This window comes from Manihot esculenta, chromosome 2 (genome assembly GCF_001659605.2).
Source record: "Manihot esculenta cultivar AM560-2 chromosome 2, M.esculenta_v8, whole genome shotgun sequence".
NCBI classification, from domain to species: Eukaryota; Viridiplantae; Streptophyta; class Magnoliopsida; order Malpighiales; family Euphorbiaceae; genus Manihot; species Manihot esculenta.
In genome coordinates, this window is record NC_035162.2 from 12379351 (window position 1) to 12509474 (window position 130124).

The 130124-nt window shown below is 32.5% G+C and overlaps 14 protein-coding genes and 1 pseudogene across 25 annotated transcripts in view; 9 read left to right on the top strand and 6 right to left on the bottom strand.

Moving 5' to 3' along the window:
* Positions 1-1460, top strand: part of LOC110609671 (beta-1,3-galactosyltransferase 7) — a 3665-nt gene extending 2205 nt beyond the window's left edge. For all 4 annotated transcript variants that reach the window (XM_021749426.2, XM_021749429.2, XM_021749428.2 and 1 more), the window contains exons 9-11: positions 28-153; positions 518-627; positions 773-1460. In XM_021749426.2, coding sequence (XP_021605118.1) covers positions 28-153; positions 518-627; positions 773-921 — 385 coding nt within the window. In that variant the 3' untranslated portion in view covers positions 922-1460. The remainder of the gene's footprint in view (positions 1-27; positions 154-517; positions 628-772) is intronic.
* A 622-nt stretch (positions 1461-2082) lies between these two features.
* Positions 2083-8388, top strand: LOC110609460 (vacuolar protein sorting-associated protein 9A). 3 transcript variants are annotated; one of them, XM_021749039.2, is made up of 5 exons: positions 2085-2456; positions 3113-3260; positions 4950-5120; positions 6069-6248; positions 7003-8388. In XM_021749039.2, the coding sequence occupies exons 1-5, from the start codon at positions 2365-2367 to the stop codon at positions 7861-7863; spliced, it is 1452 nt and encodes a 483-aa protein (XP_021604731.1). In that variant the 5' UTR covers positions 2085-2364; the 3' UTR covers positions 7864-8388. The 3 variants fall into 3 exon arrangements, with proteins under 3 accessions (XP_043810186.1, XP_021604731.1, XP_021604732.1); XM_043954251.1 differs by lacking the exon at positions 4950-5120 and having other exon boundaries at positions 2083-2456; XM_021749040.2 differs by lacking the exon at positions 3113-3260 and having other exon boundaries at positions 2086-2456.
* Positions 8389-13033: 4645 nt separating this feature from the next.
* LOC110609700 lies at positions 13034-14131 on the top strand. Its single transcript, XM_021749473.2, has one exon. The coding sequence runs from the start codon at positions 13358-13360 to the stop codon at positions 13946-13948; it is 591 nt and encodes a 196-aa protein (XP_021605165.1). The 5' UTR covers positions 13034-13357; the 3' UTR covers positions 13949-14131.
* Positions 14132-15187: 1056 nt separating this feature from the next.
* Positions 15188-32722, bottom strand: LOC110608823 (annotated as a pseudogene).
* Positions 32723-32876: 154 nt separating this feature from the next.
* Positions 32877-40807, bottom strand: LOC110610105 (mediator of RNA polymerase II transcription subunit 1). Of its 2 annotated transcripts, none has more exons than XM_021749974.2 (5): positions 39481-40807; positions 38586-39337; positions 38419-38508; positions 33646-34371; positions 32877-33454 (listed from the first exon to the last, which is right to left on the bottom strand). In XM_021749974.2, the coding sequence occupies exons 1-5, from the start codon at positions 39587-39589 to the stop codon at positions 33326-33328; spliced, it is 1806 nt and encodes a 601-aa protein (XP_021605666.1). In that variant the 5' UTR covers positions 39590-40807; the 3' UTR covers positions 32877-33325. The 2 variants fall into 2 exon arrangements, with proteins under 2 accessions (XP_021605666.1, XP_021605667.1); XM_021749975.2 differs by having other exon boundaries at positions 38598-39337; positions 39481-40805.
* Positions 40808-49566: 8759 nt separating this feature from the next.
* Positions 49567-56049, top strand: LOC110609148 (mitogen-activated protein kinase kinase kinase 1). Its single transcript, XM_021748511.2, has 9 exons — positions 49567-50840; positions 51717-51801; positions 51928-51990; positions 52534-52691; positions 53725-53797; positions 53905-53964; positions 54188-54298; positions 54538-54787; positions 55549-56049. Exons 1-8 carry the CDS (start codon positions 49888-49890, stop codon positions 54748-54750), a joined length of 1716 nt encoding a protein of 571 aa, XP_021604203.1. The 5' UTR covers positions 49567-49887; the 3' UTR covers positions 54751-54787; positions 55549-56049.
* Positions 56050-58576: 2527 nt separating this feature from the next.
* On the top strand, positions 58577-64672 carry LOC110609439. Its single transcript, XM_021749009.2, has 2 exons — positions 58577-58924; positions 63408-64672. The coding sequence occupies exon 2, from the start codon at positions 63423-63425 to the stop codon at positions 64401-64403; it is 981 nt and encodes a 326-aa protein (XP_021604701.1). The 5' UTR covers positions 58577-58924; positions 63408-63422; the 3' UTR covers positions 64404-64672.
* A 1546-nt stretch (positions 64673-66218) lies between these two features.
* Positions 66219-67372, top strand: LOC110608824. Its single transcript, XM_043952923.1, has 3 exons — positions 66219-66787; positions 66911-66996; positions 67207-67372. Exons 1-3 carry the CDS (start codon positions 66491-66493, stop codon positions 67214-67216), a joined length of 393 nt encoding a protein of 130 aa, XP_043808858.1. The 5' UTR covers positions 66219-66490; the 3' UTR covers positions 67217-67372.
* A 1919-nt stretch (positions 67373-69291) lies between these two features.
* LOC110609668 (probable calcium-binding protein CML29) lies at positions 69292-69935 on the top strand. Its single transcript, XM_021749422.2, has one exon. The coding sequence runs from the start codon at positions 69309-69311 to the stop codon at positions 69795-69797; it is 489 nt and encodes a 162-aa protein (XP_021605114.1). The 5' UTR covers positions 69292-69308; the 3' UTR covers positions 69798-69935.
* Positions 69936-71160: 1225 nt separating this feature from the next.
* On the top strand, positions 71161-71544 carry LOC110608825 (glycine, alanine and asparagine-rich protein). Its single transcript, XM_021748115.1, has one exon. The coding sequence runs from the start codon at positions 71161-71163 to the stop codon at positions 71542-71544; it is 384 nt and encodes a 127-aa protein (XP_021603807.1).
* Positions 71545-73091: 1547 nt separating this feature from the next.
* On the top strand, positions 73092-75091 carry LOC110604895 (small ribosomal subunit protein S13, mitochondrial). The gene is made up of 4 exons (XM_021743186.2): positions 73092-73251; positions 74163-74387; positions 74478-74601; positions 74783-75091. Exons 1-4 carry the CDS (start codon positions 73177-73179, stop codon positions 74863-74865), a joined length of 507 nt encoding a protein of 168 aa, XP_021598878.1. The 5' UTR covers positions 73092-73176; the 3' UTR covers positions 74866-75091.
* A 7428-nt stretch (positions 75092-82519) lies between these two features.
* LOC110609912 (protein MEI2-like 3) lies at positions 82520-85159 on the bottom strand. The gene is made up of 4 exons (XM_021749752.2): positions 84101-85159; positions 83475-83594; positions 83233-83374; positions 82520-83120 (listed from the first exon to the last, which is right to left on the bottom strand). The coding sequence occupies exons 1-4, from the start codon at positions 84835-84837 to the stop codon at positions 82944-82946; spliced, it is 1176 nt and encodes a 391-aa protein (XP_021605444.1). The 5' UTR covers positions 84838-85159; the 3' UTR covers positions 82520-82943.
* A 10846-nt stretch (positions 85160-96005) lies between these two features.
* On the bottom strand, positions 96006-100701 carry LOC110609325 (phosphatidylinositol 4-phosphate 5-kinase 1). Its single transcript, XM_021748829.2, has 8 exons — positions 99100-100701; positions 98797-98961; positions 98417-98582; positions 98182-98292; positions 97915-98108; positions 97677-97807; positions 97482-97575; positions 96006-96844 (listed from the first exon to the last, which is right to left on the bottom strand). Exons 1-8 carry the CDS (start codon positions 100278-100280, stop codon positions 96535-96537), a joined length of 2352 nt encoding a protein of 783 aa, XP_021604521.1. The 5' UTR covers positions 100281-100701; the 3' UTR covers positions 96006-96534.
* A 6097-nt stretch (positions 100702-106798) lies between these two features.
* On the bottom strand, positions 106799-113940 carry LOC110609090 (oxysterol-binding protein-related protein 1C). 4 transcript variants are annotated; one of them, XM_021748427.2, is made up of 10 exons: positions 112860-113940; positions 112417-112773; positions 111089-111188; positions 109756-110201; positions 109119-109274; positions 108409-108576; positions 108198-108338; positions 107667-107885; positions 107479-107592; positions 106799-107168 (listed from the first exon to the last, which is right to left on the bottom strand). In XM_021748427.2, exons 1-10 carry the CDS (start codon positions 113376-113378, stop codon positions 107001-107003), a joined length of 2388 nt encoding a protein of 795 aa, XP_021604119.1. In that variant the 5' UTR covers positions 113379-113940; the 3' UTR covers positions 106799-107000. The 4 variants fall into 4 exon arrangements, with proteins under 4 accessions (XP_021604119.1, XP_021604118.1, XP_043810188.1 ...); XM_021748426.2 differs by having other exon boundaries at positions 109756-110204; positions 112860-113937; XM_043954253.1 differs by lacking the exon at positions 112860-113940 and having other exon boundaries at positions 112401-112537.
* Positions 113941-122205: 8265 nt separating this feature from the next.
* LOC110609471 (biotin--protein ligase 2) lies at positions 122206-129287 on the bottom strand. Of its 3 annotated transcripts, none has more exons than XR_006350037.1 (10): positions 128301-129287; positions 128155-128216; positions 127921-128069; positions 127197-127317; positions 126895-127050; positions 126127-126172; positions 125225-125291; positions 124413-124489; positions 124070-124138; positions 122206-122493 (listed from the first exon to the last, which is right to left on the bottom strand). XR_006350037.1 is itself a non-coding variant. In XM_021749058.2 (9 exons), exons 1-9 carry the CDS (start codon positions 128687-128689, stop codon positions 122451-122453), a joined length of 1110 nt encoding a protein of 369 aa, XP_021604750.1. In that variant the 5' UTR covers positions 128690-129286; the 3' UTR covers positions 122206-122450. The 3 variants fall into 3 exon arrangements, 1 of the variants encoding a protein (XP_021604750.1); XR_002487049.2 differs by lacking the exon at positions 122206-122493 and adding an exon at positions 123579-123967; XM_021749058.2 differs by lacking the exon at positions 124070-124138 and having other exon boundaries at positions 128301-129286.
* Positions 129288-130124: the final 837 nt, after the last annotated feature.

A 130124-nucleotide genomic window follows, 5' to 3' on the forward strand; every position in this document is an offset into this window, starting at 1 on the left:
TTTTAATATTCTTTTTCTATTTTTTAGGAATGTTAAATATCATGAACCAGAGTACTGGAAATTTGGAGAGGAAGGGAACAAATATTTCCGACATGCAACTGGACAGATATATGCAATCTCTAAGGATCTTGCGACATATATCTCAATCAACCAGTAAGAATAGCTATATTTTTTTGTGGAAGTACTTGAGCCTAATTTGCTTCCTTATAAGCCATCATATATCTGTCTTGGTCCTCTTTCCTCCATCTTGAATAGTTTAGATCCTATGGTTTATGGATTTATGCTGGGCATATGATGTTACCCTTTTCTGACATCAAATAGTTCCAAGCACATCATTTGCCAAATGATTTTTGGTTTTGGCCAGGCACAATTGGCATTTCTAAAGATCATATTTGACAGGCATGGCTGAAACAGAAAAGCAACTAGATGTGATGATTTCACATTTATTGTATTGACTTATAAAATTTATTCCTGAGGAAGAGAGTTAAAATTCTATGTGCATTTATTGTTAATGCAGGCCCATATTGCACAAGTATGCTAATGAAGATGTGTCGCTTGGATCGTGGTTTATCGGTCTTGAGGTTGAGCACATTGATGACCGCAACATGTGCTGTGGAACTCCACCAGGTACTGTTTTGAGGAGTTTGTCTGGAACAAGTCTTTTATGGATATCTTAATTTAGTGTTTTTGATGGGATCCTCCTCTTAATTCATTTCCTTGTCCCTAAATTTTCTGTTAGTATTTCAACTTGTATTTGTTGCTGCTGCTGCAGATTGTGAGTGGAAGGCACAGGCAGGTAATGTGTGCATTGCATCTTTCGACTGGAGCTGCAGTGGAATCTGTAAATCAGTGGAGAAGATCAAATTTGTTCACGAAAGGTGTGGTGAAGGGGATGGAGCTGTATGGAGTGCTCTCTTTTAGATCGAGTGGGATGTTGCTACTTGGGCAAATGAACATGCATTAAGTATTTATCCTGGAGTACAATATGGTGAGAGGCAGTTGCTAATTCCGATGAAGAAAACACATGTTACTCCGTAAAAATTTCCAAATATGTTGCCTTTTCCAATTCTTGGAGAAGCCTTGGAAGAGTTTGGAGCAGGAGCTTGTGCTGTGGTTTACACAGGAGCTTTTCATTCGAGATGCTAGTTTGAGTAGACATGGTTAGCCGAAGAGTGTCACCTTCCCGAATTATTATCTGATTGTGGGAGGATACATTACAATACATAAGTATGTATACATATCATTTTTGTTTTAGATTGGGAGCTAAATAGTTATTTCATTTTGCCCCTCCTCCCTCCCAAATACAGAAGGGAAAAAAAACAGATATTATAATTTGTTAGATACTCCCCAAGTTTGCTGTGTAACCGGCCATGTTAGCAGATATAACTGATTCAAATTGGGAACGCTTTCTTTAATTATAAAAAAAGTGTGGCCTTTTTGCGAGGTTCATAATTTTTTTAGTCTATTTGTGCAAATTGAGGCACCATTTGGTTCATCGCCTTTGTTGCTTTCTGTTATTGTATTTTACAATAACCAAATAACGGGGAAGTTGATCTGCTGTTTTTTTTTTTTTTCCCTGTCAAAGACAAAACTTCATTGCTTTATAACCAGTAGAAAGGCCCAAAAAAAAACTTCCTTGTAAATATAACTATTACTTTAAAACCATTTACCTTATTTTTTAAAACTTCCATCCAAATATAGTATAAAATTTTATTCAGCCATACTAGTTGTTTTTAATAATTATTAGTTATTTTAATAGCTTTATATTGTTTTAACAATGATTTTTTAGAAGTTAAAAGAATAATTTTCATGATTCACATCCTTAACTTTTAAATATTAGTAGTTTAATCTAGATTAAAACTCTAATTACTTTCTCAAAAGTTATTGCCAAAGCCTAAACGAGAAGGGTATAAATTGAGTTTTTTAAGCTCTAATTTTATTATTTTTATTTTCATAATAAATAATTAATATTTTTAATATTTAAAATGTAAAATTAATACTGTATGAAGAAAAACCAAAAAATGATATTCACATTTTTTTTTACTAAAACTGAGGCCTATTTTAAATTTTTTTTTTTTTTTGAAAAATAGCCAAAAATTCGTTAATTAAGTGGAAAAAGTCCAAAAAATGTTTTCGGTCCCTTAGGCAATTTTGACGTCGATTCTTCATCGGTCTGCAAATTGCAATACGGTTCGTTTCTTGGGGACGCACTGTACTGGACCATCTTCTTCCCTCCGTGGACTTCCTTGCTCATCCGGCATCCAATTTTCTATCTCCACAAGACTTCAATCACTCTAGTTCCAAGACCTAAAACTGGTTTTTAGAAGACGAACTAGAAAGTAATCGGACGGTGGGAGAATCGGAATGGAGAACGCTGACGTTTTCCTAGGTTTGCATGACTTCTTAGAGCGCATGCGCCAACCAACCGCCGCTGATTTCGTCAAATCCATTAAGAGGTTTTTCTATCTCTCTCTCTCCGATCACAATATATGCATACAAATATTTGTATAATTATTTATTTTTTGCTTTCGTTTTCATTGCTTTCAGTTATAATGAGAAGGCAATTGGTGCTGGTCTTTGAATTAGGCAATTATAGCTTGTAGTTTTGGCTTCATTTTGGATTTTCCCTTTAATTTAGATGGGGAATGGCTTTTTTCCTGTTTCCAAATCAAGAGGAGCATTTCCAAGATTTTTGGTGACACTCTACCCAAAAATGTTTTGGAATTGATTGTTCCTTGTTTATATTGGTTCAGGGAGAGTTAAGTAGTTTTGAGTTTAAAAATTGTAGCCGTGCAGGAGTCCAAATATTTCTGTTTTTTTTTTTCTTTAAATTTTTATTTTTCATAAATTATAAGAATGCAGTGATACAGTACATTGCGTGGCTAGTTTAAGAAGAAGCATTAGGAGCTCTGGGAAAATGGGAAGCTGGCTTAGGCCATCTCATGTCCATTCTATGACAAGTTTAGGCTTTTCTGGTATGCTAATATAGTAACATTTGAGAGAGAATTTGTACTTCTTGAATTTGATCGAAATTGGTAGGTCAGGTTAAGAGTATGATAGTTTACAAGTCAAATTCGTGCAAGGTTTGAATGTAGCTTGCTCCTTATTGCAGCTTCATTGTCTCTTTCTCAAACAATGCTCCTGATCCAGACAAGGACAGTGCTCTGGTACAGGAGTTTCTTGCCAACATGGAAGCAGCTTTCAGGGCTCATCCACTCTGGGCTGGTTGCTCAGATGAGGAGCTGGAGAGTGCTGGTGAAGTGAGTTACTGGATCTTTACCTTGTCTGAAATTTCATTGATTATTATACTGGTTGTCTGTTTCATAATCATAGTCATGACATGATAGGGATGGAGGACAGACCCCCTAGAAAGTAAATAATCATGTTGTGACCTGTGAAAAAATTAATCCACATATTCCAAGTCTTTCATAAGATGATATGTGTAAGCACTGTCATCCTAAGTTACTATGACTTGTTTTATCTTCCAGTATACATCTATTTGTTGGTTATTAACTGGTCATGATTGATGAGTCTTAAGGCTGCTTATAGTTTCATACTTTTCTGCTAATTCATATGAAGTCTAAAACATGCAAAATTGACAAGGTTAATGGCAGAAAATAATAGTGGGAGACTGCTGAACAGCTACCAATCTAACAACTTCTGCCTCTGTCCTGATATGTTGTCCATCATAGATTTCAGATGTCAAAAAACAACTGCATTATGATGAATTACTGAACGAGGGTTTTTCTGTATTTTTGGAAGTTAAAGTAATTTGCAGTTTTGCAAAAGAAATAACCAGAAAAATTGATTTCCCTCAATGGACTTTTGAACTAATGAAAGAAGTTCTGGCAGGGGGTAGAAAGCATCATCACTAGTATCTACAACCAGCTTTAATTCCCTTATCATATATATATATATTTTTCTGCTCCCTGCGAGGGAATAGGATCAGTCTACTGAATTTTTCATGAGCTATGGCCTTCAGACTCTACAGTTTACAACAGCTGACGGTTTCCCACCCAGCATAGCATGATAGATGAACTATAACTCCACAACCAGCATAGTAAGAGGGATCATTAAGTGCAGTTCTTCAATCCCTAATAGATAATGTAACAGGTTAAAGGAGAACTTGTACAAGTCATAGGTCTTACCATTTGGCAATTCATTAATTATCATCCTATAAGAGTTATTTAACTTGATTTATTTGGCAAGTAGGTAGTATTTTTTTTCTAGCCCTTCAATTCATCTGTTGCTTGGGTTAGGGCTGCATTTCCGTTGGTAATCAAGTGGCGTCGGATTAGAATTCATTTTCTCCAAAATGAAAAATACAGCTACTTATAGTGCTACAAGCATTCTCCATATATATTGTTCAGATGACTTGCAACAAGATGAAGCAACAATAAGAGAAAAGTGAAAGAAAAAGGGGTAAGGGAAAAGCAGACTACAAGGGGGCAGTGGGAGTTTTGTCATTGAACTTCTTTGCTTGTAATCTTTCATGGCCTATGACTGACTCTAGAGGCTAACTAGTGGTGATGCCATATCAAACAGACTCTTAGGGCTGCATCAGACGATGCAAGGTGGGAAATTTTGAAGAATGAATAGATTGGTATTTACATGAATGCCAAAAGCTATCCTGCTTAAACTGCATTATCAGAATCAGAATCAGAAAGTAAAATCAATTCCTATCCAATTAAATACTTGTTTTTTTTTTCTTTTCTTCATTAAGAACCAGATTACTGTGAAATGAATAGAACTTTTCATGAAGCCTAACTTCAATAGGGTTGAATAAATTATGTTCTACAATTACTAGTATTCATGTTATTTTTCCCCTTTCTGGTATCCCCACACTTGGTGGGCAGGGAAGAATAGAAGTAATTATGTAATGCTGTTAATGGATGTAAATTTTATTAATTTAGATATGTTACATCTGGCTCTCTTTTTTCCAAATACAGGGACTCGAGAAGTATGTAATGACAAAGTTATTTACTCGTGTGTTTGCTTCACTTCCTGATGATGTTAAAGTTGATGAGCAACTTTCTGAGAAGATGTCTTTGATTCAACAATTCATTAGGCCAGAAAATTTAGACATTAAGCCAACCTTTCAAAATGAAACATCATGGCTGGTAAGTCAGATTCACTTTTATGTGATATTGCTTGCCATATGCAGAGGACTTCTTCCTCTGCTTGGTATAAAAGATCATTCTCTGGAGGGCTCTTAAATTTGTTTGGAAATTTGATGCAGCTCAAGCAGTTATAAATGGCTAAAACATAAAAGCAACAGCTTTCAAAAGTTATGTTAATTTAAGGATTATCAAAATTTAAGCATACATGTTACCTTTTGCAACTTCTAAGGGTGCCCCCTTACTGTCATTGATACTTTGCAGCTAAGTGTACATTTTAATTTGCACATATCACATTGTTTTACTTTAATTTTGTCTACTTGTGGCGGTCAGATTTTTGTTCGTCTACTTGCATTATCATCTAGGCATGTAGAATTTATGAATCTTCTAGTCTCTGTTGATGTATAAATTGTGCTCAATCATGGAGGATGGAAGTGACTATTTTTGAACTTTAAGATATAGCATGATGCTGCTAGGACTAAGGAAAGTTTGCTTTAATTTAGGGGAATCATAAGTTTTTATACAAATTACAGCTTACCTTAATATTTTGTTCATATTATATGTACTACATGAGCGAGATTCAATGCTTTGAGTGCATTTCCCCTCTGGAATGTTACATCTGTCTGTGTGTGCGCGCACACACATGCGTGTGCCTGTTGGTGTGGCAATTTGAACTCCTTTTGACCAGATTATGCAAGATCATGCTTCTTGATATTATCAAATATGTGCTTTATTTCTCATTTCTTCATATCTATGAGTTTGTGGAAACCAAATTACAATCTTCTGGTTGAGCGGGCTCCTCTTTTCTGGAAATAAGAGGAAGGACTGAGCTCAGATACTGGCTACTAAAATACTCACTATGAGTTAAAGGCCATCATAAGTCATAATAACTTATTTTGTTCTTACTTATCTTTATTGTGGTCATACTCTGCACCTTTCTGTCTTTGTCAGCTTGCCCAGAAAGAACTGCAAAAGATCAATATATACAAAGCACCGAGAGACAAACTTGTGTGCATTCTCAATTGTTGCAAGGTCATAAATAACTTACTGCTTAATGCTTCAATTGCTTCCAATGAGAATCCTCCTGGGGCTGATGAATTTCTTCCTGTACTAATATTTGTTGCTATAAAGGTAAGATCAATAAACATGAATCTTCTTGTGCCTTTTGCAGACTTCTTTGTTGTGAAGAATCAATTGGTAGACGATAAATTGCATTATGAACGTTAATGGAAAAATATTTGATATGTATTGTTGTATTTCCTTTTCTGTTATATTGTTAATCTTTTTCTCCCTTCGTCCTATAATTTTGTCTATCTTTCCCTTTTTTGTTGTTGCAAAATTATTATCTATTTTCCTTGTTTACCTTATAGTAACATATAAATTGACTATTATAACTTTATTTAGTTTTATCTTATTTCCAAACAGCCTCTTAAAAATTTCTTAGTATTTAATAAAATTTAATGTTTTTAAGATGGATATAATTGAAAAATTAATAAAAAAAAATTATATTCCTTAATACATGTGAAAAAAAAGTGAATAGAAATTATGGGACGGAGAAAGTACTTTGCCCAAATAAAATTTTCACTCTTAACTTAAATTTGTAAAGTTATTTCTCCTATATTTAACTTTCTTGTGTCAAATAAAACTAAAGAACCATAAAGATCTATGGAATTAATTCTTTTGTGAAGTATGAACGTGTGAATAGCATCCCTGTGCTGGGTGAAAGTCTATATGCAGTGGCACCGAAGTGACAGCTTGAAATTAATGCATATTCAACTAATGCAGAAGCATAAATATTTCTTGAAGTATTTTTTTTCCTTGGTTTGATTCTATTTAAAACGTGATTTAAATTTCACACACTTCTTCATTTCACTGAATTGTGCAGGCAAACCCTCCGCAGCTGCACTCAAATTTACTGTATATACAACGGTATAGGCGTCAATCCCGGTTAGTTGCGGAAGCAGCATATTTTTTCACAAATATGCTCTCCGCGGAGTCTTTCATATCAAACATTAATGCAGAATCCCTTTCAATGGAGGAAAATGAATTTGAAAAGAACATGGAATCTGCTCGAGCTCTTCTATCTGGGCTTTCAACTGATTTGGATAGTCTGTCTAATCAAAGTGATCAAAATGTTGGAAATAATCTTAAAGCAGAAGTTATGGATTCCAAACTTCAAGCTTTAACTTCTACCAAGGAAAGGGACTCCTCCATCAGATCCAGCCCTTCTGAAACAAGATCTGGCAGCAAGGACGTACAACATGTGAAAGATGAGTCATCTGTGGCAAGGGTTCAATCCCTCTCAGATATAGAGAACAGAGGAGCACTGATGCTTTTAAAGGAGGACCTGGCAAGTAAAGTCTTTCAAGAATACCCATACTTGTTTGCTCATACTGGTGATCTGACAATCAATGATGTAGAAGACCTACTAGATAATTACAAAAAGCTGGTTTTCAAGTATGTTTGTCTTTCCAAAGGACTGGGTGGTGCTATCCCGTCGCTTAATCTGTCCACTTGTCATCACTCTGAAGCTGAAACTGTCAAAGAACATCAGGACACTGGAGCAGTAGAGCTAAATGATGAATCACAAAAACATACTACTGTGATGGATAGTTCGTTCACAGATTCTCTTGTCAGTGAAGAAAATATCAAATCAATCAGTGAAGAAAATATCAAATCAAAGTCCCAACTTGATGAGACAATAGCATCTCAAGAGGAGGGAAAGGAGGAAAATTCTCAAGGATAGTTCAACGAGTCTGGGCTATATAGGAGTAACGCAGTTTTCATACCCCGCTGTAACTAGAGCTACTTATTTTTCTTTCTGCTGAAAGAACTGTTTTGAATTTGGGTTTCAAGTACAGGGAGGACAATGAAGGGCCAGTTAGATATCTATTGTTTCTTTTAGTGACACATACGAACGTTATTTCCATGGAGGCATACTTACGAGGCACCACCTGATCCCAGAATTTTTTCCCCCTTGTCTATGTGGCATAATTGATCATATCTAGCAGAATGCACATGGACGTGGATGATTAAATTGGTAGTACCTGTTGCTTTACCCTATCAAGAGGTACATCCTCTCAGTTCTTTCCTCTCTTTTTGTTCTCTAGTAATCCATGTTGTAAATTATTGCAGTACCGCTAACTGGGCTCTTGATTATTTTGCTGCTTTATACTTGTACAAAGACTATGGGAATGATTAGATTCTATCTGTTTTAGTTTTTCCTTTTGAATTTTGTAGCTTTTATCAAGTATGACCGAATGATTTTACACTTGAGTTGCCTTACCTACTTAGCTACTTTAAATGAACTTCTTGTTAGTTTACATATGAATGCCATAGAATAGAAGTTCTGGAGAACGTGCATAAACTGGAAGGTCTGTAAATATATTTTTTTTAATAAAAACTTGTAATTTTGGATCATAATATTCAGTTAGAGCCGACAAATGTATTCTAGAAATTAGAAGTACACCATGTACTATTTGGGTGTGTGATGAAATTCTGACGTGGTATGATGAATTATTGGTTGATTTGTCAAGCTTGACATTTGAAGCTGACAGTCCAAACTAGAACTCACATTTCTATGCCGCCATAGGATTCAGAAAATGTGAGCCATAGGACATCAAAATGTGGTCTCATTTCAAAGAATCACATCAGCAGCGAAGTGTTGCAACGCCTTTTAAGAATATCATGTTCATAATTGCATTGGATGTAGTTTTTTTGTTTTTTTCTCCCCCGGATAGTATCCTATATTTTTTATGCTACTGTAGTAATAATTGATGTAGTTCCTATCTAAAATACCTAAAAGTAGAGATCTAAAATCAGTAACCAAGACCTATTTGAGAGGTTTCAAAACCATATTATTCGGACTTGTGATAACTATTGGATGGTTTATCCATGGTCAATCACCTGGTTGTTTGCCCGCTTTACAGGTTGAGGAAGTTAAGAACAGGATCAATAATATTAGTTGATAAAGCTGTGTATTAATACTAGAGTACTGGGGGTGGAGGTATGAAGATGATGGTTCTCAGAAGATGAATATTGTTGTTAGTTTGACCTGTACGGCCTCAACAAAGGGAGGCAGATGAATTAGATTATGAAAATAAGATTCTTTTCTCGTGCTTTGCAACTAACCCATATATTATATGCATATGAATGAGTTGAGACTGAGATGGGAGAGGTGAAGCATAAGAGGAGCATTTCAATTATTTTGGAAATGGGACCCTTAATAATTTAATTTAAATTTATAAAAAATATTAAAATTTTGTTCATTTAATTACATTTTTTTATTGATTTTCTGCTATTAATAAAATTACTTATTTCTTCTAATTCAGTTAAATTATTTTTTAAAAAATAAATTTTATAAAAATGTTCTATTTAAACTAAAAACACCTAAATTTCAAATAGTTGAAGACACTAAGCTTACAATATATTTACACATTTAATATATCTTTTTGTGTAATCATCCTTGTGAATTGCATTTCTCAAAACTCAAGATCAACTGAGATTCTGTTGTCCCTCCTTGTCCACTGTCTAAGCAATAGTATTAACCCAACAAATTGGTTTTTCTTTTTAATTCAATTATTTTATTGGATGTATTTTTTTTCTTTCTTCTCCTTTACCCTTCTTCATATGTCTAATTTTAGTTTTATGAATTGATTACTATATAGAATTTTAAAAAGAAAATTTTGAGTATTAGGAGTTTGATTAAATCCATGGTAATACAAATTTTTTAAAAAATTATCAGGTTTCGAATTTAAATTTTAATAAAAATCTATACTACGAGCTAAATGTTTTTATAATTATTCGTATAAATTCATATTTATGATATATAAAAATTCACATTCAGACCATAATTATGGAGTTGGCTAAAAAATGTGAAATGGGGTATGAAAAATAGGAAATGTCATTACTTTTCTAAAGAAAATATAAAAGAAACTCAAGAAGAGAAAATAATTGAAATAGATTGGTCCAAATCTATAAATATTATTTAAAAAAATAAAGAAAAATTAAATGCGCGATTCACGTGCTTCGCACATGCGAGCAAGTATGGCGTGTCGGCTGAGCTGTATGCATCTACCCCTTTTATTTTTGGACCTTCCTTCTGCGCACGAGATATGCATGTGATCTGTTCCCCACTTCAGGTTTCACCATACTTGCAGTTAAAGAGGATTAAAAATTACAACAAAAAGATTTTTTAATATTTATTATTTTTTAATTAAATTTTTATTTTTATTTTTTTCCATTTCAGACTAAAGAAATGAAAGACAATGGATCTTTTGATTAGAATTAACCCATAAAAATGTATACATATAATTTGAATGGAGTAAAAAAAATATTATTTTAACTGACATAAAATAATAAAATATCAAAATATTTTAAATTTACTAATTCAATAGATTTAAAAAAAAAATTAGAGAGTTGAAAAATAAAAATATTTAAAATTTTAGAATTTTTAAAAACCTTACATTATCTCTAAAAACCTTTTTTTAATTAACTACATTATTTTAAAAATTAACATACATTACCATCACAAACTAATATTATTAAAGGAGGATGATGAAGCTTTTTTTTTTTAATTATATATTTTTTTATACTGACAATTGTTCTTCCACTCTCATGTGGGTTGCAATATTAATTAATTAATTAATTAATTAATTAAAATTATATCCATTTCAATTAAAGAAATGGATTTTGGAGCATAAAATATCTTAATTGTAATTTGATGGATTACAGATAATGACAACTCTTCAATTATATATGCTTATTCTATTATGGATAAATTAACATGCTTCAATTCTAGAATCAGAATCTCTTTTTTTTTTTAATTTTTTTTCTTTTATTTACGTACATCATAATCTTTTTTAATTTATGTTACATATATTTTCATCCTCATATTTATTTCTATCAATCTAGTTGTTAACTAAAGGAATAATAAAAGAATAAAAAGGATATAATAAAAAAATTTAGCAAAAAAATTTCATAATAATTAATAAAAGTTAGAGATGAAAGAGTCACAATAATTTATTATAAAAAATATTAAAAATTTTCTAACAACATAATAATAATAATGAATTCATCGAAATCCTATAAAAAAAACGGCCATCCGATTTGATCAGGTTGAAAAAGGTTTGACCTAGATAATGTATAAATCAAACTTTTTATACTTTTAACATATTCGAACTAATCTTATTGAGATTTAAAATAAAGTAAATCAATTTCTTTAAAGCGTTTAAAATTTTAATAAGAGTCATAATTATGTGTGTAATAACACTCATAAAAATGATACGCATGATGAACAGAATATGAGTCAAGCGATTCAGTATTTATTAGTCAACTGCCTACCATTAATGATCGTCTAACATACTTATCGTCAAGGACGGAAGGAAGGTACAGTAAGGGGCACGTGCCGTACCGGCGACCAGAAAATGTTTTGAAGGGGATGAAGGTGCTGTAGCGGCGCAGCCAGTGGTGCCGCAGCGGTGCAGCCGGTGGTGCCGCATCGATGCAGCCGATGCCCTACCAAAGGGAAGCTCATGGCTCCGCCACTGTTTATCGTGACACATTACGATTCAATTTAAAAAAAAATGTCTATCAAAATGTTAATCATAGTATAAATGCTCCTGAATGAATCAATTGAAGGACAGATTTTTAATGATTACTGATCCAAGCAACTCTTGATCCCTCTTTCAAACTTAAGCTTTTAGAAATTTTATTAACTCTCACTCCATCCAATCAAGTTTCCATATCCTTATTCCACCGGATCTGAGCATATCACTTTCCCTTTTTAATTGAAAAAAACATAGGCTAATAAACAAGAGGATATGATAAATTAAAATTTAAAGATATTTTTCATTTTTTTAAAAAAAGGGAGAAATAGACTAATAAACAAGAGGATATGACAAATTAAAACTTAAAGATATTTTTCATATTTTTTTTAAAAGGGAGAATTTCATTCTCGCTCAAAAGCAATGCATAGTTTGAATTCAGTTTGTCCAAATAAGTAAATTTGTCAAATATAGGAAATATTAAATCTTCAGATAATAACAAAATAATTTATTTTCATTTTTAATTTTAAATTTAAAAATAAAATATATTAGAATTTAAAAATATATATATTAATAAATTTATATATATAAATTTTAATAAAATAAAATCTTCAAAAATAACTCAAAGTGTCCCAACACTAAATTAATTTTTTTAAAAAATATTATTTATCAAACAAACCCTAAATAATAATTTAAATAAAATTTTACACTCAAAATCCACACAAAATGAGTTAAATAGAATGATAAGTTAATATGATATAATAATAAAAAAATATAAATCAAAATTATAAAGTGCATTATATATTTTAAAAAGGTAAAATGAGATAGGACGATGAATTTATTTTTTATAATTAAAAATTTTGAATTCGAGTTTTAATGAGTTAATATGTATCAATTAAATTATAATAAAAAAATTTATTAATTTTAACGGTCAATTATAATGGATCAGAACTTACTACGATAATAAACGTGATAAATTCATTACACACACAATAGATAAAAATTAAAAAAAAAAAAAATCTTTATGGAGGGTACCCAACAACCCATATGATAATAGTGTAGAGAAGGAGGAGACAGCAAATAATTTTACAGTGTAGGAGATAAAAACTAGGCATTTTTTGGTTGGTTGTGGAAATGTTCTAAGGGACCCTTTTATTAATTATTATTTATTATTATTATTATCATTATGAAGCTTAGCCTTTCTTTGAATTACGCAAACTCATAACTGCTACACAACAAAATACAGGTCGCACTTTCTGCTTGTTTAGGTTAATGTCTTGAATACTATTCAAGCAACTGAGCTCTCAATTGTCTTTGTTTTCTTCATTTAAGTCTTTTGTTGTTAACAGAAAAAGAAAAGGGAAAAATGTAGCCCTTTTTTATTTTTCTTCTAAAGGTATAAAACTTCATTCCAATTTCATATTTTGACAAAGTCAAGAAGCTCAAACACAGGCCAAAATCATTATCAAAAATCAATTTAAAAAAAAAAAAAAAACATAGCACATTCTCCTCGCTTATAAGGGGAAAAAAAATCGACTCTTTTTAACACCTTCTCTTGCTCTCTCTGTCTTCAATCTCTCTCTCTCTCTCTCTCTGTCTCTGTGGAACACATAGCACCAAGAAGATCACAAGAACATCAGCTGCTCCTGTCGTTAGCTACCTGTCTGAACTTGGAAGATCAAGAGGAAACGAAACATGGGTAATGGATACAATCACCATCAAAACATGCACCTTCATTACAAGTCTACATTCTTGCCCATGCTTTGTTCAAGACCTTCAATCAAAGATGTGGCTCTTCCCAAATTAGAAGATCGATCTATGTCCTTCTCCACTGACCCTTTATCTCCAAAGATCGGTTGCATGGGCCAAGTCAAGAGACACAACAACAAGATAGTCGGCATCCCATCTTCTAACAAGATCACCATCACCACCACCAGAAACGACACTCCTTCTTCTGTCGTTAAGTACTCTAAGCTAAAGAGGATCTTCTCTGCCAAGAATAGTTTCACTGCCTCCATACCAAATTCTACTTCTACTTCTTGTAGAAGAAGAGGAGTTAATGGTGCAAGAGGATCCAAGATTATTGCTGACAGTAAAGAGAATTCTGTTTCTATTAACATAGAAAATATGGATCCTCCTTTGCCTGTGATCAAGAAACTGCATAAACCAGCAGATGGAGAAGTGGACACTCTGTGGAAGAGGAGATCTGGTGGGGTTGCATTGAAAAATTTGCAGCTGCAAAAAATTCAACTTAACAGTCATAATATTGCACCAACTACTGTTTGATGAGCAACTTCAAAGGGTCAGGTGAGACAATGCATAGAAAATGTAAATTGGGTTTTATTTGATTGATCAAATTTTTGTGTTGTAAAAGAAATCAAAGGACGGCGATGTATCAAGAATGTATACGAGTATCTCTCTAAACTCTAAATGGTCATATAATAGAAATAGATCTAGCATATTACTTAATTTTTTTTTCTACTTTTTTTCTTTTTTCCTTCTTGATCGGAATTCTGGGTCAGATAATCTTCATTAGAGTTTTACTTTGTGTAGTCCATCCAGATCACAGAAATAATGACCATGGAGAAGCTCAGTGGTGCTTTTAGAGCATCATTTTACTTGAATTATATTGGCGGGTTTTAATTTCAGTTTGGCGGGTTTTAATTTCAGCTGATATTCTAAGCTTTAATCTTAATTTAATTTATAAATTGAAAATCATTGAAGTAACAAAAATTCATGACAATAAATATCAAACTCACCCAAAGTACAGCAGAATTGACTATTCATTAATTTGAGGATAGTATTTGACAAAATACCCCAACGAAAGATACACAGTCAATTGATGAGTTTAATGAATCACATTAACTTATAATTCAAGTTGAGTGATAATATTGAAATGAAACAATAAATTTAGTAATCACTAACGAAAGTAAAGCCCAAAATAGTAAATGGAGAGAAGGACCACACAGATTTTATTTTAAGAAAAATGCTATATTGTATAAGAGAAGGATTATAGAAAAAATAAATTTTTAATTACATAAATAATTAAAAATACATATATATATATATATAATACAGGTAAGATGGATAAGTATAAATCAAGCAGGAAAGTCAAGAAATTGACATCAAACGAGAAGTCATGAATGAAAAGCGAAATGGGAAAAAGAGGACAAGTAAGTATCGACACAATTATAGAAATCCAAAAGGCAAAAGGGAAAATTAGTGGACTAGTTTTAAGCAAGAATAATGGGAAAGATAATGCTTCGACAGAATTCACATATAGTTAAGCTACAGTGACTACAGTATTACTATTATTTTTATTTTTCTTTGGCAATAAATTTCAAGAGAAAAATGAGGTGAACTCTTTTTGGGTCTGGAGAACTCTGGCATTGCGGTGAATGTGACAGGCCAAGAGCCAATAAGTTGTGAGAAAATGTCGAACGATGGGGCTAGTAAGCTGTGATAGTTGCAAGCATGTCCAGTCCCAGACCCACAGAAATGGGCAAAAATTGGCGGTGGGCTTCAGATATTTAATGGCTTAAAATGTGAATTAGAAGAAAAATCATACAGCTTAGTCCTGCCTCAATGCTAAATAGAGTCCAAGAGAAAAAATAAATCTCGTGCTCGGGAATTACATGTGACGAGTAAAATCAGAAACAATGTCCCCAAGAATAACCTAATTTTCATTTTCTAAGAGCTACATTTATACAGGAAGAGGTACAAATCAAATTAAATTATATAGCAATCATCAGATCACAATCAACCCTGTTCTTTATAGGGAGTCCAGATCAATTTGCTAACATCAACCTCAGGACCGCCACTGCTGGCAGCTTTTAGATTACGATCCCAAACTTTGCATCTGCACAAATCACGTGCTGACCCTTTCTAGATTGAATTAATTCTGTTTGTCAAGTCTGAAGCAGGGGCAAAACCAAATTTCAATTTTAGGGAAACAAATACTCCCCCTATTTTATGATTATAAATTTAATTCAATTTTTTATTTTTTATAAGTTCTTTTTTAAAATATAGTTTATTTATTAATGTACTCATTTAAAATGTATTAAAAATAAAATTAATTAATTTTAAAATAATTTAATAAGTAAAATAATTTATTTCTAGTATATTGATATAATCTTATATATAATATATTGTGAAAAGACCAAACAATAATTATTTTTTTAAGTACATTATTTTTTTTACAAATATAGAAGTAGAACTAATCTATTTTAGTAAAAAAAAATCTTTTTTATAAAAAATAAAAAAATATAGTATAAAAATTAATGAAATTAAAAAAATATACATCCTTATAAAGAACTTAACATAATATTTTAATTGTTAATCTTATCAAAAATATATTCTCAAAAATATTTAACCAACTATTAATATTCAATTCTCTTATATAACCAATTATTCACCATTTCCATGTTAGCAAACTTTTTTTAATATAGATATGATTGGAATAGGTAATATCAAATACCACAATTATAAACTTATAAATTAAAAAGTATAAATCATTCTCATTTATTTCTTTTATTAATTTTTGATAATATCATTGACTTTGGTTACGTTTAAAAACTTTAGTTCAATTCTTATTAATATAAGTCCTTCATTTTGTAAGAAAAAAAAAAGCTTTTTTTCATTTTTTATTTTTTAAAAAGAAGATGGTCAAATATTAATTTTGAATTATAGAATTTAAAAAAATAAAGAAAAATTTTAAAATAAAAATAAATAAATTTAAGGTGGGTAATTACATAGGATAGGAGTGGCTTCGCCACTGCTCTGAAGGGTGGTCAAACTATCCTCTGCTTTGATGGCTGTCATGTCACAAAGCTCCTGCGAAAACATTGCAGGAAAATGTTAGCTAATGAATATAATTAAAAGTATTGCCAGAAACGTATGTAATATAGAGACGATATCTGCCCGCTAAAACTTGTGGTAAACCATGATGTAGCATTAAGGGATGCACAGTTCTTTTCCTATCCTGTAGCATCGGTAATTGCATACACATATACACACAAATACCCTACACAATCTACGCCATCAATGTAGAGTATTAGAAAACATTAAGGAATTAAAATATGCAAGCAACCCAAAGAAAATTCACAAGTAAACAAGAAGAAAACAAAAGGGAGGTGCATATGTGTTCGAAGAAACAACATCAGCTCCACCCCTAGACTTCACAGATAAGCGACTACTCTCCACTTGCAGGAAAAAAGAACCATGGGCAATTCCTGATGTTTTCTTGTCCCAGGTTATTTTACAGTCAGTCGGATAGAATTCCTCTTAGAAGCTAAAATTTTTTCTGTGATGGTACGGAAGTGAAAATAGATGACTCTTATCAACTTCCATGGATGTCTATACAAAACTAAACTTCCGAGGGGACAAATGAGTACTTGATAATGCATAATAACACTTAGTGATCATAACAAAGATGCATACCTTGATAGAAATATTGCCCTTGTGCTTTTTCAAGATGTCCAGAAGAACTTGGGTCTACTACCCTTTGGTAGCTCAACAACCCTAGGCCAGAAAGCGGACTTTCAGGTGTACCAACTTTACCTTCTTTCTTGGAAAGTTCATATGCTGCATGAGAAATAAAATCAGCAATCAAATAGATATACAAAAAAAGTCATTCATCAAAATTTTAAATTAACTACTCGAGGCATAGATTTTAGACTTTGGAATCGACACAAGACTGAAATGGTTGATTTGATTCCTTATAATAAGACCCAACACTGGCGCCCACTTCTAAAATAAAGCTTTTTCTTTTTTTATGGGCTCTAATCTTGACAGAATTCAGTGCCACTGCACAACTACTTGCAACGAATATACAACAGCGATGAGAAAAACTCCCTGCCCCGTTCAGAGATGTTAATTCTATTCACGGGGGATGATACATCATCTAAAACTGACCCCATCTCAGCATCATTCTGCCTTCTCTCTCTGCATAAATCAAATAACAGATAAATAGCATAGCACCTTGGCAGAAGGCAGTTATCCCCAACAGATGGCTGTCCATATCCCCCAACAGGTAGATGTCGATATCCCTGCTCAAATCAGAAACCCAGCATTTGCCTCCCATCTATCTGTGGTGTTCTAATGTTTCATTTGAACGTGCATCCTGGTTGATGTGCTCCTTTGGAAGACAATCAAAAGGAATATGAAAATACCCTATAGGTAACTGCTGATTCCTCATAGAAGCTTGATCTGACGTCATCACCAGCTCTTTCTCAAATGTCTCGAAATGCTGTGATTTGATATATCACGAAATAGATAAACAGGTTCACACAATAAAAATTCCCAGTGAAACCCAAAACCATGAAGCAAAGCATTTCCATACCTTTCTTGACTTTGAGCTCCATTCTCCATCATTCAATGGATTATGAGATGCAAGGGAAGCTCTAGCAGGGATTTGCTTGCCAGCAAATGATATTCTCTCCATAGGCCTTCGGGTAAAAAGGTGTTGGGATGTGGAGCTGTCATCTGTCTTTTAATCTGCATCCATAGCAACTTTAATTCGATGCCCAAACAAATAGTGCTGTCCGCTGTTACATCATCTGACCTTTGGATTGCATCACTGCAAGATTTATACCCATTTGTATTCCGTTTCAAGGATGCTGTAGCTGACTCTGAACTAACATGCGGAGGGAAAAAAGGACTATGAACAGGAACAGAACGAGCAACGTGGTCTCTTTTGCAAGCAAGTATGCTATGTGAGCAAAGAACCAAATCGTGCTACCAGAATAAATAAGGAAATAAGTGCCCACACCATATACTCATTGGAAATAGAACAGTATCTTCCAAAAAGAAAAATGTTCATAAGAAAATGTGCAGGATCCAAAAAGAGAAATATTAACAGAAATTCTTATCTCCATCTAAGAAGTTATCATGCAACCAAGCAAAAGCTGGCAGTCCACCAGAAGAAAATACAGGGAATTCTATTAGGGAAAACTGTTTACCAATTTATCAAGAGATTCCATTAGGTAAAATTTTTAGTCCAAAGTCCAAACAGTAAAAAAAACAAATCTTGAACATGCTTTCACGGGCCCATTTATGATGTGAAGGGAGAAAAGGATGATGAGCAGAAGAACCCAACTTAAGGGAGCATCACCTGTATCACCAGGTTCCAATCTGACTAGCGATGAGAACTCCAGAAGTGCAAATAACGAAGAAATGAAAAATGAATAAATGATTTGGACAGAATAAGAAAATACCAGGTAAGAATTAATTACAGTAAAAGCAAACAAATTGGCAACCAAAAAACACTATTAAACTGTTCAAGGCCGATCAAAGTACCTTAATGGTTTAACTTCTAATTAGATGATGAAACCGCCAAATACTAGCAGCAAACAGCTTGACAATATTAGAATCTAAAAAATCACTGGTTTGCAGCACTGCGAGGCCATTATCCAATTCCCCATGGATTACCAACAATATACCATAACAATTCAGCTATTGTGATTCAGTGAAAGTGGAACTTATTATAGTTGACTTGGCACATCTCTAAATTTAACAAGAAAAAAGGGAAGGAAAAAAAAATACAACTACTATATCAATTCTGTGAAGTGGTACCTTTATCTTTTCACATTTAATAATTCTCTCACAAAGAAGATGTAACCTCTCCAGTTCAACCTGCAAATAAGAGTTCAAAAGGAAAACAATTAGGCAACTCAAAATTCTGCCCCAAAGAGTATATAGCAAAGTATGGACACATTCCAAAACTTAATGGACAAAATCTAATGACACATACAACCTTATGCAAAAAATTGTTCATTTCAATTTTCAGTATTCAAAAAACAACATCTAATTTTATGTATTTCACAGATGATAATCTTGATATTGATGTGACAACACCTTAACTCAGCTTAACTTATCCATGGAACAAAGGAGGGGAGAGGGCTTAGGTTGTTGGCAGGAACAAGAAGATATTATCCTAAGATGAAGTTTTTAAAATAGAAAGAAAGAAAGAAACCTTAGTTTAATAACATCTACCTTCATAAACCTTGGCATAGAATAGGATAGACTGCAGCAAGCATTTCACAAGTAATAGACATCTGAAGGAAGACAAAATAATTAATTAGAGAACACTCATACCCTGATTCGCTTCATGCTCTTAAGCTCCTCGAGTCCTTGTTTTCTATTTTCAGCCTGCTTAAATCAAGCAACGTGAAATGATTACATCAGAAGAAGTTAGTTGTAAGGGCATAAAATATCCCACGCATAAAAATGCAGCTCAACCTTAGCCTTCTGTTCAAAGCCATGCCTTTCACAATATGCCTTGTGCCATTTTCCATTAAGGGACTTAATGTTCATGTGAAAACCTGCACTTCTAGCACAAGAGGAATGAAATGTGGTTTGACAGTGACTGTAGCTACACTGCAGAGTAAAATTGCAACAGATTATTATTATTCAGGCTGTAGAAAACATTACTCTACTGTTCAATCAAGCCAAATCTTACTGTTAAATTTGGAACAGGCCTAACTCACACCAAAAGCTAACTCAAGAGGAAAGGGTGCCTGTGGTCAAGCTAACTCAAGGGGAAATCAAGGGGAAAAAGTGTCTAAGATCCATATAAGAAGCGCATTATCCTCCTTTTGCCTTTGCCAAACCGATGTGAGATTCAACACTTTCCTCAAGCCCAATCCAAGACCACATTGGAGTGTGATACATTCATGGAAGCCCAACATCAATGGGAGGCTTTGGTACCATGTTAAATTTAGACCAGGTCTAACTTGCCCCAAAAGCTAGTTCAAGGGGAGAAGCGCCTACGGTTCATATAAGGGCACACTTCCCCTTTCCCAAACCGATGTTGAATTCAACACCTACCTTTATACAAAAACCACTTTTGCGTCGGCATATACAGCAAATGTCAATTCCCTTACCAACTCTCTCCTGGCATCCACACATAACAAGTAAAAAGTAAATGTTTAAAAAGATTACTTGCAAGAATAGTCATAGACTGCATGGACAGGAAGTAGCAAATCATACTAGTTATACTTGATCCAACTCTAAAAGTATTCAGGAACTAGTTATGTAAAACAAGTTAGCTTACACACCACTCCTCCAATGGGATTCACTTGTCCCCTTCGGAATGTTGGTTCAAACACCCACTACAAGACATTAGATGTAAACATAGCTCCTCATTGAAGATGAAGGAATAGAAGAGATATAAATCAGATGCCAAAAATTAAAATTCTACCTCTGCACACAAGGCATAGACCCATTGACCATCAGTAGATTTTCGAAAAGCACCAGTAGTTCCACCACATAGTGGTCACTGGGCAACAAAATGTGGCTTCTCCCAAAAATTGACAGAAACAGCTGCAGAGCATTTAGATGACAATAATTCTTCACATAATTCACAGTACCATGGACCTGTAGATTCCTTGACACTACAATAATATAACAGTGATAGAAACAGTGGAAGGAGAAAAGGAAAAAAGAAAAAAAAGCATAGTTCGGTCAGAAAACCTTGCAACTGGAACAGACTAAGATAGGGTTCAGAATTGTCTCAGATCGTCTGCAAATATCACAGGATCTAGGCTGCTCTCTAGAAAAATCTGAAACTGACTGAACAAAGTCAGAGTACTTCTCTGCATAGTTGTAAAATCTAGATTCAAATCAAGAATCAAAATCTTTATTTCATGAATCGGGAATCGAGAGTAGAATAGAATCGAATTGTAAGATTTGCTTAAAATTCCAAAAATCAATTAAAAATAATACATATTCTAAAAATTATATCATAATGACATATTTTGAAAAATATAGAATTATCATTTGTCTAATTAGAAATATTCTTCATAATAGAATACTATGTATGCATTATGTTATGTAATTTTATGTTATAAATTATGAACTTTAGAATTATAGACAATAGTCACATATACTGAAACTCTCATGTAAATTGGATCAAATAATTAAATAGTTAAAAAAGATGGCAGATTATAATATTATTAATATAAATTGTCATAACTTGACAACTATAATTAGTTAAGTAAATTAACTAAAAAGAAAGAAGAAAAAGAAAGAAGAGCGAGAGGAAAAAAAAATGGTTGGTTAAAGAAAAATAATTGAGGGGTTTTATATACACTTTTTTATAGCAAAAATGAACAAGATCTTAAATTTTGAAAATATAAGATCCAACAAACTCTTTATAACTAATTGAATCGAGTGAAAATTCAATCGATTCATATTGATTTACTTGATTTAGGTTGAGTCACAATTCATCTACCCTATAGATTTGAATTGCTAAGCTATAGAATCGAATCGAGAATCATAAGATCCGAATCAAGAATCATAAGATTCAAGTACATTTAAGATTCACCCTGTAGATTCAAATTGATTTGAACCGTAAGATTCAAATAGAGAATCGTAAGATTCTAACAACAGTGCTTCTTTGATGAATTCCTTGTAACAGCCACCCTTGAAAGTGTCTCTTTTGGACAAGGCATTGGCAGAGAAGAAATGCCAGCCATCCCATTAGAAATATTAAATTTCTGTGAAGAAGGAAAAGAATGTGAAATAATTGATTCTACAGCAAACGTTCGGTCAGTTTTTCTCACAGAAAAAGCGAGAAAACAATTTGGACATAGTAAGAACCTGCTGATGATTAGAGTCATCATACGAGTCTTTCCTAAATGATGAAATCCTAGAAGAAGCTGCAGCAGCCGCAAATCCTAGAAGAAGCTAGCTGCTAGCACACCCTGGGCTTCTTAATGTTTTCTTTCTTTCCTGCCCTGCTTCTTTGCTTCTCTAAGCTCAATAAGATACTTGCTAACAAGCACTGCATCCCATGTTTGGGCCCCGGTTGGGTCAATCTCCTGTTGTAGGCTCCTAGCAACCTTAAAAATTAAATTATCTGCAAGGACAATTACCACAAAAACAAGTATTAGAGCTATATATCCATTTCACACGACAAAACGCACAACATTTCCGGAGATGGAAAGTAAGAACGAGACCAGTGAAGTGTTCTCTTGCAACTGCATTACAAAGTAGCCTAAGCTGAAAATAAATTATCTCTCCTTTGACTTCATCTGCCGAACATAGTTTGCAATCTCCCATTTTCTCAGCCTTCAACAGCTGTTCTCTATTTACTTCATCAGATTTGTACAAGTCATTGCACATTGAATGTATATTCTGGTGATCACAGCAGACACCAGCATTGGAAGAAGCCTCCAGACTAGAGGTTTCTCCCAGCCTCAAACCTGCTCAAGTGAATATGTATGGAATCTACAAATCAAGGGATGCCGTTAACAGGAAAATCTTTACCATCAAACTTATATGCTGTGCTATTTCTACCTTCCAACCCACAAACATTGCCTTCTAAGAAGAGCTCATTCTGCAACTGCAACAGTTTGTTATGGATATATGGGTGCACATATGAATGTGAAGATTCCTCCCTTTTTCTGCAGCCACAAATGTAACAATTCAGACAAGTTCTCATAATAATCACAATATTTTATCGATGTAAAAGTATTTAAAAAAAAAAAAAACAAATAAGCACTATGCAGCAGAGCTTCCTATACAGATCATATAAAAAAACATATATAAGATCAGGCAGCACAGGACTCCTATCTGAATAACCAAGATTAGCATGATCCGCAATATTTGAAGTATCCCTCTTGGGAACAGCAACATGCATTGATCCAACCTTTTCAGGAGTGCAACCTGACGTATCATCTGAATTGCATAGGCAACATACATGCTACTTGTTTAAAATGAAACCAAAAGTAGCTACATTGTGGATACGACAAAATACAAATAGCCTAATAGGCCATACAATATGAACTATAATAGATCTCATAAGGCTGCCATAAAACAAATGAAACCCATTGCCTTATGTCATTCAGCATGTATCTGAGCAACAAAGATGAAATTCAAAATTGGTGATATGCTTCTAATATGTAACACTCTTTTTTTATGAATACAACAGGTAGAAGCTGAGTGTGCTCAGACCTCCCTCATAATATATCTTAATTTCCCATCAATTATCATATTTCATTTCCTCTTTATTTACTATGGGTGTGCAGATATTGGTTTTAACTAAAAACTCTACTGAACTGATTTAATTCAGTTTTTTCATAGATCAGTTACTTTTCAGTTAGTATTTTTTTGAAAAAATTGTCTTTGTTTTCAGTTATTTTGATGAAAAATTGAAATAACCAAAACTTACTGATGTATCCTTATCCGATGCACTGCCTTTTTAAGCTAGGTATAGTACATAAGCATAATCTTTCCACCCAGCAGCCACCCTCACTTATTTACCCTCTGTTTTCTCTCACAGAGGATGAAGCAGCCTCCTCCTTTCTTGGTTCTTCATCCCTTCTTTCATGGAGTCTGGTACCTGGTGCCCTGTTGCATAGCAGATCCATCATCCATTGATTTACAGTTGTTGATTTCTGTGGTTGTAGTGTCCTCTTGATCCCTCTCACAGTGCTGATTCTTTATTTCAGACCCACAACATTCAGTCATTCACCCAAGATTCTTGATTTCAGATCCATGTTTGATTATCATCTAAACTTCTCATCAGATAGTTTCAGTTTGATTGTGTTATTTTCTTTTATTGTCTTTGAGTTTTCTTTAATAGTTGAATGAGTTAGTTAGGGTTTTTCAAGTTTGTGTTGCATTTAATTGACTGGGTTGTTATTGAAGTTAAATTTCTTTGTTATTTTTCTGCTTTGAATGGCTTGTCCTGTTGATGCGTTTAAGATTTGGAAAAGTTAGCTCTGTATTATGGACTGGAGAAGTGGCTGGAGCCAATTGAACTGAACCCTTTTTTTAGTTAGGTTTGATTAAGTTTTACTACTAGTTCAGCTCGGTTCTGTCTAAAAATAATAGGTTTGTTTGCAGACCAATTACTCAGCCCTATTATTCACATCTATAACCCCCGCTGTTGTTGCTTTGACAACATTGGTGGGCTATTTCATAAAAATAAAATTACCCTTGGGTTCTCTAAATTCACAACGAAAGAAGAATAGAGAACCAACAAGCAATACCCACAAACAACGCATAAAACAACTAATATCGAACATAAAGGCATTAGGTCAAAAAGATAATTTAGAAAAAGCATACCTTCAGATTTTGAAAAATGTGTAACCAAAGAGTCTTGAAACACATCAAGGTTGATTGCTTTCCACACAAGTAGAAGAAGAAAATAGAAAATCAAAACATTGGCAACAGAAGAGCCGGAGGAAATACATAGGGGAGTAATATAACAAAATAAAGAATAAGAACCTAAAGTTGACCACAAGCAAATGCTTTCAATCCTACCCCAGAAATATAACTTAATGCCAGATAGACCTTCCTCAGCCCAACTTTTCACTATCACTAAAATCAATACAAAACCTCCCTGAAACTATGCAGAGAGACATAAAACAAGTAGCAAATCAAGCAGGCTATCCAACTCATGTGAAACAACCTCCCATGACAAACCAAGAAACCATAATAAATAAATAAAATAAAATAAAAAAAGATAAAATACTCCATGAAGTAAAGGAAAGCTTCCATGCAAGAACTCTAACCCAAAGTTTTATTGAGGTTCTAAACTACTGACTATACAACAACCTGAAAACTATTTAGAAACAGTTTGTTTTCCTTTGTTTTTTCTTCTATAATAGACAATAAAATTTCCCAAGGTTACTTCCATTTATCAGAAAGGAGCTTTTTTCTTCTTAGGGAAATTATTAAGAGAACACAAAAGCTTGTTTTTAGTATAAAGTATGCATATGCAAATACACCCCTTATACAGATGTGGTTTCATGACTAAACATTCCACAACCATTGAATACTCACAAAACACCATCAACAGTTAACAATAATGCAACATGTGCATCTATAAGGCATATATATATATATATATATATATATATATTATATAAGCAGAAAATGACCATTTGGTACCAACTGCCTTGACTCCAATCATGATTCACCCATTTATGCCCAAGCAGTAGAACTTGTGGTCTAGCTTAACAAGCAAAAGATGGCCAATACCACATATCTCAGAAGAGTGAAGTGTGAGCAAAGCACAGAACACACCAGGAGAAAAGGGGAATAGCTTGAATTACGCAAAATATAACAGCAAAAGGGAAAATCTCAAGTTCCAGTTTATAGGCCTCAATCATCATCTTTGAAATGGCACAAAAAGCATATATTCCTCTACTGGGGAAACATTTCAAACCATTTTACATACTGAGAAACCACGAATAAATCATTGAGATCAAACCGATGGAAGCAGAAATGAACAACCGCTTTACAAACATTAGGTGAGGGAAGATTATAGACGCTATAACTTAGAGGTTTCAACGCCATGCTCAACGAATCAAAAAACCATGCTCCAGAGTCTACCAAGTCTGATTTACCATATGAAACCTAAAACTACAACAGATCAACTTCCATTTTATAAAGAACAAAACAACAGAAATGCTCCTAAGGACAGTTTTGCAAAACTTAAAATTTATGATATGACAGATCATTACTGTTCGCTTTTCTAAATGAGAAGCCTTCTGGAGGATGACACTTGAGAGGCCAAGTTTCATAGGAAGAAAGGTACCTGGTCAAAACAGCTTGAAACCAACTTTCCAAAGCCAAAATAATTCTATACCTACAATATTCAGGACACATGATATCAAAAATAAGATTTGTTTTTGCTCTCAATACAAATAAAATTTTAATAAGAGAAAATATTGTCATTACAAACAATTTTCAGTTCACATTTTTTTATTTGGTCAGAAAGAAACATTAGATTTTGTTTCTGTGTCACGTTTATGTACTACTTGTACAAGAAACACAGGCAGAAGATGAAAATCTAAGTTGAGACTTAAGTGAAGAAAAGTTGACAGCAAAAAGAAGTACAAAATAATATGCTTTTTCATCTATGATCACCTTTGAAATGAATTACTTGTACAAGAAATCAAGAACTACATGCCACTGACAGAGGATGACACTGATTCTAAGTTAAGACTTGAGATTGTCAAACAAAAGGTTGAGCAAAAAAGGCACAAACGACATCTGCTTTGTCAAGATCACATATTTACATTTTATTGAGCTAGAAAGCAAGCACCTAAGGAGAAGGGGAAAAGGGGAGTCCAACATAAATTCAGTTCACATCCCACACAACAAAGAGTTACCTACAGAGAAGATAAAACAATAGTAACACTTGCCCTATGAACTAGGGACAATGTATATCAATGTGATAAGATTACCTCTTCAACAGGTATAGATACTGCACTCAGAATTTTCTGGTCCTTCTCTGGCAAGTTGATTAACTTTAACCTCATTCATCAACGTCCCACTGTCAATTGAGAATTCCTCGGATGAACAAATTATTTTGTTATCCACCAAAATTCTAATGCTGCTTTTCGTTCTTCTCCATGGAGGAACTGACTCTTAACAGCAACAGGATCAGTGATATCAGAGTCCAATACTGTTACACAATCAGAACAATCAGTAGCTGCCAACTCATCCTTTAAAAGATTGTGGATTTTAGTTTAACTTTAAAATTTTTGTGCATAGTACCCATATAAGCATGATTTTTAAACCATTTAACTATTTTGCATTGCAAGTTGGGCACCAAATTGTCTTCCTGCAGAAAAAAGGACTAACGAAGTCAGAAGAGAGCAATGAATATCTGTTTTTCCTTTCTTTTTTTTTTTGTGACCTGAAAATGATTACAATCTACAAAGCAAATTTGACCATTACAGCAAGTGCTGAAAGTAAGGAATCTGCTGAGATGCCAATCTCCAGAGCTACATCTTTCATGTTGACTTTTTCTCTACCAATTAACTGCATCATTACAGATGTATGCCTCAAATTCAGAGAGCAGATATAACACTGGGTAGAAACTACTGAATAGAGACAACTGATTAATATATAACTACTGATTCACTCAAGCTGAAATACATGTATGCACCCAAGTCACACACAAGCATGCAAATATTTTTTTTAGTACCTTCTTCAAAATCAGAGCAAGATTAAGTGAATCATAAAGGTTTGGATCCGTGTTGTCACTTCTCCCAGGTATGCACATGTTATTAATTTGATCCCCATTTGGACATTCTGATATAAACATGCCATTTAACTTGGAATCAGATAACTCAAATTCTTGTGATTCACTATCGCCAGATTTATCAGAAATAAAATCCGGCTTCTACGTGGACTGCAACTTCATCTCCATTGAGGCCAGCTTTTAACTTGTTTTGCTTTTCTGTCAAAAGTTTTGATGGAATACAGTTGGCAGTGGATGAATCACTTCTCCTAGCCACAAAAGAATCTCCAAATTGAGGGTTACCTCTAACATCAGGAAATTCTGATTGCTTTGAACAAAAGGCCCATAACTCAACCTGTAGGATCATACAAAACCAAGACATAAAATCAGAAACCTTTAGAGGTCACAACATGAAGTTACTTGTGTACTTCTAACATCAGCTTTAATACAGGAGAAAGGTGACAAATTCTGACTGTACAGAGCAAAGAAAAAAATCTTACATTTTCAGATCCACAATTTTCCCAAACCTCCAGTCTGTGTCTCGCCTCTCTAGCACATATAGGATGAAATGCAGTTCTACAAGTACCTGAATAAACCAACCAGCAAAGCAATATCCACATGCATAATCCAAAATGGCAACAACAGGAAAGTAGCAATTACCAAAGGGAGAAATTTGTTAAATCCCCATTACAAAGAGTGGCTTGGAAGATAGTGAAAATTAAATGCAGGGCCTGCTCAAGAATATTCACTCTTATTCATAAATTTACTTCAATTTTCTTTGCCAAATCTCATTGAAGAGTTCATATCATCAGGGAATTTAGATTAATGTAAATGCAACTACACCAGCAGCCAAAACCACAACATCCTCAGCTGGGATAGCAAAATGACCCAAGACAACCTGATTGACCCATCAATTTGAACACATAGAGAGGGAAAAGGAGGAGAGAAAGCAGGGAAATGGAACTTATTAAGGGGCACTGGCAATTAAAAGGGTCTAGATATAAGAGCGCAACATTTATGCAGGAAAAGGATAGCAAGAACATGAATTACAAAAGGCAAACAAAAATATGGCAGCAAGATGAGTTGGGAATATATTACAATAGAGTACAAAACAAAATCTCAATCCCAAAATGTATTGAGCAGTGCCATTAAAGGTACAACCAGAGAACAATTTAGCATATTTCCTAAGTGGAAAATCGTAGCTACACCTATCAGAGCTTTTGCATAATCAAAATACCATGAAGCCTTAACAAATCATGGTTTCACAATATACGTAGAAAAATGATCAGAGGCTTATAAGAGATGCTAATGAACATCCGTCCCATGGCAGCATGTCAGGGAGTAAACAAACTAAGCCAATTATAACTAATACTTGAAACAGAAGGAACAACTAATATAAAGAAACCTCTCACTCAACTCAATCACCATTTACTTTGCTAACGATTGCAGCAAATGATCTTTTGGATGTTTAGACTTCAGAATGACTAAAGTATTCATTTGGATTCATACTTTAGAAGTCTTTTTTTATTCTAGCTAAAATGTTTAGAATTCACACAGTTTAAAATCCTTTGGATGTTCAGCAAGGGGTCATTTATGACATGCATTAAACTCATCTCTTCTTATTAACATTCATAAATTGGTCTCTAAACACATGGACAATGACTAAAGTATTCTACCGCGACCCATTACAACAATGCTTCACAAGCAACTGAGTATAAATCGACATGTAAATTTCCCAAATTATCACATATTTGAAAGAATAATAAGTATCCAAAGTGATCTACCAAGAAGACAATGTCGAGTGTTGACAAATGAAATTTGTAGTCCATAAATTGGTATCTATTCCAAATTTACATAAACTATCACCATATAAGTTAAAGGAGAAATTAAACAGCCTGTCTGTTCTTTGAACTATTTCAAACCCCAGCTCCCTATACCGTCAACCCTCGAGAATCACCCCCATAGAATACTTTAATTATTAAAATATTAAAGATGTTTTTAAAAAAAATGTATGAAGTCAACAATGCATGCACTTGGTACATCAGCAGACACCAACAACTGAGAAGACAAACAATCACAAGTGTCATAAAAAGTTAGCATGAATAAACAAAGAGCGGTTTACAGCAAAACAATTCCCTCCATTCGTAAACATAGAAGGATAAAAACATAAAAAATGATTTTTTATAAAAAGAAACAGCATCACAAAGCGATATTGCACACTTGTAGTTACAGGGAAGTTACAAAAGCAACAGCTAAGACCAAAACAAAAGAATAACGAGATTGATGTCTCACCTTGTGCTTGCACAAGAAATGGGTATCAGATCAAATATAGTCCGAAGTGTTATAGAGTAAAAGCGCTGTACAATGGTTTTTACATGCCTCCAAATAGACAAACATTTGGTTATCCAGATTATTACAATTAAATTTCAAATTGCAATAAAATTTGGAATTATCAAACAGTGGATTGTACCCAGTAAAGACTACAATTACTTCTATTCATCCCCTTAAGCAACTAACTGCACATTCAACAGCCAAGACCAGGAAGCACAAAATTAAAAATGAATGATCTCCCTTTACTACCTAAAATCAGGTTTAACCAATTTCATTCTTTGATATATATTCTGATACCAAAGAGAACATTGATATCATCCTTCAGTTTATGCTTGATGAGAATAAAGTGGATTTAGGGAACAAAACAACAATTGAACCACATAACACCAGATAACGTAAATGAATTCATTTTGCATTTATTATCAGCAAATTGCAAGCCAGTGTAGTGTACCACCAAGAAAAATATACACAACTGGACAAAACAATGAAGCAACAATGCATACCATGACTGCAATGAACACAAGCACCACACTTCAACTTGCATAGTTTGCATAACAATTTCCTCCTTGTTCCCTTTATTGCTTTTACATTCATAATAGGTTCCATTTTCTTTAAGTCCTCTATGTATACCTCAGGCATCCACAGAGAACAAAACAAGTGTGCAAACTGAACAACAGACCCACTACTTTCTACACCATCTACATCAACAGGTTTCAAAGCACCATCCTTCTTCGGGCAAAGCAAGCAAGCTTGCTTCACTGAATCCTCACTATCAGTCTTATACTTGCACCGAGAACATGGCCAAGACTCCATTACATCCCCTTGCACACCATAACAGTTGAGATGAACAGCAACCTTACAAGAAGAGCAAACAATCATTTGGTTCTATTCATTGCCCGATTCACCCTTGCAGCAAAAATCACATAATGATGAATTTCTTTCACAAGGTGAACCAATCAAAACTTTTTCCAACCTTGCATTAATACCTAAAAGCTTCCGCTCCTTGGATGGCCGCTCAGAGGTCAACATAATCCTACTCCTACAACCTAAAAGCCACTCTAAACCACCACATAAATCTAAAACGGAGTAAACTTTTCCTTCCTCCTGAGACAAACACTCGGCTCTGCCACTCTGAGCTCCCACACTGTCAATTTGCATGGTTACGTCATTTACATGGGCATTTCTGTTTCCACAATTCACTGTGACATTGTTATCCACGACCTGATTTGCATGTGCATTTCCCTTCTCACAATTTATAATCACGTCCGTATCCAAGCTCTCTGGGTCATCCCTTGTTTCTCATTTCCAATGTAAGGAATCAAAAAACACTTACTAGCAGCTAAAGACCTGATTGAAGAAGATAGCTCGAACAAAGAATCAATATCCGGCAGTGCCAAGTGCCTAAAGTACTCTTCAGTTTCAACCCAAATATTCCCTCCCTTGGACCGCTCGCTCGCCCTCGAAGACTTTTTATCTGCACCAGAATGTGACTTCTCATGCCTTCTTCTACTATACGATTGCTTCAATAAACAGGCCAATCCACTAGGCAAAGTACACACACTTGAACTACCACCTGAAGTGGTGGGGACATCAAATGGGAACGCTCGTTTAGAGCTTTGCGTGCCTGAGAGAAAAAAATCAACGTCAAATGAAGTCGGCTTTTTTTTTGTTGCTAGAGAAATTTCACGTCGAGTCGCCGGAACCCTCGAAATCAGGCGGCAAAGCTTCTCTTCAGTGCCACAACCTCCGGCTGGACCTCTACCCATTATCTTTTCGCCAGGGGCATCGGCCACCGGTCATCTCAAACACCAGTCACCAGCACCACTTAAACCGCCCCCCCCCCCCCCACCACCACCTTCGCATTCCATGATGGAAATCCTAACGCTAATCCTAATTCCAAGTTAGCTCCGGTTCAAAATCCACCTGCAGAGAAAACTCCTAAATTTCCAAACGTACAATTAATCCTAACCCTAATCCTTATGTAGCTCACTAGTGGTGTTTCAGTCTTCACGTGCACGCAGATGGAGGGAAAATAAAGAGGGTAAAACTAATGTTAGTGTTTCAGTTCTTCAGGTTCGTGATGTTGGGACCTCGTTTTCACGAGTTCTCTTTTTTTTTTACATTTATTATTTTGTTTTTTCCTGTAGTTAGACTTTGCTTTCCAAGCACAGATGGAGGGAGAGATTCACGTTTTTTTGCAGGCCATGGTTTGTTTTTGAAAATTTCATTTTATATACAGGGGTTTCGATACTATGTTTTCGTATTCGTGCGGTTGCTATTATGTTGCATGTGGCTTCTTTTTACGGGCCCCACTGTTGCTGTGTTGACAAAAAAAATTTCACTTCCATTTTAGATATTTTTTCAATATTACGGTCAGGTTTGTGGTTTTTTTTTAAATTGAAAAACTAAAACGAACTTTCTTTAACAAAAAAATTAACAGCTGGAATTGTGCAAATAGCATCCTAAAACGAACGAGACTTCAAAACCAATACAATTGCGAACAATATTACATCACCTTTAAAAATAAAACCCTTAGTAATGGCGATCGACGTAGCTTTATGGCATGCAAAACTTTCAGGAACAAGCGGATCATCTACGTGATTGAAGGGTATACGAAGAAGCTTGAAGCTAAAGAGATACTCTACTATAGCAGGCTTTCTGGTGTGCTGCTCTAAGATCTTCAAAGCGGTGACGTGTATTAACAATCACCTTACAACGAAGATCAGCAAACAAAGCAGCACATGCATTAGCTTCCAAAGCCACAAAACAAAGACCTGCATTTTATCCACTTTAATCTAAATTCATCACGTGTAGTTTATGTTTAAATTCTCTGTTTTTCTAGAGAGGGAGAGAGGGAAAACGACCATGAGAGATAATAGAAATATTTGTATCAACATAAGCTAAACTAGAAATGAAACTTTTTGATTTCCTTTTTTCCGTAAAATTGACAAAAACACCATAAGCCTATTTTTCCCATGTAGAATCAAGCGCTCTAGAAAAGAAAGGAAAAGAAAAGCAAAGAAAACAACAGAAAAAGACCAAAATACCCCCAAAAGGTGCAATTTTTCCCAGCATCTTCTATTTGCAGACAAAATAGTATCCTACCCTCTCCTGAAACCAACCTTGACACCTTGGAAAATTCCCCTTGAGAAGGCAGGATTGAGGCGCTTGCGACTTATTGCACTATTTGCAAAATCCAGTTCCAACAAAAATTCCCCCTTCCTTTCATATTCAACTCATCGATTTTCTTCCAAAGTAGAGAGGGAAAAAAAGAAGAAAAGAAGAAAAAGGAAATTAACCATCTGCCATCAAAAATTGGAATTTCTTGGATCTAATTCAAGGGAACAGCGTCAAATTTCCGACCCAGAATCTGAAGAGTTGAGTCCAGAGGAAGTGCCAGCCAAACCAGTTGCATGAGATTCAAGCAGCTTTTGCTGCATGCTTCGGCAGAGTTTCAAGGATGGCCCCAACTCCCTGCACTGCAAGAGAAAATAAAACAAACAGATTAAGTTCAACTGCATTTATCAATAGCTAGAACAATCTTGTTTTCGGTCGGCCAATGTAAACGATTTCATGGCTGGCCCCCAACTCCACTACTATGCATTGTAAATACATAGGTTTGATATTATCTCAGTGAGAATTAAGCTGCAAAAGGGATGCAAATGTTTACCTGCTGAAAGAAAGCATTGATCTCCTCCTCTGTAAGGCCTTCATCCTCCCCAGAATTTTCTTCCCACCCAAGAGAACGAAGGAATGCTGCCTCTTCCTCAGAAAATCTCTGAACCTCTTCAGATGTACCACCATTGCTAGTCAACTCAGCACCAATTTTAATAGCCTGAGGACTTGTAGGAGCACTGATCAATTCCTTGCTCGCTTCACAAGATTTCTCGCTGGTAGGAGATGAAACAGTAGAGACTGAATCCGGAAGAGATGCAGAAATGTTTGTTGAGGTTTTCTTTTTCAAGAGGTTAAAAAAATCATTTCGGCTCTGGGTTTGAGACAAAGAAGGTCTCTTTTCCACAATGAACCCTGAGATCAAATTGAGGTTAGCTGACTTGTGTTCTCCAGAAGAATGCTTAATGTTGTTTGGGCTCCTCAAAGGGGCAGATGGAACTGTAGGTGTAGCAAGTTGGCTATTTGATGCTCTGCTGGCATTATTGGTAGGGCTAGCAGTATCTTTTGGAGAAAGGGATACACCATTTTCCCACCCTGGCTTGAGAACAAAGAGCTTCCCATGAGATGTTTTTAGTGCATCAGCTTTGACATGTCCCCCAATAACAGCTTGATTGGCAGGGTGCAATGAAGACGACTGTTGCTGCATGCTCTTGGCAGGCATATTCATCTCACCTGATCTGACAATAGTTTTGGGTTTTGATTTTTCCGATGAATTGAGAACCTGGAAAAGAGAAGGCATTGATTATCCTAATATTCAATGTGCTCTCAAGCTCACCTCTAAGAAAACAGTTAACTATTAGCCTCAGCTATTAGATTGCTTATCATCATATCAATACACTAGTGCAATCAAGAGCAATCACATTATCCAATGATTATTAAGAGAGAAAGGCACCTTAAAACAAACACATTTCCAACATTGTATACTGATTAAATGCACCATATTTATTGACATATTGCCTCAAAATCCATTTGAATATCTACTAATCCATATACCAAAAACCCATCACAGTAAGTACTAAGGAACCCCAAATCATAAGCTTCTTTTTCATCCCCCCACCCAACCTTACAAAAAATTTCAACTGGGCAAATAGATTATCTTGGCATGACCAGAGACAATAGCGGACAAGCAACTGCAGTGCTAATCAACATTTATTCATGATAAATGAACTTGGAATTAGTATTCAAGACTCAAAATTTTAGCAAAATAAAAGACAGCAAGTCCACGATTCATTTTTCATGAAAAAGTAAACAAATGCTATGAAAAGAAGGGGTGGAAATGGAAGGGCAAATAAAAAACTCTTTCAAAATAAAAGGCAAAAACCAAACAAAACAAAACAAAATCTCTGCTTTCAAGTAGGATACTATGATGTTGATTTAAGTAATTCTGCAAAAGCACACAATTTCTGATTGTAAAATAACTCACTTCAGTCAAGGCCAAAACCACTAACAATGACGCTTGTAAGAAGGAATTGTGAAAGAAAGCTTGCAAAGATATAGCTCAGTGAATCTATTCTACTGCAATTCCTTTTAACGTGGTAAATCACCCAACTATTTAAATAATAATAGAATCTATTGATCAATATGAGATTGGTTTGAAGTCATGAGATGTGAGTGCCTTTATTGAAGAAAGAAGTTGATAATGTGAGAAAGTCATTGGCATTGTATGAAGAAGATTGGAAAAAATTTGGTTGTTCTATTATGGTGGATGGTCGGACTGATAAGAGGCACAGGGCTTTGATTAATTTCTTAGTGAATTCACCGAACTGTTTTTCGAGAGTCTATGGATGCCTTAAGAGTACACAAATACTGGTGAAAAAATGTGTGAACTTATTGATAAAGTGTGCTGCGTGTTGGTTAAGAGAATGTGGACCGAACTGTTTTTCGGGAGTCTGTGGATGTCTTAAGAGTACACAAATACTGGTTAAAAAAATGTGTGAGCTTATTGATAAAGTGTGCAACGTGTTGGTTAAGAAAATGTGGTGCAAATTGCGATAGACAATGTTAGCAATTGTGTGCTTGGAGATATTTCTAATTAAGTTTACTTGTGTTTTTTCAGTTTATGTGTTCATTAAATGTTAATTTAAATTAATTTGTTTATTTGTTATGTTTTTAAGAAAATTGTTAGAAGTCAAGCGAAAGCATTTGTATTGGACTCCTTGTGCTGCCCATTGCATAGATTTAATCCTGGAGGATATTGAAAAAACATCCCAAATTCACAACACAATTAAGAAGGCAGTTACTCTAAATGGGTACATCTATGTACGCCCAGGTGTTAGTGTTGTGAATAATTTAAGGAGATCCGCAGGTTATAGTTAGGCCTGCTATCACAAGATTTGCAACTGTTTTTCTCACCCTTCAACAACTTATGACAAATTTAAAAAAGATGTTTACTTCTGAAGAATGGACTTCAAGTAAGTGGGCAAGGGAAGTAGTATTGTCTTGATGCCTAGCTTTTGGAGTAAAACAATTTATATTCTTGAGTTATTTGGTCCATTGGTACGAGTGCTTAAATTGGTTGATGGTGACAAAATGACTGCAATGGGTTATATTTATGAGACCATGGATAGGGCTAAAGAAACAATAATGAAGTCATTTAGAGAAAATGAGATCAAATACAATGAAGTTTTTGAAATTATTGATAAAAGATGGAGAACTCAACTGCATGAGTATATCTCTAGATTGGTTTATAAACAATTAAGTATTTCATCTTTTTCTTGTAATTTTTTTAAAATATTCATTAATGTGTTTATGAAAGTACTTAGCCTCACTTGCAGTGCATCTAGTTGTGAGCATAATTGGAGCATGTTTGAGCATATAAGTGGAACATTATGTTCCTTTATAATTATACATTTAAGTGTTTAACTACATTTTTAATAAACCATACTTATTATAATTAGCATATTTTGCAGATTCACACTAAAAAGAGAAATAGGCCTACTCAAAAATGATTAAATGACTTTGTGTTTGTCAAGTATAATCTAGAGTTGAGGCGCCGATATGATGCACATGACCGCAATGAATGGTTATTGGGTCAGACAGAGAAAGAAATAGAAAACGATGAACTTGTTTTTGAAGATTAGGGTTTGACTTCGAATGTGGTTGCTGATGCTATGGGAGTTCAAAAAGATACCAATAACACCAAATAAGGAAAAGGGGAAGCATTATCCTCTAATTTGAGAATTAGTTCTCCTACTCCTTCAACTCTTAAAGATGAGAAAGAAGAAGATTTGGATATAGAAGACGAGGAGACAAGAAAGATGAAAAAGATTTTAATCATGAAGAAGATGAGTTTGAAGAGGATGCAGTTTCAGAAGAAGAAGAAGAGGAAGATGCTTGTGATGATTTTAATGAAGGCTGAAGATTAGTTAGATTTCCTTATGTGATGGAGAAACTTGCTTTTATTTTAAATTTTAGCTTTTACCTTGTGAACTTCTTAAGTTTTTATTAATGTTTTGGTAATTTACTTTATTGCATTTGGCTTTATATTACTTGAATTTTAAAGGGGTTTTTTTGCGCCTTGCGTTGCTCAGGAGTGCACCTGAGCCTTGTGCCTTAATGCGCCTTGTGCCTTTCACAACCATGGGCCAAAAGGGTATAACACAAAGTGTAACATAGGAAGCAATACAGCTCATGTACTCCAGTCAGGGTCAATGCTACCATCTAGCTAAATATACATTTGTCATCATACCATCAATTCATTTAGTTCATGGACTCGGTCAAGGTCAACTCTAACTTCTAGCTCAATATATATTTGTCATCATACCATCAAATTCATATAAGAGAGAGAGGTAGAGAGAGAGAGAAGACAATATAAACAGAATTTCATGCCACCTACCCTCTCCCCTGCCCCACAGCCAAAAAAAAATTTTTAAAAAGGAAAACACCTAAACATAAACTTCAACCAATCAATAAATATTCCCAACACAACTCAACAAACAAGAAAATGTAGAAGACCCTGAATTTGCAAAAGCATGACTTTAATAACTAGTATACACCATCGAGTATATTTTGGTTCATCATATAAGCAATCAGTTCACCTAAATTCTCAGCAGTAGATAGAATGATATATCATTCAAATCTTTCACATACAGTATTAAGATTATGGATTTTGACTGAATAGATCAGTCAATCAGATGGATAAATTCCTAAAATCTCATATTTGTAAAATTTCAGAAGGATAAGAGTTTCATGGTTCACAGCTTAATGTTCCAATTTCCATTAGTTCTTCGTCTAATCAATCTTAGCTAGCTGTTTTCTACAGAGCTATTTTACCATACAAAACAGTTCAAGGCAACCCTCAAAAGATGTTAAGAGTTCTTATATGCATCAAGAGTTTGCAAGAGGTTTATCCCCTCAAATGAAATTCCAAAGATTAGCTTACTTGCTCCCCAATTTTAACAAAAGTTGGAAGAATAGAATCAAAAGAAAGGGCACATGTGTTCTTATTTATGAAATATGAACCAGCTAAAAGCAAATAGATTTGCTAATACTTCTTGATGCAGAGATGGCCCAAATTCAATTAAAAAGGGGGAGACAACACCCACAAATTTCCAACATCATAATGCTCCAGCAACGCTCTTATTATATGTTGCATGTAGTATAAGCAAATCATTAAAGATGATGTAAACAAACAGAAAAGACAAAAAAATATATTATTCCATACACATCGGCAATATACTCAGTGTATAATAACGCTATGACAGATTAAAAACTATTAAACAATACAATTATTACACAAGCTCTCATAACTCAAAGGCATTGCTCTTACCGAACTCTTTGCCATTGAAGGTGTTACTGGTATTAATTGCCTTGATTGCTTGATAGCCAATTCCTCAAGCCTCTGAGTTTGGACAGAGAACTGCAGGTTGATAATAACTCCTCATTAGATCAACTAAATCCATTAATATTATATAACTACAGGGAGGTAAAGGTTACCTGTTCAGTTACCTGTGGAGAAGTGCGAGTTCTTGATGGAGCCTGAGTCAGTGCTTCAGCCATATTGAGACTAGCAGTTGTACTTGGAGTCCCAGGTGCTGAAGTAGCAAGAGTTTGTACAGCTGATAAGGAACCAGAACTACTGTTTCCCATTATGGCGGGCACCTCTACCAGAGCTGATGTCCATCCCTCCCCACCAATCAAAGCAGAACTGCCTACAGGCAAGCTTTGCACAGCTGTGCTCAAGCCAGGAGATGAAACCCTTCCTATATCAGGTATTCCTTGCCTCTCTTCACTCCCAAGAGAGGGAAAATCCTTTTCAAACACCATCTTCTGAATGCCACTACCAACACTACTCCCAGAAATCAAACCATTGCCATTTGCATGATTGCTGTTACTCCCATTTTTTAAGTCCACTGCGGATCTTCGCGGTAACACCTCACTCTGTTTCCTTGACACCATCGAATGGGAACGTCGCAAAGTGTTATCACTTCTACTTGACAATATGCTTCCCAAAGGATCGGGAACATCATGGTCCCAATGGTCACCAAAATTCAACCTCTCCTTGTCCCTTTCTCGATCCTTATCACGGTGACTTCTACTAAAACTACTGTAGGCATGCTTTGCAGACCCATTACTTGAACTCCTCCGAGAATTAGAAGAAGATGATCGGTCAAGGAAAGCAGAACGAGGGGAATCAAAATCACTCTTAGAATTCCTGTTTCTAGCCAGATGTGCTGAGGACGAAACATCTATTTGACAATAATAGCACAATTATCATCCAAAACTAAATTTAAAAAAATAAATCAATCTAAACACCCTCAAAATTGAAAATGAGAAACATGATATCTAAAGAGCAACATAATGCATTAAAAATAGAGGAAGCTGAAAATACCTGAGTGAGAAGAAGATGATGCAAAGTGGTGGGCTGAACTGCCACCCCCAGAAACACTTCCAGAACTTCTCAACCATTCTGGAATTAAGGTGGGTTCACTTCTCTCCATGAGGAGCAGTGCTGAACTTCATCAGATTAAACAGGAAGAGAAAAAATACTTCTCACCTTCTTCACTCCTCTCCTATCAGAATTATATTCCTTCTATACAAAAAATTAATAAAAAAACACCTTCTGTCCTTAATCCTGTCTTCTTTCTGCTAAAAGTAAAACACCCAGCCTTCCTCCAGTCGCCACCAATAATTCAAGTTAGCAATTGAAAAAGAACCAACACATAATAAAAATTGAATTGTTATGTGTTTGGTTGATTGGTTGTTCTCTATCTGACGAAATCCGGCTTAAGACAATAAGATTTGAAAGAAACAGCAGGTTGTGAAGTTAGTACACGCTCAGAGAATCCTAAGGCAATGGCATAAACAAGATGCGAGACTTCACATTAAACGCAATGGCATATCATCAAACGTCCCTATGTCTCCACGTCTCTCTATCTCTCTACACCTCCATCTTCAATTATAGATGGATTTGCAGAAAACAAACAAACACGCTCAATAGACCCTCATCTCCGATGAAAAATCTTTGAAAACGCCTAATACGAAGGTTCAAAAGAAATATCGCGAGAACGAAACAACACCCGCGTCTCTATAACACGAGTTCACACCCATCAAACAGTATAATTTCAGAGAAACCCTAGGGAACCGAACAAATCAGAGTGAGAAAACCCCCCTCAAAAGGAATAATGTGCACAAATAGAAACCCTAGTCACACACACACATACCTTAATGTGTGTTACCGCAACCTTTTAGGGTTTGAACAGAAACAAACGATAATTTATTTTTTTTATTTTCCTACGAGGAATATGAAACTAAAAATAGAGAAGAGAAAACAGCCAAAGCGAGGAAGAACTAACCCTAGCGCGCTATGATTAAAAGCAGCTATAGCACGAAAACGTAACCGTTTCAATAACCGCTTTCGAAGTGTAAATATTGTTAATTCCAAACAATGCGTTTCAAAGCGGAGGCACAGATAGAGTTTCAGTGTCACAGAGAGCGAGAAAACACAGAGAGGAACACAGAGCCCGGGAAGATACGAAGGGGAAGAGAGAGGATGTAATGCTACGAGGGTCTGAGATTTTCTCAAGAAAGGAAGGGGGAAATTAGGGTTTTGTTTATTGCGAAATATAGAGAGAGAGAGATAAGAGGCGTAATTTCTGTTAGTTTCGGATACTCAGAATGAAACGTATGAAGAACAGCCTCCTTCCTTCCTTCCTTCTAAGAAATTTAATTTTTAAAATTTCTTTTTTTTTAATATGATTCTTTTTTGGGCCTCCACATATCTTCCTTCTCTAGGCTCGACTCTAGTGGACTTTCTCGAAAGTTTTGCGTATTATAAATTTGTGTTTGTTTTGGATTCGGTGCGCCTTTTGTAGACTAATATGACTATCCAACTTCTTCTTGTTTTTTTAAAATTTAAAAATAAAAAATAAAAAAGGAGCTGCAATATAATTTGGATTAAAGCCCAAAACAGGAAGAGAGGGCACAAGCCCAACTTGAAAAAAAAATTCACAGGAATATAACAGAAGCCCAATCTAGAATCGAGCAAACTGTGTTGAAAGCACCATCAAAAACCAAAGGTAAAAATCGTTGATTGAAAAAACACTAAGAAACACTAGAGGCCAAAAAACAGAACACTGAAAGAAACCCCAAAACCAAATAAAGTGCACATTTGCATCATTTTCTAGCTGCACCCAAGAATTGTCAGAGAGAATAATCAACAAACAAAAGAAAGACAGCTATTACAAGCCTGTCATAGCACAATTGAGAACCATCCAAAGCAATACAAAGGACCGTCAAATGTTGAAGTATCAACGACTACCGGGGTTTTTATTAAATTTAGTGTTAGAAAAAAAATTATCAATTTAGATTTTTTTTTAAAAAAAAAATTATTAAGTTGATATAACTGATCGTGTGATGGTCAAATTTCACTCCAGCGTGTTTTTTAAGTGTACTAAGACCTGAAGCGCCATAAATTTTTTATTTTAAATATGTTGAATGGCTCTGTCAATCCGACATTATAATTGTAGCACTAGGTTAAATATGATTTTTTATTATTTTTTTAATTATTAATATATTATAATAATATATTTATATTATATTAATTTAATAATAATTTTTATATTATATTTTTTATAATTTTTAATATATAAATATTTAATATATTTTATTATTAATATTTAAATAAAAATTATCGATAATTATATAATTTCAATATTATAAAATTAATATTATATTGTGATTAAATATATAAAAATAATTTAATAATATCGTATATATTATTCAATAATAAAAAATTTTAATTATTTTTTATATATTAATATAATAATACCGTTTAATTACATAATAATACTATTTTATAATTCTAAAAATAATTATTAATTTAATTAGTACCAATTATACGAATACTATTTTTAATATATTATTATATTAAAATTATGTTATTTTTAATATATAAAAGTATTATAAAGATTGATAGGAAAGAAAGAAAGTGCATGTAAAAATATTTAGAAATAACATATTATCCTGCTATTAAAATTGCATAAAATCACAAGTTATTTATAATTTATCAATAATAAATAAATAAATAAATAAATTTAACCACATAATAAATTAATTATTTAATTTTATTTATTTTATTTATTTTTTTATGATTAATTATAAATAATTCAGTGATATATTTAAAATTATAATATTATATTATTATTAGACGTGATACGAAATCACTAAATTATTTATAATTCATAAAGATAAATTAATTAATTAATTAATTTAATTATTTAATTTATTTATTTATATTTTCTTTTTAATGAATTATAATTTCGTACAATATTTAATTACATTATAATTTTATTTTATAATTTTAAATATTAATATATTTTATATATTAACATTAAATATATTTTATTATTAATATTTAAATTAAAAACTTATTGATATTATATTATAAAATTAATATTATTTTGTGATTACAACAATATTTATATTAATTAATTAATTATATTTTATTATTAATATTTAATATATTTTATTATTAATATTAAATTAAAAATATTATTGACACAGTATAATTTTAGTGTTATAAAATTAATAATTTAATTTTTATAATTTTAAACATTCATACTAATTAATTTATTTATCTATTTATTTTTTATTAATTATTTAATTCAATGATTATGTATGTATTTAATAATAAAGTAATATTATAATTTTAAATATTTTTGTGTGTAGTTTTTATTATTAATTTTTATAGTAATTTTATATATTACAAAAAATAAAATATATAAAATATAATAATTACATATTAATAAATTTATTTATAATTAGTATTATTTAATTATAATATTATTATAATAATATATTAAAATTAATAAAATATATTGTAAAAAATGATTATATAATATAAATATATTATTATAATATATTAATAATTAAAAAACATTAAATTTGCCCGCTCACAACTAAATTGTCGGTTGGCAGTTCCTGCCAAAATATTTATAAAAAAAAATTATGGCACTCCAGCGATCAAATCCTAAATCAACAATTTTTTTCAATCTCAAATTAATAAAAAAAAAAAAAACCCAAATAGTAGTGCAGATTTTGCTTAAACACAGCTAGATATGAAACCTATTCCATCAGTCTCCACCAACTCACCTTGACAAGATATAGAAGAAGACCCCAAACGACGATTAAAACATCATCAAAATAAAACTATGAACTAAATCTTTATGTGCATATGAGCAGAATCTACTTAAATAAATTAAAAATAATTATAGATAATTAAAAGAGCTATCATAATCAATATTCTCGATAAAACATAATTTTTTATATATTAAAGACTAAAAGATCTACTAAAAAATATTTTGGCAATGGCCTAAAGAGAGGAAATAATAGACAATTCTAGAAAATAAAAGAAAATTTTCTCTTTTAAAAATATTTTGAAACTCCTGGAATCAAACTAGTTAAAGGATTATGAATGTTAAATAAGAAAAAAACAACCTATTAAGGGATTGGGTTAGATTGGCTTATTGAATTAGAACTTAAAATAGATACTTTCAAACTGGACCAATCATATACTTGTTATATTAGTTGATTTGGTTTCTTTGTTTTTTTATTATGCATAAATAAATAATGTATTATTAATAAAAATTTTATAAATCTATATATTCTAATGTGTGAAATATTTATACTATTTGTAATTAAAAAAAAACTCTTGAACTATAACTAAAATAAAACTATAACAGTTTTAAATTATAACAGTTTAAAATTGATATCATTTCGAATTATATAATAAGTATGATGCACAATTGAATTAAAAATCAGTCTTTCTCCCTCTTTTTCTATTGGTAATTCGTATGCTATCTCATTAGTTCCTAATTAAAAACAAAATAAACTTACTTTTGATTTTTTTTTTATTTAGAGAGTTAGTAGATATAAATATTTTAAAATATTATTCAATACGACTCAAATTTTATTATAAAATTAATTTAAATTTTAAAAAATTTTATAATTATTGAAAAATTTTTAATTATTAAAAAATTTATAATCTTTAAAAATTTTATAATCGTTAAAAATTTTATTTATAAAATTTTTTATTATTATAAATTTAATATTAAATCTTATCATTATAATTTTATTATATTATCTAAAAAATTTTTATAATAATTCGCGACCCACATTTAACCAGTATTCTGTATTTTTGATATTATTCTCTTTTAATAAAGCTATGACATTTTGACAATTTGTCTTCAAAATAAATAGCATTGTCCTTCACCTCTTTAACTCCACTCAAGTTCAAGTAACCGACAAATTTTGAAATAATAATAATAATATTTTATTTTTTTAAATTAATGGTAAATAATAATAATAATAATATTTTTTTAATAAATCGATATAACTATAAATTTATAGAAATATATTTTAAAATATTTGATATTATATACTTTATAAAATTTTGGTAAACAGATTAATGTGGTATCTTGCCATGAATTGCTTTGAATCTGCAGATGCTTTGACATTTGAAGGTAATTGATTTTTTTTTTAGCAATTAGGATAAGTGATTTAAATTTATTTGACTGTTTATTTTTTATAATTTCCGATATTGATTGAAATAATTAAAATTATTGTATGAGTGTCAAATTTTGTTCAATGAGAGGCTGTTGATGATTTTTCTATAATAATAATAATATTATTATTTATTAATAAAATATTTGGGCTATAATTGACCTTTGGCCATCCAAATGGGACCTCCATCTTATGACCATCATCTTCAATTGATCATTTGATCAAACACGTGCAGGAACGCATTTTCACACCATTGAGTTTTCAAATGAAGTCTTTCTTTTATTTCTTTATTCTAATCAACTTTTCTTCTTTGCCTTAAAAAAAATCTTATTTTTTATACTTTTTTTTTCTACGAAAAAACTTAAACTAAAAAAATGCTACTAAATTTGGCATCGCATGCCGCTTTTTCTTCTTTTCTTTCTTTTTTATAAATATAATTATTTAAAATTTCTCCATATTTTGACTTTCTCTATTTTGATTTTTTTCAAAAAAAAAAATTAAATTTTATTGAGTTTAATTTCCCTTTAATATAAACTATAAAAGATAGTTTTTTGTTGCTTTCTTTTTGTTTTTTCTTTCTTTTCATTCTTTAATTAGCAGAACAACTATTTATACAATGATTAATAAATACTTGAAAAAATATATTTATTTATATACTTTCATTTGATTAGTGAAAATAAAGCAAACAATTTTTACATATTTATAAATATCATTCTCTTATATGCAATTTATTAATAGTAGAATCTATTTTTATTTTTTCAATACAAATGGCTTTAATATAAACTTATTTTTAAATATTATTTTAGTAATTTAAAAAATAAAATGAAAAAAATGTTTAATACTCATTTTCATTCCTATAGTTATTACAAAGGTCGAATCTAGTTTTTTTTTATCTTTTTTTTTAAATTAATTTAAATTGAATTTGAAGGAAATTTAAAAAATAAATATTTGTTGATTTTTAGATTAAAATGTAACTAAATCAACAAATTAAGCTTTTTAATTTTTAATTTAAATTAAGAAATTCAAGTTACATTTTTAAACATTTAATTTTTTTATTTAATAAACTGGGCATTTGTAAATTAATTTTAAATAAATATTAAAATAAGCTAAATTGAATTTAACTTTTAGAGTCTCTTTGAAGGGTGGAAAGGATGAAAATAAATAAGGAAAATAACTATGATAAGACATTTTTTTTTATATCAGCTAAAACATAGGAAAAAAAAATTGTTTTTTCTATTTTACAGCGAAAGTAAGAAACAAAAGGAAACAATCATAGTTTGTTGATATTATTCCATCGTATTTCTGTGTAAATTTGTAAAATAATATAAAATATTAAGTGAGTTGGCTTTGATAATCTTTTCGATACTTAAAATTACGTATATTTATATTAAAAAAATTATAAATGTAACATCCGGCTAAATTTCAGTATCGAAATTCTAAATTTTCGATAAAATTTTTGTTGAAATCTAGAATTTTGAAACCGAAATTTTTAGAAGGATAAAATGGAATTTCTATAGAATGAATTTAAACCTTTTATAAGATGTGAAAAAAAAATTTTAAATCGTCAAGATTTGGCCGCCGAATCTTTCATGTTCAGCCACCAAACACAAACTGGCAAATTCAACTATTAAAAGTCTTAACCTGATTTTTTTAGAAAACTTTTCCTCTCTTCTTTAGGCTGAAGTGAGCTTGAGACGTTTTTAACGATTTTTTTGCTTTGAGTTTTCTATAAAATACTTTATTAATCCATAAGTTTTACCGTTATTTTAAAGAATTAAAGTTAATTTTTAAGTTTTAGTTTTTGGAATCCTTGGATCTCATCCCTCATTTCCTTGAAATCTCTTATTTGTTGCTGTATTGGTATTTTCAGCCAGAGGTAAATCTAATCCTTACCTCTCTTATGTTGTTGAGATTTTTTTAAAAGAGGCGTTAGTTATTACTATAGTTTGTTGAGGCATGCATTATCGTTTTTAAATTTTAGAGTTTAAATTTTTAGTTTTGATAATGGGTAATCTTTCTTGTATTGTTAATACATGTTAAAGTTAGGTAAGCTTTAAGTGTTCCTTATATGTGTTAAATGATAAATGGTTATTTTAAGTTTCTGCATATATGTTTAAAAGTGTTTGGTAATTGTGGACTGATGCAGAATCAGGTTATTCATTGCAGAAGAACCAGGCTCGGCCACCGAACTTGCCTAAGAAGGCAGTCTTTTAGTCACCCAACCTGCCTCCAGAGGTTTGACATTCGGATCTGTAAGGGGACTTTAAACCGTCAAACCTGTCATCGAAAGTTCCCTGTCTAGCATTTTTAGCTTGTTTTCTACATATTCTCTTATTATGTTTTTAGGTGTTTTTTGAGGTAGTGTCATGTGTTGTAAAAGTTATGTTTGGTCTCTCATTTAAGTCAATATGTATAGGATCGAATTTGGAAAACTGTAAACACCTGCAGTGAGATAATTGCTTCGGAACTAGGCTTGCATCAGGCAAATGTGAGAAGAACTAAACTGAACTATTATTTTAAATAAATCAAACATTTTAAGTAAATCAAATATTTTAAGCATGCTCATGTATCATGAATGTTATGTATATCTGATTAGATTGCCTTGTAATAGAATTCACGAATATGATGTATTGCATAATTTATTGTTGTAGTGGATGAATGTTAGATGATCCACTAGCCCTCGAATATGTTATGATATGTTACGACGGATATGGAAAGATCATGACTTGTCCATTCTACACCCTTGACACTACGTAAAGGAAATACCAGGGTTGCACATTCTATAGATATGTTATGTATGTTTAAGAGGCAGCCCTGAGACGCACCCATTGTGAATCGGACAATATTGGAATTATGGAGGGTTACTGATGATAAGTCCATCTTGATATGAATTATTTGTATTGTGACGCATTTATACGATCATGTATTTTATTAAAGTGTTTTTATTTATGTTTCTGCTCACCAGACTCTTATAACTTATCCATTTCCCTTAATCCTAAATTTGCAGGATTAGAGTTAACTTGGGAGGTCAACAGTGTTGTATAATATAATTTTATTGTAATAATATAGTTGTGGATATGTAATTTATATTGTGGATTAGAATTGTCCTTTGCCCGATTTTTCTTTTATAATCTCTTGCTTATGATCTTTTTTTATGTAAAAATTTTAAAGTATAAGTTATATTTGAATCAAATTTGAGACATGTAATGTTTACCATACTGGAGTATTTGATGAGGACTTTAATAGGAGTTTTATATTTTTTCAGCTGTGATGCATGCACATGTCGAGTTTTTATTAATGAAATGAAAATATTTTATATACTTGTATGATCATGTATAAAATTATATTAGATATAACAGAATGTATTGTAGGCTTGCTACGGTTCGGCGACTTTAAATCGATTTAAACCTTAAAATCGGTAACGGTCTGATTTTCGAGGTGTTATAATAGAATTGACTATTTGAGAGAGTTATATATTTATATATGATGGTTATGAAGTTCTTATGTAGTGCATGGAATAAAATTTGAATATTATTAATAGTGTATAAAATGATAAAATTATATCTAAGATATGATATAAAATCTTATATGAGATAAGATAAATGGTAAATAGATAAAAATAATATTTTAATATAGATGAAATTCTATTTTAGTTTAAATTCTACTCCTCTGTTAAAAAGTTATAAAATATTCAAATTATTTATATATTTTAAATTGTTGAGCCTTAAATCTAATATATATTTTTATATTAATTTATATCACTTATGTATGAAATTCTGTGCTAGCTCTTTTTTTTTTTCATAATTTTCTTTAAAATGGTTGTATAAGCTTAGGTTTATTTTCTAAAAAAATAATCAAAATAAAAAGAAAACTCTCTCCAATCATCTAATGAGGGAAAATCGCTTAAGTGGAAAGTCATCCTCTTGAGTTTATGGACTTACTCTACCATTCAAAATAGGAAAAACCATAGGTTTTGGACAGAGTATGTCGTGTCAACTTTAATTACTCTATCATTGTGTTGTTTATTGGTGTTTTTGGGTTTGTTAGGTAAATATAGTGCATAAAATGGCAAGGATTGGTTCTTTTTTTTTAAAAAAAAAAAAAAGTATTCTTTAGTGTCTTTAGTGAGTCCCCTCTTGATTTGGTCTGCAGTGGTGTGTGGTTGTGAAGTTCAATTGAATAGATGTTGGAACTTGAGACATATATAAGATTGCCACTATTATGGCGTTGATCTCTGCACTTATTGTTGGTGTTGCTCAGACCAGTGATTCAGTATAATTCTATGCTTGTGTATTTTGGGAAGTGCTTTAGCAATTTCATGGAATCATTCCACCTTTTGGTCATTGGATTTTATCTAAAAATCATTGATTCTGCTTGGGAATGGTGCTTTTATTTAATACCGGAGTTTTCCTTTCATAATGCTCTTTTTTTGTCTCTCAAATAGTTTCTTAGGGCTCGATGTTAAGTTTGTAATCTTTACCCAACGGGTTTTAATATAAATATATTTACTAATAAAAAAGTATTTCCTCGTGCATCAGGAACATTTTTGTGATAAAAAAGAAATTGTATTGCTATTTATATGAACTTGTCAGATTACTGATATTATAATTTTTTTTATGTGATTTTATTCAAAAGCATAATTACTATATTATTATTTATGAAATTGAAACAAAGATAAAATAGTAACTTTTATTATTTTCTTTTTAATCTTATTGTTTTAAAACATTATTTTTCCTTCTATATTATTATTTTTTATTTTCAATCATTTAAATAAAAAAAAAAAAAAGATATTCTTTTTTTTTGTTCATCTTTTTACAATTTATCCAAACAGAGGCACAGTGATTAGAGAATTAAAAAAAGCAATGCAGACATGAAACCAGCGTGTACGAAAGGCGTACGTTTTGGAATAAGCCATCCATCCTTACCTTACGAGAAAACCCAAACAAAAAGCATCCTTCCAAAACCCACTCACTCCTTATTTTCAGCCACGTGTCACCGCGTTTTCCTCTCTGCTTCGACGGCGTTTACCAGTCGCTCTGTCTCTTTCTCTATCTATGTTCTTGTGCAACAAGCTCCAAGGTTTCTCGCTCGATCCATTTTTCAACCGTTACGACTCTCTGGTCAGCTCCAAAAATATCACCCAATTTCTCAGCGCCTAAGCAGTGACGTCTTTGAAGTTTATGCTTCGCCCTCATGAATTTTATCTTCTTCCAGATTTAGATGGATTTCGGACTCTATGCATCACTTGCCTGGATTTTTCATTCGTAGCAAGAAAGGCGGCCCTATGGACCCTAAGAACCGCCGTAGGCCGAGGCTGGATCGTCGAAATGCGGCCAAGCACATTGAGTATGATGCCTCCTCGTACTCCTCCTCTTTAGACGACTTGTCTTCCTCGTCTCTGGTTACTAGATCTCTTGATTTACCGGATCGGACTAGTTTTAGGATTGAGGGAACGGAGGGTGAGTTTGACCGCATTTGTCGGAGCCTGGGGTTGTCTGGTCTTGAAGATTTCGAAATTCCGGCCGCGGCTTGGGAAGCGATGAAAGTTCGGTCGGCGTCGGATCTTCTCCCTAGGTCCAGATTCCATGAGGCGGATAGTCCAAGGATAGGGGACGAGAAACAACAACATCAGCAGCTGCAAGAGCAGGAGGACAGTAAATTGTGTGCTAGGGTTTTGTATAGTGTGAGTATTAGCGACGCTGCTGAGTTGACTCCGGACGAGCCAGTTCAGCCAGCAAAGTTAAATGCTTGTTGTGGTCCTGCGGGGGGAATCAAAGGGGCTAGGCCGCCGTTGTTGAAGCCGCCGCCTTCAATGACATTACCTGTGATCGATAATGCTTGTTCTACTTGGGATTTATTAAGGGATTTTGCCCCTCAAAATAATAGAGGTTCCCGTTCCTTGGCATGGGCCTCTGATGATGAAGAAGGAGGACTAAGTGAACATGGACTTGGTGCGACTGCTATTAAGAGAGGAGAGGAGGATAATTTGTTGAGGGTCGGGACGATTGCTGCTTTATCAGAGTCTTGTTCGTTTACGACATCCAATGATGATGATTCATCGAGTACTACCACGGAGCTCATGTCCAGCATTTCCCCGAATGAGAGATTTAGAAGGATTATTAATTACTGGGAAAAAGGAGAGCTGCTCGGACGTGGGTCGTTCGGATCGGTGTATGAAGGAATCTCTGAGTAAGTGCTCAATCTCTGCGCTTCATTTGCTCCTAGACATAGCTCTTTAATTATCATTTGCAGACGGAGCATTTTCGTTTTCACATGACTATAGCATCTTCCAATCTGTTTTTTGATTCTTGTGCATTGGCTAGTAGTTGGTCAAGGCTGTTCAGTTTCTCAATTTTATAGCCTTTGCGGTTGGTTATTAAGTTTGTGGTTAGGCAGTAAATTTATGTATAAATTCTGACAATGGTAGCAACAAAAACAGGAGGATTTAAGTATTCTTTTTTTTTTTTTCATAATAGGATAATAACAGTTTAGCAGATACCAAGTAATGTTATGATAGATGAAGGCAGCTACTTGAATTGGGTGATGCCTAAACTAGTGACGTCAAACTCAGTTTTAAATGGTATCGCAGTCTCGCAGATACATTTAGTATAGCCTTTCCTAGTTTTGCATGACTAGTTGATGAAGTAAAGTCCCTTGCCCAAAGAGGAAATAAAGGAAAAGAAGTTCTATGTCACCATTTTGGTGCCTTTGGAAGTCTAGTTGAAGGCTTGAAGCAATGTTATAGGGGCATTTAGTGGGGAGATTAGTGGAAATCACAGTTACATATTCTAAATATTCTTCAAAGCGTCTCAATCTGGTGTATGTTTGGGAGGACATGATGTTTAATTGTTTATATTATCACAATTAAATATGACTAGATAATTTGATGCCATATAAATAAAATCACAGTTCATTACCAATTGAATTGGAGTTCAAAATTATTATTTTGGCTTTGTGACACAATGCTTGTTAAGGGGTTTAAAATTATTGGTTGATTATTTTATCATGGAAAGCACTCTTTCCCGTCTCATCTAATCATGCTTCGTACATTATCTATTCCTGCAGTGATGGATTCTTTTTCGCTGTAAAAGAAGTTTCCTTGCTTGATCAAGGAAGTCAAGGCAAACAAAGTATTTACCAACTTGAGCAGGTGAAATAGTCATGCTTTAAGTTAATTCAAATCTTCTATGCTTATGAATAGGATTTCTTTGAATCTGAAGTACATTAGTGTTAAGAACCCACTTTTTCTCCTCACACTACCTGCTTTGTTTTTCAGGAGATTGCACTTTTAAGTCAGTTTGAACATGAAAACATAGTTCAGTATTACGGTACTGATAAGGTAACATCATTTCTTTCTTTCTCTTTTTTTTTTTGGGACATTGGTTCTGTAATTATGTCTTGTCTCGGTATCATTTTGAACATAACTGACAGAAGTGAAGACACTACATTCTTTTATTAATTTTTAACTTATAGTTTATTTTTATATGTATAATTTTAAAAAATTTACCCACAATTGGATTAAAAGTCACTGTATAAATTGTTTCTCCTGTTCCAAACATATGGCAGTTATCATCTTCTTCTTTTGTGAATGCATTTATCACAGGATATTTTATGTTGATTGATGCAAATCAGTCCTAGCTTGTCACACAGCTACATGCAATTAACTCCAAATAGTTGAAACTGAGCTGGATCAGAATAATAGGTTGTCGAGAAAATCTATTGATGTATTGACTTTGGAACTTGCCAAGTGTGATGAAGTTAGCTCGTTATAAGCATCCTTTCCCCCTATATTTCATATCACTTATTGTGAACAACTGCACTGGCAATTCTTTTTGTGCATGTATTCAGTCATTAAATTTATTTTCCATGTTCATTTTTGCAGGATGAATCAAAACTATATATCTTTCTTGAGCTTGTAACTAAAGGCTCCCTTATGAATCTCTATCAAAGATACAATCTTCGAGATTCACAAGTTTCTGCATACACAAGACAGATTTTGCACGGTTTGAAATATCTTCATGATCGAAATGTTGTTCACAGGTGAGATAAGTGATTGATTATGCTTTTTATCACGTGTTTCATCCATAGCTATAGGGGTTTTAGTTATCCGGATTTTGTATTTTTTTGGTACTTCAAATTTGTGTTGCTTGTATTTACCTCTTTATCTTTGATTGTAATCATCTCAACTCAATTAGGATTATTCCCAACTTATTTGGGTCGGCTACATGGATCTTTCCTCCATTTTGTTTAAGGCTACATATTAGAATAGCAAAGTGGACTTGAGTTTTTGTTTTTCTATTTTACGTATGACCCACGTATTAGATAGTCACCTCTTCTCCTTCCTTTTTCTGACATCAATATACTTGACCTTCTGTACTTGTACTTGTGCACTGATATGTAATTGTTACATTTGGATTTCTTCTATGGGGAGTAGTTTTTTCCCCCTTCACTTTGTTATTTGGCTGGCATATCAACTTGTCTTTTATGTTATTTCCTTTTCTAGTATTTCTACGCCATGATGCTGAACTATGCCTGTTGTCTTTTTCTATCACCTTCTGGCCAGGCATATGACCTTTCTTTCTTCATAGTGCTGAATTAACTTTTGAGAGCTCTAAGGATGCCTCATCTCAGTTGTTACAGTTTTGGGTTGGGTTCTTGCATGACCTTTGGTATTCTAAATTTTTCTTCTGTTTTTCCCCAGACAATGATATTGCAAGGATGAAGGGTTTTTTTTTATTTTTTTATTTTTAATTTTTAGATTTTTGAAATAAGGGGAAGTGGGGAGGGGAAGAGAGGGGTAAATTCTTCATGTGTCTTTTTTCCCCTTCAATTTTGATTATACATGGTTGTCTTGCTATGCTACATAACATTTCATTTACTGGATTGAATTCTTTTTGGCTTCTTTTTCCATGATTTATTCCCCCCCCCCTTTTATGTATGTGTAATCAAGTGAATCTTGATTTACTTTTTAAGATACAGAAGATATTGGCAGTTGACTCATGCACACACCATGGGGCTGCACACAGTGGCATATATAATCTGAAATCTCACTGCATTTTTGTTGGCTTTTTAGGGATATCAAATGTGCAAATATACTGGTAGATGCTAATGGATCAGTGAAACTTGCAGATTTTGGATTAGCAAAGGTTTTTATCGAATTCTCAGATTTCAGTCTCTATCACATATTATAAAGGTTCTGGAGTATTTGTGAATTTCTTCTCTAAATTGAGTACTATTCTTTTCCTTTTGTTAGGCAACAAAATTGAATGATGTTAAATCTTGCAAGGGGACTGCATTTTGGATGGCACCTGAGGTATGTGCTTATGCATTTTAGTTTGGATTAGATAAAATATATTTTCCATAGTAGCATGCTTCTGTTTTTTGTTTTGTTTGTCTTTTTCCATACTCCTGCAATGATATCCGACATGCCTACCCACAAGATGTGTCAATATTGCATAATCTCTAGACTTGTCTGGTTAAGATCATGTTTAGTATTTTCCATTAAGTTGTTCTGGTTATTGAGCTCTGTATTGCAGGTTGTTAATAGGAAAAATCAGGGTTATGGCCTTCCAGCTGATATATGGAGTCTTGGATGTACTGTTTTGGAGATGTTAACTCGCCAGATTCCATATTCGCATTTGGAATGTGTAAGTATCATGTTTTTGCATTTCCTTTTTGTTCTAGATCTTTATATGTTGATGGCGAGATAAAAGATGCAGATAACTTAGACTTCTACTTCCTTGCGGTGGCTACCTAATGAGTAAATTCTACTATAATTGAGCACTGAGTGCCAAAATAAAGTTGTGCAATTTGATGATACACGCGGTGATGCAATAGGACTTGTATTTTGCTTTTTAACTCTACTACCTTTTCTTTGATTCAACAGATGCAGGCATTGTTTAAGATTGGCAAAGGTGATCCTCCACCTGTTCCTGATACTCTTTCACAGGATGCGCGAGATTTTATTTTGCAATGCCTACAAGTTAATCCCAATGATCGTCCTACTGCTGCACAGCTCTTAGAGCATTCATTTGTAAGACGGTCACTTTCAACATCATCTTCAGGTTCTGCATCGCCTTATATTGGCCGAAGGACTTAGAAGCATTTGCTCAGCTACATTTCTGACAGATAATTAGGTAAACCTTATCTTCTATTGGTAACCTCTCCTTCCCTGTAGAGCTGCTTTTTATCATTGTTATTTGTACGTGTCTATTTTTAAAGCTTCCTCATCAGAAGTGATTATTAAAAAGAAAAGGGCCTCAATTTTTGTTTAATTTGCAATTACAGACCATACTTAAGTATTTTTTACAAGTATGGCCAAGTCGCTTAAATATAATCAATCACATTTAAATTGGTTATTAATATGACTATTATAGAATATATGTTAACATAAAGAGAGCACTGTTGATATTCTTATTAATTTGTTCAATTTTTCCATTGCTGTGTTAATTTTAGATGTAACCGAATGAATTTTGGTGGTTTGGGCAATGAATAAGGGAATAAGCTATTGCATTTTAGGCTATTTTAATCGTTGTGTATTGGAAAAAGTTCAGGCCTGTTTTGTGATTAACCCTAAAAAGTAACACTAATGGGCAGTGTTCTTTTCATTTGTTCACCAAAATGTATGCTTTGACGTGCTTGAAATATAAATGTCTATCAAGCCTGTGTTAAGTGTTAACATTGTAATTGTCATGTAAGTGCTATTTCTTGGGATTCACGTGACCATGGTTAACCTTTCATAAACAGCATTCTCAGCATCATTTTGAGGCATTCTGTGTTTTCATAGGATCCAAACGTCATACTGCATCATTAGGTTGATGTTGTCTGCCTGACATAATTATCTTTGTTATTTTGTTACTTTCACTCGATGAATTGATGAGTTTTCTCTCGGAAACAGTTCCTTCCATGGCAAAGGATGCGGACCTGTTTATCCTGTTTGCACAGACAAGTGGGAGACTAGTTCTCAAACACAGTTTGGGGCAGCCATTAATTTTTGGTTGTGCAAGCTCTTAAGTCTGCGAGCTTGATATAAATTAATGAAGATCAAAATTTGAAATGATGTAGTATCTGGCCTTGGATCTTTAACTTCATGATATCAGAATGGTGTTCCGTCCGTGCGTCCTGCACTGGGTATTTCGGCATTATCATCTCACGGTTCTTGATATTTAGCCACCTGCCTGTTGTGGAAAGATAATCTCCTGGTACCACGTTCAAATTTGCTAGTCTTTGCCTTCGATTCTTTTCTTTTATTTTCTTTCCTTCTTTTTTTTTACTGTGTGAAGATCTGTAGGAGCATGGTATTGCTGCAAGAAATAGGGAACAGACACCATTGTGTACATATCCCAGTATTTTTATTGTAGTGAATTTCAGTATTAATTGAAGTTTTAGTTTTGTACTACCGGTAGCTGTTCTAAAATGTACTCTTACGTGAATATATTTGACCAATGAGTTCTATGATAGCAACTTTAGACACGATCCATAATTATGATATGAGGGAATAAGAGAAAATAAATAATTAAGGTATTCGTGTGTGCTTTTTTTTTTTTTTTATTTTAATGAAGTAAAACTACGTATTGTATTAATAAAATTTCATCAAATAATGTATATCATTCCAAATAGAGAGATGATTATGTCTAACAGATTCTTTGGCTAAAGTATGAGAGTAGTATTACGACGAACTCATCTAACGAAAATATCAATTTTAGAGTCTAATAAAAATTTATAATTATTCAAAATTAAACTCCAGTATAAGATAATTTGGTAAAGATGTTCCTCAAGTGTTTTTGGCAAAGGTGTTCCTCATCTTTTATCATCTCTTGAGTATAAATCATTAAAATTTTCTGAATTTAAAACTGACGTCGTCGTTGCGATTCCAGAAATCCATAATAAATAGTAAACCTCCATTGAACATGACCTTTCAAAACAATCGACATTAATAAAATGTCTCTTTTCGGTTATTGTCTATTAACTGAGAAGCGACCATCAAAATATAAAAAATTATGAAAAAAAATATTCGTTTTCTTGTTATTGTTAATTGATTCATTTATGATATGATAATAATGGTGTCATATTATGAATTGATTTATTAATTTGATTTAATAATTAATTTTTATTTTTTATTAAAATTTATTATATATATATTGAATTTGTATTATTTTTTGAAATATTAATTAGTTTAATATCACTTATTTTTTTAATGTTAAATATATGTTATTAAATTTATGTAAATTAATGTATAAATTTCTTTATACATTATATTATTTTATAGATATTAAAATTATTGAATTGTATAAAATAAATTAAATAAGTAATATTCAGTTGTGTTAAAACATAAACTTTAGTCTCATTTCTCTCTCTCTTTTGTTTAAGAGAGAAATTTTCTCTCATTTTCATTTTTCTTTTTAAGGGAACAACTCTCTTTTGGTGCCGACTTGCAATTTTCTCCGTCTCTTTTGGATACAGCCTACAGGAGCTTCCTTCCCTTTCTTCCCATTGTAGGGAGTGTGGTTTGCCTTGCCTTTTTATCTTCGGATGAAGGGTGTATATATTTTTTTTCTTATCTATTGGTGTTTTGTTTCTTTTGTTTTTTTTGTGCAAGAAAGCTTTGCAAAAGATTTTGATGATTCTTCCTTATTTTTCCACTTTTGAGATTTGCATGCATACCAGAACAGAATTGGTATCATGTTGAACACCTTCCAGATTCGATACTAGACTCCGTCAACGATTTGGAGGCTTACCTGTATTTAGGAAGTAAGAACTTGAACTTGATTGAGAAAGAACTGTCTTTCCTATGCTTTGTGTTCTTTTCTCTATTTTCTCTTAAATAAGATGGTTTCTTTTTTTATTTTTTACTCTTATTCTTGAGTTTAATTAAGACTTATACATCTGTTGAAAAAAATAATCGATTTTGTAAAAATTTTATCAATTTAGCCGTCGAAACTCTAAGAATTAAAGGGTGCGGTGCTTTTTAATTATGCTATATAAGTAAAAATATGAATAGTGAGTTGTTGAGTTTTTAGGGTTTGTGTTTCATGAGTCGAATTTATCTAGACCTTAAAAACATTTTAAATATGTAATTTTACACTTTTTTTATAAATTTGGGTTTTAATAAGTAATTTAATGAATTCAATTTTTTAATTGAAAAAAAGAAATTATTTCAAAATATATTATATAATTTCAGTACAATTTAAATTAATTGGGTTACATAATGTAATCATAAAGAGTCAATGTCAAACAGATTCAGTACAATTTAAATTGACTGGTTACATAATGTAATAATAAAGAGTCAATGTCATGTTTTACATAATTCATTTTTCTATTGTGTTTTTATTGGTCCTTAATTGTATTCACCTTTTATATTTATTTAAATATATTTAGTAGTAGATTTTCAGATTTACTTAAATATATTTAATAGCAGATTAAATTTATGAGTGCACTAATATTAATATTAAAATTAAAAAAATTATGAAATTGTTAAATATTTTTTTAATTAAATTATAAAATTACCGGTAAGCTCATTACTCTAGTTAAATTCAATAGAACTTATTAATTTATTGTTTAATTAATTATATTATAAATTATATTTTTGAAATTATTTTTTTAATAATTTAGTTGTAAACTTGTTTTGTATATGTATACAAATATATTTATATCGATCTTTTCAGGAAGTTAATTTCTAAAAATTTATTACTTGGAATATAATTCCCAGTTGAGCAGTGAGTGGCAGCTTGTGAATGGCGGCCAAGATAGGTGAAGGACACGTTGAAACCATAAGATGGTTTGCGTGGTAAACGTTTGATTATATATGATGAGCCCTTAATTACGGATGCCCGTAATTTTAGCCCACGACAATTCTAGCCCGACCCAAATCAAACCCCTAGGCCTAGGGCCCACTCTTCAGTCTCCAGTGAAAAGAAAAAGGGAGAGAGATCGAGGAAGATTAGATCGGGAAGATACAGAGATTTTGCATAAATATCGTCACGATGGCGTTCGAATGAAAGTCACTGCCAAAGCGCCACCAATCGGAGAAGGAAGGAGAGTAAAATAAACCTCCACCTGCGGACGCACACATTGTACAATTGTACCTCCTCTTCCTTCGCGCAACAACCGCAACCTACGGCCATCCTGACCGCGAAGATCGGTGCCGCTCCTTCGCCTCCTTTCCGTCTTGTTCGACCCAATTAAAAAAAAAAAAAGAGAAAGAACTTTGTATAAAAAGGGAACAGCCTCTGATCCCCACTGCATTTTCCTTTTATTTATTATCTATCTGCCAGGTAAAGCTCTGACTCTCGATCTCAACTTGTGATGTCTCTTCCGGTTCCCTCTCTCTCACTTGTTCCTATGATCCTGTAAAATTTTGGTTCATTGATGATTCTTCCGTTTTCCAAATCCACTTTTTAGGGTTTTTATTTTTACTGCCTCGCCTGTCATGGATTTTTTTGGTTATGTTTAATTTTTTCTCATTTCCTTATGAAACTTTTTTTAAATCTAAGTCTACGCCCTGTCTCCAACTGATTTACGGTGAGGTTGGATTTTTGTAATTTGTTTGCATGCCCTTGGCACTGGTTAGCGCTACTGATGGCGGATTTGATAAAATCTTGTTGCAGTTTGTTTTTCACTTACAATGTCACAAAGGCTATCTCTATATTCCACTTCAAACTATCCAAAAATGGGATATTGAAGCTTCAAATGGCTTTTTTAATTTTTTTTCACTTTAACTGGTTTAATGGTTTGCAAAAGTTTAGAGCTTGTTTGGTTCAATTCCATGTCTTAAAATGTGATGGAATTCAATTGATTTCCATGTTTTTGTGTTTTGGATTGTATAAACAACTCTAGGAATTCCTATCTAATGTAATGTAATTTAATATGAATTTCACAAAACTTGCATAAAAGTATATTTTGGGTTGAAATGCTCTTATGAAAAATTTTCTCTAGGTTATCCATCTCCTTATATTTATTAATTAAATGACTTATACTAGTATTTAATTAGAGAAAGATATTAATCTGTTCTCGTTTCAGCTTTTCATTATTTTTTTGCTTGCTCACTTTCTGCTTTATTAAAATGATATTTACTTTATGTTATTTATGTTATTATATAAATCTCCTATGTTAAGGAATTTATATGCTTTTAATTGTTGTAAATTCTTATATATAATTTTTTTGGTAGAGTAGAAAATTATAATTTTTTAGTTTTACTAGTTAGAAAATGAGAGCAAATGACTTTCAGTTGGAAATTAGACCAAACATGAATTATATGAATTTTCATTTGAAGCTTCCATTTTAAATTATTTTAAACTAAACAGTTTCGAGAAAGAAAAAACTAGATGGTGAAATTCATTTTAAATGAAATTTGATATGGAATTTAATTGAATTCAACAAAATTTTAGTTCATGGATTGAACTAAACATTATGCTAGTATAGTTGCACCAGGTTGTTTCTAGGGAAAAGAAAAGTTTTATGTTAGCATGTAAGAATTGAAAAATTAGGTTAAGTTCACCTATGTTTTTAAAAATTTAAATATAACGAATTTTAGTTTTTATTTTTTATTTTGGAAACACACGTATGAATAATACAAATATTTTTCTAATTATTTTTTTTAAAAACTCATTCATAGCTTTCCTAATTAAAAAGAAAATTATTAAAAAATATTTTTACAATTTTATTTTATTTTTATATTTTTTAAGCATGTTTTAACATATGTTATACATTTATTTTTACAATAATGTATTGTTTTATGACTATAAATAAATATTTTTAAATAATTATTTAATTTAATTTTATGGTTAGTTATGGTATAATTTGTAATATAAAAATCATTGTTTTTAATTTAGAAAAATTTTGGAGTATATTAATTTTTCTTGTAAAAGAAAATAGTGTAAAACAATTTAAATTTGTGTTAGATTTTGGAAATTTGGAACGTCTAAATAGAAATTCTTCTAGTTTTTCAAAATTTAATTAAGATTTGGAAAATAACTTTAACTTATTGTCCATTATTTTCCTTTTATTAATAAATTTTTTATTTCCAAATGGAAAACAATGATTTTCCTATAACCAAAATTATCCTAAAGCTCTTTTGCTTAATTAAAATTGAAAAATTATGGGCAAACATATTTATTTATAAGAGATAATAATATCATTAGAAAATAAATGAATAACACATTAAAAAAATTTAAAACTAAAATAAGTTTCTAAATATATTTTATAAGAGTTTTTTTTTTCAGAAAATGGAAAAGAAAATAGAGTATTATTTTCTACAAGTAAACGGACCCTTATTTGTTCATCCAATCGCTTGCAACATGCCACCCTTCTGTATGCTGGGATTTGGTTTGTTGGATTGAGTAGCTCTGTGATCATGGTTTATGCCATTCCCTTGATCTGCTACCAACATTTTTGTTGTCAATGTTTTATCATAGCGTAATGTGTAGCATTGACCACTTTTTTTTTCGGAAGCATTAATGTGCTGAAATAATCATGTTCTAGCTTAATTCTTTTGAAAAGATTTGAAGTGTAAGCAAGACTTGTAATTTTATGACTACTTTCTGATTCTTGAAGCGAGAAGAAAATTGCATTTGATATTCAAGGTTCAGTATAGCTAAAAGAATTTTTCTTTTGATGGAGAACTAATTGGTGGACATGTGATTTGGGGTTGTGAAAATAGACAATTGAATAAGAAAGCTAAAGATTAGTTTGATAGTTCTTAGCTTCTTGATTTCAGTTTTAGACTATATGAAGTGTTTAATGTTGCCCTAACTTAATTGACAAAGCTGGCTGAGCAATGAGCGAGTACATCTTTACGTGTTTGCCCACAACTGACCTAGTACCACCTTATTGCCCCTATTTTGGCTAGCTATTTTCTGGCAAATTATGTTGGAAAAACGGACATGAAAAAGTTAATCAGGATGTTTGATCTCCTTTATTTAGTAATTTTTTTCTACCTTGTTTTGTAATTTCTACCTCCTAAATCACAAATTCTTTTGAAATGTTATTTATTTAAGACATTTTAACTCTTAAGCTTTACATTACTGGCTCCAAATCATTTTACCTTAGTGTATGTGTTTGTGTTCTGTCTTCCTCTAAACTTTTGCACATCATGACTTTGCCATGGAAGCACCGTCAATGATATGTGTATTCATGCTAGTGGTCAAAATCAATGGTATGTGTATTCATGCTAGTGGTCAAAATAAAATAAGAAAACTGTCCCTGGTTCCAGTAATCTGCAGCTGTGTGTCCTTGATGTTATAATTCAACTTAACTAATGATGCTTGGCATAACGTTTACATTAGCTACCTGGAAACTTTTCGTGTTGTGCACTATAATAGTTGGTTTTTTAAGTGCATGTCAAACAGTTTCTTTGCATGTAATTCGCACATTTGGAACCTGTAGCTATATATCATTGGTAACATTTTTGGAATTTAGGACAATAAGAGGACCTTATTGTGTAACATAGTAAAAGAAGAAGAATATAAGGCCTGATACTTTATTTTAAACCGTGAGATTACCATGAATACGTCTGCTCTATTTTTCTAGTTGTTTAATAAATGCTTTTGGTGTTCTTATTAGGTTACTATTTGTGTTTACTCCATACTTGGTCATTGAGCTTTGGAGAGGTTTTGACATGGGCAAAATTTCTCATGCATTTGCAAGAAGGCTGTTTTCATGCGTCAAACCAGTACCTTAAGAACAATATACAACCCAAGTTTATTTACTTGTCTAATGATCGTCTATTTGGCATTATTATTGGAATTGCTTTTATAAAGACACTTTTTAGATGGGGTGAATTTCTATCAAATCCCTGTGTTTTGTTAAAATTAACTACTTGGTCCATAAAATCTCTCAATTAAAACATTTCTGTATCTTCTACAATCAAATTCTTTAGTACTTCTGTCAAGAAAATGGAGTTTGATTTTGCAAAGTACATGCACATTTTAATAAGTTTTAATGATAAAAAGGTTAAATAAGAAAATGGTCTTTTCTAAACAGTTTCTTAAAATTTTATCTAAAATGTTTTCCGTTCCTGAAAAGTGTAGCCCTCAAACCACAATATCAAACAGACACTACTCAAATTTTATTAATTCAAAGTAGTATCATAATAAGCTCTCTCTAATGGAAATATCTAAACACACAGGTACGTATGGTATAATTTTGTTCGGAACTCTTCATACATTGGGTCACACTTATTCTGCATTGCCAAGCAGGGTGTTGCCTTTATTCCTCCCTGCCATTTGGATTAAGAAAAGAGTGGCTAATGCAGCACAATTCCACCTGTATTTACAATGACCTTGTGAAATATAATGGTCCTGTGTTTTAGTGTCACTATCTACAAAAACTAGGAAACAGTCACTGCTGATTATTTTTCACTGTGTGAAGCCCTTAAGAAAATATTCAGTGAGCTATGATGTATTTCTTTCTTCCAATTGCTGGGTATGTGCATTGAATATTGTCTCTGATGATAAAATTCTTAGATATGTTACTGGAAAAGGAGAGAGGTTTTCTTCTCTCTAAATGGTTATATCATCATGAATGAATTCCACACACCTTATAATGGAAGTTGAGCAAGACAATTATGTGATATTCATGGCTCATATTAGCTATAAGCTTATGACTATGTATTACATGATTTTGGAGGACCAAGTTGTAGTAAATTTTGACATTATGCTTCTTTTGTTGGAACCTGAAATTCCCTCATATAAATAGATTATAAAGAATTATAAAGATATGGTGAGATGGATTCATTTTGAGTACTCTTTTCTCTCTCAGAGCTTTATTTTGTGAATGGGGAAAGTTGATAAGGTGAAATGCAAGGCTGATTCCCAGCGTCACAGAGTGACTCCATATCCTTTGCCAGCAAGCCGAAGGAAGAGTTCGAAAGATTGCCACTCAAAGAAGAAGCATTCAAAAGCCTTGGAGAAGAATGATTGGGAAGGTGCAACCTGTTCTGTTTGTCTGGAATTTCCTCACAATGCAGTGCTCCTTCTTTGTTCCTCTTATAACAAGGGTTGTCGTCCATATATGTGTGCCACTAGTCGACGTTTTTCCAATTGTCTGGAGCAATACAAAATGGCCTATACCAAAGTAAATGAAGAGATACAACATTTGAACAGGTCAGCGGACAATTCAAGCTTCCATTTGGGTGCTGGACAGGCTAATGAGAAGATGGAAGTTCCAGAACTTCTATGCCCTCTCTGTCGGGGTCAGTTGAAGGGTTGGACGGTTGTGGAACCAGCCAGGAAGTATCTCAATGCCAAAAAAAGAAGCTGCATGCAGGATGAGTGCTCTTTTGTTGGAACTTATAAACAGCTCAGGAAGCATGTTAAGGCCAAGCATCCATTGGCACGACCCCGAGCTGTGGACCCTGTTCTTGAAGAAAAATGGAAGAAGCTTGAATGTGAGAGAGAGCGAAATGATGTGATCAGCACAATTATGTCATCATCTCCGGGGGCTATGGTGCTGGGGGATTATGTGATTGAGCCGGGTCGTCATGGCATTTTTAATGATTATGATTATGATTTGGACGAGTCACTGGATGATCATTTCTTTTCTTTGGAGTCTTTCAATCGAGGACAGGGTAGTGGTCGTTATCGCAATGGATTTCACCTGGACTTTGATTCAATGGATGAGGATGATTATGGGCTGCGTCGTCCTGTGGCTACTGGTCCTGCTGCACTATCTGGTCGAGGGCTCCACAGGTTACTGTTGACAAGGGCAACGAGACCATGGAGGTTCAGAGGAGGTAATAGAAGTCGGAATTACTGATTGAAAAGGTTTGAGGACTTGAGCTATCTTAAAATTGTTTGTTTTAGATTGACTTGCTAACACTATCATATGCCACACATGATGGTTGCCACAATAGTGTTTGCCCTGATGTGGTAAAATGGGATTGGCAAGTGGTAAGTGATTTTAACAAATAGTAGAAATAGCAGTTTAGAGGGTCTCTTTTTAGATGATTACTTGTGTTGATGGCCAAGGAGAAACATATTGCATATGCATTTGAATTGAGACAATGATGAGAAACATTCTTGATATATTTGTTCTGAAGAAGCTTTTTGTTCTTTCCCTTATCCTTGTGGTCAATAATTCTATGGGAAATTTTTATATATTATACAGCTTGAAGAAAACGAGGACATTAATGATCCCGTCTCATGTCTTTCCCTCTTGGTATTTGCATTTTATCTAGTCGAGGCCTTGTTCCTGTTGATGAATGGTCTTAGCAGATTATTGGTATTATAATTAACGGTTGTTAGTTCCATATCTCAGTCTGGTTAGTTCCATATCTCACTTTCTCAATCTTTTTATTTTTTTATTTTTTTGATAAATTTCAATTGAAATTTAAATTTCAAGTACTCCCATGACCATTAAAATTAATTAAATTTAAATTAGCATATACAATATAATTTCTTTTTTCATAAAAATATATATGTAAATTGTTTTTTTTTTTTTTTTGGTCCTCCAAGCTTGAGGGCTCGTGGCATCCTAGATCCGTCTGTGCCTACAAATGAAATTAAACGGTGCTCGATTCTAACTGAAATAGTTGGGCAACGAAACAAGACATAATTTAATACATGCCACAATATTGCATTTTCAATGCTTAGAAGGTAGATACGAGTAGAAGAGGACTACATAAAAGAAAATCAAACGTTCAAACCAAATAAACTCCCCGAGACATAAACCCAAATTAAACAAACCCCCCAAAACACAGTCCAAACTATTCAACCCAAATCTCCAAATAATCACCAACCACGTTCAATTTTTCTTGCCATCACATATTTTAATATCAAAAAATCAGCAAGAGGATTCCATACAAACTTATGTAAACTGATTATATTATAGTTATTAGATTCATTATATGTAAATTTTATCATAATTAATATCTAATGTTAAATTATATTATTAATTGGATAAAATAATTTTTTGGCATTAATGTGATTTTAACAATAGCAGAGTGCATGATCCAAATTATGTAATTTTTATAGTGGGAAAATATTCATTAAAATCCTAAACTTTATATTTATTTTTTATAATTATACCCTTAATTTTTTTTGACAAAAATATCCTATTCTAATAGTATTTTTATAATTATACTTTCTGTTCATATTTTCGTTAAAAACTAACGCAAAAGATCAATTCAATATAATAAATTCTCAAATTAACAAACAAAATTCTAAATAAAGTTGTTTCACCCATCTGCATTTCTATTACTTGCTTTAGGGGTGTGTGTTGGAGACTTAATTACAAGATCAGAGTACACTTTTTTTTATCTTTTTATTTATTTTTAAATTTAAATATTATTCTAATTACATTTTTTTTATTAATTTGAAGATTTCTTATGCTAAAATAAGGTTTTTTATTAATTTTTAATGAAAATATAGATAAAGGTACAATCGTAAAAGTATTATTAGCATATGGTATTTTTCTAAAAAAAAATTAAAGAGTATCGACATTATCTATTTTATATTTGAAAAACCGATATACTGAATTGAAGTGATTTTTTTTATGCAATTTAATTTATATAGTTTATCACTTCAGCTTGGTTCTCATCATTCAGATTTTGATATTTCCATTAATCCAATTGAATTCGATTAGGAAAATGGAATTGGGCAATCCAAATTAATATTCCCGTGGGATTATCTCAAAGCAGGCCCTAATGTCAAGGCCTGGATTTAGCCTAGCTTGATCATTCCTCAGAGTGCTCGTGTATATATAGAGGAGTTGGCAAACCATATTATTTAACGAGTATTGGTTGCTTCTGGTGCAACCATTACATGTTCAGATGAACAAGCTCTAGAAGAAACCAACGCTCCTTCAACAATAATCTCATTTTTCATATCTATAATCTCGAATCCATGGGCAAACCAGAGGCAAGGATCCATCTCAGCAACAAATTTTCTTGGGCAAAGGCGACCAACTCCAACAAATCAGTCATTATCAGCGTATATGTAGAATCACCGAGAAAATGTTCCCATCATAAAACTGGTGATCATCTCACAAACAAAGCTAAACGGAACCCATTATTCAGAAGGCCTCAAGGCGCCGAAACAAAGTGTTACGATCGCCGGGCTGAGCTTCTAGCCTACGTTCGCCAGCTCAGAGATGGCGGTGCTCGTCATTCTCGAAGGGACTCGCTGAGGCTCAAGTTTGAGGTAAGTTGTTAAGGTCTTTCAATCTTTTGAATTGGGATTTGGTATCGTAAGCATGAGGGACCTACGTGCATGTGCATGCGTGCATGGCATTGGAACTGATAGAAAAATGGAAATTTTCTCCAGGAAAAGAAATCGAAATTGTCAAGCGCACCGGTGAGGATCGAAACGTCGATGCGGAGGATTTTCCGACGAAATGAAAGACAAGATAGGTATGAGAAAATTGTATCAGAAGAGAATTGTGGAGTTGTCCCAGAATTCCATAGCAGAAATAAAAAGACTCCCAGAGGCAACATTGCTTCTTCTTTCTGTGTAAATGGCATTAATTTACCTTATTACTTAAATTCATCTCCTCAGTTTTCAATCGGTATTTGCACTCTTTTTCTTTATTTAAATTTTCTTGTGTGTTTGCATGCATGCAGAACAAACTGAAGCGAATGTTCAAGGGATTATCATGTGGGTTGACGTGCAGCGAAAGGTGACATTGATAGATTTTTGGCTGGTTAATCATGTCGATGGGATTAAATTCAATTATGTAATTAATATTATATTTATTCGAACGTGATTTCATGAAGATGGAGTTTAATCATTCAGTCTCATCTTGCCTTTTGATCCTCAAAATTTGGATCCTAGGTCAACGAAAATTTTAAAGAGATCCAATGTTTCTGCTAATTTTAGTGTATTATGTTTTGATTTATCATAAAATTAGGATAAAGTATTTATAATGCATGTTTTTTTCAAATATATATTTAGTTTTATTTTTCATCTATTTTAAATTATAATTATTGAAGAAATAATTAATAATATGAATTATTTAATTTTTAATGAAATAAAGAGAACACAATTTATTACTTTAATTTGTCAACTAATTTTTTTAATCAATGTGAAAATATATACATAAAATATCTATAAATAATAAAGAGATACGTACTATGATTTAGTCCCATAGTTTAGTAGAACTTACATTAGTTTAATTTCTATATTTTTAAAAATTAACTATTTAATTTTTATAATTTGAAAAAAAAAACAAGTTAAATTATTATTATTTATTTAAGGAATATTTTATTGTATGTATTTAAATTATATAGATTAATTATTAGAATGTGTTAAATTATAGCGATTAAATTACAAATGAAATTAAATAATCTTATACCGCAAAGACTAATTTGTTTTTTTAAATCACAAATACTGCATAATTGGTTTATATAATTATATGGACAAAAATATAAATTTTATTAAATTAAAGGAACTAAATTATAATTCATTCAATAAGAAAATATTAAATGTTTTTTTCTTTTATCTCTCATGGTATGGAACTATACTGTGCCAATTAATATTTTAACATTAGGGTTAAATTTACAAACAAAAATAATTAATTAAAATTATAAAAAGTAAAGACTATATATACGATTAGACTTAAAGATTAATGAATGAAGAATTTGATTTTTAAGAAGAAATTATAAAGGAAGAGATTTGAAAATTTTATTAAGAGGTTTGATGTTGGAATCTCATTGCAGATATAGTTTCCATTATGTTATTTGTCTAAAAGAAAAAGAAAATCTAAAAGAAAGATGAAGCTTCTTGTCAATTTTATGGGAACTAAGAAGAATAAGCATCACTTTTCAGAAGAACCTAGCAAAGCATCCAGCATTGTATAAATGGAACCATGATGACTCCATAAAATACCAGTTAAATTTGAATTTTTCATGAAAAAATCCGGATTTAGCTGGTGAAATCTATGCTTTATTAAAGCTAATCTAAATATTAACTTTTACTTAAATTTTATTATTATGTCTTTTATTCGATCTATATAAATTTTAATGACGGTCAGATTTCTTATGTCTGGACAATACCGAGTTTTAAAGAAAAATGCAGACTCAAAATTCATCAAGTCATCTTCAAGCAAACCTGTCCACTATCGTGAATTTTAACCCAAACATATAGGGCAGGCCGAATGGTTCATGAGCACGGACCCAATTGGAGAAGTTTAGTCTAGTGATGTGATAGAAGATAAAGGAAGCGAGACCAGTCATTTTATAGTTCTACCCACATGCATGTCGAGAGAAATTAAATGGCCGTCTGATGTGGAAATGAGTTTTGAGGCATCCGTAAGTATAAATCTAAATGATAAAAACAAGTGACACTCTAAACGGATAGACGTCACTGACAGATGATAAAAGAAAAAGGGATACAAATAGCACCGTAGACGTCTACGATTACACATCACTTACAGATAAATGAAAAAGATAAAAGGAAAGCAATCTTTTTTTATTAATTTACGCAATATAAATTTTTGATATTAGAATATTAAATTAAAAAAAATTAAAGGGAATTCAGCATAATTTAATAATCTAGTGTCACAATCAGCATAGTGTACTTATCCCGACAATTTGCGGATGAAGGAATTAATGCCAATGTCTTTTAAAGCACAAGAATCTGCCTTTTCTTTGCAAAAGAATAACCATCAATCCATCATCTCTTGCTTTTTCTATATAACACAAGACTTGAGTTGAGCAAAACTGCAATGACAAGGTCCTCCATGGCACAATCTGAATCCCTCTCTGCAGAAATTGAGACACTGAGCCAAGTCTCGAGTCTAATGGAAGCCTTTCGAGCTTTCGACTCAGACAACGACGGCTTCATTACAGAAGCAGAGCTTGGTGGAATCCTGGGGTCACTGGGTTACAAAGCTAGCCAACAAGATGTGATGGCAATGATGCAACAAGGAGACGCTAACAAAGATGGTTTGCTAAGCATAAAAGAGTTCTTAGATATGAACACTAAAGATATGGAACTTGGTGAGCTTGCAAATTCTCTCAAGACAGCCTTTGAAGCTCTCAACGCTGATGGCGGTGAGGTTGTGACTGCAGAGGAGTTGTATGAACTTGCACGGGATATTGGACTGGAGTTGCCTATGGAGGATTGGGAGAACATTGTTGGTTGTATGGATGTGAATGGAGATGGAGCTGTTAGTCGTCAAGACTTCAATCTAATTGTCAATTCTCTTATATAGATTTCCAAAGTCCCTAGTTACTAATCAGTGATTACTATCTGGACTAAGGAGGGGCTACATGCAATAATAAACTTTTTCTGAGGGAAAGCAATAATTTATCAAATAATTAAGCTCTACTTGTTCCTCCCTTTTGTTTGCTTTATCTGTAATTAATTATTTTTCATTAACCCATTTTATTTTAATTCTGTTCAATAATATTTCATCAAGTTTTGATTTATTTCCTAATTAATCAATAATTAAAAAAACTTATTAAAAAATAAAATCTATAAGTTTATGAATTTTCACATTTACTTTAGTTTTAAGTCTTAGTCTCAATTAATTTTATCGAAATTTAATTTCTGGATTATTATTTTTAAGATTTATTGAATAAAAAATTTAAATATTTATGTTAATATATATTTATATTTAGATTTAAAAGTTTAAATTTTAGATAATAAAATTAAAAATTTTCAATTTATCACAATTATAATATAAAAAATTAAATTAAATATAAAAATTTAATAATAAATTACAATATAATCCCTAAAATTTTATTAAACTAATAAAATAATCTTTAAAATATATATTTTTATTTAACAAATATTTTTTTTATTAATCTTCTTATTTATTTCTCATTCCCACTTCTATATACATATTTAAGATTTAATAAAAACTTAAAATATAAAAAAATTATAGGCTAAAACATAGAATATTTTATTTTATTTAATATTATTAATATACAATATAATTTTTTATATATTAAAATATACATATAATTTATAATATTGAGTATAAATATTTAATAAAATATTTTAATATATATTCAATATTTTATATAATAGAAATATTTTTATAATAAATATTTATTTAATAATACATTTAATATTATATATAATAAATTTACTTTTAATATAAATATTTAAATTAAAAGACTATATTTTATTAATAAAAAATTTAAAAATTTAATTGTAATTTATTATTAATTTTTTTAAATTTAATTTAATATATTTACTCATAATAAATTAAAAATATTTATTTTATTATTTAAAATTTAAAATTTTATTCAATAAATTTTTTAATAATAATTTACAAAATATAAATATATAAATTAAAAAATTAATTAAAATTAATAGTTAAAATTAAAGTGAATGGAAAAAAAATATAAAAATATTTAAAATATAAACATAAAAATTACTAAACATTTGATTTTGTTTTTTCAATAACCTAAAAAATGTTGAAAAAAAATAATGATCTTATACTTTTCTAGAATGACCATAACATAGACCCATTTTGTCTAATGGCTAGTGGTCCACGTTTTCTCACTTCACGCATCAGTGGATAAAAGGGTAGGCAGGCGGAGAGGCAAAGCCGGAAATAGAAAAAGATGGCAAGCCAAGGCAGCGGTTCGGGGCATCACCCGACTTGGAACTTCCGGTCCCAATCTGGCTCATCGCGTGATAGAAACTGGACTTACAATTGGGCTACAGGTTCCGGTCCTGGTGGTAGCACTTTTAGCTTCGGGTCAGGTGCTGGTTGGAGGCCTGATGGTGCAGGAGGATTTGGTTTCGGATGGGGCGGATCTAGCTCGATCGGCAATGGAGGTTTTGGATTTTATGGAGGCAGCAGCGGATTTGGATTTGGATTTAGTGGAGGCAGTGGTAGTGGTGGTTTCAATTTTCAAAATGATTTTGGTGGCGGCCAAGCTCAAGGATCATCTGGCCAAACCAGGACAGACGGGGCTCGCAGTCGACTGGGTGGGAACAATTGATTAATGATTGTAGTTTTTTGAGGTTTGAAAATGACCTCCTGCTCTATGAAGGAAGTACTGTAGATGATTGTGCTTGTATGTTTACCGGTTCATGTGTGTGTATAATGTAAGAAATTTGGGTTATGAAAACTTTTTTTTTCTAAAGATATAAATGAATTCTGATCACTAAACGGGCATGGATCAAATTATAAAGTTATATTATGCCAAAAGATTATAGTAAAAAGATTCATTTAATAGACACTGCTTAGCTCATTCTGAACTATCATATTTCTATTTTTATTGACATGAATATTTTGAACTGATTGAAGCAGGGAGGTTAAACGATTAGAGTTGTGGATACAGTTCCTAAGATTATTGACGAGAGCTTTTCTCTACAAAGCTTGAATTATATCAAGGTTCTTAATACTATTTCCCTGCAAAGCCTGAATTACATTAAGAGAGTTTCCCTTTAAAATAACATTTTGTAAACAAGCAGCTTATCTGCAAACTAAAGCCTCCAGAACCAAGGGGTCAGTAACTTCGAAACAAGGCTTGCAGCTCCACTCAATTGGAATACCAATTGCATTTCAAGCAATAGCTGCAATAGCCTCACAATTTTTTACTAAATTAAATGCCCTATCAAAGTTTATTGGGTCTTGCTCACTGTGCATTTTGAAATGGTTAGACCTGCTTGTGAGACTATCGGTGTTGGTGCAACTTCATTGGTATTAAGAAACCCATGAAAATGATATAAAGCCGCTGATAGAATTTCATGGTGGGCTGATTAATGTCCTTGAAAATTAAAATGTTTCGGCTCTTCCATATGTTCCAGAGTATAAAAAAAGTAAGCTCCATTAGGCATCGGTCTTTATCCAAATCCTTCAGACCTGTTGAGATTTCTTCCCAACAGTCATAAGCCGAATTGCCTGAGGTTTGAAGATGGCAACATGATCGGACACAACAACCATATGTGAGAAGCCTTTGGGCATTTGAAAAAGTGATGGCTGATGCTTTCTAAATTTCCACAGTATTTGCAGTTTTTGGAGAGATGAGGTATGCTTTTATGTAATTGCTCTGCAGTTGGAAGGCGGTCTTGTAAGAATTTTCAAAGAAAAATAAGGAGTTTAAGAGGGAGATTCAACTTCCAAATTTGCTTCCATAGCTCCTTCTTTTTGTTATCCCATTCCTCCTCTATTCGAGTTCCTAGGTAAACAGCAAGCTAAAGCATACCTAAATTTAACTGAATACTCACCTGAATTTGTGTAATGCCAAACTATGTAATCATGACCGCGAAAAATATTTACTGGCAGGGAGATGATATTAGCAATTTCTTCACCTTCAAAAACACTTTTGAGTCGTTGAAGGTTCCATGAAGAGGAAGTCTCATCAATTACTGAAATGCTGTAGTTTTATCAATTACAATTTTTCCAAACGATTACCTGAATTTGCCTGTGCAGATCAGAGATGTTTCAATTCAAAGAAGAGTTCTAAGCTTAGCAGGACCGAGTCCCTTCTGGGCCTCTGACTTGGGCCTAAAGACATGGCCAGTTATCTTGCCCTTTTTGCCCTTGCATTCGCATGGTAACAGAAACAAAGTTGTTTGGTTGTTCCGCATCGCAGCCCTCGCTTCCTTTCTATCGCTGTTAAGTTCGGATGACAATGTTTTGTTCGCGCCGATCGATTGGATTACTTAACGATATTAGTCAAGCTCTGAGTAAAAATTTGTCGGTGAGTTTCAACGACTCTCATCTACCCAGAAATACTTGCGCGACCGCTTGCTCTCTGGCTTTGCTAATTTGGTGGTTTTCGATTTCATATTCTACAGATTTAGCATCCATTTAGATTCTCTCTGTGTGTGTGTACTGCATTTTGTTTCCTTGATTTCTCCTTTGATTACTCACAAATTAAAATGGAAGAAAGCGACTCATATTGTTTCATTCTCGTGTTGTAGTATTTGCGAGAATTGTGCTTTTCTGCACAGTGTTTACTGATATAATTTTGTTATTCTAATTCTCAGTTCTCAGTGATGTTTATGATATTCTCTGCTTGGTTTCGTTTCATTGCTAATTTCAATTTCTCATGTTTGGCTTCAATTACAAACGACTGCAAAACCCTAACCCTTCGTTTGGGACAGAGTTTTCTAAGGTAATGGGAGGACCTATGTTTGGGAGGGAGTAGAATTTTTAAAGCAGGTTTTTGGAGGTTTTAAATTATTAAGGTTTACAAACTATAAAAAAACTTTCCTTAAGAAACCATACTTTAGAAAAACTTATTTTACTCTACCTCCTCCCAAACAGAGTGTAAAATGGTAATAGCTGTTCTCTTTCACTAATTCTTGAACCATTACTTCACGGACCTGTTTATTTTATTCACTTGATCGCTTCCGAGCAGAAAAACAAAAACGTAACTTGAAATGCTACTTAGATAATTCTTGTGGTTTCAATTTATCTATCAACTAGGTGATTTCAGAATCAGTGATTACTGATTAGTTCTTGGCATAAAGCACAGACTTAAAAACTTCATGTATTTTTATTTATCAAATAATAACAGTTGACACCTGGATTTTGGTTCTGGTTTCTGATGTCCCCAACTATTTCAAGCTTATATTTTGGATGCTCTCTCATAACTCCCTTTTACAGCTTCGTTGCCAAAGGGTCCAATGCCTACGCATTGGCAATGCTGAAATCCCAAATGACAAGCGGTTGAAGTTTGCTCTTCAGCGCATCCATGGAATTGGCCGTCAAAGAGCGCACCAAATTCTCACCGACCTCAGTATAGAGAATAAACTTGCTAAAGACTTGACTGGAGTTGAGATCCATTCTCTAAGGGATGAAGTGTCCAAGTACATGACTGGAGAAGAATTAGTATTGTTTCTCACTCTGTTTCCTTACTCTACTATGCATTGTTTTCCTATGAGTTCGTCACGCTGACTGATTCAATTTTGGGTGGACTAGAAACGATGTGTTAGAAGTGATATACAGAAATTGGTAGACAGTAGGTGCTACAGAGGATTCAATCATGTTTGCAACTTGCCATGCAGAGGACAGCGCACTAGCACTAATGCCCGGACCAGGAAGGGTAAGAATGTTACATGCCTAATTCACCATCAATTTACATTGATCAATTCCTGAATCATATTGGAATTCTAAGTCCCTTGCTTTGTGTCATAGCAAATTCAGTTCTTTTGCATTAGCTTGTGCATGTGTCATTTTTTTTCTTGAAAATTTACATTTCAATTCTCTTTCACAATATTGCTCAGATCAAAAAAATCGCGAGAGAAGCAACTGGGATGCGCATCAATCTCTGGCAGAAACGATGCAGAAACTTCAAGAAAGGAGTTAGGAGTGACCAACTTGAGAGTGGGTAATATCTTTTGCTGTGATTAATAATCTACTCCCATTTATGTGCTAGTTTTGGCTTTACAATAATGACTTTTGTTTTCATGGGTAATGTCAATTGTAAACGTTTTAGAGATGGCAGTATTAGTGTAATTCCAGCCAAACCTTTCTAGTTGGTTTCTCTCTTTACCTTTTGCTGTTTTCCTAATCACAAAACTTCCCGTTCTCCACTGTTTGTTTTAGAGGTTAGGAACAGCTGATGGAAGTTTTTTATCCAAGAGCTACTCCATATGCGTTTAGTAAAAGTCTCAAACAGCGTACTTCTAGCTGATAGACCCTTCAACTGCTATACTTTAAAATTTTAAAATTCTCGATCAGTCCCTACCTTTTTAAACTTGAAAAAAAATAAGTGTGTGTTTGTCTTTACTTATTAGCTAGTTTGACCAGATTATAAGCCGTAAAATTTAAAGGACTTGTTAACAACCTTATAAGCATGAAAAGGATAAGTTGGTATTTTAATTTTTTTATTTTAATACTTATAAGTACCTAGTTTGATCAATTAAATCAGTACAGTATTATTATTAAAAATTTATAATTATATGTAACTTCATTTGATGAAAAAATTACTTATAAGTTTAAAGTTAATTTATAAAATTTAGCTTATAAGCTAAATTTTATAAATTAAGTTAAATATCTTTTAATTTGTTATATTAATTTATTTATTTTATATACTCTTATTAGTGTATTTGCATATCAATTGTTGCAGCTATATTTTATTAATATGAGCAATTGATTAAAAAGCTTCATTATCGTATTTATATTTTAATTTTAAATTAAATGGTTCAATTATTTTAGTGTAATTTTAATTAATATATAAATTTTAAATTTTAATAATTTATATGATAATTTGATTATTTAACTGATATATTAAGTATATTATTATAATTATTTTTAATTGACTAATTAATTAAAAAATTCTAATGTTTGTATTTTAAATTTTGAATAAATTGAGTTAGTCTATTATTCAATTATTTATCTTTAATTTTAATTTTAAAAATTATCTAAATATAAATATTATGTATTTTATATTTTCAACAATAATAAATTTCATTTTATAATAATAATTATAAATATTTTATAATATATATTATTTAATTTAAAATCATAATATATATAAAATAATTAAAAATAATATATATTCTAAAATTTTTATGATTATTATTATCTTTTGCATATTTAACGGTTATATTATTACTTTTAGAATTAAAAATGTCATTCAATTATAGTTTATGAATTAATATTATTTTCATACATAGATTTAGTTTATATTTTTAAAAAAATAAAATATTTCATTTAATATTTTACCTAAACTCTTATATTTTAAAATTTAAAAATTGATTAAAGTTGCATTTAAATGTAAATATTTTGTTAATTAAATATTTAAATTAAAATTTAATATAATGTAAATATTAGTCTTTTCAATCATTTAATCATTTATTAAATTAGTTTATATAAATAATGATAATAATAATAATATATATAATAATTATCAAATTGTCACATAAATTATTAAATTTATAAATTAACTAAAATTAAATTAAAATTAATTAAATTAAAATTATCAAATTACCGCATAAATTATTAAATTTAAAAATTTAAAAATCAAAAATAAAATCAATTAAACTAAAATTTAAAGATGTGAAAATTAATTAACGTGCAGATAATTAATTTTTTTAGATATCAGCTGATATCTAATAATAATTAATTATATTAAATATTTATAAGCCATCTAAAAAAATTAAGTTGATAATTGAATTGGAAGACTCCAATTCTTTTTAAAAATGGTGGAAGTGAACAATTAGGCCATTCTTCAATTTCTGTTGTAAAAGCTCTTCAGCTTAAAGTTATGTATCATCAAAGAGTTTTTGCTTCCTACAGCAGGTTTATATGTTAATACTAAAAATCCTTCGAATTTCATTATGTAATATTTCTCTCTTGTAAAAACTATGCCTCAGTTTGAATTTTTTCAGATCCATTTTATTACTTTGTTATACATTATTTTTTTTGAATTTAATAATAAATACTATTTAACTAGTTAAAATTTCAAATTGTTTTATTTTATAATAGTGGTTCATAAAAATTAAAACTATTGAAATCAATAATATATACTGTTTGATACAATATCATTAAATTAAAATTAATAAATTTATAAAAATATCCCAAAAAAAAACTTGTAAATTCTCGCCATTCTGTAATTATTTGATACTTCTTTTTAATATTTAACTTATGAAAAAAGAAATGATACTAAAAGTAAAATTTTAGTAAATTACCATCCTCGCCTTTTCAAGTGAGCCGTCCTTCCCTTGTTCAAGAGAAAGCGAGGACTTTTTTTAAGCTACTGTTTCATTACTCGTTATTTCTGGGTCTTTTCGTTGCATTCATGCTGAACCGGTTTCAAAGGCTGGATTCCTCGGGCTTCTGACTAGGGGTGAGCATTCGGTCGGTTCGGTTCAAAACTGAACCGAACCGAAATAACCGAAAACCGAATTTTAAAATTTTACACAAACCGAACCGAACCGAATAAGAGGAATAACCGAATCGAACCGAACCGATTTAGTTCGGTTCGGTTCGGTCGGTTCGATCGGTTCGATTCGATTTTTAAACTTTTTTTTCACATTCATTCTAAAATCCAATTAAAATATTTTAATTTTAATTTACAAAACCATCTAATACATCAAACGAATACAAAAATTACACGGAAATTTCAGCGCAATATAAAAAATGACAATCCCAAAGCAAAATCAGCCGGCTAAAACCCAATTTGACAAAAAATGATCAAAAAAATATTGGATTTTATCTCAACAAACCAAATCCAACCCATGAAAGTTAAGCACCAAGAACAATCGAAAGAAGAGCTGATTACTCAAATTTAAAACACAGCTAATCAAACAATAAAAATTGCAAAACCCACTCGGCAAAGAGCATCAACAAAGTATGAAGAGGACAGAATCATAAGAATGACAAGAAATAGAGCAAAGGATCTGAATTAGAAAGCCTACCTGTCTTTACAAATAAAAAATCAATACTGAAGACTGGGGACGGGGACGGGGACTGAGGAGGAGCGAGGAGCCAGGAGCGAGGAGGGAGGACCGAGGAGGACCGAGGAAGACCGAGGAAGACCGAGGGCAACCAAGTTGTTGACGGTGCGGAGAGCCGATAGATTGGAGAGCGATGGCCGACGATTCCGTGCAGAGTGACGACCGACGCCGACGATTCCGTGGAGAGTGACGACCGACGCCGACAGTGAGGTGAGGAGTCGTCAACGTTGCTAATTCGCGCATCCGCAACGTAGTGAAGATCGATGACCCAAGTTAGCCGCGACAGTTAATCGGTCGATGTCGGGAGGAGAGTGGAGGTCGGACGGTGGACTGTGGAACTGCTGGAAGTGGTGGAGCTCAATGCTCAGAGAAAGGCACAGGCATGTTTGATCTGTGATGTGAGGCGGCGTGGAATGGAGATGGGTAGCGTGACTCAGGCTTTTAGATTTAGGGCAAATATAAGGGTACATTTCAAAACGACGTAGTTTAGTGATTTCGGTTCGGTTCGGTCTAATCGAAATTTTTGAATCTAAAACCGAACCGAACCGAAATCACCGATTTTTCAGAAAATTAAAATCGAACCGAATTAAAAATAAAACCGAACTAAATTTTTAGTTCGGTTCGGTTCGGTCGGTTATTTCGGTTTAAACCGAAATCTGCTCAGCCCTACTTCCGACGATCAGGCAGAACTATTGTTGGCTGATGGGAACTTCCCCGGCTTTTCTAACCAAAGAAAAGATTTTCGATTTTTTTTTAGAAAAGATTTTCAGAAAAGATTTTCTATTTTTTCTCAGAAAAAAAAAGAGGTGAAAATTATTGTAACGATTGCGTCGATGATAATGTATAGTTACTATTTTGCTCCTAAATAAAATAAATAACCTGTTCATAAATTCTCATGTTCAATTCTTTTCTTTTGTACTTACTATGAGGCTTCTAATGAAATACTGCATGTTGACTTCGCTATTCGCTTATATAACCTTGACTAATCAGAGTAATCTTGTTCACAGGTGATTCTTACAGCTGACTTATCTTGAAAGTGTTCAAATCAAGCGTCGTACGGTTCTAGGCGATTGCTAAAATCTAAAATCGTGACAATTGGTATCAGAATAAAAAAGATTTACAAGCAATATAAAGCAATGACAAAATTTGGCACATGCACGAAGGCCTTTGAGAGAAGGGCGAGAATCGTGTTGTCTGGTTGGATGTCTATGCCACCTAAGAGGGGAAGGTATTGGAGATTGATTCTGATTACAAGTGACTTGAGGCACTGCAGAGGAAAAAAATGAATGTTGTTGGCTATGATAGCCAAATTGTCGGGAGATTGAGACCACCCAAGACCTCTTTCATGCGAATGACACTCGATGGGGTGATCGTGAGTGGCAGATCATGAGTGGCTAGATGATTAACTAGGTCTAAGTCAGTTTTTGAGAGTCCTTTCCTTAGCAGCAGGATCCTCTAGCGATAGGCTCCAAATGCGATTCTAATTCTTAATTAGGTTTTCTGTTCTTGAATAAATATGTTCTAAAATATAAACTTTTTTTAAAATTTATATGGATAAAAAACTTAAAGTCTTAATTGATAAAGTCTTTAATAATATTTAAAGGGGAGTCTATATTGTTACTATAAAGTAATTTTTACTTTATGACAAAAATATATTAAATTTTATGAAAATTATATATTTTATATTATAAATTTACATAAAGTAATATTTATTTTTATAATATGTTACTGAAAATATATTATGTTAACAGAAATTAATTATATATTTTTACAAGTAATATGATAAAATTATGAAATTAATAACAACATTATAAATTAAAAAATAATCTTTTATTTTATTATTTAAAAGTTTGTTGGTATCTTTGTATTTTGAAGTACTATTTTTTGATTATTTTTGAAGTGGTTTTTAGTTTAATAATTTTCTGTAAAAAAAAACTACTTTACAAAAATGTGCATATTATTTTCTGTAAATTTAGAAAATAAAAATACGAATATTATAGATTTTAATTTAAAAAAAATTAAAAATAATATCATGTCGTGAATTATTTTAATTTTATTAAAGTAATTATTATTTTGTTTCCAACAAACCGACTATAGAAATCACCTACTTAAAGAAGGTCAACAGCGAGAAGCAACTTTCCCAAACGGAGGCCTGACCTACATAGAGATATGCAAAAGCAACAATCAGTCGACGCTAGTTCAGCCCTATCTCCATGCATGTACTCTTCAACCATTCGATTTTTTCAATAAAAAAAAAAAAAAATCACAATTCAAAATATTTTTTAAAAATAAAAATAGGTAACAGAGGGAGTACAACATAAAACTCTGTCATTTAATCAGATATATTTATTATTATCAGATTAAATTTATAAATATAATCACAATTCAATTAAAAATATAATTATTCTTAAACTTATATATAGGATGTAAACATATAAGCCTGCCAAAATTAAATTAACAGATTAATATCAATAATTTATTTTAAATTTAATTAAAAATTAATTTAAATTATTTAAATTCATTCTAAATTTAATTATTATTATTTAAATAAAATTTAAATTCATTTAGTTTTATATATTTTAACAAATAATTTATATAAAAAATATTTTTTATTAATAATATTTAGTCTTTTTAAAAATATTTAATTTTTAATTTTTATAAAAACATATAAAAAATTAATAAATATTATATAAAAAATATTTTTTGATTCAAACCGTTATGTTTATTAATTTTTAAATTTAAATTTATTTTATTAAAAATTTAGTGGGATAAAATACTCGAGCTGTTGCAATTCTTACTTATATACAAACTAAAAGTCGATTAATAAGTGTTTACTTGAAAACTAAATATAATAAATGCTATAATTTTTTAAATATTATACATATCAAATCAGATGAATTTTTTTTTTTGTTTGGTTGCTTTCCCTATCGTTCAATGGCTATATATATATATTCTCGGTATTTCATCTCTCATATTATTCTTTGTATTTTTTTTTTTAATTTTAAAGCATATTTTATTTTATATAATATGAAAAAAAAAATTATTAACTAAAATATACATTTGTGCTTTGTCTTTACCTTGCTATTTTACTAATTTCCAAGTTTTAAAATCTCTTTTATATTATGTTATTATGACATTATAGTGTAGATATTTAGAATTCATATTTAGTTTTTAATATTTTAACGTTTTAAATAATACAATTCAATAGCCAATAATACTTGTATTTTAAAGAGAATGTGGAAAATTGTATACTTTTTCGATATTTAGTAATTGTACTATGAACTTTTTTTTTTTAAATTTACCCTAAATTATGTCACTTAATTTAATTGTTAATTTTATCTAAGTATTTCAAGTGAGTATTATATCCTTATCCATTTGAATTTAAACTTTGTTTTTGATGTGTTGAATGATTTTCTAAATATAAAAATTTATTGTGAAAAGGGTTTAGTGATTTAGTGGCTATTCTAAATTAATTTTAATTTATTTACTTTTAAAAAATCGTCATTTCGTTATCAAAGGATGAATTCATTTATTTATTTATTAAATTTTCATCTTTACATGTAGAATTATCTAAATGAAAGAATGTTGATACTGTACATTTTTTTCAAATTTAACGTCTGAATAATTTAGGCCGTGTTTAAGTAGTTATTAATTATTATAGCGGATAGTAGAAATAATTTTTTATAAATTATTTTTTTAACTATTAATATTACTTTAAAAATAATTATTCAACAGAGTCTCAAATGCATCAGTTTGCTACCTAATGTTTAATGAAATCATACATTTTTTCTCCTGTTAAAAATAATAATAATTAAAAAAAAAAAAAAAAAAAAAAAAAAAAAAAAAACCGCATTAGCAAGGCCAACCCAAGAAATTGCCTTCAACGTCCCTTTGCTAAAGCTGCCACTGAACTGTGGTCAATACAAATCTTAACGAATTCTAATAAGCCGGAAATGGCATATTTTAACCTTACAAGTCTGATTAATAGTTATACAACTCTTATTTGAAAAACAGTCCTTTTACCTTTTTTAATTTAATAAAGGCCTCAATTATTAAATATTGAAACAAAAAGTATTTTAAATTTTTAAAACTATATTGAATTAACAAAGACGTAAATAACTTTCATTTTAAAAATAAACTAAGCAAAACTTGTATTAGATAACTAAATTGTGCAAGTCATTGTTGTACTACTTTTCACCTTAGTCGCCAACTTCTAATCATCCCTCCACGGCAAGTTTTCTGCACATAACTTGGATTAAATTTCAATTGAAAGTAAAACTTTCAAGATTCAATTTCTATTTATCTCAATTTAAAATTACTTCAAAAGGAACGCAAGCCCTATTAATATTCAAAATCTTTTTTTCTTTTCCCGAATTCAACTCGATATCTCTTAGCCTTAAAAACTACTCTAGAACCAATGGACTTTAACCCACCTATAATCAATCAATTTAGTTATAAACCTACCCTTAACATGAAATAAATCGAATTCAATTAGATTTTGCATTAGCTGCATCATTTCTAAATCACAATTAATTTAAACCCAACAAGGATTAAACCATTGCATCACATACACATCACAATATTTAAAAGGTACAAGCTTCAAGCATTCAAACACGTTTATACATCCTATTACCAAACTCCAATCCAGTGTTTCCACTTCACCCAAGATTCTGGCAACAAACTTTTGCGCGCTCGCAGCTAGGGAGAGAATGAAAACACGGGATTCTCAAACAGAACACAAGCAGCTTAGCTGCGACGCTCCACTATCTGGGAAGAGAACCCACTTTTCCATTTCACCCCAGAACGAGGAACTCAGCACCTGCCTGGGGAGAGAACGCAAACATGGGGCACTCGAAGCCCATTACTCTGCACAACAACATCAAGCACTAGTCCTAGAAAACCAACAATAAAAGCTTTAGTTAGCCCTACTTATACTAAAAACAACGCATGTGGCCAGGGACAAAGGACAAGGGGAAGGCTTATTTCAAGGCCTCTTTGGATTGCCTGCAGCTTTTATTGGCGGTGGACAACGCCTACCAACAATAACAGGTTTAGAGCGAACCACACCATCGCGTGGGGGTGAAAGAACCACCGGCAAATAACCATCGCTGTGACAATGGAACAAGGAGTTCTTGAACTGGTTCTTGAGAGCTTCTTTACCCTGGATATATGCAAATATAAAGCAATATCAACTAAAAAGTTTTTTAAAAAAAGAAGAAAAGAAACAGATGCCACGTTTAAAAAAAAAATGACAAAAAGCTTTTAATACGAACCTGAATAACTGCACATGAGATTTCACATATTTTCTTGTTGACGGAAACTTTCCATTCATACTTGTGAAACGACTCGCAGAACCTTGAGGCAGCAATTGCGTTCGTGAAATTCACAAAAGCATCGCCATAGTTTGCTCGATTCCTGATTACACAATTCACATTAATATTTTCACACAAGAGAAGAGCATGAAAAGAATAAGTAAAGATTAAAATTAGAGCATCAAGTATCCAGCTATGATTACCTGAAGTCCATAGGCAAATAAAGGAAATCGTACTCGGACTTAAAGGAGTCAGACTGCAACTCAGCCTTTCTATTTTCTTCGAGGCAGTGGTTGTCCAGTATGCGCAGCAGATCGTGCCTTCTGCTCCACATGGCCATAAACAAACAAAAGAAAGGCCTTTAATAAATCAAACAAAAGGGAATTACATGCATGCACAGATGGAATTAACAAAAGAGCATTTTGGCCTTTATTGCTTATGAGACCGTAACAATCAATACTTTATGATTCCGTTGTGATGTACAAAAGAATAAGAAGGGAGGAAAAAGCAAAAACAAAACGAGGGGGGGAGAGGGGCCAGAATGATCGCCATTAATCCTTGCCCTTTTCAATCTTCTACAATCTTTTTTCAGGTATAAAAGTTTGCTGGTACCATAAACACAAATAGAGAGAAGGGGGGGGGGGGGATTTTGTCCAGCACGAAAAACAGAATAGAGACTAGAGTTACCGAGGAAATTATCAGTGTTGGCAATAATCGTAATGGAAAAAATTAACGAAAAAGGCCCAACTTAAAGTTAAAAACAGTCGGTATCAGGAAAATAAACAAACAAGCATGCATGACCGCACAAACACTTGAGAAAGGAACCTACTCAAACTGATTTGGTATATTTCTGATCATTAAACTAGTCTTTCCATCCAGTCCAATTTGATAATCAGATAAAGAAGAGCGAACTCCAAATCCATCATGATCACCATCGCCCTCCTCATCTAACTTCCTTCCGATGCCATCATCGTCATTCTTGTTTTCCACTGAGAATTTCTTTGGTACCCATAATCTCTCTGCACAGGAATCCCTTCTCTCTATTTTCTTCGAACTCAACCTCGGTGCCAAATGCCTGCGAGAACACCTATTTTCTGCTCTCTTCCCCCTACAGCCAAAAAACGCAAAATCGCGCATACCCTTAACCCCTTTTTTCATTATTGCAGCAGCAAATCCCTTCTGCTGCTCAATAATAGGGCAGTATGAGCTCAGGTTACCCACTACAGGCTGCGCATTGGTGTCGTAGCTCAATGATCTGTCCACATGCGCAAAATAGAAAGGCATCGAACTCGCTGATAGGGGCTGCTTATTTGAGTTATAGTACACCATTGTCGCTGACGCTGGGTATTCCAAGGCTGGCGTGGGAACAGAATCAGGAGAGCGAATTACTCCATGAGGCCCCAAAGGCAAAGGCTGAGCCACGGCTTGTGAAAAGGTATGAAGATGAAAATGATTCAGAGGCAATACGAGCTCAATCTTCTGATGCGATACTGTTTTGACAAAAGGTGCAGCATCTGGGTTCAAGCGTTTGGAGCTAGGGTTAGGGTTTAGCGGTGGGGAAGCCATTGATTATCTCCAGGGAATTTGAAAGAGCGTGTTAAAAAACAAATCTTGCAGAAGCAGACGAAGAAGCCCTAATGAAATCGAAAGGCGCAAGAAGAATAAGAGGACAGGGTCAAATAGAGTGAAAAGAATTTGGCCTGGTGGAAAGCCAAAAGGCTGTGTGGAAGAGCGAGCGAGAGAGTGTTTACAATGTAGGATATAAAATCTGTGTAATAATGGAAATTGGAATCGGAGATTTACTCATTATACCTTGTCATTTAATGCAGCCTCCATTAAAAGACAAATAAACCCCATCTATGGCGGCGTGATCTGAGAGAGAGAGAGAGAGAGAAAGAAACCCATGCACACTTGCTCACAGCGCAAAACCGATCTTGTCTGTCTGCAGTATCGTGACTGTGACTTTCCGATAAAAATGACTTTCCACAATTTTCTGATTTTTTTTTAATATACTCTTTATTTTTTATTTATATTAAAATTATGAGATTGTATAAAGTTAAATTTAATTTTTAATTTTAAAAATTACACTTCCTATAATTATAAAATGTTAATTTCTCAATTTACTCACTCCAGTCAAATAAAGCATGAAGTAAAGAAGGAAGACTGAAAAGAGATGTAGCGAGCTACAACTTGGATCAGCGACTCTTGGCCTCCTTTTATAAAAAAAACTGCCCCTTCTAACGAGTAATTTTATTAGCAATGCGGTCCATAACATATGAGAATGCTTGCTGCTTGAATTTAGGGATTTGAATGACTAGTATTCAGTTTAAATTAAATTAATTAATTAAATTAATTAATTTTAAAAAATTAATTTTATTTAAATTATATAAAAAAATAATAATTTTAATTAAATTAAATGAAACTGAATTAAAATTAAAACTACGTAAGATACAATCAGCATCCCATCCAACCATATAACTTTATAAAAAAGTTATTAAACGTATTTTAATATATAAATTGAATATGTATATTTAATTAATAAAAAATTAATATCTCAATATATTTTAAATAATTATTTTTAAAAATTTTAACTACTTATTAGATTACAATGTATAAGAATTTTTCCGCTTTTTCCTCTTGCAAATCTTGCTTGCACATGTGTAATATAAGCATTACATAATTTCTCAAGTCTATTTACACGTGTCGTGATGGGAAATAAGGATCATGCAACATATGTGCAAGCTCCAGACACAGGAGCAACCAAGGGAAAAAGAGCCACGAAGCATTAAATGAAAGCGGGGTTCCAGATAAGCACTTGGCATACAATCCTGAAGTGGCAGAAAATAAAAGGACAAATTAGCAAGGAGAAAATTACCATTTAAACATCTCCGAGTTCAGAAGTGGACATGTTTCAGGGGTTAAGGTTTAATTTTCTTGAGCCATGCAAAACCCAGAAATCTGAGAAAGCCAAACTCTCTCTCTCCATCTTTATCTGAACAAAACCATTTCTTTCATGTTTTTGGCTAAACGCAAGCAAGAACGAGACCATAAGGCTGGACAGGGTCTAGGTATGGGGTTCAGTTTTTCCTCATGTTTCTCTGCAAGCTCCAATGGTGGGTCACTTCACTCCCCGGCCTTGCTTGCTGCCTGTTATTATACAATGCTAACAAGCAAGATATCCTCTATTGTTAGGAGGCTTCATGATTAACCCTTGTTTTTTAGTTTCAACTCGCCTTTTTTTTTTCAATTGATCTGTTTGCAGTATTTTTAGAAAAATATTTTTATATTTCGATATTATATTTCATTTATCTTATAATTTTTATTCATTTTATTTTTATATATATATTAAAAAATATATATTTTTAATTATATTTATTTTAAATATATTAAATTTATTAAATATTAAAAAATATTTTTAAAAAATTTATTAAAAATGAAATAAAATAGTTTAATTTATGTGTTTTAATTTTATCAACTTAAAAAAAAAATTCTTTTGAAGGGACACTCATTATGTTAAGAGTAAAAATATGTAAGAAAAATATTTAAAATCTTAAATATACATGTATATTAGAATAATAGAATAAAATTTTAATTATAGTATTTAAAATTTGACAAGACACAATAGGATATGGAAATAGAAAATAGGAGTGTGTGGAAGATGGGATGCATAGGCTGACAAAGAAAAGTGGGGCAAAATAGTGATGGTTGGTGAAGAGAACAGAGGCTTTGATGGGATTTGTTGGATTGTGAGTTTTGAAGAAAAAGGCCTGTCCCTGTCATGTCAATAAAAAGCAAGAGTGAAAAAGATCTGTTTCCCCATTTTTTGCAAACTCTGATAAGTGAGCCTTCTCTAAACCTCAATCTGCTTGCCCTTTTCAATTGGATATTATATTGTGGGATTTGGAATATCTGTTGGGATCTCCTAACTGTTCTACTATTCTTTGTTTTCCAATTTAAACAGACCAAAGTTCAATACTACAACGTTTTGAGGTTGTTTAGAAAAAATTGTCCCGCCATTCTCATATCCCTTATTTAGAAAATATTGTCTCTTATTCATGAGAAATTGTCTGCCAATCCCTTACTCCATAACATATCTCTTTTTTGTCTCTAAACTGTAGCTATTATGGGCTATTGAAACTTATAGACATTTTTATTTGACTGTCCAAGATCTATGAAAATTTAGTTTATCTCTCCTTTCTTCTTAAAATCTTTTTTTGCTCAAGATAATTCCTTCTAAAATTGTCGAAAGAATCTCCAAACAACTCTATTAAACAACTCTATTAGATAATTTATGCAATAAAAAAAAATATTATAACATTAAATATCTACAAGTCAAAATTATTTTCTTTTCAGAAGAAATATACAAAGTGAAAATTTTATCATTATTTCGGTCACTTTCATACAAAGTGATTTTAATTGTAATAATCGAATTGAACCTTCTCCGTCAAATTATGGAAGTGTTTAATGTTTTTTTTGGCAAGTATCACCTATTAATTTTTTTAAAATTAATTTTAATGTGTCTGTGGAATTAATTAATCATACAAGAGTCTTTGTAGTAGTCATTAAAAATCATTAGCTTCCCTTCTTTTGCGAGGAATACTCTAAATCCCTTCTTAATGCACTCATCTTCATTTTCAGCAAAAAAAAAAAAAAATCATAAATTTTTAAATTGTAATTGATAATTACTTAAGTTTGTTATTGCAAAGACTAGTTTATTAATTGTATTTGTTGTGATTTTTTGGTATAAATTGCAATTGCAAATTTATTGTTATGCATTTATTGAATTTATAAATTGCTGATTTGGCCAAAAATGAGTTGAAATTTCACTGATCAATCTGCAAAAGATAATGAGTAAGATAATTTGCTCAAATTAATAATTTACTAAAAAAGATGAGTGTAATAGAAATTTTAAGTTAAAAATTAATATAATAAATAAGAAATTCTGTGATTATAGACGTAACGAAAATCTGTTGAATTATATCTCTAATAAGGATTTGACCGATTTAAGATAAGACTAGTTACCTGTTTTTTCGAGTTTCGATTATTATGATGTTCATATTTTCTTTTTTATAAATTTAATCTTTACAATCGTATATCACAACTTTTAAAGTATCGTCACATAATTCTAATTTATTGTGACACTTCATAACATAATTTTAATAATTTTGGTGCTTTTTATATCGTATTAATTGCATATATTTATTTGTTGAGATTGATGTTGTGTGAATTTAGTGCATGGCAGTTGGCTCCTGGGATATGGATCGGGAGTTAAACAACAATGCTCTGGTCGTTCACCATTTCAATTAAATTTACGGTTCTAAATTTATCTCAATTTTTTTATATATAAAATTTATTTTTATTTTTTCAAATTCAATTCCGCCTAAAAATTGAATTGATATAATGTTTTCTTCTACTTCGCTTTACCATTGTTGGATGGCGGAAGACCAAAATAATAATAATAATGGGAGAAAATTACTGTTTATATGAGGAAAGAAAATAAATGGAGAAAATTAATGATAGAAAACTACTTTTTTGCGTCTGAGAATAGGAAATTCATAAAATATGAAATGGAAGTAAGTTATACTTTCCTCTTTTTTTCAAAGTTAGAGAAACAATATTTTAAAATAATACTTTTTTCAAACAGCACCTTTTCTGATTGATAAGCTCAATACCAAATTGGATATGAATAGAGCAGGGGGCAAGAGTATTCAGCCCAATTTAGACAACATACGATAATGGGTTCGGGCTACATCTCCGTTATAAAAAGTGTCCGAGACTTCCTTTTTTAAGGCCTTTTGTCCCAAACAAACTAGCCCATTTTAGTATCCACGTCAATAATGTGGAACACATTTATATATTTTGGAGTTTTTTTCTCTTCATTTCTGATTCAGAGAATTTATCAGGTTCAAAATTACAAGTAATTCATAAAAATTATAGTTATAGTCTCAATTTTAGTTAAAGAATATCCATCCTTGTCATGTTATTCGGTGTTTATTAATTTTGATCTAAATGATTTAGCATCTGAAATCTTAGCAATATAAATTTAAATTTATACATTTATTACATGATATTATATACAATTATTGAAAGTGAATTGTGAGCTGTTATCACATAATAGAGTCACGTGGCATGTATTTTACAAATGAAAAATGCGGACTAAGCATGAGAAAGGAAAATCCAGATACCTTAACACTCGAATCATCATCAAATGATCTGTCATTCCCTCAATAAGGCGAAGTCTCGATACAACGTTATTGTGATCAAGCACATTATACCTGTGATCAAGCACATTATACCTGTGATCACGGAATTCTCACATATTAAATAGCGATGTCTCATATCAAGCAGACAATCATATTAATGTCAATTTATGAGAAAAAGATTATATTCATCTATATCTCTTACATTATAAAAAGAGAAGAATTACAGTAACAAATTACGCTATTAATTTATATTAAAATTATAAATAATTTCTTACATATACTAATTTGAGTATTCAAGTAAGTGTCTACATTTTCTTCTAACAGGTTTTAACCAATCACAAAAGAGTCTCGTTTTAGCAACATCACTACCAAATTTAAAATTGCTTAAAACTGTTATTGGAAAAGTTATATTATTTTATTTTTATGTGTTAAAAATTTTATATTATTAATTTTAAAAATATTTAGTTATTGGATAATGATGTTGATTAAAAAAATAAAATATGATCTAATATAATCTAAAATAAAATTTTAACTAATAATAATCAATGAGACAAAATCCAAACATTAATTGTAAGTATTGATTTTTCTTTAAAAATTCTATGACATATGTTATTGAAAAGGAAAAGAAACTCTCTCCCGTATATGTATATGCAGAATCCACTATCTCTATATTTTATGAAATAATTGACTTACTATAAATATAAAAATACATCACTTAAACATTTCGTTTGGAGAATGGCAGCATTACAATCTGGCAAGCATATGGGCATGCCTCATCTTTGCATAGAGAAAATAGAAACCAACTGAAATGGAGATGGTTGTGGTTTGGTTGCAGGACCCAAAATGAAAACACTAGACAAAGGCATCTCCCTACCACGTGATTCAGCAGAACCATCACTACTTATTTGTAGTTAGGTTGATTTTTTTATCATAACTCAGACCCCACTTTCTTAAATTTATGGACCAACAACTTCCCCATCACCTCGTGGGATAAGGATTTCTCATTACTCCTACTTATAACCATAACCCACCAAACTAATTCCACTTCTGCTGCCTTATACGGACATCTCATGTTTCATTTCTCTTGCTGTGTCTTTTTTTTTTTTTTTTTTTTATTTTTTTATTTGGTATCTAAAATCCATTTATTCCACTAATTGAACTCTTGTTTCCATCTTATCTTACTTTTCCGGTTGCTTTTGATTGCTGGCTAAGCATAAGCATACGCATAGGCGTCCAAATTCCAATTAGGAAAAAGTATTAATAACAGTCGGGCTTTTCAATGTTCAGAAAAAGAATCCATTAATGGATGAAATTGGGCTTCCCATAATCATGAAACTATACCCAAAAATATCAACCACAATGGACCCAGGAACTTTCCAATTATTCAAAGTTTGGATTGGCTAGCCAACTCATATTTAAGTGTTTTTTAACCCATCCGCGATAAAATTTAAAACTCATATAGAGATATTCAAATTGAAGACATCCGAAATCAAGTATAATGCCTTGGGCATCAAATTATAAGACTGTAAAAGTGGTTAATTTTAAGGGTTTCTAAACTCCTCCAAAAAAAATTGGAAATGAATATTTATATATGTATAGTGTAGATAAGTGTAATCCAGTATTGGGCAATTTGAATGATTACAGAATCAAATCATAAACAAAATTGGGACCAAAAGTAGGACCCAAGTTCCTTCAAGTAGCAGGTGTAGTGGGCTTAATTAAAAAATCTGCCCACTTCTTCATACAAAAATCACTTCCAACAATGGCCTCCACATTCTATTCTCAACTTGCCTTTTTTCTCTGTTCCTTTCATGTATTATAAGCCATACAACATTACATCTTTTTCACTTCTCCTCCTCCTTACCCACTTGTTTTCATTGTCTGCTACTGTTTCTTCACAGTATAGCTCATCCAGTCCTCTCTCTCTACTATTTTTAAAGCTTGTTTTCTGTATCCACACAAAAATTCATTGATTTATGAAACACATGCTGATATAAAAATAAGATTACAATAGTTTACAAGTCAATATCATATTTGAAATTTGTGGTATCTGTCACCACTGTTAAGATAAGATAATAATTTATTTATTTATTAATAAATAATAAAAAATATTATTAAAATTATAATTTTATTAAATATATAATAAATTTTTATTAAAATATATTGTTATAATATATATAAAATAAAAATAATAATTTTTTTTATAAGCATACCAGTATATTTTGCTACTAAAATTTTACTTTATGGTATTTTTTTTTAAAAAATTGAATTAAAATTTAAACTTCAGAGGTCTTTACATTATTATTATTGAAGAGTGTAGGTAGCCTTCTGGAAGTTGGGACAACATAATTGAGATTGTAATGGAGTGTCTAATCCTGTTTAGGTGGTTGAAAAATAATAGAGCTCAATGCCTTAGTTGTTAAATAAATAAAAAAGAAGAAGAAGAAGAGAAGTACCATAAAAGGTAGAAATAGTTGGGCAAATGTCCCCTACATTGCAACCTCATGTTGGGTATGATATAGACCAATTGTTCACACTTCTGTTTTATATATTTATATACACCCATCTTCTCAATTGAGAAATTATAATAAATAAATATAGTTCTAACTTTCAAAAATAATTTTAATATTATTAAAATTAAATTATTTATCTTATTTTTTTTATCTATATTTCTAGGTGAAAAAATAAATAATAATTTTAAATTTAGAAAAGTTAGAGATAATTATTGACCTGAAACCATCTGCACGTCAAATTATTTAAATGGAAAGGGAAATTAAGTAGGGGCAGGGACAGGCAAAAGAAAAACAGAAATTGACTTTGGTGGGTATTTCAAGTTCCCATGGAATTATTCATCAACCAGCTTTCAAACATAAACAAATAATCAACCTTACCTTGTAGTTGAGAGTTGAATATGACAGGAACCCAAACCCTATCACTCGGAAAAACCATAATTGTGATTTTTTTTTCTTACAACTTTATTGAGTCATAATTAATGTGATATTTGGGTAGATGATTTGATAAAAGCAAGAGATGTAATTAATATGGGGGAATGGGATGTCCCCTTCCTAGCAAGCCTAATGTTGGGCATGATCTTGGCTTTTGGCCGACATATGGCCGCAACCCATTTAAGAATTGGCAACCCGCACCTTCTCATCTCTGTCATTATGTGCTTTGCTTAGACCATTTTGTCCTTTCATATTAATTGCGTGTTTGGTAATGTCATTTGCATTTTCTGCTCCAAAACATGTACGAGTGGTTCAGCTTCTCTTCTCCAATCTTTAGCCTATTTCTGTGGTTTTAAACTCAAATAATTTGCTACTTAATTTGCCTCATTTTTTTATCCTAATGAAAAATTGAATAGTCTTTTTAAGTTTAAATTCTCAATCGGAACAAAAGAGTAGGGTTTGAAATAGTTATTTGTCTTAATAGGCATCACACATGATGCGGCCATTACTTCATCCATGTCTGAAAATATGGCCAAAGCGTAAGGTTATATCAAGTTTGGAAATATCATGTTCTTGCAGAAAATCTGTCTAAGCGACAAGGACACAACACAATTTGTATGCGTGCGTCTAATATTAATAATATTTTTTATATTTATAATTTATTTTTACTTGGTATTTAAATTTAACAAGTTCACAATTTTTAAAAATATTTTAATATTATTAAATACAAATTAATTTATTATTGTTATTAATTTAATTGTTAATGGAGCGAGATAATTATTGAACCCAAAAGCTAAACCAATACTAATAATTTGTTATTGGTGGTTATGAGATGTAATTTTCAACCCAATGAAAAATAAAAAAGAAAGGAGATTTCAGCTGTGAATGCTTCCATTTGCCTATGAATAGTCTCTATCGTTTTACATTCTGATTGTCATTTATGCACAACAAAATAAAAAACACCCAATTAAAATCTCTTATATATGTATATTTACACCTAGGATTTTGAGGTTGGTGTTCCGCATTTAAACTAGCTTAGACAACTTATCTATCCACACGTGCATGCACATGCCTCTACTTAATTCTACTCAACTTCCTCTTTGCTATTTTCCATTAGTGAAGGAAATTCCAAAGTTATTTATTTATTTTTTTCTGAAAAAGTGATAGCGAGGTACAATACAAGTACTTGAATTTGATGATGAGTGTGTGTTAAAAATGAAGAAAAAACAAGTTATATTATAAACAAATAAAAGGTAAAGATGGTATAGGTAAGAAAAAGAGGGGTGTTGGGACAATTATATCACAACAGATATGCAGCTTTGTGTCTGAATTAAAATGTATATATATATATATATATTTACATAACAACAAACGAGAAAAAACAAACGTTGGTGAATTATTGCAGCCTTAGTTCTGAGAAGCTACCTCGAATATGTAATGCATCTCTAGCTTCGTTCGCACTTCCCACCTTTAACCTCCTTCCTTAACTAAACCATCATAATTTAGTTGCTCTCATCAATAAGCGTTGAGAAGTGGAGGAAAATTGAACTCCAATCACTACATGTTTCATTAACATGCATGTCAGGTCATTGAATTAATATAATATATAATATATATTCAACTTTCTGTTTGGTTTGATTTATTTTATAATAAAAAATTTAAATAAATTTTTATAAAATTTCAATTTATCATACAATAATTTTTTAAAATTAAAAAAATTAAATATTTTTATTTCAAATAATGAAGGTCTGGCACAGCCCACAGAGGGCAAAATGTGATGTGTCTGAGTTAGCAAAGACATGAACAGATACAGACAGTAAGAGAAAGTAGTAGTAGTAATTATTTAATTCTATATTAATTTCAACAAATGATTCCCAACATAAACCCATAAAAACAGAGACCCAAAAAAGATTTGTGGATATGAAATTAAATTATTTTATTATAAATTTTTAAAATGGAAAAAAATAGGAATATGAGGTTCATACTTTTGAGGCGTGTGGAATTATCACCTTCCTAACAAAGTATCATTACACGTCACTTTCGAGATTTGTGCCCTTATTCTTTTCCTTGCTTGGTCGCTCCGTAACTGTCGAGAAATATTTGTCCAATTAATAATTTTTAAAAAAAGTTATATTTTGATTCCTTGGAAGAAGAAAATACATTCATATATTTAGATATTGGTTTAATATGATATATTTTAATATAATGTTGTTAAAATTATCAATTAATTTAAAAAAAATTTATATATTATGGTGTAAATATAAATTTTATAAAGAGAAATTCATGTAGGAGTCTCATTATTGTGGCTTAAAATGGGCAGGTGAGATGCACGTGGTGTGAACTAAAGACAAATATTTATCAGCTTATTTGCCTAACAAAAAGGTGGGTGCCTATTCCAATCTCAGCTAACTAACCAAATCTACACCCGCCAAAGGCTTGTTAGTTTCGCCATATAAATGGGCTCGCTTTTTTTTTTTTTTTTTTCCAATCTATTTTCCATTTATTATATTAAAAATAACTCTAAAAAATAAATGGGAATGTTTTTCATTTTTTTTAAAATTGTAGTTTATATTTTCTATTAAAAGTTATAATTAATTTTACAATAAACCATTTTTAGAGAACTTTTATCATAAAGTATTTTCCTAAATACATTATTTTGTTTAAAATTAAAGGGAAGTCAATGAAATACGTGTCTTTCATTAAAAGTCCAATAGTAATAATAATAATTCATACTTTATGTTTTGCACGTAATTAGAATTAGAATTCAATGATCAGATTTAGTAGAACTTCTCTAAGCAAATTCCTCATTTTATTATAGATTTTTGTACATTAATTATCTGAAAGTGTATTTCTTGATAATCTATGTTTCCAACAAGTAAAATATTGTGAATCAAACAATGGCTTAATCAGAAATTAGTTATAGGGGGCAAAAAACCAATAGAATTGACAGAGCAATAACATAAAAAAATGGTAAAATTAGGAATTAGTCGAAAGAAATAAGAAGGGAAGTCGTTATCAACGACAGATCCAAGGCAAATTGGACCCGAAAATCGCAGTGAAACTGATACAAACCCGTGCTTTGGGTCTGAAGAAGCAGACAATGGAAGGTCCCAAAAGCCAGCAACCCACTACCGTTAGGTCAAAAAAGAAACCAACATTTGCTCCACCCTACCCCTGTAAGGTAGGATTCCCTTTGACCTCTCCAGTTTCACCACCCCCAATAAACCCTCCTTTTTTTCTATGACCATATTGCCCTCCCAATAATACCACTCTGGAAATGTTCTTTTCAAGAAACCAAGTAACATAGAGAGAGAGAGAGAGAGAGAGAGAGAGAGAGAGAGAGATGGCAAACAAAGCAAGCAAGAGCAAGAAACACCAGCGCATCTTTCTCATGCTTTCTCTGCTTTTCACGTTCTATCTCGTCCTGCACAATGCCTCCCTTTCACTGCAAAAAGCAAAGCAATGACCCCATCTCTATACAACAGGGTTGCCCATTTATATACAACAGTTAAAAAAGTAACAAAAGCACAGGGAGAGAGGGAGAGAGAGATGATGGAGGATCCCTTGGGTCTCCTCTCCTGTAAGATGATTCAAACATTTTTTTTTACTTTTCTTTTTTTTCGAAAGTCACAAAAAATATTCACGAAATTCCATAAGCTATCCATCTCTTTTTCTATTAAGCTGTACACTTTCTTATTCCAAGTCCCCTCCCATTTTGAATCTTCTCTCTGGGAAGCATTTCCCCTGTTCCCTATACCTATCTTTCAAATCTTCACAATTCACCCACCCACCCCTTGTTTACCACAAAAAAATATTTCCAAAAATATTATTTAAAAAAAAGAGAGAGAGAGAAGGAAATCAGAGTTTCCCTCCTCCCCCACCCCCCAAATGTACAACCACCTTCCCCTCCATCACCATGGCTGATCTTCAAAATTCAGCCAGGAACACTGCCGCAAACCCGCTGCCGAGCTCTCCTACCACATTTGCAGTGGCTTCATCTCTCTGAGAAATTGTTTGCTCAATCTATTGCCAGGAACATGTATTTCCCTAACTTTCAAGCAAAAATCACTTTCTAGTAACAGGGCAATTTTCAACTATAAGTTTCATCCCCATTGCTACCTGTCTTCTATAAATATTCTCCCAATGAAGTCCCTGAATCTCTTCGAGTATAGTTTTGGATCCACTGCCGAGATTGAGGTAGGATCGACTTGTAAGGATTTGTAGGCATGCTCTAACTTCTTGCTAATATCATAGTCTTGCAAGATATCAATGATCCCAAAATAAAGGACCACTTCATATATCTCACCACTTCTAGAAGGGGTCAAATGGCTAATCCCACCAGGGGTGTACTGATCAAAGTCACTCCTCCGAGCCATCCGTTCTGCTCTTGCTGGCATGTTCGCTCCTAACCTTATCAGAGGCTTCCTGTAAAATCCACATTTTTTAATTGACCTCAGCATTTACAGCCCATTCATGATTACAACTGAAACTCTAATTTTCAAACAATTAGGTACACTGTCAAAACTGATAGAAATCATGGAACCAATCATTAAAAAATCATGGAACAAGTAGATGAATATAATCATACTTTGCCAGCTACATGTATCATCTAAAAGCAACATTATTTATGCCCTCTGCAGAAATGCCAGCAACTCATATATAAGTATGAGTATGCGCCCCAGAATTCAGATAAATTCAACCAAAAAAAATAGAAGAGAGATAATCAAGACTCAGCTCTTATACAACAAAGCATAGGACCACCATCCAATATGAACCCCACAAATAACTGCTGGACAGACCCCACAAATGCAAACAACAGAAGCCACTTTCAATTATTCTATTTACAATGACAAATTGCATGGAGAAATTATTAGCAACCTTTAATGCCAAAACTAACACTCAACCACACATTTATGCAATTGTCAATTATATGAATATCTCTTTTTCAATAGCTGATTCAGCAGAAGCAAACACTGAACGCCCAAGTTGAGAATCAATTTAAGCTAACAGTGCGCTGCATAAGTAATTAACGAACCAAAACCAGAAGGAAAAAGATGTATACCGGCCAGCTAAAATCCGATCCATGTCTTGGAGCTCTGCCTCAAGGAAGCGGCAGCTACGCATGAACTTTTCATTTTGATAGGAATCGTCAATTCCTGCATAGCATGTACATTTAATCAGCACAACTATTGTTGCAAAAACTTGTGCAAGACATTGGAAAAATGGCAATAAATGATAGAGACGCTTTATTGATTACCAGTGCGCAAAACAAATGGCGACAACCCCATTTTGTCATATGTATTATCATCACGGAAGTGAAGGCCAACTAGAAGACTATAATCCATAATTCTCTCAGCTTCCAAAAATTCACAATCTCTATTAATTTGTCTGCACATTATAAACAGGAATATTATGGAAAATGAAGGAGATAATCAGCTGCAGAAGACGAGAGACAATTGCCAGCAAGTAAAATGAGTTGTCATCTTTGCACTTACTTGATAAGCTCCTGGTACCAATTTCGTTGAAGACGAAACACAAAATTGAGATCAAGGTCCTTGAGAGTTGTGGTTTCATCTATCTCACCCTCAGGCTTATCTGTTGTACGGCCATGGGAAGATCCTTTTAGGTCAAATCTCCTATGTATTCTATACTCAGAGCAGAACAAATTGCCCATCACAATGAAACGGGTCTGAATTTCAAGAACATATGGTCAGAGTTGTCAACAAATCAAACAGAAGCAAACTAAAAATTTCACTACATACCTTCTGGCCCCCAATTGGTTTAACACAATGCACACCAAAGAACTTTGTCACCAGTGAATTTTCATACCGACAAACATGTTGGTAATAACTGGGAAGCATCCTAATTAACACCTAACCACAGATAAACAAAACTTGAGAAAGTGCAGAGAAAGCAAAGAAACAAGCAATTTGTCAATTTCTACTGTGCAATATAACATTGAAATAGTTCTGAGATTAGTTGGGGTGGGCGACATACCTTGACTTCTGATTTCTTTACTGTCTTGATCATAAATCTGTCATCCTGAGTAAGGTAAAAGAAGCTTCCACTCTTGCCCGGAGAAGAAAGCTCCCTAAGGGCATCATTTCCACAGATAGCTAGCATATAATCAGCAGTATCGACTTGGAAATGTTCCCTCAAATGTCTATATCAGCAAAGAATGGAAAGGGAAAGAATAATTTCAGGTTCCCATCATAACAGAAAGTGTGTGTATATATATATAATCATCTTGTCTATGCCAGCAGAACTGATCATCATTCAGATCCGATATACTACCTCAAAACTTGAAGCCATACAAAAACATAGCAGTAAATTGCATAAACCTTAACCAAATAAATATGAAGTATACGCAAACATACCTAAAGACCATCGGACAGTAATCCTTCCACCGAAACTCTACAGATTGATGAGGAGGCGTAATCTTTGATCCTTCAGGCGGAAACCTCGTCCAGAACTTCTCCTTCGGATCAAAATCACTTGGCTTCAGGTCCCTCCGTATTTGAGCATGCTTTCCAACAGAGTACCTAAAACACCATTACAAAAAATCAAAACCGAGCTCCAAAAACGCACACATACTCGAACACAAAACCCGCCAGACAAACCGGAGAAAAACACACAAAAATTAAACCCAGAAACCCATATCAGAAATAAATCATAATTACCGGATACCCAATTGCAGATTAAGCATTAACTCGTAGTTTTTATGCCCTTTAGAAATTGTCTCTCCGGGCTTCTTCACCTCTCCATTAAAACAACAAGGTCCTCTTCTAAACTGCCTAAGTCCATCTCGATCCAACCCCTCTCTATAAATCATAGAAGCCTCAACAGTATCAATAATATCACAAGTAATATCCCCAGCCTCACCGTCACTCTCCCATATACATATCCTCGGAAAATTTATATTACTCCCTCTGGCCCCATCCACCGACGATCTTTTCCTCGTCGCCGTCGCCGGCAAGGCCAAATCGTTCTCGCTCCCTTTCAAGCAATGTTCCTTACCATTCCCAGTATAGAATGTCCCATTCAGTTCCTGAGTCATTATGTCCTTATTAATATTCCAGGTACCGACACAGCAACTCTCATCTGGCCAAGTAAAAATCCCATTTCCCTTTGGTACTCCATTTTCCCATTGCCCATCGTAGCGATTCCCATTTGCCCATATCAAAACCCCTCTTCCTGAAATGACACCGTTTTTCCATTCACCATCATACACATTCCCATTTTTCCACACGTATCTTCCTTTCCCGTCCTGCAGATTCTTCTTCCACGATCCTTCGTAAAAATCCCCATTCGCGTACCGTTTCTGGCCGTACCCGTGTTTCCGATCGGCGCTCCAGGAGCCACGGTAGGTATCACCGTCGGATCCGATGAATGTGCCGAACCCTTCCATCCGACCCGACTTGAATTCGCCCTCAAAGGTAGCACCAGAAGGCCACGAGAACTTTCCCTTCCCCGATGCTTTGCCGCGGCGCCACTCCCCCTCGTACATGCACCCGTCAGTCCAGAGGTACTTCCCCGATCCGTGCGGCGCGTTCCCCGAGAATGACCCGATGTAGAGATCGCCGTTGGGGAGAAGCTTCTCCACAGCAATGGAACCTCCATCGTTGCTGGTGTCAACTCCACCGGCACCGGTGGTGGTGGGCGTGACTCTGCGGGTGGCGGACTGAGATCGAGCACGATTAACGACTATGGGTTGCGGCGGGACTGAAACAACCAGTGGTAGCTGCTTTGAGCTAGCCTTGTCTGCCACTAGAACAAGAACCTTATCTTCCTCTCCTGATTTCTTCTTCTTAGCACTTGAAACGACGTCACTCGGCTCATCAACAACTACTCCCTCACGCATTTTGGCTCATAAAAAATACCCCCCCTTCTCTCTGTTTCTCTCTTCCAATAAATATCTCCCCTCTCTTGTCTCTCCGTTCAGTTCCTATCTCCTCACTACTGCATTTGCTGAGCTCCTAAGTTTTGGGCGTTACAACCAGAAAACGCCGGAGAGAAAGGAAATGGAATTTCCGGTGGATTTGGGTGTTTCTCCCTCTAGAATTTTCTTTGTTTCTATATCCTTTCTCTCTCTCTTCAAACTTCACTTTCTTGCTTTCCTCTTTAGTGCTTTGCGTTTGGGGAAATAGGTGGGAATCCTACAAACACAAACAACACAAGCAGCATACTGGAGAGAGACGGAGAGAGAGAAGAGCGTAAAAATAAATATTAGTAATTATTAATAAACTGAAAAAATTTTAAAGGAGAGGGAGATATATATGTAATGAGGCGACTTTTGCCTAGGGAACGTTGCTGCTTACTGTGCAGTAAATACAACACAGCGGATAATTTCCCTTTTATTATTTATATTTTTTATTGTGACGAATATACCCTCGTCTTTGTCCGTAACAGACCTAACTGGCAAAACTGTATGTAAGGAAACTAGGAGGATCTTCGGCCTCTCCTCCTCCTCTGGTTTTATCGTGACGTGAAGGAAGCGCCTAGGGAGGGTATCGTTACGTAATTTCCTTGTATTTTATTACTTTTGCCCTTCTTTTTCCGTGTAATTACACCAACTGCCATTCTTTTATTTTTTTTTTCTGTCCTGTGTCCCCTGACGGTTTGACGATTCTGCTTCTTTTAGTAAACCCCTTTTTTAAGTTGTTTATTGTATATTAAAATACTTGTTTAGGACATAATTCGCATATGTTTGGTGACAACCTTTGACGAATCCTCAATATTTTTGGGTGTTTTAAACCAAAAAAAAATAAAAAACTGGGAATCCAAATTATTTTCTGGTAGGCAAATAATGTCCTACAACTGGAGTTTTGGTAATGGCCTTAAAATTAAGATTACAAACCGAATCTGATCAAGTATATAGTATTTGATGATAAAAGACGCCTTCAATTTAATCAATAGCTGGGATAGTTTAAGGATGAATCAACAACCTAATGCAACAACCATTTGTATAGATAGGCAGGGCTAAATTTCATTCTTTTATTTGAGGTTTGGTTTCTTTAAACAGTATATTGATCAATTTAATTCAATAATTAATGAAAAAAAAAGTAAAATAAATGAACAGAAATTTACACCTGTTTCCCACTTAACTCAGTTATGGGATTTTTCTTGTTCAATTTGTAGGCATCTATCAATCGTAAGCCTCTCTTGTAAAGTTGCTTTCGCTAATGCCTCCTCTCCACCTTCGTGCTCTTGTTAATCAATGACCCTATTCCTTATCCATCCTCTCACCTTTTTTTTTTTTTTTTTCTTCTTTTAATTGCATTATAAGACACAATAGACAAATATTATATAAAGTCTTCGTATATCAAATTTAATTATTTTAAAAATTAATTTAAAGGAAAGAATATATATATTACGTGTATTTAAGGCATTTTTAAAACTCACATATCTAATTTACATAATAAACTATACATTCAATTATCTATATGCAATAACTTTAAAAAATAAAAATAACATTGGAGCATGGAAATGATGGTCCTAATAACATAAATTACCTTAAAATAAAATATAAATAAATAAGAATTATTTTGGCCAAGTTATGAGAAATTGAGAAGTGATAAAACATCATTTTCATCATTAAATTTCTATTTTTTAATATGGGAAGTAGTAATTCTTCCATTTGTTTTAAGCTTCAATCCAAAGTTATTTTACATTACACGTTTACCTGCCTTTTCCACATAACAATGGTTATTAAATAAATTTATCTTTTGTTTTGTACTAAAATATTATTAATTTATATGAAAATTACGATTTTTGTTGCTATTTGTTTTGGTGGTATAAAGTGCAAAAAGCGTAGTGGCTAATAATGAGTGTATTATTTTCTTGAAGCTAATAAATAAATTGAAGAATTAACAACACCGTTTACTTAAATAATTGAGCTTTGCTTTCTATCAAAGGAATATTAAACATTATGCTATTCGTTTTTTTATTTATTTATATATTATTAAAAAACTTAATACAAATAAAAAAGAGTTTATTTGCGTATCAAATTCATTTTTTTGAAAGTAATCAATTTAGAAAAGATACTTCTTTTTAAAAGAAAATGCAAAAATTAGCATAAATTTACAACCTCTATTTTTTGAGAATTGCATTATTGTAGAAATAATTGCATATAAAAGCAAGATTTTTAAGATATGCTCTCTCTTAAATTATTATATATATCCATATTCTGGTTTTGTTGTTTTACTTGAGAGTCATCTACAGATCTCTCAGACAAAAAATAAAAAATTATATATAGAGAGAGATCTAAATAAAAACAATATCATCCCTTATATCCCTGCAATCTTTACCCATCATTTTTTTTTTCTTCCAATTTTCCTTATTGAATTGCTCCAATTGGCAACAGGAATCAAGTTGAAAAGATAATAATCTTTTAAAAAAGAGAAAAACATAATTTTATAATTAATTGGTTTTTTTTGTTTACAATTTGTTTTAAATAATTTTATTTTATTTTATTTAATTGATTTTAAATAAAGCTAGGAATTATAGGAGAAATTAATTTTTTATAAATTTATTTATATTTATTTAATTGAGAGAATAACAAACCCAATAGGAGCATTTATTATTGAATGGGAACCAAAAGGGGAGAACGAGAACAAGACATATCATTAAGATTTATCTTTACATTAGCTTGTCCATGTTCGTTGCAAGAAAATGAAAGACCTTGAACCCTATCTTCTTCTGTCTGAATGATAAGCTCAGAAAACACAAACTCTATAATTAAAAATACAAGAAAAAGAAAATCAAATATCAAACAAGACTTAATATTTTCTTAGAAGAAGTTGACCAAACAATCACTGTGGAGATATCATGCAGAAGACTCACGACAACCCAGAAACAGACAATTAAAAACTTCTTAATTTGGATTATCCTGTCATTAATCAATTTTTTTTTAATTTCTCAAAACAAAGAAATATTAAATATTTTATGAATATGAGAATGACGTATTGAGTCTACCTCGTCCAATTAATACAGTTACCACTAAATTACGTTGGCTTGTTAATAATTTATAAGTTTATTATAAATCTCTTTCAATTGTAATTATTATCATAATTAGTAATGAAAACAAAATTAGTTGGTGGCATTGATATGATCTCCATGATTTAACTTCAAATATATATTAATAAATTTGTATTGTCCGTTGAAATTAAATAATTTAATCCCAATTCATTTTTTTAATTACCAATTATAATAATAATCCTAGAAAAATCATCCTCTAATCATTTTTGGCCATGCATCTCCATAGCTAATTTCAATGCACAACTCTTGTCTGTTTAATGAGATGGTGATATTCATTTTTAATATCAATATTTGCGTTTGAATCTTTTATTTAACGGATTTTTTAATGTTTGATCTCATAATTAATTATTTAATTGACTTCTCTTCTTAATTATAAATTGGATGGAAACGGCCGAGCCAAACAGTCGCTTTACAGTTGGAACGGGGCGGCCTGAGCTGGCAGGATCATCGGACCCACGTTGTGTTTTTTATTTCCTCTTCTTTAGTTGTCTGTCTGTCTGTCTGTTTGTGGGGCCATGTTACGACGTCACTTTCTCAACAGTCAGACGTGCAACGCTGTCTCCGCCCCTGGACAGTTCAACGGGGACATCATCGTCGTTCACTGATATGCACGTGGAAGTTTTCTAAATTAGCCACGTATTTCTTCTAAATTGGATCGGATGTGTTCTGTTCCAATAGAAAATTCTGCCACCCCATGCGTTTCTTTGCAACGTGTGCACGTCATCACCAAAGAGAACAACCCACGTGTTTCTTCTTAAAACTCATCGGCAATGTATTAAGATTATTAGAACAAATTGTTTTTTCTTGTACCATATATTAGAATAAATTGTTGAATCCAAAGAAAAAAGGAGTATAATTATTTTTATATTTTGAACTATATTATCCTAGTATAAGTTTCTATCATGCAAGTTATAAATTAGGACCAATCCTACGTGTCAAAACAATGAAAGCATTTAAATATTTTAATATAATTAATTCTATCTCGCAATACCTATTAATGAACTATGTATTGACAAAAAAAAATCCAACCAACTTGAAGAGAAATAGATGTCCAAATAAAAAAAAAAAAAGGAAAGTCATTTTAATCTCCTCTCCATTTCCTTGGGACAAAGCAGAAGGGAAATAGAAAATAGAGGAAGATGTCAATGTCAAAACGTCAAACCTAACAAGAAAAATTTGCATTCTTAGGTCAGTCTGAGGCAAACAAATTTCATGGTGGAATTGATTTCAACATGGACTTGTCATTATAAAAGTAGAAAGAAAATGTCAAAACAAAGAGGAGGAAAATTTAAAAAAATAAAATAAAGGACATGTATAAGCATAAGTACAGACGAGCGAAACAAAACACGCAATCTGGTGTTTCCGCCGATGACTCTCATGGCCAGTGTTCAGGGAACTCTTCGGTGGTCGGTGGATTATACGCGCTCCATTTGCACTAGGCCCATCAATCCTGTGACCTATCTTTCTCTACTCACCTGAGTCTCGTGACAGGAAAAATGTAGGTCCATTGTTTGGTTCATTTCAATTGTGTATACAATCAAGAATTTTATGATAGGACGGTTGTATGCGCAGTTATATTATAATGGTTGATTATAGTAGTTTTATAGATCCCAAATATAATTAATAGTTAAAATATAATTATTATACATATAATAATTACATGAAATAATTTTTTTCAAAAGGATGACAAATTTCTTATCTAAACATCAATAAACTTAGTTATAAATATGTGAATTTATTGTTATTATTATTTTTTAAAATTTAAGATACAATTGGCGGATACTCAATTATGTAAATGTGGAAGGTGTGGTGGTTTTGTTAAACCATAAAATTCCAAGACTGGTCTGAGAATGGGAGCTTGGGTAAGAAAACACAGTGAGAGTTGTTTCACTGTTAAAAACTGTAAAGTTTCTGGCATCATCAGAAGCTCAGGTGTCATTGGTTGTCGTTAATGGAACTGGGCTGGTATGGTCCCCAAAGGATGAGTTAAGGCATAAAACCACCAGCTTTAAGAGCAATATTTTGTCTTGTAACGAAATCAAATACAGGTACCATGATGCTGCTGAAAATATACTCCGATCAGATGGACAAACTCAATATCTTTCCTTTTTTTTTTTTTTTTGATATTTGTTTCAGGTAGATGAATATTCTCTGGCAGTTCATTTTCAATGCTGTTATTGATAGCAAAGATTTGCTTTCTACCCTTCTTTTGTTTTCTTTTTCTTTTTCCTGTGATTATTTTTATCAGGAGGGAATTACTAATTTTTGTTTTTCTTCTTCTGAATCTTCACCTTAAGATGTGTACTTGGGGGAGCTTTCTATTTCAGGTCACCATGCTCGCCTCAATTTTTTATATCTAGTGGAAAGTCATGGAATATTTTACTATCAACATATTATGTAACTTGTATCCTTTTAACCACAGGGAGCCTGAACTTAACCGAAGGGTATTTCGAGAGGGAAAGACCAAACGATCAAATAGTGATTGAAAAATTAAAATGAATAGCCTTAGATATCTGGACTCTCTGCTAGCTTGTAACGGACCTCAGCGACTATATGTCTATATCTTAGCAAGAAACATCAGCAAACTGTTGTCCGATAAGAGAGATGGGGAAACATGAGATGACATTACATGGAATTTTAAAAGAAAATTAGAAAAAAATAAGTGAAGAGTCTGCATGTTTATCCAGGAAATCCTCGCCTTTTAAAATAAAAAGATGGAGAAATAACAAGAATATGATACTCTGACGTGAGAGAAGCAGAACTGGAAACACCCATGATCTTTTTTTTGTTTTGTTTTGTATAGCTGTTAGAGAAGGATGGCTGGTTGGTTAGTTCTCTTCAAAAAGCTAGTGATTGAACGATCAAGATTGATTGGACGGCTGCATCACGCCGTGGGATATGGGGTATTGTTGGGTCACACATCCATCTAATCTTAGCATGCAAAGAGAGAAAACACAACGATATAACTTTTGCTAGCAGCAGATGGTATATCACCACCTTATATTCTTCTTCAATTCGTCATTTGTCAGAATACAAAATACCACCCCATTGCGTCATCTCACAAAACCAACCATGATTTTGTGAGCTTGCGTAATTCGTTTAAATTTTAATAAATTCCGAGAAAGTTTCTAAATTGAATTATCCTACCACACAAGGCCATAAAATCACAAATCAAATATCACACAGATAGCGTCAAGTTTATAACTTTATATGGGTCAAAAGGCATTTGCATTATCCTCTGGAATTCAAACTAGTGAGAGACGAGGAGTGCCACAAAAAGCAACACTTTTATTTCTGATCTATATGCCTCTTCACTTTTCATATTATAAATATACCTTAATATGATAACAACTTGAGGTGAATTTACTGATTATATGGGCCAGAAAAGGGTGATTCGGGAAAACAAAAGAAGAAAAAGAATATCTTTTATTACAGGATCTTAATTTACTTGCAGGGATTTCATAGAGCACCTCAACCGAACACCGGCAGTTATCCGCTATCTATCCCCAAAAAAATGGAAAAAGAATTTGATGGCAATTGAACTTTAATCAAGGAGCTGATCATTAGGAACTTGGCCAAATATATCAGGACATGACTCCCAATTTCCCTGTTGCCTGGCCTCCCAATATCCACCAATGTAACGATATGAATCACTTCCTTTATCTTTTTCAAACCATTGCGGTTTCCAACCCCTCTCTTGCATCTTCCGGGCCTAATGCAAACCCAAACAGCATGTCATCAGAATAACAAAACAAGAAATGGGCTTATGAATGGCCAGTTCACATATCATGCTGTGAATCATAGGGGGACAAGGGAATATGGGGGTGGAGGACTAGAACCAGGACTTTCCATATTGAATTTGATGTCTTTACCATTGGACTATGCCGCGCTAGGCATCATATGATATGAATTTGATTCCTAATGTATCAAACTTGGGTATATAACCTTGATTTGAGTACATTATTTTGCATCTTTATTCTCAATTGACCAATTAATTACACTCTAACGCGGGAGCAAATTACCTGTCGTTGCCGCTGCTCAAGTCGCAGTTTCTCAGAATTCGCCATCTCAAATTCACCATTTTCCAAGTACCTTTGATCTGGCCTAAGCCTAGAATCTGTAGGCGGCAGCTTTTCCTGCAGATAACAATTAGTGTCAGAAATCAATGCTCCACTGCTTAACACCTAATTTAAACAACACTCAAGCTAACCTTAAGTCCTGGGGTGAGTTCGTTCAATGTTATGGCAAAGCGGGTTAAGTTATATCTGGTGGGAAATTTGGGAGGCTTGCTTCGCTTCCAAAGCACACGGGCATCTTTTAGAGATCCCTTCACAGGGCAGTCATCATTCATGTAATGCATGCTCTCATCCCACTTTCCGAACAGAGTGGCCACTCTTTTACCCTTCCCGTCTTGAACTGTCCCATGCACCTGAAAAAGTTGAAGCAAATTATCTTTATTTACTTATTAGAACATTTGTAAACGTTTTATTTATTATAGCATCCAAAATCATTAAATTTTGGCATTTGAAAGAAAAGTTTCACCGCAAGAGTGGGAAATACAATGCCATGATGACCAATATTTCCCACAAACGACATTACGTGATATGGATAAGATACCACTTGATTGCACCATATATCTAGTACCCTTGCTTGACAAGATAAAACTGCTTGATATCTATGGATCAGAGGCACATATAGAAATCAAGGGATGTAACTACCAGTTGAGAAAGAGAGTGCACACCTGGTGAGGATTACGATCTATGATGGACTGCTCCTTGAATTTCAGTTTGCATGAATATTCACGATTTCCTTCGATTCTCATTGTACCATAGTGATCACAGTACAATTTTCCCAATATGAGATTGTATATTGATGTTGTAACCTAAAATTTAAAAAAATCAAATTTCAGATGGGAGCCTGACATTACAAAGGTATAGTCTGAATAGTCATACCTTGCTCCATTGAAAAACTTCTCCATCATCAAATTCCAAAGTCAAAACACCAACAGGATCAAGCTGAATTGAGCGACCCCAAAATTTGCTCTTTAGATTGCTATCTCCCCAAAATTTCCATCCTGTACCCTCACAATGACATGCAACAATCATGGGGTGGTGACTGACCTGACAAGAACAGTAAGCTTCTTGGCACAAGGAATTTTTGAAGAAAAACAAACTATCTTTACTAGGTAACACACCAGTGAGTCAGTATTAATGCAACAGCACATCAAGGTTTATTTCTCTGCCAAAACAGAAGACATCATCTTCTGGGGACTCCTGAGTCACATTTTTTGTTCTAGTGATTGATTGACTGCCCCAAAAATTTGTTTTTAATTATCATTTCTCCGTCTACTAAGGTTCATTATCTTAATGTTTTGTCTTCTCTAATCTCTGTTGTCTTGAATTTTTTTTTTTTTTATAGTTTGTCATTATGAAAAAAAAAAAAAAACTAACAACCATTTTCTCAATGTTTTAGAACGGAATGGTGTCTAAACAAGCTAGTAATAGTAAAAAAAAGAACTTAGCTAATCTACCTTGGTGAAAAACAAGGCATATACATCTCTCAAGACTCTCACATAACTTATCCAGGGAAAAAAAGCACCAGGGTATTGTCCAAACTTGAATCAGTTCGTCATATGTTTTTTACTATCAGGAAAAAGCTTCACCTTCTCAGAGAAAAATCGGAGGCCTTTATCTGGAAAGTCAGCCTCGTATGTTTCCCCTAATAATGGATTGAATGGCTTGCAAATTCTTCCCTCGGTTGAAGCATATCCAGATACAGCAAAAGCAGCAACATTAAGCATCCTCATAAGGCTATTACCCTGCGGCAGTTAAGAATGCAAATGTACCAAACATTTAAAACAAGAGAGAGAGAGAGAGAGAGAGAGAGAGAGAGAGAGCGGAAAAAATGAGTACTGTGATACCTTGATATTCATGAAGTACGCAAGAGAATCCCACAAGTACATACATTCTATCAAATTTAATAACAGCCCATATAGGTCGCAAGCAAGATGCATCTCACTACACATCTAATGTAACTAAAATTATGTGCAACTCAATAGAATTTAAGACATATGTATGTGCCCCAACATACATGCAAATGATACAACTTCTATATCTAAATGATGGACAATTTGAGAACCAAGTAAAATTTCATAAAAGAAACAGAACCTTGTTTAATGGAAGCAGAAGCTGTGAACTACTGATAAGTTGATGAAGCAAAGACATGCATAAAAATTAATATACTGTTTTTTGGATGAAGAACAAGAGAGGAAAATACAAATCTACTACAAGGAGACATACCCTTTTTCCCCATTCATATGCTCGGTCAAGGAGGTACGAGTATTCCAAATCTTCAAAACATTTTTGTAGAGAAGAGAGAGGTTCATTAAAGTAAACTGGAAGACAAACTTTAGTGAGGTCCTTCCCAATATTATCCTTGATCATTGACCAAAGGCTAACACCTTTTTCTTTTTCGACTGGGTCAGGTAACTTCTTACGCCGCTTAACATGAGGATAGTCTTTCCCAACAGCTCTAATGGAAGGATCAATATCATCTTCTGATTCAAGAGCATAAAGCTCATCTTCATCAGAAGAGAAAGATGTTGTCCTCAAATCAGATCCACTACTTTTGAAGGAAGATGATGATAGAAAGTCACGAGTATCGAAGAAGGTATTTTCATCATCATCAGTTTCTTCTTCTGCAGCATGAACTCCCTCATTCTCATCATCAGATTCAGTTGCACTTGCTTCTGAAAGGAAAACCAAAAATTTTAAAAACATCATCTAGGATTCTATAACATAGCCAAGATGCTAAGCATGGATAAATGGGACTACTTATATGCATGATTAACATTAAAAATGAAGGAGAATTCAATGATAAGGGGGAAAACCATTATGCAATTATCCTGTCAACAAGTAACCAGCAAGGAAACTTCAAATGTAGAGAGATGAAACAATATGCATTTTGGGTGAACACAGCATCAAGTTTAGATCTCAACACAACAAATATAGAGGGATGAAACAATATCCATCTTGAGTCAGCATGAGGTTCAGATCTTAACACAGCAACCACCTAAATCCGGTATGTCGTCTACAAATGCTCTCAGATTCCAAGTTGCACCACCTTGGACACTTCTAACAAAAGAAGTTGCAGATCCAATTAAATAGCATATACAAGCTTTAAGTTAGTTGTACTACATAACTAGGTGAATTTTTTTTTCTTTTTTTAAAGAAAAGCATGGGCTGGTTCAATCTGGCATGGGTCATTAATATTGTTTTGAAATTTTTTTAAAATTGCACCAGAATTGGTCCAGAAACGTATTGGAACATATCCATTTTGCACTGGATCTGCGTAAAACTTGGTCGAACCATGAAGCCAGCTGAATTAGCAGTTCCAGCCCAAAACTGACCCTTGGCTAGGTCTAGTGAGAACCCTAGGAAGATACCCATGTCTTTTCCACTAGTAAATTTCAGCAGGCGAACTCAATCAAGTTTGCCAAATTTCAGCAGGCAAACTCAATCAAGCTTGCTGAGCTTGTAAATTATAGGTTCACACATTTATTGAGAAGTCCATACCATAATGGAAAGTAAAATAAACACTTGCAATTAAACAATTTCACTGTAAACCACTTACCACTGGACAAGATTTGTCTTAACATAGAAGGCGCTCCTTGATCATTGAACTGTCTTTGACTCTCATCAACTACTGTATTTTCCAGGTCAACCTTTTCGGTCTACAAATACAAAATAAAAAGCAGTTTATCAGTAGAACTTGAGAGCCTATAATATAACCTTGAAGCAGAAACAGGGATACAAAAATTTACATCAGAAACTCAAATGGAATATAACTAAATTTGTACGTCAAATTGTTAATAACTTGAATTGACAGTAACTGAAATATTTACTGTGTTCTATGGGTCAACAGTTTAATTGAAGCATCACGGAACAGAGAACAGCATAAGTAATGCAAGCAACTCATTTAGACTGAAACTGCACAAGCCTGCCTTAGTTTTCTTTTTCCAAAAATTCACTATAAAGATAATGCTACTGTGCAGGAAAATGCAAATACATAATCAATCCTTATTTATTTCATATTACAAAAAGTATAGCCATTATATAGAGAACATATGCGTGCAAACTAGGTGTACCTTCTGTATCTCCCTTGTACCTCATAGTACTTGTAAAAAGCTACATAACTTGAATAATACAGAAATCACAATTTACAAGATATGTCTTATTGCTAAAGAAATTATCTAGATCAGTGAACATCAAAACAGTTACAATTATGAACTATCAGAGCAACTAATGTAGAATTTAAACACAAGGAATTTCCAACATGATGCATACGCAGGAGCATATATCTGGCATAAATGTATAACAAAGGCTACATTCAGCATTCAAAATGCTTGATAAGACCCTGATGTTCCAAGTATAAAATCTACTACATGTATATACAGACATCTCATGTTTCAGCATAAAGGGGACACCACAGGGCAACAGCAAGTTCTCAGGCTAAATCACATAATAGGCATATAAAAATTGCCTTTCCAGGCCTACAAAGAGCATAAGATAGAGAGGGGGGAGCGAAAATTACATATTTAGCCTCTAATCAAGTGGCCGCTAACAAACTCCTAAAATCAGGAAATCAAAAGTTTAACAATTATTGATAATTCATAAATATATACCAATGTTCAAAACAGCCACCTGCAAATGAATTTTCTATCTGAAAGAATCACGGATGAATTAAATAAAAAGAAACCTTCACGCATGGTCATCAAATGCAAACCAATCACAAATAACACCTCTGCCTTCTACATGTTCAATTAACTTCTATGGCCTTAAATCATATGGAATTTGCTCAATTCTGCGTAGTAGTATAAACTGTAGAAGCAGATGAAGAATAAATGATAGTGCAAGAATTCCGAATTCGAGTATGTTCTTCTTACTTTCCATTACACGTACCTCTAATTGGCGCAGGGTGTCGATGAGGAGCCACTGCTTCTGCTTAAGCAGCATAATCTGGTTTTGTAGAGATACAAATTCGCTCCTCATAATTTGCTCGCTATCCTGGATTGCCTCCTCCCTTACGCCCTCTTCCTGAAGCCGCTGCCTCAACTTCTCCGTTGAGATGGCCACGTGATCTATTGGAGCCATTAGTTCGCTGTTGGACATGCGAGGGAACATGTCCTTCACTGCCCGCAATGCCTCCATCCATTGCGAACGATCCTCCCGCGTCTCCGCTCTCAAATGGAGCCTCTTCGTGCCAGTGAATATCGAGAATCTCTTATCATCTGATCTACTCTCACGGATCGATGACACCTAAGAACATTGACCGAATTTTTATTTATTTTTAATTGAAATCCAATAAGGGGAAAATTAATTAACAAATTGAAAAATAAAAGGACCTTGAGATGGATTTCGCCGACTGGATTATGTTTGTGCTGAGTGTTACCGTTCTTATGCTTCGAAATCCTTCTCTTAGATTCTTCCCCGATAACTATGCATCCTTTCAAGATCTCTCGATTGACGATGATCTTATCAGGTCCATGAATCTTATAAAACGATAAAACACCATCCTGCAAAACGAACCATCTCGGCCTCCAGCCTTTCCCATAATTCACCCACTTATACAGAATGCCCGATATTCCATTTCCGACTAAATCATTTATCCTGACATCAAACTGCTGCTCTCTCGGCAACGACAGCGAATGAACCGACAACCGCTGGCTAGGCCGATTACTGTTGCTGATGAGGCTGCTGCTATTACTATTGATGCTGTTGTTGTGGTTCAATATATGAGTCTGGTGATTGTGATTAGCAGAAAGGGATCGGGTAATAGGGTCGGATCTAGACGTGATTGCCATGGGTAAGGACTTGGTCGAGGAATGGCCGGAGACGGTGGAAATACAACAAAGGTGATGCATAAGAGAGGGAAATTCAGAATGAACAGAGAAACAGATCCAAACGGAGCATGGTGAGAAGTATTTTCATGTTTTCTTGAGAGAAAAAAGAAACGGAAACCTGAGGAAAAGCAAAAGAAAACGGTTACATAAAAATGGCGTGAAATAGAAGGGACTATTGATTCCGTTAAAAGATTGTAGGTTGAAGAGGGCCAGAATTTCCAGAGAGAGCGTGAATTTAATAGCGATAATTTCGGACTGAGAAAGGGGAAACCAAGAGAAAGAATTCAAATCCCAACTCGGCGAAGAATTGGATTGAATTGCTTATTTGTTTTGAGAATTGGGAAGGGAAATTTTCAATTATACAAAATCGGACTGGATTTTATATAAAAGATATATACGTAAATAATGCGGGACACGGGAGGCAGTTTAAAATGCGAAGCGGTTGGTTACGCGAGTTTATGATTTGCGAGACTCTCTCTCTCTCTCGCTCTCCGTCTCTTTTTTAGTGTTTGAGAGGTTTTGTTTGTATGTGGAGGTATGCAGGTAAAAGAGGTAAGGATTCGCCGGCGGCGTATCAGGATAGTGACGTAAAGGATGCAGATGTTGAAACGTGGAAGGTATTCAGAGCGTGAGCGTGTGGTGAGAGCTTTTGACGGGAACTGGGCGATTGTAGGAGGAGGAAAGCGGTGGTCCATTCACGGAACCGGTTTAAATTTCGGTATTTTTAAATGATAAATAAGATATAAACATTTAACTATTAATAATTTATAATTTTTATAATTATAATAGATTTAAGCATTATTTAATAAAGATTTAAGCATTATTAAAAAAATTATAAAATAATAAATAAATCTATCATGTTAAATTAATATCTTTATTTTTTTTTAGCATGTTTGAAGTATTTAAAACTCATATTGAACATATTATATTGGAGAGGAAAGGAGACTTGATAATGGAAAATAAAAAATAATTTATTAATTTGCCTCAATATTCACAAATACCCTTATTGATATTTGGCAATAGAATACACAGGATGGCTAATGATGATTTCATATACTAAAAGATTTACATGCATGTCTTTGGCTAGATATGAAATGAAAGCAAATAATCTATTTTTTTAATGTTTAAAAGTTTAAAAAATTGTGCTACTCAAAATTTGACATGTCCCCTAAGATTGTATTTATTTATTTAAAAAATTAATACAAGGATAATAATTATATTATTTTTTAATTCTCAAATCCTACATATTATACTTAAAATATATTCTACATACGACCAATTATTTTATAAATACAATGATTAATTTTTTTTTAATTATTAAATTATCGATTATTTGATCTCTCAAAATAATCCTCTCAATTATTCATGTTTTATATAAAAAGCTACACATTGTAATTTTTTTAAAGTTTTTTTTTTTTGAATAATGAATATTTTTCTATTCAAATTTTATATGATTTATCCATGTCAGCTTGTGACTCATTAATAAAGTGTGTGTATATATTGGATTCCCAATTAATAGCGTGTATCTTACTTTGCACATATTTAATGAAAAAACTAATATGAATATATTAATTTTCATAAACCAATTTAATAACTACATTATATTTATTTTAAATATTTAAATTTTCATGTTATATAATATTCGCTTAACATAGAATATAATTTGTTATTATAAAATAAAAATTATGTGGCAATAATTTAATAAGCGGAAAACATGATCCCACTTAAAAATGAGAGATACAAATATTTTAACATTCGATTTACTATCAAGACTCGTCCTCTTAAATAAACCGAATCTTAACACATAATTACCATTATCAAGTATACTCACAACTTGCATGTAATCGCAGAATTATCAATTTATTAGCTGCGATATCCTTTATCAAGTTATCGATATTATTATTAGACTTTCAAACAGTATTATACTAATTTTTATTTTTTTTACGGTATAAAAAATAAACGATCACAAAAGATAAAAGTATTTTATCTCTAATACTATTAAAACTCTAAATAGTTTATTATATTCTTTTTATTTTTCAAGATACTGATTTAAATATCAGAATGACTGCCATAAGCATTCACTGCTTTATGTTTATCTCTTATAAATTTTAGTCAATCATAACACAGTTTTATTCTGATTATGTGATTATCTAATCTTAGCAATATAATATTTATTTAAATATTTTTTAATTAATTTTTAAAAAATAATTATTATAAAAAGAAACAATTAATATCAGGTTAATTCATGTATATTTAAAAATTATTCAAGTAACGGTAGATTTCAAAATTAAATAAAAGTAATTTAATAAAATATTTGAATTAAATAAATTTATAAGTTAAATACTTATAAACATTAAAATGATAAGTTGTTCTTCCCTTTATTTAGATGATATTCTAGTCATTTTAAAAATTATTAATAGTTTAAATTAATATACAGACTATATAATAAATATTTTTAAAAATATATAAACTAAATAGTTAACTTGATATAAACTAATTAATATATTTTAAAATAAAAGAAAATAATTAATTAATTTTATTAAATTGCATAAAGTAAATGATAAATTTTTTTCCTTTTTAAATTTTACAAATAAATATATTAAAAATAACTTAGTTTCACGCACTCTCGTTATAGTTATGTTGACTCTTCAACACAGCCACCTTTGACTCCAATCTCATTAAAGCCTTGAATGCGTGTGGTTCCAGATTTTGTGAAACGCACAAATTATTTTGATTTTCTTTGGCATCGATAAAAAAATACTTTATTTATTTTTAATTAAAAAAATATTTATCGTTAATTAATTTTTTTAAATATAAATAAAGACTTTTTATATATATATATATTTAATTGAAGGCATCTCAATTAGCTAATTTTAGGAATATTTTTGTCCTAATTAAGTCATAAAGCTTCATTTGATAAACATTGTACATGAATTATAAGCTTTACGTGTTTCTCCTCCATTAAGATTTGTCAACGTTGCTTTTTCTTTTTTTAATTTTTTTAACCAAAAGAGAAAAAAAAAGAAAAGAAGATTTGTTTATGGTTTAGACAAGGCTGCTTTTTCTTATACTGCAAGCTGCCATCTGACTTTCATGCACTTTCCTTTTGGTTTACTTCAGTTTTTAGCTTTTCCCCCCCTTTTCCCTTCATTAGTATACTTTACAATATAAAATAATATTCTTAATTTCTTAAAAAAAAATAATATTCTTAATTTTTTTTAATAAATCTTAATTTATTTATTGATTAGCAAACTAATTAAAAAAGAGTACGTCAATACATTATTATCTAGACGATTGCATTAAAATGACAACAATTTTTTTTTTATTTTTTTAAAAAGAATTGAATTTTTTATTTCAAATAAAAAGAATTATTTAAAAAAATAAAATAAATTATTAAAAATTTTTTAATCTCAAACAGATAAAAAAAAAAAAAAATAATGATGTTACTGTCAATTTCGAATGTTGTTTAAAAAAAATCCGAAAATGCCTTAAAATATAAATGTAATTTATTTTGCAGCCAAAAGAGTTGCATTGCTCTTTTTGTTGATGGATGGATTGGATTAGCTGATCTTATTGCTATTACTACTATTAATATATACATAAAATTAAATTCTGTAATTAATATAGTAATTTGTTTTTTTAAACAAGGAAAGGCTAAACGTAACCATATACTTCAAATTTGCTTTGCGGCCATCAAAATCAAAGAAATGGCTACTAAGAATTTGGAATCCTAACCTTTCAATATGCCTTATGCCAGTTGGATTTTCCTTTCCCTCTCTCTTTTTTTCTTTTTTAATAATAATAATAATAATAATAATAAAATTTTTGTTTGCTTTTTGTCTTTTCAGAATAAGCATAAAATAAAGAATATGGAATCTCCCCTTCACAAGATCCTAAATCATATCATATTTCTTTCATCCATACACCAAAACGCCTTTGTTTTTTATGAAAAATATTTTTTTAATAATATAATTTATTTTTAATTATTTAATTTTAATTAAAATAAAATATATTAATATATTTATACATAAAGGGTTAATAAAATTAAAAAAATATTTTTTTTAAAATAATTTAAATTTTTTTAATTCAATACATAATAAATTTTAATTAATTTATCCGATGATAATTTTAGTGTCAACCAATTCAATTTTAGTTTTGGAAGATTTTCGCCCCTTTTTAACTGATCAAGTCTATATTAATGCGTTAACCAATTTGGAAAAAAATATAAATTAATATTAATTTTAATATTAAAATAATTAAAAATACTTCTACATAATAAATCGAGATAAAATTATTTACAAATATGAGTCATAATGTCATTTTGTTAAAATAAATTTCATATTTACTTAAATAAATATATATAAAAATTAGTAAAAAATAAATATATAAAAATAATAACAGGCGTAGGAAGTAGTCAAGGAGACTATCCTTGTTGGACGTTTTAAAATGGAACACGTTTCGATAAATCACTTTCGGATGGGTACGTGTCACGGATAATCCAGATAAACAGGAAGACAGACAACACTGCTTGTTAAGGTGTGCCAGAAACCAGAGGATCACGGAAACACACCCAATAAACCAATAGTTTGACCAAACTTGGTCAAAATTTTTTGCTGCGCAACACGCGGCTGTCGTTCGTTAGTCGTTATCGTATCTGAAACCGTCCTCGTGAACAGTTACAGAAGCAGTCGTCAATTCTGCTCCTCTATAGTTTAGGTGCTCTTGGGTCGTACCTTTGCCATCACCGCCGTTCAAATACCTATTCATTTATCATCTGCCGTCAATCTTTTGTCAGCATTAACTTGCTGACGTGGCTTGTCGACCCAGCCTAGGCTGCTTTGAGATGTCAGATGCCTATCTTATAACTTTTGTCAAATAATTACGTCTACTGTGTAAATTTAAATCATTTTAAATATTTAGAATATTATTGACTACACTACAATTTAGTCATTATAGTTTAATGGAACATATATACTAGTACTTATATTTTTTTAAAAAAATAATTACTTAATATTATAATTTTAAAAAAATAATAAATTAGCTCTTACTATAAAAAATATAGTTAAATCACTCTTAATTTTAGAAGCTAATTTATTATATGTATTTAAATTATATGAATTAAATTATTTAAATATATGAATTTCTTTTCAATTACTCGTATTTCCATCCATTTAGCTTTTAATGAATTTAAAAATATAAAAAATTCATCCATTAATAATGCCAACATATACTATAAAAAGAAAATAGTCTAGCAACAGAATAATCCCTTATTTTATGTTAATAACAGTTTTGTGAACTTTTTTTCAATTGAACTGTAAAAGAAGAAGAAAAAGTTTCCAACAAAGTTTCAATATATGTATATATGTGTAGTCTAATAATTTAGAAAATGCATTAACTGAATCAGTGGTTGAATATAAAAACTTCATCATTGCTACTATAAACCTCTAATCTAAACATTCCATCACATTACAAGCTACACAAGTATGCTAGTGCCATAGTCATATTAGTGAGGACACAATTCTCAACTACATGCACTTGTAGGCTTAATGTGATGTTAAGGGCATTGAAATAAATTTGAAAGATCTCAACTTTTATTTCTTTAATCCCCTATTCCCTTATAAATTTAAGATATATCTATATTTTACTCCTCAGGCTTAACCAAATGGAATTATTCAATATTGAATTCCAACTATGAGACATAATTTTTCATTAGTTGGTGTCAACTAAGTGTAGTTTGAATCCACCAACATCAACTTAATCTTCGCATAATTCGTACTTGTGAGCACGCAAATCCAAGGATATGAAGACAGAGAAGCCTTCGTTTGTCCTTTTTATTTTTTGTGGGTTTTTTGAGACTGGTTTGCCGACTATGACATCTATATCGCATTAAAAAAAATCCAAAGGATTATGAATAAATTTGATCTTTATTTCCCTCAATGTATGCTCTCAATGGACTACAGTTAGCAAATCAGGGGGCCGCGTAAAATTTGAATAAAAAAGGTTAAAAAGGCAGAATAATCTTCAACTAAACTGTAGTTTTATAAACTGGGCACCTTACCTTGTAGAATTTGCTTGGTTGCTATTCGATCAAAGCACAGCTAATGGCATATTTGTTTTGTGTTTCGTCTTAAACCCATCACGTTGATCCTCTTTCTCACACCAAAGATACCCACATCGGTCCCCCATTCGGGCTGGCCATGTGATTATCCAAAGGATGTCTTTGACTCATCTTATTATTATTCCTTTCTTATTCTTCAATTTATTACGTTTGTGCTCTTCACCTACATTATCTCAACGTGAATTCCTCAACCTTTTTCCTTTCCATCATCATCATCATCTTATCCTTTTCCCATTTCTTTATGTTGAGACTCTGTTCCTATTATTACCTCAATTGGTTGAATGTATGTTACATCATTTACGTAGTTACTATTAATACATTGAATATTCCTTTAAAAGATGTTCTATATATTCCTTTAAAAAAATGTCCTATAAACTAAATTCATAACTTATTAAACATCTAAATTTATAAAAATTATAATAAATAAACACAAAATACCATATTATAAATAATTTATTGAAAGAAAAAATAAAATTAATCATGTATATTGTTAACTTCACTCTAAAGTTTGTTGACTTTGCTTTAATATTTTTATAAATTAATAAAATTAGTTGAGAATAACATTATCATTTTATGAAAATATAATGCATTAATAAAATCTATAATACAATTAATAGTAAATGGAAGTATTTTTGGCAAGTTATGAATGAAATGATTAATTTGTTTTTAACTGTTATGATTTTTGTAAATATAAATATTACAATTTTAATAAATTAATTTCAAATAATATAAGTGTAAATATATACTTTTCTAAAAAATAAATTATTACCGAATCCTTAATTTTATGATAAAAATGAAACTCTTTAATTTTTTTATCACTTAATTAATTTATTTTAATCTTAATTAGAAAAATTAAATAGTATGAATAGTTAAATTTCAGAGACTAAATAATATAAATCGTTAAAATATAATGACTACATAATATCACAATTCATTATTGAAATGAAGTTAACTAATATAGTTTTTATAGCAAAACTACCAAAAAAAAAATTGATTTTGTAAAATGTAAAATAGTTTAATTGCTTTATTTAAGAATCATGATAAAATACTAACAAATAAAATATTTTAATTTTTAATTGATTGGAAATATAGATTAACTTACACTGTGAAAGGTAAAAACTTTTTCCAAATAATATATGGTATAACTAGTCTTTAATTAGTTCTTCCTCGTGGGAATAAGATAGACATTTTTTAAAAAAAAAGACCTCTTCATGATAAAGCTGCAGTGTAGTTATTGGCTTAATTGAATTTCGATTGGGCTCATAAAAATTAAAACTTCCAAATAATGCTACAGTAGATCCATTCCATCCACATAACTCTCTCTAAATCATGCGTATAAATATCAGTTGAACTTCAAATTTGTAAATCCAAAGGAACAAAAAACTCTAATATCAAAACCATTGCTTGCTTAATCAAGTGGGACACGGTAAAAGGTTAAAAGGACAGATCTTTGTTGAATCTAGGCGAAGATTTACTTGTCTCACCATCATAGCTACAGACAATAATCAGACATTTTTTGTACAGCACCCCGAAACTATAAAGAATATCACATTTGTATTATAATAACAACAACAGCATGATATCCCTAACGTCTCTGCAAATAGACACAGCACATGCAAGACAAACCTATAATGGACAAAAGCTGCAAGTTGACGCGTTTGGCATACTGGGAGGGACCCTAAACTAGGAAAAGGAACCTAAAAAAGTTTTAATAGAATGACAAATAAATTGAATGTATGAAACTTCTCACCCTCGAGTTGCTTTGGAGCCTTTTGAGGAAGAATGACTTTAGATGTATTATACTTGCAAGGGAAATTCTTAATTATACTTCCGAGGGAAATTCTTAGGGACATCCAATTCACCGTAAATTTAAAATGTATTCAATTAGATTCCATCTTTTTTTTAGATCCACCATAGACCTATAGACCTAAGACGCATTGAAGTAAATTCCGTCTTTTTTTAGAACCCATTTGTTTGTATCTTGATCTGTGATGATTAGATCTAGATAAGTATCTCCCATACTTTCAAATTATTACGAAGACAATATTTGCAAGTTGGACTCGAATGGGTGAGAAAATCCAATAATATAATTATCAAAGTTAAAACCTACGTAGAAAGTAGTCCTTAAGAGGATTAGGGTGTGGGTCTTTTTCTTTTCCTTTCAAACGCATAACATAGTCACGGAAAACAATTATGCACAGAGAGAGGAAAGCGAAAGAAAAAGGAACAACAGCCCCCACAAATCATACAAGATAGAACATACCAGTGATTTGGACTGCTCCGTAGTCAAGATAACAAGATATCCACTGTGATAATTGGCCTTGGGAAAAGAATCTCCACCCTGCACGTTTCAGCCAATCAACAGTAGTAAAGGTAATGTAACAATGACAAAACCTTAAACTATGTTCTTTTGAGACCTGGGTCATGATAGGTTCAATGGAGCCAGCTACCAATTAAAGTAAGCATATCTTTCAACAATGGCCCTTGAGGCTTCAACCAACCATAATGATGTAGACTTTGAACCATAATCGATAATACAGCTGCTTATTTTGTATCCTTCCATACATGTCAAAGAAGATACCAAATTTCCAACAAATGATTGATTAATTGATAGATCTTGACTCAACTAACACAAAGTAATTCATGTGACACCCCCCACCCCATAAAAAAAATGGATTTCAGTTTGCAACGCTACAAAATTGTTGCACGATGGCCATAGTTTACACAATCTGACCTTATTAACTAAAGTAAGATTATATGATTATAAATAGGGGATCACAAAAGAATATAGATACAAGTGTTACCATCTCATTTTTTAAAAATGAACCTGAATATAAAAGATAAATAATTTGATTAAACTAAATAAGTGGCAGAACTAAACACATAAGTTAAATTCATAAAGCATCCTCTGTTGCAAATAAGTTCCAAATGACAGTTCATGTCGCTGCCAGATGATGGTGTTGAAGAAATCTTCCTCATTCAAGTTTCCTTCTGACAAGTCCTTTGAAGAAGTCAAAACTGCAGCCATATGAGAAACAAGACTGATTATTTCCAATAAGGCAACAATCGGGATTGGGCTATGTTGAAACAGAACTTCAAATGTAAAACCATATGAAAATAATTGCTAATTGATACAAGCATTCTATAAAGACAATGTAGAAGCAACTAAGCATGTTTTTTTCTAGTTGTTTAGCTGATGACGAGAAAAATTATGAAAGCTTAAGGAAGCTGCCACAAAGACCTTCCTAAGCTTCATATACTATCATTGTTCCACAGGTGGAGGTTGAGTGTATATATATATATATATATTATGCACATACGCTGGCGATAAATATCAGATATTGCAAAATAAAAACTTGATAGCCTTACTTTTAGAGCAAACTTTGAGATATGAACTGTGTGCAAGTGCAAGTACGCATTAAAAATATGCAGTTTAGAATGATACCAAATGGTGAAAAACCCTTCCTCCTAAAGAAGAAAGATCTTTTGGGCGGAGGAGAAGGGAAGAACTGTAAATGCAAATCCAGAAAGCTTATTTGCAGGGCTTAAGAAAGGGACTAATAAAAACAATTCACATGTACAGACTCCAAGCATAAATCCTGTAATGTTGCTGACAGAGACCATAACATTATAACTTTTAACAAACTTAGGTGAGTCCTTCAGCCAATATTATTGATCCCAATCATTCATGGAAAGATGAGGACAAATAAAAGAGTTCAAGTGCTCATCAACGAAGAGAAAGCACATAATAAAAATTCAAAGATGATATGGAACATCCAAGAGTTTCCTAGAGACCTTTTATGGTACTCTTTTGATAAAAATACAAAGATGACAAGGTTTATGGACAGAAATGATAGCCTGGTTGTTTCTCTTACATTATCAATGGGTGACAGACATTGATGTGTGTGTTCAACAGAGCACAATGATCAAAAAAGGATCCATATATAGATAATCCCAACTAGTATGGTATTAAGGCTTAATTGTTCTTATTGTTGTACTATATATGGATCATCAACAACTATTTGTAATTTTGCCTAAATTTCTTCTACATAATTTTCAGTGCCTTTAAAAAGCTACACTGATGAATCAATGATGGCAGGAACTGTGGAAGATAATTACAATTCCAAGGATAAAAGAATTATACAAAGCAAAACAAATACCAGATGCTACAACCTTAGATAGGCCACTGATAGAGGTCCCTTTTTGAAGACAATCAAAATCAATACAATGCATGAGAGCAACCACTTTTGTGGTGCTACTTGCTGGGCTTTGAGAAGAACCTCATGGTATTTTGGTAAAAAAGAAAAAGATATGTTTCAGACCAAAATTATTTTTTTTCCAAATCCAATGGCTGATCTTACTAAGCAACTAAATAGATACAAAAGCCCCTAATATAGTAGGGGAAGTAATGAAATCTAGCCGCAGCCCCATAGCGCATCTTGTATGATGTACTTTAAGAATTGGTATTCACCATTTGAACTTCTTTCCCTTCCTATGCACAATAGAATATATGTATATTAGTTGTTCTCAAATAAATTTTTTGAAACTGTCTCTTGGATGTTTTAAGTCTAAGAAAGAAAAGGGGTACACCTACTTTTGTTTGACAGAAATTAACTTTAGATAATGAAAGCCTTTGCCACTATCTCAGTGGTCCTAGTTGTTCCTGCACCCAAAGATTGAGGAATCCATATAGAAACTTTTTCCCCCAAGGAAAACAAAAGGAATTGGCATGTTATAAAACCAGAACTTATTTGTTCATCACATCTGCCTCCCAAAATTTATTGTGTGGCTTCTCGATGATATGTAAAAGACATCCGACCATGACCTATTGCCAGATTTTTTATTTGGCTAGCTCAGGAATGCAAGAATCAGAGTCCATCATATGCAACTAGAAACTATACATCAAATGCAATCTTCAATGAGAAAATAAACTCTACCTATTGCCATCAGGATGAAGCTCACACATCTGATTGTCATCGCCAACAGCTAATAAATACCCTGAGGATGTCAAGCCCTGCAAACAAAAGAGTGAATGAAATACAAAATAATGCACTACTTCAAGTCTCAGCACCAGTACCCCTTGTGAAATGTCATGGCACCTGAACCATTTATTTTGATTATTCACATTGGATTAGGGATTTCCATGCATAAAAAGATGGTCAAAATTTCATATAGTGTTCCCAAGAAAAGAGCAAAAGGAAAGGTTATAGCAACATAATAGGAATCCTAAAATGAACACAAATTATCTAGAGTTTTATTACTACAAGTTATTCCGCATATTATTCTTTCTAAAAATAGAAACAAACACCAGGTGGCTAGAGATGGTCAGGCAAGAAGCTAATTGCAGAGCTAACATTTAGTTCTCTTAAGCTTTAAAAACCTAAAAAAGGGCTAATGAGGAACTAAAACATATTTACGTAAGAGTAGTTGACATTGCTAAAAATTTATTGTATTTCTCACAATTTTTTTCAAATTTTTACTTTCTCTAAAGAGTGGTTTACTATTTAAAAGTAATTTATCTTAAAGAACGGTTTAAAACAAAGTATCAAAAAATAAAGCATGATAATCCCTAGTTTTTAACAAAATATTTTGCCTTCATCTACATTAGGACAAAGTCGATAGACAATTTAATGTTCATGTGCATGCATATTCAGCCTTAAACAGTTAAAGCTTAGTTGAGTTGTCTATGTCATGCATCTCAAATTTTCACAGTAGCAACAGATCTAGAAAATCTTTCAATTGGCTATACCTGAATAGTGACCACATTCTCCACTACTTGATCTCCATTTTTTTCTTGTATGATGACTCTCTGCTCACTACATGTATCAAATAAATAAATAAATAAAAAATTATGCTAGCAAAATATGATAAATATATTGGACATGGTAAACCTTCATTTTGAGTCTTGACAATAACATTCAAGAGCTCAGTTGGGTTAAGTGAAGAAAATGATTATAATAGCTTCAAGACAGGAAATATGGATGATCTGCTGACAGAAAAACTGGCATATTTGGTGACATCCTAGCTAAAGCAGATTGAAGAGAAAAAGTGACTATTCTGGTTTGCCTACAATCTGTTCAACTTAAAAGGTGTTAGTCCTCAACATATGGCCTAGAAAGTGATAAGTCATTTTGCCTAATTATGGCTTTCCCAAAGCAAAGAAGTGAAGCAGTTACAAGGATAAAGGCAGATAAACAGCAATCTGAACTTGAACATAATGCAGGAAAAATGAATTAGCAATTACTGAACATGTGAAAAGATTGTAGATAACTGTATACAAAGTGTACAAATGAAACCTATTCCCATACAGCTTGTAAGTTCCATGGTTGTACAAAGCGGAATTTGTAGGTTCAGTTAAGTTGTTTGGAGCTTAGTACAGCAACTTGCTGGGTGAAGAGTTATAAAACCCAAATGTTAAGGTTTATGGGCTTTCATCTACATTTAATTGCTGCAGAATTGTCAGACACAATGGTCATTAACAAATCACCCTTCCTTCAAGATTTATCTGGTCAGTGACAAGTATGGACATGACATTTGAAGGAGAAATGATGCTTCTGAAAAACTCTCTAGGGCTCTGATGGACAAGAATGTGCACCAATAATAGAAGTGGTACATGTAAGTGATGAAGGGATAAAAAGTTGCATTTCTCACCTGTGTAGCCATGTTCTATAGTACAGTTCCTCAAGAGTTTGGAATCCTGAATCATATATAAAAAAAACTTGGCATGGTCATTCATCGTACATAGAGTTTGCAGTTAGCAAACAGAATTATGCTATTCAAAATTTGCTTTTCTTAAAATCTTTTTCTGGCGCTGGAGAGGAAATAACTTGTGCTAGTTATTTTCAACAAATTTTTGATATCCCAATCAGGGGGCATGCCTGATGCCAGTAGTTTGCTGCAACATTTTTGACGGGTTGAGCCATAATTTGTATACAATTGACATGGGTTCCAATTTCAGATTTTGTTTGAAGGAATATCAATATTTTTATAAACAAGGGAAGAATTGTAATTTCTTTGAGGGCAGAAAAGGGTTATCATGAAAAGTAAGCATTTAGCTTCTGCAGATAGGTTCACCGCCTTCAATAGTTTGATTAAAAAAAAAAAGAGAGATAAATACAGACTAGCTTTTGCTTAAAATCTGACATTAAATTTAAAAGGAACTTATTTCTCTTCCTTTCATGAAGTTTAGAAGATGACAGGAAAATAGTAATATACTGTTTCCTCAAAAGACTATATAATAACAAATTTAGGCACAACTTACTGTTCTAAACAAATTATTTGATTTCCACAAGTAAATAATTGATTAGACTGAAATCGAAGAGGGCATCAGACTGCACAGCCAAGTGATGTTTCCACAGAATAACTGATAATTGAAAAGAGTACAGTAGGATTTGGCAACAATTGGAAACATACATTCACCTTGATTTATGAAAAGATCATAGAGATTTTCAAATTTGTTAAAAAAAGCTGCTATAATATCTTCTCGGCTAAATTGGAAATCAGCAGTAGATAATTCTCTTAGTATCGCATTCAAGCATGTTGTTGGTTTCTCATTGTTGATATTCAAACCTATACCTGCAAAAGGAAGGATGATAAATTATTTTGATCATGCACAAGAATTACAACTGGCCTCTAGCACATAGGATAAATTATGGACTGCTTACAGCCAGCTATATAGAAGCAAGGGCACTCAGAAAAACAGAAAAAGATAATGTATTTACCAGCACTAACATTGAACTTCTTTGATTTATAAGTTGAAGTGCATAGGATGCCACCAACTTTAAGGCCGTTTAAGTAAAGATCATTTGGCCATTTTATCTTAATGTCGAGAAATGGTAAGCCCTGAAATGGGTGATATTGCCAAAATGAGCATAATGGTGTCTTAAAAATTCATATATTGGGTGAAACAATTACAACACGATTATCATGAAAATCAATGGTCCAAGTTTCCCAAAGCAAAAAAAATTGAAGATGCACATTTTTTCGTTGTCACAAAGATAATCAGAAATAAATTCTATATTGTGCCTTTGGCTTAGTCCTAACTGATATCTTAAAAGAGGCTAAACTACCAACGACCACAAAAAAGTTCCATTGACTTTTAGTACCTTATTATGGGTGATACTATCCTATAACATAATCTCCTTCTGACTCTTTGCCCTTCATTCAAGTTTCAACAGTGGCCTGAGAGGGGGGAGGGGGACAGGAGAGGGGGAGCCTTGGCCTCCCTAAAATTGCTTTGTATGTATGCATATGTGTGTTTGTGTCTTCAGGAAAGATTTTATTTTATTAAAGCCACAAATAACTTCACGAATCCTATTATTTAAGTCATAATTTTCGCTACTTATACAAGCATCACTAAAGAGACGCTATAGATCAGCGTAAAAGATTGCAACTCGGATCAATTTAGAAAACAAATTTTAGAATTCAATATTGGAAGCTACTTACTTTTGTGTGACAAACATCCTTTATTGCTTCTGTAACGGCAAGAGACACCACGTATTGCAACAAAGGCACAACTCGCCCATCCTCCATTTGCACAGTAAAAGAAAACATCAAGCAGCCCAAAGGAGATTCCCACACATTCTTTGATCGACCTAAGCAATCAATGGACAAAACTTACTAACTAAAGAAGCGTGTAGGACCCGTCAATTCACAAACAAAAGAATGATAACTGCAAACCTCGTCCCTTATATTGAACATCAGCGACACAAGCAGCGCCGATTGGAAGCTCACAGAAATTGCTGTAAAAAAATAAAAAACATAACCAAATAATCATTTATGCAAACAAACGAGTAAAGGAAAGATATGAATTTGGTGATGCTTACAGCGAAACGACATCGTGAGTCGAAGTCAATCGAGGAGACCAAATGAGGAACCTACCGAAAATTCTGGTGGAAAGACAATTGAAGAACAGCTCTACATTGAAAGGCTCTTTGTCCAGCTTAGCAATCTCCGATTCCAAGAGTATAGAAACTGGAGTATCGTCAGGGAGTTTGACAGCACTATTCTTCTTCAAAGATAGAGCAATTTCCTTCTCTGCTGATGATTTTCCACATAATACCAACGTACAGGCCGAGCTGGTGCCGTCGCCGCTATCCATGCAGGTTACTGATCGGCAGTGAGTGTAGTGCGTTTTAGTTCTTACAGATATAAGCTTGTCCAGAGAGCGAAACGACAGAGACGTAAACCGAAGGAGGCAACTCAAGAGTGGCATGAGCCGAGAAGAACTATTTTGAGAGGGAGGTTTTTCTCATTACTGGGCGGAGGAACCAATGCTACTAATTGGCACAGTGGTGCTTAAAAATATTTTCTCACAGGCGGTCCTGAAGCCGTTGATTTTAAGTATGGACCCATCGCATGCATCGTTCGGTTGATAGTGATTAACTTGCAAGAATTATTGGATGTGAATGAAAAATATTGAATGTAATGAGAGCACCGCTCACGTACTCTTAACTTGCCGCTACTTTAACGGTGGGCATTATTTGAACGTTCTGGTGGCAGGAGGGAGAGAGCGTGAGGCGTGCGCGTCCGCGGAGGAGTTGCAGAGAGATCTTCGAGATCGGCGTATAGCTCTTTCAGATGTTCCAGAGAAAGGAGGACGGTGCCTCGTCACTATCAAGGATTTCTACTTGGGAATGCTTGGAATCATTCATGGGACAAGAGCACCCTTCATGGAGGAGCTCATAATGAAGTTGGAGGAAGCTCGTGCTGAAGCCCACCTTGTCGTTACTTTTCAAGGGGCTTTTTGCAAAATTAGGGTTGGGGGAATTTTATTAGGGGATTCTGGATCGGTATAAACAAATTTACACCAATTTGGGGTTGGGCTGTGACGTGGCAGGCAGGCGAAAAGGAAACCTGACACCTTTTTTACAGTCGCCAAATCCTGGCTCTTCTTTAATAAATGTCGAACCATGACGCCTCAATAGAAGCCATCATTTGACTGGCGTCAATACAATATAAAACACTCTAATGAAAGGTGACACGGACTTCGTATAATTAAATTTAATTATTATTAATATCATTCTTATTTCTTAAATTATATTTAGTTACATCATTACTACTAAATTTACTTTTATTTTTTTATTACAAATTATTAATTTTATTTAAATATAGTAACAAGTTTATACATTTATTATAATTTTAGTTCAAATATATACAAATACCATAATATTAATTTCTTAATTATAATATATTTCATTTTTACATATATTATTAATAATATATTTAAAAAAAATGCAAAAAAAAAATGCAAAAAGGACCGGCGCTTCTTTGAGAGGCGCCAAGGCCGTCAAGCCACGCTTGGCGCCTCTCAAAGAGGCACCAAGCGTGACCTGGCACCTCTTTGAAAAGCGCCAGGGTGTGGCGCCTGTCAAAGAGATGCCAGGTAGCGAACCCTAAATCGGTAAATTTATTTCTCCCGACCCCAAATACCCTTATAAAATTTCTCCCGAAACTAATTTTGCAAAAGCCCCTTTTCAAGATGGATAGTTGCTGTTGTTAGTGCCAAACATTTGTATTGCTGCAAGGCAATGCCCTAACAAGAGAGATTGAAATTTTAAAAAATCGACATTTTGGGGTTCGCCGGTCATCCTTAACCGTTCAACTTCAAGGGTCTCATGTGCCTGGATGTTTCCGCAAACTATATCTGC

What these genes read in the sequence shown, in the direction of transcription:
- LOC110609090 (XM_021748426.2), bottom strand. Translation starts at nt 113,378, where the DNA reads ATGCATCACCTTTGTTGTATTTCCACCGTCTCCGGCCATTCCTCGACC. An exon ending in TCGGCGAAATCCATCTCAAG is followed by an intron (nt 112,774 to 112,859) that starts GTCCTTTTATTT and finishes CAATGTTCTTAG; the next exon opens with GTGTCATCGATCCGTGAGAG. An exon ending in TTGAGCAGCGGCAACGACAG is followed by an intron (nt 107,169 to 107,478) that starts GTAATTTGCTCC and finishes GGTTTGCATTAG; the next exon opens with GCCCGGAAGATGCAAGAGAG.
- LOC110609148 (XM_021748511.2), top strand. Translation starts at nt 49,888, where the DNA reads ATGCATCACTTGCCTGGATTTTTCATTCGTAGCAAGAAAGGCGGCCCT. An exon ending in GTGTATGAAGGAATCTCTGA is followed by an intron (nt 50,841 to 51,716) that starts GTAAGTGCTCAA and finishes CTATTCCTGCAG; the next exon opens with TGATGGATTCTTTTTCGCTG. An exon ending in CAGATTTTGGATTAGCAAAG is followed by an intron (nt 53,798 to 53,904) that starts GTTTTTATCGAA and finishes TCCTTTTGTTAG; the next exon opens with GCAACAAAATTGAATGATGT.
- LOC110609700 (XM_021749473.2), top strand. Translation starts at nt 13,358, where the DNA reads ATGGGTAATGGATACAATCACCATCAAAACATGCACCTTCATTACAAG.
- LOC110609325 (XM_021748829.2), bottom strand. Translation starts at nt 100,280, where the DNA reads ATGCGTGAGGGAGTAGTTGTTGATGAGCCGAGTGACGTCGTTTCAAGT. An exon ending in TACTGTCCGATGGTCTTTAG is followed by an intron (nt 98,583 to 98,796) that starts GTATGTTTGCGT and finishes TTGCTGATATAG; the next exon opens with ACATTTGAGGGAACATTTCC. An exon ending in TAAAGAAATCAGAAGTCAAG is followed by an intron (nt 98,293 to 98,416) that starts GTATGTCGCCCA and finishes ATCTGTGGTTAG; the next exon opens with GTGTTAATTAGGATGCTTCC.
- LOC110604895 (XM_021743186.2), top strand. Translation starts at nt 73,177, where the DNA reads ATGACAATGTTTTGTTCGCGCCGATCGATTGGATTACTTAACGATATT. An exon ending in CTCTGAGTAAAAATTTGTCG is followed by an intron (nt 73,252 to 74,162) that starts GTGAGTTTCAAC and finishes TCCCTTTTACAG; the next exon opens with CTTCGTTGCCAAAGGGTCCA. An exon ending in ACATGACTGGAGAAGAATTA is followed by an intron (nt 74,388 to 74,477) that starts GTATTGTTTCTC and finishes TGGGTGGACTAG; the next exon opens with AAACGATGTGTTAGAAGTGA.
- LOC110609471 (XM_021749058.2), bottom strand. Translation starts at nt 128,689, where the DNA reads ATGCCACTCTTGAGTTGCCTCCTTCGGTTTACGTCTCTGTCGTTTCGC. An exon ending in TGATCTTTTCATAAATCAAG is followed by an intron (nt 126,173 to 126,894) that starts GTGAATGTATGT and finishes TATATGATTCAG; the next exon opens with GATTCCAAACTCTTGAGGAA. An exon ending in AGAATGTGGTCACTATTCAG is followed by an intron (nt 124,490 to 125,224) that starts GTATAGCCAATT and finishes TTTTGTTTGCAG; the next exon opens with GGCTTGACATCCTCAGGGTA.
- LOC110608824 (XM_043952923.1), top strand. Translation starts at nt 66,491, where the DNA reads ATGGGCAAACCAGAGGCAAGGATCCATCTCAGCAACAAATTTTCTTGG. An exon ending in CGCTGAGGCTCAAGTTTGAG is followed by an intron (nt 66,788 to 66,910) that starts GTAAGTTGTTAA and finishes AATTTTCTCCAG; the next exon opens with GAAAAGAAATCGAAATTGTC.
- LOC110609439 (XM_021749009.2), top strand. Translation starts at nt 63,423, where the DNA reads ATGGGGAAAGTTGATAAGGTGAAATGCAAGGCTGATTCCCAGCGTCAC.
- LOC110609460 (XM_021749039.2), top strand. Translation starts at nt 2,365, where the DNA reads ATGGAGAACGCTGACGTTTTCCTAGGTTTGCATGACTTCTTAGAGCGC. An exon ending in AGCTGGAGAGTGCTGGTGAA is followed by an intron (nt 3,261 to 4,949) that starts GTGAGTTACTGG and finishes TTCCAAATACAG; the next exon opens with GGACTCGAGAAGTATGTAAT. An exon ending in AAAATGAAACATCATGGCTG is followed by an intron (nt 5,121 to 6,068) that starts GTAAGTCAGATT and finishes TGTCTTTGTCAG; the next exon opens with CTTGCCCAGAAAGAACTGCA.
- LOC110609668 (XM_021749422.2), top strand. Translation starts at nt 69,309, where the DNA reads ATGACAAGGTCCTCCATGGCACAATCTGAATCCCTCTCTGCAGAAATT.
- LOC110610105 (XM_021749974.2), bottom strand. Translation starts at nt 39,589, where the DNA reads ATGGAGAGAAGTGAACCCACCTTAATTCCAGAATGGTTGAGAAGTTCT. An exon ending in CTCCACAGGTAACTGAACAG is followed by an intron (nt 38,509 to 38,585) that starts GTAACCTTTACC and finishes ATCAACCTGCAG; the next exon opens with TTCTCTGTCCAAACTCAGAG. An exon ending in TCAATGCTTTCTTTCAGCAG is followed by an intron (nt 33,455 to 33,645) that starts GTAAACATTTGC and finishes TTTCTCTTGCAG; the next exon opens with TGCAGGGAGTTGGGGCCATC.
- LOC110608825 (XM_021748115.1), top strand. Translation starts at nt 71,161, where the DNA reads ATGGCAAGCCAAGGCAGCGGTTCGGGGCATCACCCGACTTGGAACTTC.
- LOC110609912 (XM_021749752.2), bottom strand. Translation starts at nt 84,837, where the DNA reads ATGGCTTCCCCACCGCTAAACCCTAACCCTAGCTCCAAACGCTTGAAC. An exon ending in TATTTGCCTATGGACTTCAG is followed by an intron (nt 83,375 to 83,474) that starts GTAATCATAGCT and finishes TTGTGTAATCAG; the next exon opens with GAATCGAGCAAACTATGGCG. An exon ending in TCTCATGTGCAGTTATTCAG is followed by an intron (nt 83,121 to 83,232) that starts GTTCGTATTAAA and finishes GCATATATCCAG; the next exon opens with GGTAAAGAAGCTCTCAAGAA.